General features: G+C 40.7%; 10 protein-coding genes across 11 annotated transcripts; 8 read left to right on the forward strand and 2 right to left on the reverse strand.

Moving 5' to 3' along the window:
- Positions 1–2,924: 2,924 nt before the first annotated feature.
- On the forward strand, positions 2,925–5,609 carry LOC145447898 (cytoskeleton-associated protein 2-like). The gene has a single exon (XM_080326167.1). It carries the CDS (start codon positions 3,072–3,074, stop codon positions 4,629–4,631), a length of 1,560 nt encoding a protein of 519 aa, XP_080182293.1. The 5' UTR covers positions 2,925–3,071; the 3' UTR covers positions 4,632–5,609.
- Positions 5,610–5,634: 25 nt separating this feature from the next.
- LOC145447901 (Fanconi anemia core complex-associated protein 24-like) lies at positions 5,635–7,307 on the forward strand. The gene has a single exon (XM_080326171.1). The coding sequence runs from the start codon at positions 5,654–5,656 to the stop codon at positions 6,290–6,292; it is 639 nt and encodes a 212-aa protein (XP_080182297.1). The 5' UTR covers positions 5,635–5,653; the 3' UTR covers positions 6,293–7,307.
- Positions 6,190–18,575, forward strand: LOC145447900 (uncharacterized). The gene is made up of 5 exons (XM_080326169.1): positions 6,190–6,331; positions 7,340–7,466; positions 7,957–7,982; positions 8,667–8,981; positions 17,416–18,575. Exons 1-5 carry the CDS (start codon positions 6,292–6,294, stop codon positions 17,622–17,624), a joined length of 717 nt encoding a protein of 238 aa, XP_080182295.1. The 5' UTR covers positions 6,190–6,291; the 3' UTR covers positions 17,625–18,575.
- Positions 13,973–17,121, reverse strand: LOC145447897 (zinc finger SWIM domain-containing protein 3-like). Its single transcript, XM_080326166.1, has 4 exons — positions 16,745–17,121; positions 15,940–16,048; positions 15,572–15,800; positions 13,973–15,514 (listed from the first exon to the last, which is right to left on the reverse strand). Exons 1-4 carry the CDS (start codon positions 17,023–17,025, stop codon positions 14,400–14,402), a joined length of 1,734 nt encoding a protein of 577 aa, XP_080182292.1. The 5' UTR covers positions 17,026–17,121; the 3' UTR covers positions 13,973–14,399.
- A 146-nt stretch (positions 18,576–18,721) lies between the features above and the next one.
- LOC145447899 (5' exonuclease Apollo-like) lies at positions 18,722–19,961 on the forward strand. Its single transcript, XM_080326168.1, has one exon. The coding sequence runs from the start codon at positions 18,727–18,729 to the stop codon at positions 19,873–19,875; it is 1,149 nt and encodes a 382-aa protein (XP_080182294.1). The 5' UTR covers positions 18,722–18,726; the 3' UTR covers positions 19,876–19,961.
- Positions 19,962–21,579: 1,618 nt separating this feature from the next.
- Positions 21,580–24,163, forward strand: LOC145448022 (tRNA endonuclease ANKZF1-like). The gene has a single exon (XM_080326328.1). The coding sequence runs from the start codon at positions 21,675–21,677 to the stop codon at positions 23,688–23,690; it is 2,016 nt and encodes a 671-aa protein (XP_080182454.1). The 5' UTR covers positions 21,580–21,674; the 3' UTR covers positions 23,691–24,163.
- Positions 24,164–30,704: 6,541 nt separating this feature from the next.
- On the reverse strand, positions 30,705–55,170 carry LOC145448023 (laccase-like). Its single transcript, XM_080326329.1, has 13 exons — positions 54,929–55,170; positions 50,367–50,551; positions 50,199–50,306; positions 46,805–46,936; positions 46,554–46,750; positions 43,703–43,834; positions 42,840–43,047; positions 38,488–38,741; positions 37,693–37,786; positions 37,349–37,475; positions 36,748–36,863; positions 32,717–32,822; positions 30,705–30,911 (listed from the first exon to the last, which is right to left on the reverse strand). The coding sequence occupies exons 1-13, from the start codon at positions 55,134–55,136 to the stop codon at positions 30,787–30,789; spliced, it is 1,992 nt and encodes a 663-aa protein (XP_080182455.1). The 5' UTR covers positions 55,137–55,170; the 3' UTR covers positions 30,705–30,786.
- A 1,845-nt stretch (positions 55,171–57,015) lies between these two features.
- Positions 57,016–65,149, forward strand: LOC145447868 (multicopper oxidase mco-like). Of its 2 annotated transcripts, XM_080326132.1 has the most exons (14): positions 57,016–57,493; positions 57,591–57,775; positions 59,489–59,596; positions 59,670–59,801; positions 59,962–60,161; positions 60,234–60,365; positions 60,804–61,011; positions 61,082–61,335; positions 62,024–62,120; positions 62,256–62,382; positions 62,751–62,801; positions 63,240–63,355; positions 64,374–64,479; positions 64,858–65,149. In XM_080326132.1, the coding sequence occupies exons 1-14, from the start codon at positions 57,385–57,387 to the stop codon at positions 65,046–65,048; spliced, it is 2,016 nt and encodes a 671-aa protein (XP_080182258.1). In that variant the 5' UTR covers positions 57,016–57,384; the 3' UTR covers positions 65,049–65,149. The 2 variants fall into 2 exon arrangements, with proteins under 2 accessions (XP_080182258.1, XP_080182259.1); XM_080326133.1 differs by lacking the exons at positions 57,016–57,493; positions 57,591–57,775 and adding an exon at positions 58,958–59,340.
- Positions 65,150–70,148: 4,999 nt separating this feature from the next.
- LOC145447869 (multicopper oxidase mco-like) lies at positions 70,149–85,028 on the forward strand. The gene is made up of 13 exons (XM_080326134.1): positions 70,149–70,312; positions 70,389–70,576; positions 70,648–70,755; positions 71,895–72,026; positions 73,569–73,765; positions 76,193–76,324; positions 80,361–80,568; positions 80,802–81,049; positions 81,397–81,490; positions 81,954–82,080; positions 82,147–82,262; positions 83,232–83,337; positions 84,424–85,028. Exons 1-13 carry the CDS (start codon positions 70,207–70,209, stop codon positions 84,630–84,632), a joined length of 1,971 nt encoding a protein of 656 aa, XP_080182260.1. The 5' UTR covers positions 70,149–70,206; the 3' UTR covers positions 84,633–85,028.
- A 6,050-nt stretch (positions 85,029–91,078) lies between these two features.
- LOC145447870 (multicopper oxidase mco-like) lies at positions 91,079–102,672 on the forward strand. The gene is made up of 13 exons (XM_080326135.1): positions 91,079–91,230; positions 91,641–91,828; positions 91,904–92,011; positions 92,377–92,508; positions 93,404–93,600; positions 94,925–95,035; positions 96,365–96,572; positions 98,042–98,295; positions 98,911–99,004; positions 99,163–99,292; positions 99,363–99,478; positions 100,394–100,499; positions 102,096–102,672. Exons 1-13 carry the CDS (start codon positions 91,125–91,127, stop codon positions 102,269–102,271), a joined length of 1,926 nt encoding a protein of 641 aa, XP_080182261.1. The 5' UTR covers positions 91,079–91,124; the 3' UTR covers positions 102,272–102,672.
- The last annotated feature ends 317 nt before the right edge of the window (positions 102,673–102,989 follow it).

Consider the following 102,989-nt stretch of genomic DNA (forward strand, 5'->3'; position numbering starts at 1 on the left):
GCCGAAATTTGAGTTACAATGAATAGCATCTTTGACTCTGTTGTTTACCATTATGATAATCCATTTACAGATTCATTGGCATATGGAAGGATTTGCGATGTTCTCTTCTCCAGGCGAATGAAAAATGACATACGACATCTATCGCCGAATGGAAACACTGCTGGAAGTGAATCATTCAATGCTCTCCTTAATCATTTCTGCCCATAGTTATATCACTACAACCATATTTCAGTCAAAAAGCCTGTAAGTCAACAACCCATATAAGATTTTGGCATAATTACTGGCCTCATCAATTATGCATTTTTTGTAGGATGCAGCTGCCAATCCTGCATTTCAATGAAAATTGCTCGAAAACTTGGAAAATGTCGAAAGAAGGAGCACCCGAATACAAAAATGGGGAATGTTCGGTCCACAAAATACCTGACACAAGATGCTTGAAAATTCAACATTTGGTAACTGCCGTTAATCTGACTGCATCATAAGATTTCGTCATATTGTTATGCCTGTTCTAGATTACTGCAATGAGCTTGTCGAAGAAGTTCAAGCACTCATCAGAACTGGCACAGTAGTTATTTTAAAGGAAAGGAAAGGACGTCGTTTATTTTTGTCCTTGATGTTTTTGCGGCATATACACCGACTCATGATACACATACACACGATCAGCGCATATGCATACCATGATTGCATGATGCACATTTTGGTCGATTAGTTGTATGCGTTTATTATTTGGAATACAACTGTACATTAGGGTTGTTCAAAAAAAACTTTTTTTTCCAAATCTCACTCGCCTAGTGACTATATCGTCAGGTTGCACAAGAAAACGATGCACACCAAATTTGACTCAATTCCAACCAGTAAAGGCCGTGCAATCTTGAATTGAAATTTTTAAATTATTATTAAAAATAAAAATTCTCAAATTTTTCTGTCAACCCCATGAAATTGTTGAGCTGTCTTCAAAGACGACGCAAAACAAATTTGAGTCAATTCCGACTAGTAGAAGCGGAACTATTTGAGTTTTTCGTTGATAATCCCCGGATCAAGGATAATCCGAGAATTATCAACGAAAAACTCGAATAACTCCGCTTCTACTAGTCGGAATTGACTCAAATTTGTTTTGCATCGTCTTTGAAGACAGCTCAACAATTTCATGGGGTTGACAGAAAAAATTGAGAATTTTTATTTTTTTATTTTTATTAATAATTTAAAAATTTCAATTAAAGATTGCACGGCCTTTACTGGTTGGAATTGAGTCAAATTTGGTTTGCATCGTTTTCTTGGACATCCTGACGATTTAGTCACTAGGCGAATGAGATTTGGAAAAAAAAGTTTTTTTTGAACAACCCTACTGTACATTCACAATGTGGCGTTACTGAACTGGAATCCTTTGTAAGAATTTGACGTAAATTTTGTTCGGACAGCAGCAACAACGCATGCAGGCAGGATTTTCCGCTCGTTTTTGCCACAGAATCCCCATACCCAGCAAACACAATTTCTGTAGGCAGTATGTTTCAACCGTCCTGAAAAGTGAAAACAAGTGTATTAGTGCGAGAAAAGTATTTGGCAACTGAATCAGAGACTCATCCCATATTCATGCATCGAACTCGATGTTATTATTCTGCGGCCATATTCCTGTTGATATCCATAGTGGGACATCTCCAATACGTCAACGTCCAGACACACTGAATTGAATCCTCGCAATTCTGTGATACACTTTAATTCTGTCAGTAACTCTCGGGACTTACTTACAGCACATCAAGATACATGACTGAAACGAGCTATTAATCTACAGACTATATATACAACTGTATTTCACGTAGTCTCGACGAGTGGCTTGCGCTGAGCAAGCTAGGCTGATCATGACCCATCATTATGAAGCTGCAAGGGGTTCCACTGACGTGGGATCGAGCGCATCAACACCTGAACCAATCCGACATTTAAACGGTAATTTTGTAACTACGTGCAAAAATGATACTTACATTCGACATCCGAGTACTCGGACTCACTCTCAATATCACTTGACAAATCCGTTACAATGGAAACCTCGGCCATAACTGACTAGAATAAAAACTGCGAGAACACAAACGGCCGCTGTGACAGGTGTTGATAATATGTGTCACTCACTTGACGTCACAATGCACATTCTGCTTTTTGCCAATATTTGAACTTTCAGTCAAAATTACGGCAATTTCCGATTGAGTTGAAACACGGAAAGTCGGTAATTTCGTTATGAAGAAAAAATTCTGAACATGATTCCGCAAAGTTGTCATGAAGATGCAGTTGACCTTTAACTCTAAAATTCAATGACCAAGTGTCTCATTTTAGTATTTAATCACCAACGTACAATGCGCTTACAGAATCATCATTGCCGTTAGCGTACTTCTTGAACTAGTAGAAGCACATAATCAGCAAACCGCCGTGGTCGTGATCATTAAAGCATAGCTGATTAACCAATCAAGAGACGTGATTTCGTGATTACTATTCTTCTCGCCGTTCTATGGTCGCTAACACTCCCACTCTATGGCAGCTACTTTCAAACGCATTTAGACAAATGTTAACGACTTTCCTGTAAGCTTATTACAGGTTCATTGACGTTTTTTATCAATAATCTACAGAATGAGACATGGATACGCATCTTTTTTGAGATTTTCCAAATTTTGGACAACCCTAACATCATAGCAATTTACAACGTAGCTGCGTTGTAAATTGCTATGCTAACATACTCGTCGACTGTCGGATAGCCGGCGAGATACTGACCCGATGATATGTGTACCGGATTGTTGGTCGCATAATAACGTTCAAGGTCAATTTTGGAAATTTTTAATCGCTTCAGGAGTGACTAGATATTAGATATTTTAGAACTTGTAAAATTTGACTATTATTCCGTGCTAAACTCTGGCGTCATCTAGTGGCAAGCGCGAAGTCAGATCAAAATAGTCTAAGCACAAGCAGACAGATTGTTGCAGGTTTTATCAGTGTGAGGTTGGATAATTTTTGTGTATTCCGAAGAGATAAGAGAGTCTTACGTTCGCAGTAATTCTATTCAATTTTTAAAACGCGTACAGCAGGTCTCAATGAATGCAGAAGAACGTTTCAAGCGACTTAATGCCTATCTCATATCAAAAGGCAAGGAACCCAAATCAGCAGTTCCTGTGAATTACATCAAACAGAACATTACCCATTACTCCAAAACACCTAAAAATTCAAATCGTGTTGATATATCCAAAAAACCGTCCGTTTCCAACTCAAAAAGACGTGAGACACGTTCATCTCAAGGTGCTACTGCCAATATTGATAGCATTTCTAGAGATTTAAATGCAGCGACAAAGACACCTAAAAGGAGGGAAAAGAATGCCGTCACACCTCACCCACGTATTACGTCTGGACACAGAAAATCTACAAAGCCAAAGGATTTGACAAGAAGTTGTCCTCGAATCAAACTTGGTACTGATAGCAAAGAAAACACAACTTTGAATAAAATGTATTCCCGCACAACCGGAAAAAACGGTCCGAATCGTAAATTCCCTTTAAAGTCGCCCAAAAACTGGAATACTCCCGGTCGTTTGAACACTTCATTACGACGTACAGTCCTTAAAAGCACTACTCCAGCAAGCACAACTCTATCAAACTTCACAAAGAAAGTGAACAGGAATGGAATAGGGATAGACAGTTACAAACCGATAAATAAGTGGTTGTCAATGAAAGGTAAAAGGACATTCGGCACCGGTTTCAAAGCTGTAAAATCGGTCCAAACCCCAGTAGCATCGCCGCAAATGGAATCGTCATGCTCAACGCCATCCGGCCAATCTCTTTGGCAAGGCTTGCGGGTTGAAGATGATTTGGATGAGATTGCGCTTCTATTCCGTAATTCAATGGAAGATGTAAAATGTTGTATAGAAGAAGGTTGTCCACCAGATATCCTTGAAGAGACATTACTAGAATTGGCTGAAAGAGTACCAAAAGTAGAACAATACGCTTCATACTGGGTCACCTTAGCATCGATCGAACAATCGGCAGGATCTGATTATGAAAGAATACTGGATGTTTATGAAAAAGCGATTATCGCAAAGGCCGAGCCCACCAGCGACATTAAAGAGGCTTTGAATGATTGGCTTCTAAAGCGTGTTACTGACGATAACTATGTGGAAAATTCAACGTCGAAGGATATTCTTTTGAACCGAAGTCCAATCTCTCATGCCACAATTAAGAAATTGAAGTTTACTGAATCTCCTGCTTTTAAGAATGCTGCCACTTCGCCGATTGTGTTTGAAAGTCCTATGAAATCCGCCCTTGAATCATCGGAGATGCCAAAATCTCCGTCATCTGTTGTGAAATTGAGGATGGTGTCTCGTTCTTCTCCGGTATTCAATCGGCTAAAGTTTATGCGGGCTTTGCCTACTAATACTAGTGCCGTCATAACACCGGTACGGCGGTCTGTTAGAATCGCTTCCTCTCAATACAGTTATCCTGTCGGGTTGCGTGATCATGAGCCGTGTCTGTCTTCCGTACAGGAGATATTTCCGGCACTGCGACACACTGATAGCAAGTTAAGCCCAACGACGTGCGACGTGGTGTATGATCCGAACCGAGCTCTTGAAGGCGTTGATGACATTGCCACCATGTTAAAATTCTGAATTAGTTTTCCTGCTGATTTCTATTTTAGGCACTTGAAAATCTTATTGGGAGGTACAGAACTCCGATATATACAATTGAATAATATATTATTCGATTTTAGGCACTGTTTTCAATTTAACTTGACCGCCTGCTTTGAAGTGTGCAGCATGCATGTTTGATTCATCCAACTGATATCTTTTAGCGGCCCACAGCTATGCGCAACTCTTGTGAGTGGTAGTAGGCCTTATAATATGGAATTCTAATTGAATTATAGGCAGTGACCTATGATATTGAACGATATGATGTCGAGTAACAAGATAATGCTACACTAGTTAATTATGTTACAGACGGGCAATATTGAGTAGCCTAATTGTTGAGGGATTCGATTATGAATAGAGTTTTAGACTTTGGGTCCCGTATTCATGCAACAGATTGTAACACTCATTATGGCATCAATAATGCCAGATCCACACCACATAAAGATAGTTTAGCACTTTTTCATGCATATGTACGTCATTGCACTTTGTGACAATGCTATGTGTAGAACAAGTCTTCATATTTCCGCAAATGTGGGTAGCTTTGTATTAAATTTTACGTATGCTGCTATATGGTCAATTGAAATTGACTGATTTCCAATGTGAAAAATAGCCTAACATCAAGCCATAATTGTCGTTGATAACTTTACTCACAGTGGCAAGGAGTGTATAACTGTAGTATCGTACTCGAAAAAATCATCTCACACTACTCGAATCGAATCATTAGAATTAATACTCGCTTCAAATTCGAGTAATCGAATCATTGTACACAGCCCTACTTATTATTACATATCTGATGATTTTAGTTGAGTGCTATTACTATGTGATAGTTTTGTGCTTGCTAAAAAGTGACTTTGAAATCTCACAGGCTATCACGTATCCACAATTTGAATGTGTGTGTGTGTGTGTTCATTTCTTTATATTAAATTGCTGTTGTTGAATCCTGTATTTTATTGTCTTAAGCATATTAAGCTATCTTTCATCAAAAATAGCATTGTTATTGGACAATGCTGAAAACTCCCGTGCAGGGGCTGTCTCTGCCGCCGGGACACATTATGGCAAATCGCCGCTGGTCCGGTACGGAGCTACTTCGGTCTTTGAGAAGTAAACTGACGGTGCTGTATATAGAAATTTCGGACTGCGTCGTCGACTTTTATCCCTCCGGTCAAACCGCTGTGGTTTACTTGACAGAGAGTGATATTTTGACGTTGAACGATGCGAAAAGACGTGTCGCAAAATTGCGGAAAAGTAAAGGAGTCTCGCACAGGGTACTGTACGAAAAAACTGCTATGACGCAGCAATATTTTCTGGATTTTCAGAAAATGATAGTCGTTGACTGCAAAATGGACATATTTCCTGTCAACAGTAATACAGAAGCTGGTGATTATATTTTAAAAATGGCAAGTCAAGACCAGACACCTTCAAAAAATCCTTTCCGAGCCAAACCGGGTAGTTGTAAGAACGCACCGGACCCTGCTATCCTGCAGGCTGTGATGTTGTTACCTAAAATCGGAGAGTCGAAAGCTAAGCTTTTGTTGGAGAAGTTCAAAAGTATTCGCGGGATCACTGACGCTTCCGTGGAAGAACTCAGTCGTGTCGTCGGTTTTGCGACTGCAAGAACTTTGAAGCAATTCCTTGATTCCTGATGGAAAGAGTTATTTATCATCATGTCCAATTAGTAACAGGTTGGACAATGGGCGTTGAATTTTTTGTGATATTTCGTGTGTACTAGTGGTTCTCAACCTGGTGAACCTTTGTGCTTTTGTGTAAGCCTTGTGCGCACTTCAAAAACGAAATTCGACTTACACTTACGCATCTAATACATTCTATAGCTTTTGATTCAGAAAACCAGTTACTTGAATGCTTAATTGAGTATTCATATAGCCGTACTGGGTTTTCATGGTCTCTGACTAAAGTTTTGTTTGTATATTTGTTGCACAGTTGGCTTTTCTATGTTACTCTTCAATATCTGGCCAAACTACAAATTCAATCATCAGCAAATCTCTGACACGGCATGTAGTAGGCCTACTGAAATGTGTGTGCATTAGGGCTGTTCAATTTTCTTTTCAAATGGGGTAGCACGGGGCTGGCGTGGGTTGCCAGTAAAATTTGAAATTATTTTATTCTTATTCAATAAATCCAAAACCCACTTCACTTATAGCAATGCTTCTACCGGTTAGAATCGAGTCAAAATTGGTGTGCAGCGTTTTTTTAGGTAATTTTTCCAAATAGCCAGTAGAATTTGAAAAATATGTTATTTTTGAACAGCCCTGGTGTGCATCAGTATATGTAATGCACACAAGCACTGAATCACACAATGGTTTTTGTCTAACTGCATGACAGTTTCAGTTCGGAATCATCAGACCTTATCTTTTCTGTCTTTCTTATCTGAGTTTTTTGAAAGTTGTCACAAGCTTTTATGAACACTAAGGGTGTGGCGATTTGTGTCAAACTACTTCATACGTGAAGTGAGCAATTTATTTTTTCTAGTAGTATTATTGAGCAATCATGGAGGCTGCCTCTTCTACTTCTAACGCACATTCACACTGTGATGTCGTGATGATCACTCAGAGTATTACCATATGTTCAGTTCAGATTGTTAATATTTTTTATGGTTGTTGCTTGTTCTGATTTGTCATTCCACAAACCGTTTCTATATAGTACGGTACAGTACATATAACTGAATATGGCAGGGGCAAACACTCCAAACTACGAAGAGCAAGAGAAGTTAAACATCCTTATTGGAAAGACTACGGCCGATTTCCTATGGAAGGCGAGCGGGACTACAGAAGAAGACATAGAGCTCACTCGAGATATAATGTGAGATTCCGTCTCATACCAATGATAAATCGGGATCAGATGTGAGATGTCACTTAGACAAACGTAGAGTAGCTGTAATAGTATCCGATTTTTGGTTCTATCTTACTATTTATTCCAAGTCCTGGCAAAATTGTCTTGTTACTCCATCTTCCCCAGGTTGCGTATCAACCAGACTGAACTCAAGTATGGCTGGATTGGATGCGTGTTTCTCAAATTGGTTGTTTTAATTCCATTCAGTTTCAATATAAATCAATACCAATTGTGAAAGATATCGCTTGCATTGTAGATGTAGCAATGTATGATACATTATAGCGGCATCTTCTATGTTTTAGAGACTAGCACAATTGATAACGATCATTTCATCTGTGGTGATGGCCGAATTGACACTCCTTGGTTAAAGTTGATACTGGTACATCTAAGACGGCCAAACTGTTTCCGTGTAAGCTTTAATGCTGTAACGTGTTATGTTAATTGTTGCTTTCTGTTTCAGGTTGACAATGAATGATGCATCTACAGGTAAGCCTGAACCTTAATTTTATATAGGTTGAAGTAAATAGGCCTATGAATTCAAATCAAATACTGATTTGCCTCCTGTTCGATTCTGTTTATAACGCATCCATGCAATACTGTGAAATGTTAATATCTTTCCCCATGTAATAAGGCTCTTTGTATTGATAGTAATGCTACAAGATTCATGGTTATTTTGTGAATACATGAAAACAATGGAAAGTACAGTTTTGATACTATTTAACTAAGTGGAAGCCGTGAAACCTCCATATGTTGAAATTTAGCATACGAACATCTAGTACTAAGCGTGTTCGGTAGTGGAGAAGACATATCTGTGAAGTTGGGATCAACCTACAACATTGTCACAAAGTGTAGTGCGATAGATGTTGTCCAAAAATAACAAATTATCTTTAATGTGATGTAGAACTGCTATTAAATTGTTTGTGGTTGCATAAAAATGTTTATTTGAACTTTCCACTTCAATGCACACTGTTATGACAACATTTATTGATACTCGACTGTCGACTCAATACCTGATTCAGAATAGAATCACTAAGCATTCGATATTGCCCAGTCCTACTTAGGACTCGAACAAATTCAAAAGTGATTCCCAAGTCACAAAAATACCCCGAGCCGCAACTCTGACTCCCCAGCTCTGAGTTGCATATGTTGATTGCTGAGTTATTGTTTCAGAATCAGACACGGACCGCTCGCACAAGGTTTGCAACGGATGCGGCCTGCTTCGTACTTCGACCAATTCCACTTATCGCGTCAAAGCGAAAGCGAAATGCAGCAGAGCAATTCAGCGGGCGCTGAAAATCCAGAAGCAATCAGACATGCAGAAGTCTCACAAGCTCGCTCAGAAATTCGTCAACTCCAAGTCTACGCTTCTGATCCATTGTAAGGCCTGTCAGCATGTCGATAAGATCGCTACCGCGAGCAGAGCGGAGATTCACGAAATCCAGGCGAAAGCAAAGCAGCAAGCCGGCAATGTCAGAAAAACGCCATGTAAGTAATACTTAACCTGTCTGGCAATGTAAATGAAGCGGATAGCCTGTCGGTACAGAATTAGAGATATACAATTGAATCGTATATTCATATTGAAATGAACCTGGATATTTTCTGCTGACACTCGTCAGGGGTAATCGTCAGCAACTAGTACAGAATTGGAAAGAACATTGTACGTTCAGACTTTCATTTTGTGTGCCTTGGAGGCGACTTTTATCAAAACACTCCAGCCAAGGCTATGTCAACAAAAGGAGTTCATGTACCTTCAAAAAGAATTCATTGAACCCTTTCTTATTCGAAATTTCATGCTGGTGACGTCATATTTTGTGATACGATTGTGGATATACAATGTTCTTTGCGATTCTCTGCTAGTTGCTGACGATTACCTCTGACGAGTGTCAGCCGAAAATATTCGGGTTCATTTCAATATGAATATATCATTCATTAGTATATTGAAGTTCTGTACCTTCCAACAAGCTCCTCAGAATTAGCGATCTGTATTTGTTGTCTATCTGGAGTTATCCTAATAGGGTGGACTGGTGGAGTGAAAAATGGAAAATTTTGAATTTTAAAAGGGACACTTGATATGTGGTGCCAAATATCAAAAAAATAATTTCTATAATAATTTTATGCCTGTACACCCTCTAGTGGTCGTGCAATTTCACCGAACGAGCCAAAAATAGCTAATTTCGCTATATATTGATGACCGCTTATGCTAGAAAGCTAATTTTAGGCTTAAAAGATGCGGAAGCAACAAGTTTCTATCAGACTTTCACAGAACTTTGTCTTAAAAATGAACAGAAAAAAAGTTACACACAAGTTATTGATTTTTGGCTGTTTTAGGTAAAATCAGGCACTAAAGCAGTGGATATGATGCCAAAAGTGTGTAGCGATTGATCCTATGACTGACAACTCCATATTGAAAGCACATAAATTGCAAATCCATATTGAAAACACAAAAACATCAATTCTATATTGAAAAAAGATATATTTCGAAGATCGTTTCACTGCCAGAGTATCTTGTCGGCACAAACTTTAAAATCTTGTTTCGTACTAAAGAATCTCATCTGCTTTCGAGACTTCAGTTCTTGTCTGACGAGGTCATCTCTAAGTTTAAATCTCGACACATGGGCGGATGCTTCGGTCACCATTTTAACGTCTCTTTCCACTGTCTGGTTGTGCCAAGGATGATTGAGCCTTAATGGTGATGACCTTAGATTTTTCAGCTCGAGATCTGATAAGTTTTTGATTGCTGGTGGCTGTTCCACATCTTTTAGATTCAAGTTGACAATTTGGTAGCATGATTTGACCTTGATGTTTATAATTTGGATATTAAACAATCTGATTCTAGTGCCAACGTTGTTTTTAGGTTTCGGTTCATCATCATACCCTCCTTCAAAGTCGCCAATTGGAGTCTGGTATTCTGTTTGAACTGCTCATAGTTGTAATATTGTTAACTGTGAGTCTTCTGAGGACTTCAACCATCTACAATTGAATTTTGCATTTTTATTTCAAACCATGACCGAAAAAATAAACCTCCGTGCAGAATTGAGCAAGATATTTCATAGGTCTGAATGGATGACTCTGCCGCACATAGAACCTCAAAATTTGGCATGTTCTATGTGGGACCGAGTTATCCATAATTGTGCATTTTCATTTCAAACCATGACAGAAAATAAACCTCCATGCAGAATTGAGCAAGATATTTCAGATTGCTTGGTGGATGACTCTATCGCACATATAACCTCAAAATTCTGCACGGAGGTTTATTTTCCGTCATGGTTTGAAATAAAAATGCACAATTCCATTGTTGATAGTGCTAAAAACTTCTACAACATAGTTTCCCATGTTACAAAGCTTTCTGATACACAATTTCGTAACTTTGCACTATCTTTGGTGCAACGAAAGGCATATTTTGCACATCCGGAAAATGTTTTTTTTCTGGGAATGCTCAGTGATGATGATGAAGGCCTCAGAAGACTTGCAATTAACAAGATTACAACTATGAGCAGATCAAACAGAATGCCAGACTCCAATTGGCGACTTTGAAGGAGGATATGTTAATGAGCCGAAACCTAAAAACAACGTTGACACTAGAATCAGATTGCTTAAATCCCAATTATAAACATCAAGGCCAAATCATACCACCAAAGTGTTAACTTGAATCTAATAAATATGGAACATCATTGTCAACATTGTCATATCTCGAACTGGAAAATCTAAGGCCATCACTATTAAGGCTCAATCATCCTAGGCACAACCAGGCAGTGGAAAGTGACGTTGAAGTGGTGACTGAAGCATATGCTCACGTGTCAGGATATAAACGTAGATGGCTTAATCAGAAAAAAACTGAAGTCTCGAAGGCAGATGAAATCCTTTACTACGAAACAAGATTTCAAAGTTTGTGCAGACTAATACTCTGGTAGTGAAACCATCTTCGAAATCATCTTTATTCAATATAGAATTGATGTTTTTGTGTTTTTAATATGGATTTGCAATTTATGTGCCTTCAATATGGAGTTGTCAGACATAAGATCAATCACTACACGCTTTTGGCCTCGTACCCACTGCTTCAGTGCCTAATTTTACCTAAAAACGGTCTAAAAATCAATAATTTGCTTGTAACTTTTTTTCTGTTCCTTTTCAAGACAAAGTTCTATGGAGGCGAGATAGAAACTTGTTGCTTCCGCATCTTTTAAGCCCAAAATCAGCTTCCTAGCGTAAGCGGTCATCATTATATAGCGAAATTGGCAATTTTTGGCTCGTTCGGTGAAATTGCACGACCACTTGGAGCAGGGGTTCTCAACCTGGGGGGCGCGGGAGGCTCTCAGGGGGGGCGCGAGAAATTGACAAAGTGAGTATATATTGTACGTGTCTGAACATGTGTTTCCCATCCATTATGACAAGACGATTAATGAAGATGAAATTTATTCCATATTCAATAAAGCTTGCAAAATACAAACTCTAGCAACCGCGCTCAACGGAGTATAGTCTGATTCCAACTTCATTTGAGCAAATTTTTGAAATTCTTTGGAGATATAGAGAGCAATTCCCACATGTAAGTCATTCATTGCTTCATAGCTTTGACAGTAGCCTAAAGCTTGTATCGCTGGGCAGCCCTTGTTAGTAGCTTGCGAACTGCACTGCCTAAGACAGACTTAGATGCAACATAGGTTGCCCGGTTTCGTCGTCAATTGGGCTATAAATCAACACAATTTAATTAATTTCCAAAACTGAACAAATTTAGCGTGGCAGGACAGAACGACGCCTTGCTCTCTGTACTCACTACCAGCATCAGGATTAGTCTCAGGGTGACCTACCTTGAAATTAATTAATGGATGTCTTGTTCAATGTTTTTTTTGTTATTTTCATTCAATGTTTTTTTTGTTATTTTCAAACAAGTTTGGAGAAATTTGTCAGCAATGTAAAAGACTCAACAGCTGGAATGCAGATTCAGAATTGGCGTAAGATATACCTTGTGTATACGATTAGATCAGGGGTGGGCAGCCTGTGGCCGTAGAAGTAAATTTGAGCGGCCGTCGACGCCTAATTCAATTAGTATGTGTTGGCATGCAAATTGCAATTACGAATTCACTCCCGCATTTTCGAGAGATTTTAATTAATCTTGAAATTTTCTTAGCCCTCTGCGCAATTCAACAAGACTTCATTTTTCGATTTTAATTCAGCGCGACAATATGCACCTCCCGGCAACTATTCATAACATTGCCACTCGCGATTTTGGTGCGTACAATAGGCCATTGTGAACAGTAGAATAGTCCGGAGTTCACCGGGAATGGATATGGACAGTTTACCATAAGAATTTTGCGTCCAGATCGTTCATTGCGGCTATGCCCTGGAATGCGGCCTTACGCTACATAAGCAATCGAAATGCGGCCATGATTATCAAAAACGTTGTATTAGATGATGTGCTCTTTTTGACATCACGATAAATGCAAGGGGGGTCAGGTGGGCGCGATTTTTTTGACCATCTCCAAGGGGGGCGCGTGTCAAAAAAGGTTGAGAACCACTGACTTAGAGGGTGCACGAGCCCAAAATTATTATAGAAATTATTTTTTTGAAATTTGGCACCACATATCAAGTGTCTGTTTTGAAATTCAAAATTTTCCATTTTTCACTCCACCCTATTTTCCTGTAAGTTAAAATTTAGGTACAATGATAAACTGGAACCCACTCGACACTTGTAATGAGGTTTCAAATGGTAAATGTTGTTTGATTTTAGATGGGAGGTTTGCATAATCGAGTCTGCAAGGCTGCTGCTGTTCCTTGTTACTTTTCGTACCATAAATAAACATACTTCACGATATGTTATGATATGTTGGTCCAGTTCTCACATAATGTGCTGCCACAAAATGGTAGTCAGTCTGTGAAATTCCTGTTAATTCAAGTCCACACTTACGTGTCAGGCATCAACCGTAAATGTGTATAGTGGGTAGCCAGTAAAATTTGAAAATTTGAATTTATTCTTTTTCTCTCACAGCAATGCCACTTTAGGTTGAATTTGAGCGAAAATTGGTGTGCAGTGTTTCTGTTAGGTAACCCAACAATTTTATCAACAGCCAGTACAATTTGAAAAAAAAAGTCACTTTTGAACAGCCCTAATGGGCATATTATGGTAACCTGTTTGTATATGAATCTTGCTATTGCTGATAAAACGAGAGCTTTATAAAGTACCTGAGTAGCGAAATATCCAAAATCTAGGTGTATTATCTGACTCAAACTCCAGCCACTTTCCAATTGAAGCAATATTTCTCATATGTTACTATGAGTGTCTTTGCGGTTATCAGTTTGTCGCTTAGGCGGACAGTTACCAACTTGGTTTCTTTCTGCAAGCACAATTTTGTTCCAGATTAAAAAATGGCAGTGGCTACTCGTCCGGTCCCGGACGAATAATTTTCTCAGGCTATTCGTCCGGCACCGTGTGACGTAGGCCCGTTACTATGGAGACTGTATGCGTTTTTGACAGGCTTCGGTTTTGTACATTATTTATTCGCCTTTCTGGTTACTGATTTCAATGGTTACTGTTACTGATTTGTATGCTCATAATTATAGCTCCGAGGGAAAGTTTACGCCATACTAATAATTGCAAATAGCTGTGGTGAAAGTACGAGAACTTGACGCCCACCTTTACCTTTACAAGAGATGTTTACCTACGCTTAATGTAGTAAGAACAAGTAGGATAGTGATTTGTAAGCTCATAATTGGAGCTCCGAGGGAATGTTTGCGCCATACGAAGAGTTCCAAAGTGCTATCGTTAAATAACCGGATGCAGTCAGAACACGAACGATTCGCTGAAATTCTTGCTGCCTCCACCTATTTCTGAACTCATGCAAGCGCCATTGACCTAACCAATTGTACGTGAACTTGCACAGCTAAGACGGAATTGTCACCTCTGCTGTACTACGAGTACTCATACTTGATGTTGCTGCGCAGTAATGATTGGAATACCAACTGAGAGAGACTGTGCGTCTTTATTTTCATACAACAGAAATACAGAACAAATGGACAGCAGCAATGATCATACAGAAAACATGTGCATGCACAGTATTTGATGTCGGATAGAAGAGATCGATGGCAATTGCAGTCATTCACAGACATTGGAAGGTCTTGATTTATCTGCGATTGATTTTCTTTTGCACCAATGTTGAGCTCATGAATAACCTTCTCAAGAGCATGCGGTGTGAGGATCTGACCGTACTGGTGCTGCACACTACCCACCTCAAATGGCATCGCAGGCACTTTCTGCAGAATCGAAATAGCTCGATGGGATTGCTCTGTGGGTAGAGACTCCAGGACAAGCAATAAATTTCGAAAAAATAGCTGAAGATTTGAGTACTTTGCAATGACGTCCTTCAATTTTTGGTTGATGCACTCAACTCTATTGTTCGTTTGATTTTGAAAAGTCACACCACAATTTTTGTGGGCATACACCCACTCCTCTTTGATGTTATGCCAGTTTTTGTTGAAGTATGTCACAACATTTTCTGGTCCATTTTCAACCAGTTTTGCGTACAATTCCCCGTAACGTTGGTGAGACCCTGCGTAGGCCATTTCTTCAACAATACTCAAAATTTCAAGCCGCTGTGATGCAGTTACTCCCATTTTGTCGCATGTCAATTCTCTGCGGAATGTCGTCAAGACATGAAATAGGCATATCAAAATTTTTGCATCTGGGAATTCTGCCTTGAAGACTTGGCGCTCGGTAAAATCTTTGTCTGCCATGATTGTGACCGTTTCACTCCATCTACTATTATTTCTTTTGAAGATTTTTGCCATCTGGGCTATGGATGTTGCATCTTCCGACGCCAACACAAACACACCAACTACTACACTTTCTCCATTACCATCTTCGACAATCATCAGATAAAGTGGCATTCTCAAGTCGTTCAACTTGTATGTTGCATCAATGAACAATATTTCAGGATATTGCTGATATGTCAGTCGCATTTCCTTGTCTTGAAAAAAAATACCATTCAAGACATTTTCTTCTGATACCACTATTTCCACAATAGCTCCTAAACACAGTATCAGTATAAGTATCAAAATTGGGTACCGTCACATAATTGTTTTACCTGGAATTTCTTTCAGCTCCTTTACTGTCGCCTCTAGTTCTGATAATTCATTGGTACTTCTAGCAGTCGCGATGTTGTGCAGGTCTTTTAGAAGCACGACCCGACCTAACGAATTCTGTAAATGATTCTGTAGTAGCTTTTTATTTGCCTTCAGCCTCAGCAGTTCTTTGATCTCTTCTTTCTGCTGCGAGTCTAACTTACGCTGATGTGGCAAGTGATCGAAGGCGACCTGCAATAAATTCCAACAATATAACGGTGATTATGCATTAGTTGTCATTTATTGAATCATCAGATCAAAATGAAAAAATATAACGGTGATTATGCATTAGTTGTCATTTATTGATTCAATAGTGATAATCGCATATTACCTTGCTCAACCCGTGGTTATGCTGTTCATTAATACTCTTCACTATGAGATACTGCCCATCCTCTGATGTACCAAACCTGATATGAGCTTGGCACTCTTTACGGAAAGTGCTGCAATGAAATCGTGATACGTTACCCTGTATTTCAAGCGTAATGCACAGCATGTGTGGCAGTGCCGCTGCTCGTAGTCCAGTAGCGAGCTAAAAAGGGGGCACTTCTTCGTTATTCTCCACACATCAGGAAGTGGTCTCCATAAAACCAATGCTTCCTATGAACATGTGAGAATTTATAAACGTTAAAATGAATTGATTTTCGCGTTGGGGTGGGGGATATTAGGGTCGGCTGGGTTAGGATTAGGGTGGAGGGATTGTGGTTGCATGTGGGGTTAGGATTGGGGTGTCGGCACGTGTGGGGTTAGGGGGGGGTGTCGTAAGATGAAGTGGTGGGGTTGCAGTTGCATGTGTCGGGTTGCGTATGCGTAAGATGAGGTGGTGGGGTTGCAGTTGCATGTGTGGGATGAGGTGGTGGGGGTGTGGTTACAGTTGCATGTGCGGGGTTAGGATAGGGGTTGCGGTTGCATGTGTGGGGTTAGGGATTGGGGTGTCAGCACGCGTGGGTTAGGATTAGGGTGTCGTAAGATGAGGTGGTGGGGTGTCATAGGAATGGGTTGGGGTTTAGGCTGAGGCTAATTTAACCCAAATTTCACGATACCAAGACTACAAAATGCTCATGGGGAACATTGCTTCTTCATGTTCATGTGGTTGTGGACCCGGTGGAAATTCCGTATCATACGTAACGCTTACTTACCGTTGGTTAGGTCGTAGACCCTTAGATAAGCTCTGAAATCTGCGGCCGCCGTGGATGCAGTGAAAAGATATCTGGCCATACTCGAGCGCATCATTGAAATTTCGCCGAGTGGTTCGCTTTCTTACTGCATCGAGCGTACGTGAATCTCTCTTGTAGAGCTGGACGTAATTTTCTTTCTGGTATTTCTCCAAAGCACTTTTTAAGTCTTCATAAGAGGCGAACCTACTCTCGGAATCCATGCCGCAGTTACGGCCCACAGTTCCGGAAATCCCGGCACCCATTCTGCAGTTGCGGCATGCTTACGCCGGACGAATAGCCTGAGGAACTTTATTCGTCCGGGACCGGACGAGTAGACACTTCCTTAAAAAATAGGCTACGGTAATTCACTTAGTAATAAACATACAGATTTGTAGTCACATATGCGGACTTTCTGTGACTGAGCAAAGCTGCTAAGCATCGTTCTTTTTGACAACTTAATTATATCATGGATTGACAGTGAATTTTGAAAATTTTCAAACTTAAGTGTGTTCACATCTACCAGTTGGAATTGAGCAAAATTTGGTGTGCAGCGTTTCTTTTAGACAACCTCTAACAATTTGATCAGTGAATCCCCAGAAGTTATTTTTCAACAACCCTAATGCACATTTATACAACTGCTTTTGCTTGTTCAGACTCGACTCCGTCATCCTCTCGGAATAGCACACCGATAGCAAAGAGAGGCAGCATTGAAAACTTTATCAACGCGTCATCGAGGAGAACGCCCAACACTACACCTCGTAGCAAGAAAAAGAAGACTCATTTATCCCAACTTATGGCAGACGAGCTAGTCACTACTCCGTCATCCAGCCTGATGGACTTTTTAAGCAACCTGCCGCCATAAGTTTTGTCGCGCGTTCTTTTTTTTGGTCTGCGCATTTTGGTAGTGGTATTTTCCAGTGTTGAGATCAAGTCACTACCTTCGAGTCACGAGTCATTGTACATTTTGACTCGAGTCAAGTCAAGTCAATCGATTTTCAAAGGTGACTCGAGTCAAGTCAAGTCAAGTCACGAGTCAAGTTACATTTCAAGTCAAGTTGCCTTTTCGATGTATGTATGAGGCATGATTAATTCATTGCAATTTGTTAGCTGTCTGAAATAAAGTTTGAGTGATCAATGATTACGAACCGATTAACGAATATAGAGTTGAGTATCCACGCTTGAAGGCGCTATATCGCTCACATATACGTAGAACTGGTAAACTACGTAATTGCATAGCCTCAGTTTATAGTTACCAGCCAAAATAGAGAAACGAATTGATAAGATGCAATACTATATTCGATTTCAATTTCAATAAAACAAGCGGTAAGGTAAGATAAGAACAGAGAACAGAAATAGACGTATTGCTATTCTATTACTTTACCACTTCAAGTCATTGTAGCAAAGTGACTCGAGTCATGCGAAAAAGGTGACTCGAGTCAAGTCATGACTCGATCCCAACACTTGTATTTTCTCAAAAATCATAGTTGTGTAGAATATTTGATGCGATTTTCTGATTGAAAATCTGACTAGTAGTTTTCAAGTCGCCACTGTTGGTTTATCATGATGAACTGGAGATATTTTCTGACCTCATTTTGTGCTGTTGGCCAACTATAGTGTAACACGCACCATTTACTAGTCCTTGGTCATCGTAAATTGCGCTCTAATCGAGAGCTGATTCAATCGAATTTATGAATTGTGTCTGTGTAGGACAATTGTTTCAGAATAGTTCAACTATACAAAGAATTCGATGAAAATGTTGAATTTCATGCTATTTATCAAGAACTCTGCATATAAATTGCAATCGGTACATGTCGATCATATTGTGATTGTGTTATTATGTGTGCCTTTTCCGAGGTGGGAGTGGTAATCATGTCTCTTTCGTTGTTAGATTTTAAAAACTAGTGATCTCAAATTTAAACATTTTACCTGGTGTCGACACTTTGCAAAAATTGATATCATGGGTCATGAATGGCCACGTTTTGGACGAATTGCCAATCGCCGTGGACTGTTTCAAGAACACGAAGAACGTGCAGCTCTTCTTTCTCACGCACGCGCACAGCGACCACACCATGGGCTTGACAAGCTCATGGCAATCAAAGATACATTGCACTGAACTCACAGCCAAGTTGGCATCACACCGACTCGGTGTTAGGCGTAGTTGCTTTCAAACACTTGAACTTCAACAGGACTATATTCTCACCTTCCGTAACAAAAACGATTCTTGTATCCTCCACGTGACGGCGCTGCCGGCTAATCATTGTCCGGGATCCTGTATGTTTGTTTTTGAGACCGATAATACCAAAATTCTCTACACGGGTGATGTCAAGCCTAACCGTCAACTTTATGAAATAGGAAAGGATGTCTGGGGACTTGACAACAGAAAAATCGACGTCTTGTACGTGGACAATACGTACGCAGAGCCTGCGTGTAGATTGCCACCTCCAAAGGAAGCGTTCGACGAAATCATACGCATATGCCAGCTTCACGAGGACTGTTCTATATTTTTAGGCGTGTATTGGACTGGACATGAAGATCTTCTGGTAGAGATCTCTACAAAACTGGGTCGGCTCATCGCAGTTACGCGGGAACACTTGAAAGTTTTGACGCTGGTAGGGGATGTCACTTGTTTCACTACTGACAAATACGAGTCTGATTTACATGCAATGCCGATGGGCCGACTCACCAAGTCTTTTATGCAAGAGATGAACGAGACCGAGAAAGCCATCGGAATTGTTCCGACTGGCAGGCGGTGTCATAAAAATCATTCGACTGAAAGAGAAGACTGTATTTACTACGTGCCACTTTCTCACCACCCGTCTTATTCTGAGCTGTGTGAATTGATTCGTGTTACAGGACCAGAGAAAATCAAGCCGGTTGTGAGTGGGTCGTGTGGTTACGAAGGAATGGCCAGTTACTCGAGGGCAGACATGTCTCAATTTAATCACGTAATTTCAGGCCGATGTCAAGCAAGTCCAAATCCTTTTACCATTCTAACTACGGCTAAAAGTGCTGAAGGCGTCGCAAAGAGCACCGTAGGTCGGAAATGTGGCATCAGGAACATCCGAAAAAAATCGAGGTCGGCGAAACCTGTTGGCGTGGTCTTTGAGGATTGAATCTTTTAGTTTTACTGTGACGGGTGATTGTGGTGCAATTTCTTTCGCGTTTAAATTTCTGTAATACATCTTCGTGAAGTACAGAATTGTCCACTCGTGCTGATGTTGGCCAGTTTTAGACGACGTTCATCAGCATTTCTACTTAAATTTTGATCAAATCAAAAAACCACGCAGTTTCCGGGAAATATATCTGCTGCGTTGTATGGGGTTGCTTATCCTAACTGACGTTGCCACGAAATATTGTGTATTTCTGGATACCAAGTACATTGGCGTAGCCAGTAGGGGGCGAAAGGGGCCATGCCCCCCAAAGCTTAGATAAATTTCCATAAATCAACATAAAATAGGGTATTAATTTGGGGCAGATGAATTATATCTAAAAAATTTAATAATTTCCATAATTTTGTCTTCCCAGCATCACGCTCCGAGACAGTTGAGATCCTTTAGTCAGGGGTGTGCGCCAGGGTTGTAATGACTCGAGTCACGATTTTCTGACGACTCGACTTGACCCGAGTCATTTTCTCGGACTCAAACCTTTGCTCGATGACTTGGACTCGGACTTGACTCGGTGCTGAATTCAAAATGACTCGATTCGAAACTATAAAACTGAGATTGCTGACTTTTGACTCGGAGCTTTGTGACTTGGTTACAACCCTGGTGTGCACTGTCCAGAATGCGACTCGGGGACTATTCGGTAGTCGACTATTTCCCTCGAAATGCGACACCAAAAAGTAGTGCGCTACCAGAGGTCACTAAATATATAGCAACGTGCTTTAAGGAAGCAGGTAATAACAATGGACCCAGCCACAGTCAACCTGCCCAGTGCCCATAAATATAGTCTTATAACCGCGTGTGGCGTGGACATGGCTCAATATTTATAATTAGGGGCCCCAAACTTTCGAAGACAACACTTGATCAATGATCATCTGCAACGTATGCACGTACATATATTATTGATAAAATCCAGTTATTTACCTCAAAATATTATTGCGCTTCGTTTGACTACAATTCATTTTCGCTGGATTTTCATATAATACCGGATTTATAGTTCGTTACGGAAGTGGGTGTGTGCGTCTATGAATAGTGTGTTAAAGGTAGTGATGTTGATGGAATCGTTCAATAAATGATGGGTAAATAGGAGGGAATTCGCCTAAATTTAAAATCCCCCCCCCCGCCATTTTTTTCTGGCTACGCCCTTGATCCAGTAATTTGCAGCTTTCCGATTTCCCCTCAGCATAAGGTTATTCACATTTCATTCTGAAAAAACAAAGGGCATTGATCTTCACGCTCGTAGCTCGACTTTTTTCGTGGGAATTAAGGAATCAACATATCCCTTGTCCTTCAAGCCCGTCGTAACAGCCAAAAACATAATTAGATGATAGTTTGATTGTTTCCATTACTTAAAAAATTTAAAGGATATGTGCTTATTCAAAACAACGAGCAAGCAAAAAAACTTTCCTGGGCACTTATAAACCCAAAGGATGATTTATGAAGACGTCGCAAAATATATATTGATCCCACTTTTCGTTTGATTTTCAGGCCATCGTAATCGACCTTATGAGTATCCTAGATATATATGTGCCATAGAAAAAGGCCAAGGATCAGTATTAGCATACGTTTTCAGTCCGAGATATGTAGTGAAGTTTATATCAGCTTCCGCGAGTTGTAAACGTAAAACGTCAGATCTCAATGATTAAATGTTATGATGACATGCTTCGCTAGCCGTTTAGTTGCGCAATATGTAAAGTTTTCGCGTCGAATGAAGAGATGATGTATCATTTCGTGTCGCAATAAGTTTGGAGATGGAAAAGGTATCCATTTTCGACGGTGAAGCCGCCATCAAATTGTTCAAAGGGTCAAGGTATTTGAAGGAATCATGTTTTTCTACTGAGCGTCAGAAGTCGAACAGACACGATGATAGCAGACGCCCGACAAGAACTTCGTTTGAAAATCCCGACGACTCCTTTTGCCTGACTTGTGAGGTCAAGCTATCATCTCGCGAAGAACAACTGGAACATTACAAATCCGACTGGCACCGTTATAATTTGAAACTTCGGCTTACTGGTTCTTCTGCCGTTTCCCAACATGAATTTGAAGACATCATAAACGAAATTTCCAGTATATCTGGATCAGATTCATCGGACGATGAAGAAATGAAATATCAGTCTTCAATTGATATACCGAAGGTAGATAAAGCACTGACGTCATTATCATTGAGTAATGTCTATGACGACGCCAAGTCTGATGACTATCATGTAGTAGAAGCGTCGCGGACCCCGAAAATATACTTACGAAGTTCCAATGGAATGATACTATCATTCTATCGATCAATCATCCCTACTGAATTCAATCAAGATGGTTGTGATGTAAACATAGACAAAGTGGAAGAATATTTATCTCGAAAAATTAAATGCTTAATTATTCTCCTCAGCGCTGGTCATTTTGCTGCGTGTGTGTTTGATGGTGAAAATGTATGTGTTCATAAAACCTTTCACCGGTATGTACTCCGTGCTAAACAAGGCACAGTGCAGAGCGTGAGAGATGGTCGCGGAAATGCTCCAAAGTCAGGTGGTGCTGCGTTACGACGTCACAACGAGGCAGCATTAGCGTTGGACATTCAGAATCTTTTGAATTCATGGAAAGTGGAACATATCGACGAGTGTACCCATATATTTTTGAGGACACCGCACTACGGCAAAGGTATATTTTACAATGGAAAATCCGCACCATTGAACAGGAAGGACACCCGAATCAAAGGAATCCCGTTTCCAAGTCGAAGACCTACCTTTAACGAATTGAAAAGAGTGCATAAAGAACTGTTTTCTGTATCCGTCAATGTTGAGGAGGAGCCTACAGAGACTGTTAAGTCCGATGAACAAACTGAACCCACAGAAATTGAAGATGATCCAAAGCAAGATAGGCCTACTGATAATGGTGCGGACGAAAATGATCATGTTAACGCCGTGTCTATCAGCAATAAAAGTCCTAAGAAACGAAAGCGTAAGAAAGAGAAAATTCTGCTAAACGATGACACGGAGGAATTACCGTCTGCGCCTGTTTCGGAAATGCCACCGGAGCATGAAAATGATCCTATCATAGATGAGTTGTTTACAGTGTGCAAAACTGGCAATCTGCTTGGACTGAAAGCTGTCTTGTTATCTCTGAATAGTGAATATTCTGATGCTACCACGAAAAGAGAAGATGTGATTTCAATACATTTAAACCAGCCTATCGACAAAGAAAATGATACCCTGTTGCACATTACCGCCAAAGCCGGTCATTTGGATATAATTCAGCACCTACTCGAACAAGGTGCAGATCCAGCCGTGCAAAACAATCAAGGCAATGTTCCGTATTTAGTAACTAATGATAAATCTATTAGAAATGGTTTTCGGAAATTCATGGCTTCGCACCCTGATAAATACGATTACGCGCTTGCGAAAATTCCAGGTCCTCTCACCGAAGATATGGAAAAAGAGAGAAAGCAGAAACAAAACGAAAGAAAAAAGGCTCAGAAGGCCATGAAAAAAGAGAGAACGAAAGAGCAGAAAGCGGTGAAGCAAAAACAACAGGTGGAACAGCAAGAGAGAGAACGTTTTGCCGCTCTCTCAGATCGTGAAAAGCGAGCTATAGCTGCCGAACGCAGGTTCGCGCAGCAGATAGCGTCGAAGAACGCAGCCATTCCGAGTAACGTTGCGAGATGTTGGCTTTGTGGGGAATCGTTGCTTGGAAAGATACCGTTCGAATATTACGATTATCAGTTCTGCAGTATCGCGTGCCTCAAGAGACATAAATCACAAGAAAGCACGGCCAGGTGACACTAGACTTGCACAAATAGATAATTCTAGTTGTATAATTCGACTGATTAAACAGAAATGCAGGGGATAAAATTCCAAATCAATTTGGGAAATGCTCCTATCCTCTAAGTTTTGGTTTTCTGGAAAATGCGATAGGAAAACTGAATAGTGCGAAACCAACTAAGCTTGGCATCAGACATTTACCATTCTCATGCCTATGAGAATATTCACCGATTTGACATGAATTCATCTTGGTTTTTGTTGGATTTCTTTTTCAACTGGGAGTTAAATTCAGTTTCGAAGTTTTGGCGAATTCAGTAATCCTATTTCTAATCTAATTAGGGAAAGCTGAAAATTTCCTACCTGTTCAAATCAGGGCGACACCTTCCGAAGTGTAGCGTGGTATTGGTTATGGAATTGGGAAAACGTTACTCACTGGTTTATGTGTTGCAGTATTTCAATTGTGTTGGCAAATTAAAGTGCTGAGACCGTTATCTTCTGGTACCGGTATCCTATGTTCGTGGTCGGAGCTACCAGGAAAATCACCAGGGTTGTAACCAAGTCAGAAGGTTCCGAGTCACAAATCAATTTCACTTTTATAGTTTTGACTCGAGTCACTTTCAATTCACCACCGAGTCATAGTCAGTTGGTAGAGGGTCGAGTCCATGTCATTATGTTCAATCGTTCACGTTTCAGTTTTCAGTTCAATCCACTTTTTTCAATTCTGCTCGAGTGATATAGAATGGCTCGCATTCATAATACGGTATAGTAATTATTCTCACTCTCAACAGATTCTGGCTCTATTTTCCAAGTATCAGTACTGCTAGACGAAATACCAATCATGCGCTGACTTTACTATTCTTCGAAGTCACAATGAAATGTCTGTCTTCGCCGCCCTAGTCTCGAGTCATATGACTTGGTCCGAGTGATGCACAATGACTCGAGTAGGCCTACATGTCGAGTCAATACTAAAATTTACTTAGGCCAAGTCACCAAAAATCATGACTCGAGCCATTACAACCACGGAAATCATCAGTAGTGAAGTACTTCTACTTTTCGAAGTACTCCAAATAGTTTTGCCAACTTTTTCTGCTTACCGAAGTGGTTTTGATTTTAGACCACTTTGACTTAACATTTTTCAGTTTTTTTAGGCAGAACTAGGCCTAGAATACTTACATACCTAGAAATTGATACTCCTGACTTCTACTTCTGAAAAATATGACACTTTTAACAAGCTACAAAATTTACATTACCGGACGAGAAAACTGGTATTAGTCGATCCAACAACATTTGACGTAAAACAAAAGCGGTGCTGTGTAAATATCCTGCTAAATATCCTACCATTCCACCGAAATCCAGTTTTCACGTATATTATGAGGTTTCATTGTTGTGTTTGAACACTGAACAGCAATGTTCCCTCTGAGCTGCGCACGTGCGCAAATGCGTAGCGCTGACACGGTCTCTGCGCACAGAAAATCCGAAGTGATGACCTTTTATTAGTCGTTACGCACTGTTGTCCAAGGGTCTGTGCAGTGGGTTGATTAGCGTGCGCACTGCGCAGTCTCGTCAAAAATTAGAGGGAACATTGCTGAACAGTCGCCTAACTCTCAAAGCGATAATAAGAGGACCAATTGCAGAACAAGAGGATATTTTGGATGACAATTTACAATTCTTGTAAAAAGAAGACATGTATCGTATGCTATCCCGTATTCGAGAAACTTCATAAAGATGCAATCAAGTTTTAAAGCCTCAGATGACAGAGCGAATGTTTGAAGTTGTATAATTGTATAATTGACTCCAGAAGGCTGCGTTTACAATTCGCTGCGTGTTTCTTCTTTTGACGGACCGGCGTAACCGCGCCGTACGGCCTTGTTGGCTGACGTACCACGAAGCCTGTCTATTGCACACGTATTCGATGGATCACACTGACGAATATATTTTGTTTCTGTCTCCACGACTTGTGTAACTTTATTGAATTACGTACGACAAAGTAACGGACTTCCGAATCAGCGAAATATCATGAATAGAATGATCGTCTCTCATAGCCACGAGAGAGTACATGCACCAATTGTTATCTACGTTCACACGACAAAATATACGACTCACAAAATGTCTTATCGGGTTTCAGTTCAGATAATTACGTAAGGTTTACCAACTCCTTATTGAATATTATTTAAAATGGCGTTATACCAATATACTCCGTTAAACTCATTATACTTTTACTTCGAAGTGAACTGCTGAGACTTAAAATATTGACTAATTTTTGAACAGCTTATTGGAGGTACAGAACTTCAATATACAGTTGAATAGCATATTCATATTGAAATGAACCCGATTATGAATGACTAATTTTTGTGATTCTTGAGCCCATTTTAAGCTCATCACTTGGAAAGGTGTTACTGCCAAGACACGAACCTGCAACCTCTGGTGTCAAGCCTGCGGCACTATACCAGTGTTGGGATCAAGTCACTACCTTCGAGTCACGAGTCATTTCGAGTCATTGCACATTTTGACTCGAGTCAAGTCAAGTCAATCGATTTTCGAAGGTGACTCGAGTCAAGTCAAGTCACTCGATTTTTGGAGGTGACTCGAGTCAAGTCGAGTCAAGTCAAGTCAAGTCACGAGTCAAGTCACAATTCAAGTCAAGTTGCCCTTTCAATGTATGAGGCATGATTACGTCATTGCATTTTACTAGCTGTCTGAAATACAGATTGAGTGGTCATTGATTCTGAACCGATGAACGGATATAGAGGTAAATATACACACAACAAGGCGCTGTATCGCTCACAAATGCGTAGAACTGTACAACTACGTAACTAATTGCATAGCCTCAGGTTATAGTTCCCAGCCAAAATAGAGAGTAGAGAACGAATTGATAAGATGCAATACACTACCCATTTAGGAATTGATATGATACAATTCGAGCCTACGCCAATGGTTGAGGACTACATGAACTAAATTCGAATTCAATTTCAATAAGACAAGAGGTTTGGCTTAGGTAATCACGGAGAACAGAAACAGACATTTTGCTATTAAATTACTTCACCATACTAGTTTACGACAACATAAGCTGTAAGCTTCAATAACTTCGTTAGCGGTAAATTTATTTGTGAGAGAACAATGGAGGCTCAGTAAAACGCACGATCATTGAATGATTGGTCGCTCTCACGGGCTACACCAGCGATTTGCGAACAATCTGACCATATGCAAAAGAGAGAGATTTTTATCGACACCGATTAGTTGATGACTTGAAATTGACTCGTTCATTTTGCTCCGAGTCACGAGTCAATCCACATTTATGATACGCCGAGTCAAGTCAAGTCAAGTCATTTTAGCTAAGTGACTCGAGTCAAGTCAAGTCATACGAAAAAGGTGACTCGAGTCTGACTCGAGTCAAGTCATGACTCGAGTCATCCCAACACTGCACTATACGTCAGTGGTTTTCATACTGAATTGTACGCTAGATTGCTAGGAGGTAACGAACTATTTAGCGCCAAGACATAGCGAGGTAAAACTCGCGACAAACGCACCTTAGCTTCAGAAGACGACTACATAAAACCCTGGTTCGTGTGCTGACTTTTTAAACGTTACCCAATGTATCAATATCTTCCGTCTCTAGGCCAACAATTTCGACGACGATTCAGCTAGACCAGTGGTTCTCAACCTTTTTTTAGACACGCCCCCCTTTTTGACAGAGAAAAATTTTGCGCCCCCCTTATCGTCATATCACAAAATCCAATTGGGATGCTAGCAACTCCAACAGATTGTTTGGTGGTATGGTCGGTTATGAATGTTGATGAGAGAATAAAAAATATGAAATTGGGTCTATATAGACTATAGAGAGAAACACGCGTGCATTGGAGGTGAATCGCGCGGAGCGCGAAAATTTATTTCAGGTGGCCGCTTCTTCGCGCCCCCTTCAGATGTTGCGCGCCCCCCAGGTTGAGAACCCCTGAGCTAGACAGTGTTTATCAACCTGGGGGCGCGGGAGGCTCTCAGGGGGGCGAGAAAAATTGACAAAGTCCGTTTAAATTGTGACTAAACATGTGTTTCACAACCATTCTGAGGAGACGATTGTTGAAGATGACACTTATTTCGTATTCAAGAATGCTTGCCAAATACAAACTCCGGCAGTCGCGCTGAACGGAGTATATAGGCATATTTCAACTCCATTTGAGCTAATTTTTCATATTCTTTGAAGATTTAGAGCAATTCCAATGTGCAAGTCATTCATTACTTCATAGCTTTGGCAGTAGCCGAAAGGTCGGTGCGCTGGGTAGCTGTTGTTAATAGCTGGCGAACTGCACTGCCTGAGACAGACTTAGATGCAATATAGGTTGCCCGGTTTCGCCCTCAATTAGGCTACCCCAAGTCAACACAATTAATTCAATTCCAAAACTGATCAAATTTAGCATGGCAGGACAGAACGACGCCGTGCTCTCTGTATAGTCACTACCAGCATATCGTTATCTCGTAATAATAACATATCGATCATCTCATATTCATGTTATTATCTTCAAACTTATAGGCGTATCATACCTGACTCCAAAATTTAATAACATTTTGTGGATTAGTCGCTAGATCACAAATACTCCAAATAATGAAATTTCTTACATAATCAACACAAGTTATTTGTTCCCATCTAGCACTATCTGCTACAATGTTACATGTTCTGCACTTTTGAGCATTCCGCTAGACAAGCGAATGAATGATTTATTGAACGGCATTACGTGGTTAACATTCATTATATCGTTGTCTATTGCACCATGATGTCACAATAACATTGTCGGATCAGGCGCCACATTGTCTGCACCTGTGTCGCCGAGGTTTCGGCTCATGTGGATTTTGTAATATTGTTATTGTAGGCAGCGGCATGAGTCCGATATGAGATGTGCATTATCTGCTACCTATCCTAGAATTAAACATTTGGTATAAAAAAAACAGTCACAGCCTTCGCATTAGGATTAGTCTCGGTGCAACCTACCTTGAAATAAACTGATGTCCTGTTCCATGTTTTTTGTTATTTGCAAACAAGTTTGGGGGGAATTTGTCAAAAATGTAAAAGACGGCGTGACTCAACAACTGTAATGCGGATTTAAACTTGGCGCAAGATATACCATAGCTATACTATTAGATAATGTGCCCTTTTTGACATGATGATAAGTGCAGGGGGGTCAGGGGGCGCAATGCTTTTGACCATCGCCAAAGGGGGTGCATGTCCAAAAAGTTTGAGAACCGCTGAGCTAGAACGAATAGATGTACTCTTAATAGTGAAACACTAATTTCTATGCCTGTGCCAGCTCTTGTCTCTAAAACGTTATGCAGTATAATTACATTTGTACAGACTTGGTTTCTATAATACAATTAATATGGTCATCAAATCAAGAACTATACCCTGATACTAGACACCGATGCATTCTTTATATCAATTTCATTGATGTAAATAATTGATTGGTTGACTAAGCACAATTCACAGACTCGATCCCTGCATGTAGAGGGCAGAGGCCTACTAGTGCAGCGGTTCTCAACCGGGGGTCCGCGGACCCCTAGGGGTCCGCGAAGCAATTTCAGGGGGTCCGCGAGACCTCTAATTTTTCAAAAAGGTTGATAACCTAATTTTTATTATATTTTTTAATTTGAGAAAGCAAGAGGCAGTTTCACACCACAACTGCTAAAACCTCATGACTCATATCATCATAATAATCATCCGACATGAACTATTATCGTAGTGTGGAAATTCATTTTCATTGCCAGTTTTCCAATAACCTGCTGATACAAACATATTGCTGTTTATAGACGTTTTATTGAGGTTTGTGGAAAAAATTAAGATATGGGAATAGTAACATCAATCAGGGTGACTTCGTAATGTCTGCGAAACCTTCTCGATTTAAAGTTGACAGTCTCATCAAATTAGTGAACGAACAGTCGTTTGAAATAAAAATTTCCGAAGTATTTCCATAATTTGTCCCAATGCAGGGAACAGCTTCTTGGGGGTACAGAACTTTATTATACAATTGAATAGTTTATTCATATTGAAATGAACCCGAATATTTTCGGCTGACACTCGTCATAAATCGGACAATGATATACCTGCTCTTAAAGCTCGGCTATCAGATTTTGCGCATTCTTATTGCGGATGCCCTATCGACAAGGCTGATTTTTTGATGAACAAGGAGTGTTTCGTTGCTATCAAGGCATTACGCTCCAACCCTGAAATTCATATCACCAGTTATATTGATATGCAGCCTTGTCTTGTTAATGTTCCATTGTTCATGGTCGAAAATGTTTGCTCGTAAATATATGTGTAAACCAGAACAGAACAAGTCGTTTCATGACAGTCTTTCTCAAGTTGGAAAACCTGGATGCGTTCTTTGGAGCATAAAATTTGTCTATTCTTTTAGATTAGGATTTCACTTTGACGGTAGAAACCTCTGCGGGCCGATCAAAATGCCGTCGCGGGCCGAATCCGGCCAGCGGTCGGTATGTTGCCCGTCCCTGCGCTAGATGCTGGATGTGATATGTTCATAAAATATGTGTTTCTTCATTTTGGTGCCATAAATGTTTCGATCACACCAAAAGTATCGTCGAAAGCGTTATGTGTTAATATTTCATTAGCCTCCACCTATCTTTGCTGAAATGGTTTTCTGCACTCCTCGTTCGGATTTTCAAGACACGACCCCGTACTTCAATAAATACAGTAGCAAAATTAGCTTTGAAATAATAAAAGTCCACCAATTTCTACATAAATAGTATGATGTTATCTGCAATAAAAATCATTATTTTGCTGTTTATCACAAGCCTACAGTTCATATTTGCACAGGACAGATGAAGGTTGCACCATATTAGAGCTAAAATTGAAATAAAACTTGAGGGGGTCCGCGAGGGTTCGTGAAGGTCAAAAGGGGTCCGCGAAGCCAAAAAGGTTGAGAACCACTGTACTAGTGTGTTTCGTTCTTATTGCTATTGTATGATTGCGAACAAAGCTGACAGCAGAGAGTTAAAGATTCACTAACGAAAAGCTGAATATTCCGAGCAAACGTTCGGCAAATAATATTTGGAATTAGCAAAGTGCATGCTGGTTTAGTGCTGAATTTCTTTTCATGCTGCCAGCCATTTGTCAAGGAATATTTCGTCCAATCTCTTCAGCCAGAGTATGCGCACTGTTGGGCGGGTATCGGTCTGTTGGTCGACAAGTTCCTGGGTATGCTCCACCCGATGTAACATCAGCAGATACGCTCTCTCCTGTAAGCGCAGGTGTTAACTTATCAGCAATTACTATATAGGTGTCACACTGTCACATCGTCATAGGAAGTGAGCGGAGTTGCGGGTTCGAGTCCGACCGAGGTCGACTCCAGAATTCCTACCTAAGAGTTGGAGGTTTATCTAGCCTCCTACTCGCCACCTGATCCGCGCCAGCGGTGTCTTATAGAAGCCTAGAAGTGGGCCGTGCTACAAGTCGGTGAATCCGGAATCATAATAAAAATAATATCGGCCTGGTGTAATGACCAATGCTGTCGGAACACCATAAATAACAAACAACAACAACAACCGTCATAGGAATAGGACGTTATATATTTTGCGGCATATACAGAGACTGATGATGTAAGTACAGTCGTACGCACAATCTGTGCATATCCATGCCGCCATGAGTGTCATATCATTTATTCGCATCTGGGATGCAAGTGGTGATTTGGAAAGTCGTAAGCGCCGAGCCGCGGGTAAATACACCATTCGCAATAGCATAGGTTGCAATGCAACCCCGTGACTTATTGCCTGGTTGTTTTTATGACCAGTCAGGGCTTTGAGCGTCTGGTGATTAGAATTAGGGCGATGAACAAAAGTTCCATTGTTCCAGACTCTGATGAGACTAACTAGAGCAGTGGTTCTCAACCTTTTTTTAGACACGCCCCCCTTTTTGATAGTGAAAAATTTCGCGCCCCCCTTATCGTCATATCACAAAGTACAACCGGGATGCTAGCAATCCCAACAGATTGCTTGATGGCATGGAAGGTTATGAGTAGGGCTGGGCAAAATCGAGTACCTGAGTGATTCGAATCTGAATCACGTAATATGCTTCGAGTCGAGTCGATTAATCGAGTATCACTCATTATGACGTCACAACAGAATGTAACACGTCAAAGTTAAGATATGCACCGTTTATGCCATCACCAAGAATACAATGCCTGTTATCCATCTCATAAAACATACTTTGGTATTTTTTCGACCATACCGATTTCATTTCACTTGGTGCCAATGTTGTGGGATCATCATGACGTCGGAAATGTGCTACGCCCAGTAAGCTTCGTTGCTTTGTACTATATGATTCGTATGCTACGATACCGCCAATCAAGGTTTCAAGGCTTCAACAGTGGAAAATACTATCGAAACTATAATTCTCGTTGATAAATTATCTTTCAGTGGTGAGAAGCGTATAATTTCAGTACTCGAAAAAATCGTATTTTACTACTCGACTCGAATCATTTAAATTAATACTCGATTCAGATTCGAGTACTCGAATCATTGTGCCCAGCCCTAGTTATGAGTGTTGATGAGAGAATTAAAAATATGAAATTCAGTATGTATATAGAGAAACACGCGTGAGCTGCAGGTAGATCGCGCGGAGCGCGAAAAATTATTTCAGTTGACCGCTTCTTCGCGCCCCCCTTCAATGCTTTCACGCCCCCAGGTTGAGAACCACTGAACTAGAGAGAAATGCCGGTAATCTAATTCTAATCAACTTTCTGAAAAGTTTCCATGCTCTAATTGTAATTTTAGTCTAATTTCTTTCTTTCCTCAAAATGCTGCAAGAGAACTGTATTGTGCAAAACGAGCCAAGCTTGGTGTATAGATATTTTCAATTCTCATACTTATGATCATGAAATCTGATTTGATATGATCTGAACTTGGTTTGCGTAGAATTTCTAATTCAGCTTCCAAGTTTTTTCGCATTCAGTAATTCTAATTCTAGTTCTAATCAAATTTGGAAAGCCGGACTATTTCTACAGTTGTCGGACACTGCATTGTTATCTTTCATAAGTTATCTTCACCTTCTTTCACAATCTCAACTGCCATCATCATTCCCTTGTCTTCGTGGTTGAGAATATGACAGTGGATTATGACGTCACCGACGTAGTCCCTTGGGATAAAACGTATCTAAATATTCAGAAAAAGAATAGCAAATAACAATCCATAGTTGTATATATGTAAGCTTCGTTCAAAGTTGTTGAAATTGCGACCAACAGCCAATGTTCCCTCTGATTTTTGGCGAGTCTGCGCACGCACTCACCAACTCACTGCGCAGACCCTACGTAAATACAATATTCTAGAACAGTGGTTCTAAACCTTTTTGTCTTCGCGGACCCCTTTCGGACCCCCGCGGACCCCCACAAAGTTTTAGTTCAAATTTAGTTCAATTATCGTGCAATCGTCATCTGTCTTGTGCAAATGAAAACTTTATGCTTAGTGATAAACAGCAACAAAATGACTTTTCTTGAAAATAAGATCATACTATCCATGTAGAAATTGAGTTGCCTTTTATTACTTCAAAACGAACTCCGCAATTGCATTTCCTGAAATACGTGGTCGTGCCTTGAAAATCCGAGCCTTCGATAGGATAGTAACAAGTGCCGAAAATCCATTTCACCCAATTAGGTGGTGGTGAATGTAATAATAACGCGTAACGCTTCCCACGACACATTTAGGTATGGTCGCAACAAATATATGGCACCAAAAGTTACAAACAAAATTGTTTAATGAACATATAACGTCAAGCCTGGCCATTTCTAGCAGGTTATCTTGAAGTTTGTGGAAAAATGGTTAGATATATCATAGAAGAAAATGGATTTTTGTAAACATTTCGAAGTCGCCGTGATTGACCTTACTCATCCAACTTTTTTCCCCACAATCCACAACAAAACATCTCTAAACAGGAAAATGTTTATTATATCCGTATTGGCTATTGACAATTTAGCAATTAAAATGAGTAGGATATTTCATCTTAGATAGCCATTCTGTTGATGTCAGGTCTGGAGTTTTACTAGTAATGAAGCGAAACTGCCTCGTGGTTTTCCGAATTTAAAAAAACATACAAATTAGCTTATCAACTATTTTGAGGCTTCGCGGACCCCCTGAAAATGCTTCGCGGACCCACAGGGGTCCACGGACCCCTGGTTGAGAACCACTGATCTTGAATCTAGATCAGTGTGGTTCCCAAAGTGGGCAATATCGCCACCAGCGGGCGATTTTTAGAAACAGGCGGACGAAAATGCTAAAGGGGCGAATGGGACGCGAAAGTTGACTGAAAGAAAGGTCAACCGAACGGAAAGTAGACGCGGAAACTGGTTTTCCGAGCAACCACTCGAAAAAAAAACCTTTTTTGGTCAATTCACCAGCGATCAGAGTTGGGTGAATAATTTCCTCGTAGGCTATATATGTCCTGTTTTTCGGCTCCGTTAATATTGGGGGGGGGGGAGTATGTGTTGATCTTGATAAGGGGGCTGTGAGTCGAAAAGGGTTGGGAACCACTGATCTAGATAGGAATTCTTCTTCATTCTTTCAAGTAGCTTTGACGCCCGTCATTAACTATCGTCCTCCTTACTCAAGATTTGAGAGTAGGCCTGAGTTATTCCAGTTTATAGGCATCGCTATCTCATTGAAGTAATCATAGCACGTGAAATAACCCGGGCTTTGGAGCCGGAGCCGGAGCCGGAGCCCTGAGCCGGAGCCCTGAGCCGGAGCCCTGAGCCGGAGTCCCGGAGCCGTGCATTTTTACCGGAGCTGGAGCCGGAGCTCTACATAAAATTTAGCCGGAGCCGGAGCCGGAGCTGGAGCCAGTTATTTGAGGGCTAGCTCCGGCTCCGACGTATTTCATAAGAAGCTATTATATATGCAACAACCATATCTGCTGATTTCACATAATTCAACAGCAGGCCTTCGCGAAATTAAAAATCTTTTCCTATTTGGCGCTACCTTTTCCGACTAACCATGTTCCTGGAGATTTAACAGCAGAGCAGTCATATGTTCAATGTTCAATCTCCATACATGAGTGCCGAACCTCGCGGTATGCGGAATATTGTGGGTATTCGGCATACCCGCAATTTCATCATCAGCACCACCTTGTTGGCCAATTTTACGGTTCCAAAATAATGATCACTATGTATTACGCGAAATGGGAGAGATAAAAACGTGATTTCGTTGCATATGTCGATATGACGAGCACGAGCCGAGAAATTCCATCTCATCGTTGCTATGAATCGGATGAGCAAATACTCGTTCTTTCGTGTTAGTTCTTTAATAGGGCCGCGGAATTGGACAGTGTTATAGAGTATGCAATTATGCATGCTAATTGGAATTCATTACTGCGCATGATCGTCATTCACTCCAGTAAGGATTTTCGAGAGTAAATAGGGGATGGCAGAGAGTAGCCCAAAAACGCCGTTACACTCAGCAAACAATTGTCGCGATGCGAGCTACACAATGCGATGTCAGGACCCCATGTTATTTGATGTTGGAGACAAATTACTGATTTGATACGCGATTTCCAATTTGTAATCATCTGTTTCGTAAATTCATTCTTGATGCCTGCTTGATACTCCAGTATTCCCGGATTATCGCGCACTGTGACTTGTAAATGTGCAATGTGCATACTGCATAGTTTAATTCGTTATCGGCATGGCGCAATGTGCATGGCACAGTGTTTAATTCGATTATTCGATTCGTTTCAACGGGAAAATATATATATTCCGATAAACTTGATCGACACCGGATGGACTGGTAACGAGTGCACCAATATCGAACGTCAAACCATTGGCCATTTGGTACAAATCGAATTTCTATTGATCACGTCGTGATATCCGCCGATATGGCTCTTTACTACAGTTACAGTTGAATAATAATCGTACATTTAAAGATTGAATTGAGCTGTATGGCTTAATGTTAACGAGTACAGTGCCAGTGTTAAAACGCCGCACCAGAATTTTAATACTGTACACAGCAATGCCACCGATTAAGTGCGTTCTAGTGCAACTATGATGTTGTCGACAATTGACATGTATTCAATATGACGTCACAAGCAGGCACCTATGCCTTCGTTGCTGCATCCGATGTTACTGAAGGCTGAAGGCTGAAGACTCTAGATTACTATAGATGACTAACCTACGGGTAAATAAGTATTCTATATATAGACCAGGGGTGGCCAACCTTTTCGGCTAAAGGGTCACATGAAATTGACGAACGAGTGCGCTGCCCACTAGCCGCGCCAGGCGCGTAAAATTTTCAAAGTTAATATTAATATTTGTTGGGTATATTGCGGGTCGACTGTAGTGTATACCGCCCGCTGGGCTCAGTTTGCAAGGACAGGACTATTCGGCATCTGGACATATCGATATCGAAGATTTCCGCTAATATACGACAATCATTTTGTGCCTACATTTCATCGTCGACGATCTTTCTGCGAGCGCAAACGCGAAAAGACTTTCTCTCGTAATTGCGAATATAGTTAGACTCAATCGGCTAAATCAGGCGTTTTTTCATTTTCAGGTGGGGTTAGGCTACAAAGCAAGAAATCGTGTGACAATTAAACACGCGATGCGTGAAGAAAAATTTTACTACTTTCTTAGTATATTGTAATGTACGACGATTTACTAAAAATGTGACTGGACCCTGGATCTGCCAATGCGTCGGAACTGATATTTTAGTCATCAACATCCCAAGTGTCGCGGCCAGATCAATAATATTTTTGGTTGGCCTTGCAAGTTCACAATCTGAGCAATTCAATTTCGATAATATAATGGGAAATTAGCTCGCGGGCTACTCAAAACCTTCTGACGGGCCACATATGGCCCGCAGTCCGCGGGTTGCCCACCCCTGATATAGACAGACACCTTCGATAGTTTTCAGAGCCGGAGCCGGAGCTGGAGCCGGAGCAGTGGTAATAATGCGACTCCGGAGCTGGAGCCGGAGCTAATGTATGATAGAAGAAAGCTCCGGAGCCGGAGCTGGAGCAGTGCAAATTTACGGCTGCTCCAAAGCCCTGCAAATAACCTCTGTATCACGATAACTAATATGCAGCGAACATTACCGTTACGTTAGTTAAGGCCGGTATAAGAAGCGTGTCCCGATAGTCTCCATTTTGGGAGCGCCCAAGCCCGCCATCAATGACTGCGGGATATCTCTCCTTGCTTTTCACGCATATTTCTGCAAAATACACGACCGCAATTGCGTAATTCCGCATGGTATCATGACCAGGGCCCGACCGATATTGGATTTTAGGGTCGATACCGATAAAATCGATATCTAACACCTTCACCGATAACGCCGATATATTAAGCCGATATTCAAAGGAGGCGTAATCTACTTTAAAATGCCCATTTTCAAATCCTGAGAGCATTTATTTGAACAGCCTCACAGCCATTGTTATACTTGAACGTGAAATAAACTGAAAAGGCTGCATCATGACACCCGTAAAGTGTAAGCTTGAAATATATCAATATTCCAGTCAAAAATTAATATAGTTTTTTGACTTCATACGACCATGCTGTGACGTCACAGAAATTGCCGATATTTTATTCACCTCCAATGGCCGATACCGATATTTATTTCAAAGTGTGATGTCAACTCGATATTATCTGCGAACAGATAATCAGCCGGGCTTTAATTATGACACATCGCGCAGATATCACCTGGATCATATCCCGCATGTTGGTAGTAACACTTCTGGGCTTGGTCGTTTATGTCGACTAAATACCACTCCTTGTCATCATCCGTGGCCACACCTACGCCGCCTGTGTAGTTGTTGTAACTTATTACCTGGTAATGGAAAAAACAATCGAGTCGCGTTGCATGATAGCTATAAGGATGGGCACAATCAAGTACTTATAGGTAGGGTTGCATTTAAAGCAAGGGGTGTTTAAAGCTTTAAAGTATATTTAAAACAGTGTTTAATGCAAATTCCACTACCGAAAAAACAAAAAAAATTGTATTTTCAAAAGCTGACACATCGATAGTAAATGTACCAGAATATCACCTGAAAATGATTGACGTGCATGTGGAGCGGATGTGAGTCTTCATCTGAATTCAGGAAAATCCATTCCTGCAGTTCGTTGAGTCTCATTCTGTACCTGTTCTCGTCGAATATAAAACAGTTCAATCAAATCTGTGTCGATACAACTTCACTGGAAAAGTGATTGTGCCGGATCCTCGACAATATACGGAGGACATTAAAAAATAACAGCCATTTTCACTGCATCGCTGTAGAATTAGAATGAGAACAAAGAAACATTTTACAAATTAGATTTCCGGCATTTCCCTCTAATTAGGTGGTTCTCAAACTTTTTTAGACGCGCCTCCTTGGTGAAAAATTTAGCACCCCCCTTATCGTCATATCCCAAAATGCAACTAGAATGCTAGCAACCCCATCGGATAGGTTGATACGTGGGACTTTTGATGAGAGAAATCTCAAATACGAAATTTGGACTACACACAGAGCAATAGCGATGATTTGGAGATAAATCGCGCCGACCGCGAAAAAACTTTCAGTTGATCGCAGCTTCGCGCCCCCTCAGATGCTTTCACCCCACCCAAGCAATGTTCCCTCTAATGTTTCGCGGATCTGCGCGCACTTACCAACTCACTGCGCGGTCCTTTGAACAACAGTGCGTAACGACTAAAAAGGTCATCACTTTATGCGCGTGCGCACGCGCGCAGCTTAGAAGTGAAATTGACCCCAAGGAAGGCGCGCCCTCCAGTTTGAGAACCACTGCAGTCAAAGAGATCTAATCAGACAATTTGGATTATCTAGTTGTCTGTCGTTTATTCTGACCTGTATTTTATGGGATGACTCCACTTTTCCCTGTTGATGCTCGAATCTGGACCGAGTTCGACCGTAAAGCGAGACTTGACCTTCGTTTGATCAACGTTCTGCAAGTCGACAAGGTACGGAGGTAGGGCGGGCAGACACGACGGGAATTTCTTCAAGGATTTCGCACCCGAAACTTGCAACGTTAATAGATCACCGTCGTATCTCCCGATATCACCAATAGAGGCCGCATTCGATTCACGCGGATAGGAAGTGACCTAAAAGTGAAAGAAAAGAGCATGAGTCCCGGTGTTCAAAATCCCGGTTCTTGATCTTAAGGTCTCAAGTTCCAAGACCAGGGGGAATCTTTTTTCTAAAATATACACTCGTCTTTCTTTATAGTCGCGTACTTTGTACTTTAAATTGAGCACATAAAAATGTACTGCACTTGAAGGCTCTTTATACTGGACTGTGATAATAATAAGAAAATCAAGTACTCAATCAAGAACTCAGTCAAGAGCTGAACTGGCGGACCGCGGTCCGAATGCAGACCTTTTCAGTGTTGAATTCGGACCATCTCTGTGCAAGTGCATAGGCAGTTATTGTTGATAATTGTTGTTGCATAGTCAGTTGTTGTTGATTACACTGGTCAACACTATTTTTGTTGACTTTGATCAGGCAATTGATTTTGACTAACTTTTGGACGCTGAATTCAAAAATGACTTTCGTTTTTCTCTATCACGTCAATGTTTTGGGTTAGGCACCCACCACATTGTCTCATAACCCACATAATAGCACGTACTACTCTTATTACTTTGTGCTTATTGTATAAAACGTTTCAAAAACCACAAGCAGTCGAAAGTAACTCAATATAGACTTCAAATAAGCATTGACACTGCTTTATTTGGTTGATTTAAACTGATATTGCTTGTACATGACAAATAAAGCGCGAGTTTCAGGGTCCAAATTTACGCTAATAACCTATAATTCTGTAGGTTGTCTAGTTTGATACTCGAGCAATGGTCAGCTGACATATGTAAGCTCCAATCTACTCTGGTATCTTACCCCATCATCTTCAGATGTTGGGGAACATTTTCTCCTTGTCCATCTCTGACTATGTCAAGGTTTTTAGGGAAATTATTTAGATATTTTAGCTTTTTTGAATGTATGCTGCACGACATAAACATATGGCAGTGACACATGTGTATCAGGGTTACCTGTGCAACCTTATTGTCTGACCACTAGAAAACACAATATTTCAAAGCTGACACATATGATCCAATCGTGTTCGTGATATTGCAATAATTCAATGTTTCTGTATTACTCTTAATGTTTCCGTATTATTCACGAAGACTAACTGAGTGTACAATTGTTACTGCACCTAAGACTTTGCCATTTTAGAGAATGGCACACTTTGGGATCCTATTTGAGCCACCTATAAGCATTTGCCATTCACTTGACTTGTAAATCGGGATTCCTAACTCCTCCAGTAATCCATGGTAACGGTATCATGCCAATGCCAGTATCACGGCAATAAACAATGCTACCGAGAGTAGGCCTACGAATAAAAGGCTGTTTCTCCTGATCAAAAGTGAGATACCTTTTCTACCTTGCCAAGTAATCCCTGTTGAAAGTTCCAAAGATTTTTATTCCGAGTCCCAAAGCTCATGTCAGATCAATAACTCGTGTTGATGGACTACTCTACGTTTTGGATCAACTTCGATTTCAAAATCTTCATCATTTGGCCTGCTATCCCTAAGATCTTCATCTTAATCCAAATTATCGAGCGTATAGGAGTTTCAGGTTACACTGGATAAGCTGAATGGGGCATTGGACCTATAGCTGATAGTGAATGTCATGTTTATTTTTCTTGATATATCCTGCAGTTTGCATCAAATATGTGTGTGAAATATCCTCGGTGATATCCTCGGATTGCATCCTCTAACCAAAAATGGTGGAAAACATCGGCCTAAATCGATACCAGTACCTTTTTCCTACATAATTCAATCGAGCCCTTGACTATATAACTTATTATATGGTAAAAGTGTGGATTTTTATATGATATGGAAGAGTAATATGGCTAAATTCGTGAAAATTTGCATATTTTGGGCATATGTCGTAGAGCAAAAACCAGTGACATTTTCGGAACCAGCACGCCAAGATTAGCCTAAATCAAGTGCAAAATTAAAGTCAACAAATTTTTCGTTCGTTTGTTAGTCAATTACAGAGCAAGCGCAATGGTGATGTGTCCGGTTTCTCGATCGGTTGGTCGTGGATTCGATCCCCAGCCGGGTCAGACCAAAGACTCGAAAATTGGTATCCGCAGCTATCCTGCTAGGCGCTCAGCAACCACGGATAGCTTGGAGGAGAAAAAACGGGGGTGCAGACTGGAATTGGATCAATTACATTAATTCAGTTCAATTACAATTACTCCCTTGCGTGTATCAATTACAATATATAATTACAATTAATCCATGCGAAAAATATCAAATTACAATTACAATTACTGCTAAACATGTAATTGAATAATCATAAATTCAACTTAGGTAGAGAGATGCTCTTTGACAGCCGTAGCGACGTAATTAGCAACAATCACAAGCTATTCATGTTTCATTCATGCTATGAAAAATACCCTTTAATTAAAAAAACTCGAAGTATTTCGAACTATTCCTAATCATGGGTACTGAAAAATACAAACACAGAAAAAGATTTTCAGCAGCTGTTAATAACCAAAAGTTTGAGCGACTGGCAACGACTAACAACGAATAGGCTGGTTGAAATGTAATCAAACGAATGCACCAAGCTGAGTGAGGCAAATGAAATGTAATTGGTAAGGCGTCAGGATGATAGCGATAAGGGTTAGACGTGGGTTAGGGTTACAGTTAGGGTTGTGCGTGAGGATATTAGGGTAAGAGGTGTATTAAGGTTAGGAGTGGGGGATATTAGGGTTGGTGGTGGGTTAAGGTTAGGGTATCCCAAAATTAGGGTTGTGGGGATATTAGGGTTGAAGGTGGATTAGGGTTACGGGTGGCGGATATTAGGATTGGGGTGAAGGATACGATACTCCCAGCCCTAATCTTAGGATACCCGAACCCTAAAATCCCCCACCGTAATCTTGGGATACCCTAACTCACTAACTACCATAATATCCCACACCCACGACCCTAATCTTTGGATACCCTGACCCCAACCCTAACCAGCATCCCTAATATCCCCACACACGGAACCCTAGTATCCCCCACCCGTAATCTAATATCCCGCACCCACAACACCTATCCCAACGCGAAATACAATTTATTTTAACGTTTCTAAATTTCGACAAGTTCATGAGAAACAGTTATTGGTGTCGCGGTGAACACCGGTTGGTTGTTGATCGCGAAACGGAGAAGCGCCATTTTATGTTATGTTGTGCTTATCAGGTTTCAATAACAATGTATTGTAATTGAACTTGTAATAGGAATTTTTTTTATCAAATTACAATTACACAAAATAAAAAAGCTTCAATTCCAATTCCAATTACTTAAAGAATGTAATTATACGTTCAGCTCAATTACAAATTACAATCAGAGGTGGTCAAAGTAGTCACCGTCGCTACTCAAGTAGAAGTAGAAGTAACGCCGGAATTTCTACTCAAGTAGAAGTAGGCGTTATGGTTCACCAAGTAAGTAAGTAAGTAGGTATTCTACGCTCATTTTTGCCTAAAAAACTGAAAATTGTCAAGTAGAAGTAGAAGTAGTCTCAAATCATAACTACTTAAAAAGTAGTGTGAGTAGGAAAAATCTACTTCAAGTACTTCAAAAAGTAGAAGTACTTCGTTACTGACCACCTCTGATTACAATTGATCCAACTCTAGTGCAGACTAGGTGACCTTACGGTCGTATCGCATCTCCGTCGTCAAAGCATCTCGATTGTGCAGGCGAAAAAGAATATCATCTCTATCTCTCTATCTCTGTTCGCCATATCCAAGTATTCTTTTCAATATCCAGGGACAGGGTAACACATTACAAAATCTAAGCTCAAGCATATGGTTTCGGGGTGAGAAGGAATTCCACAGCAGAGTGCAGTGTTTTTATTCTATCTGTTCAGCTCCAGACTAACAATATATGGTTAGAGAGCCATAATCTCTCCGGTATTTCCGGTTGTTGAGATGAGTCATGCATACAGTTTGTGCAGTAGGTGCACACCTGTGCGTGTGACTGTAAAATATTTTTATGAGAGCTATAACAAATCTTTGCAAATTTTAAGCTTTTGTAAATGAACCTTTGAAAAAAGTAGATGAGAAGCCCAAATATATTCCCTTTAATGATGTCGAAATCCACGTAAGGACGTCTTAAAGATTCCCCGACATGATAAGTATGGGCATGTGTGCGTCTTACTTTGTACGTGCCCGGGGTGTCACATTTTACGAGCCAGTCCGTCTTAGCACCAGCTACCAATAAAGTCTGTCCGTCGCGCAATCTCCTGGGTTTTGGTAGATAAATGCCGTCCAGTGCAATCTCACGGACCTCACAATTTGAAGTAGGGTTGCCTGCTTCGTCGGTTATGTAAAGCTCAAGAGTGAGATATCCACCAGAATTGATCATTCTGAAAATTAGCTGTAAGACACATGGATGGAAGAACAATACCTAATCTGCGTAAGCAATAAATGGCTGCCTGAGGACTAGTGTTGGGATATATTTCAATAAGTTCAAAACGATCAGGCGATGTAGCTCCTTGATGGCGGTGACAAAAGTTAATCAACCATATATTTATGAGATCTGCTTTGCTCGCAAAAATGTCTTATGGAATATTGAAAGCTCTGTCATCGGTGAAGAAAGCCCGCGAATCCCACTCTACTGCTATCAGCTACTGGTGTAATTATCGGGACTTTTGTTCTCTATTTTTAGTGAAAGTAATTCTTGGCATGTCATAAAACGTACTACTACTTGTATCAAGTGAAATTTTACGGGAATACGTCTACTTGAACTTGAGAATCATTATTGGCTATATTTCGGTCACATCTGCGCAGCAGCGCCAATACCAGAACACTCCGACTGAAAGTCGTCACGCTGATACCTCTGTTAAAAAGTCACGCCCTTGTCGCCTGAGCGCCAATATGCCATCATGCGTTATTGCGTAACTGCGCTAAAATGAGGAAGATATTCTACAGCAATTTTGTGATGGCGAAACCCAGAATTATCTTCCGGGAAGAACAATATGTAACTTTCCTTAAAATATGGAATAGACTAGACTTCAGTACCGGAATCTGTATATTTGAGAAGTTCTCATTTCTAATCTTGGTTGCAGTTGCCCGTTGGTGGTGTAGTAGTTAACATTGCGTGAAAGCCAGTCCATTAATGTTGTGTTGTCCGATGAAATCTTCTCTAAATTCCTGAAGTTGTGCATTCATTGGATTATTTTAACATGCAGAGATGGATATGTAGGCGCATATGTGGTCGCATAAAAGGTGCATATGTTAACTTTCTACAACATTCACATTAATACATTTATGAACCGAATGTGGTCCGTTGGCTAAATAACTAGCCTAATATACATTTCTAAATATCCATTGTATTTCATGTCTTAACTCGAATGTGGCAAACTAAACATGAGTATTCCATTGCTCGAATAATAGTAATGTGATATATTGGGGGCTGACATGCGCTGAACAGTGGGGTGTTGTTCAAGGACAACTTTTATTTTCTGGATTCCGGGGATTCACTGATTAAATTGTTAGGTTGCCTAAAAGAAAAACGCTGCACAACAAATTTGGATCAATTTCAACCTACTATTCTACCCAACAACTCTACTCATAGGCGCCGACTTTTATTTTTGCATGGGGTGGCGGCAGGCGCGTAGCCAGCAGGAGGGTGTCGAAACCCCTCCTTTTGAAATGATCATTCTGACGCTAATATTCAGTTGCAAATTCGGTGTTACGCGGGACCTCGCCCAATTAGCGAGATTCGTCTGTGCACGCGACGCGATCTCCCGCTGAGATGATTGCGATATTAGGTCATAGATTGTCGCGTACTCGGCTTTCGTCGCTGGACTGAGCAGTAACACGCGCGCGACAATCCTGGAACACGAAAGGTAGACAAACGCGCGCGGCCAATTAGTAATTATCCCTAACCGCCAACACGATGGGTTTTTACTTAGTATTGAGTAGCTCGCATCGCGACAATTGGTTGCTGATCAAAACATCGATTTTGACTGCATTGCTGCATTTTCCGATTTACGTCCGTAAAGCATAATTGGATTAATATTATGGGCATTGGAATAAATTCCAACTAGCAGGCACACACAATAATAAAACACTGTTCAACTTTGCGCCCCGAGAATATTTATCACAAAAATGGTTCACAAAATATTTTAATCGCGGCTTGCGGACCTCATCGACGCAAATAATGCACTTTTTTGTAGAAGGTGAACGTATATTTGGATGTCAAATCGCGATAGGATATGGTGTTTCTCAGAGCGCGCGATGAAATACAAGTTTTTTCAGAGCGCGCGATGAAATACAAGTTTCTAACGATGAGGTCGAATTTGTACATCTAATAAGGGTCGTTAGGTTGCTGAAATCAGCATCAGTACGCTGTGCGAAATACAGTAGTGATCAATTTTATCGGACTGTACAATCGGCCGTCAAGGTTGCGCTAACAACGAAATTGCAGACATGCCGCCAACCTGCAATAATTACAATTACAGGGTGCGCTAGTCATATCCAAATACCCAGATTCGGCAATGGCAACGAGCACAATTTGTTCAGACGCGGGCAGAAGTTTTAATCAAAAAGATACATAAACACAAACTATATTACACTCGGAGATTGTTACTGTTTGGCGAAAATGTTTCTGCGGACGGTAGCAGGCCTGCATACCGACGCGCTAAATCAAACCACCGACGATAGTGCACATGAGATATCGATGACCCATTTCGCATACAAACGATTCTCGCTAATTTGCAGTACGCAGCATCGGTAAAACGAATTAGTGAATTGGCATTTCAAAAGGACGGGATTTCTAGTTATAAATGAGAAAGTCACTGGCTACGCACCTGGGGTTTTAATGCCGACGATACGCTGGTTAATTTCAGCCCGGGGCCTACTTAGGCCCCGATCAGCCAGTCGAATTTGATCGTAAAATGGTGCGCTTTTATTTATCCAAGTGTTATTGCAGTAAGAGCAATATGGGCGCATGCCGCGACCTTATCAATAGAAATACATATCCTAAAGGTTTTAAATTCGATCCGCGATATGGTTGCGCTCGATAGAGTCCGTCCAGCAATAAATTTTGTGGGAATATAAAAGGTTCCCGTTCAAACTAATCGAATAAATTCAGAATCTGCGCCACCGAGAATCTCGAGTTGCATCAATATTTGACAACGTAATTAAACGCTCTGCACTGCACATTGCACAGTATCAATAACAAATCAAACACTGACAAGTGACACCGAGGGAATACGAGTGTATAAAGCAGACAAGAATTAGTAGCCTGCAGATGATAGCAAATGAGAAAGCGCCAATCTAATCAGTAACTCCTCAACTTGCGTACAGCACAATCGGGTTCTGAGTCTGACATCGCGACAATTGTTTGCTCCTTATAACGACATCTGAGCTGCATTGTTACATTTCCCGATAAAAGTTGGCAAAGACTTTTTAGAGCAATGAATTCGTTCGGCTTGTCGAGAGAGAAGACGGTGTTTCTCAGCGCAAGCGTGTCGCTATCGACGTCGTAAACGAGGTTGCTTCGATTGTCTGATTACCAGGGATATCGCCGCTGATTACTAATCACGGATAACAATTTATTGGGGCGTTCTAAGCACTAGTTCGTGTCGCCGACGAAGCTGCGTATGCAATTATTCGCGCGCGTATCGGTTAGTGGTAAATAGTTGGAATTGACGCGCTATCACGGACTCGCTAATTGACAGCGCTGATGATTTGAAATCGCAAACGGCGGGCGTTTAATCTCATTGTATGGGGTGGCCGCCACCCCATAAATCTGTCATGGGGTGGCTGCGCCACCCCGTAACTCGGCGCCTATCTCTACTGCACAGTGTTCGGAGTTGTTGACATTCACATTCACATTCACAATCATAACAAATCCAATCTCTACCTGAATCCTATGTAATCCTGCATGAAAAATTGTAGAAATCGGAACGCACTGACTTTATCTTCGTACAATAATGCGGATTGAAATAATAGTTGAATGTCATTCTCGCAGTGGTCGGGACAAGACACAGCGCTCAATTCGGGCGACATGTCACGCGGATCGTCCTCGACGATTATCATTCCCGACAGACCGCTTTCGACCTGCGGTTTCCTGAATATAGAAAGGTTATCCGGACAAGCGAGAATGTCACGTACCTGAAAGTCTGTGGCACCATGGTGGTGGGCATGGTAGAAATATGTACCGGAGGCGTGTTGCGGGTGAATCTTGTAGACGTACTGATGGTGCGAGCCCGGATCAACTGACACAAGGACGTTGTCTTGTGGGTCCTAGATATAGAGGTGGTTAAAGAGGTCAGGATTGCCGCTAAAGTAGAAGAAGAGTTGGTCAAAGTAGTCATTGTTGGTACCCAAGCCATAATCATCAATAATCGTCAATAATAGTCGGGTTATATTTTCATCTGCCCAAGACACACACTAGTTGCAATGCGACATAACCTACAAGCCGCACAAGGCGAAGTAATGAAAAGATAGGGGGACCAGTTGGGGTCTTTTTAACTGACATCCACCTCGACCCAGTGCCCGATGTCACAGTATTTTTCGATATTTCTTCGTCGGTCCTTTTTAGAAGCGATTTGTTGTTGTTTGTGGTATTCATTGGTGCTTGTCGACTTTAATATGGTCATTTACACCAGAGTTGGATCAATTACAATATTTTAATTCAATTATAATTACAATGACTTCCTTGCATGTTTCAATTACATTACAATTACAATTACTCAATGCTAAAAATATCTAATTACAATAACAATTACAATTACTGTTGAACATGTAATTATTTACAATTATAATTACAATTACAATTACTTTTAAACAGGTAATTGATTCAGTAAAGAGGTGTTCTTTGACAACCGTAGTGACGTAATTAGCAACAATCTCAAGCTATTCATGCTTCATTCCTGATATGTAGAATACCCTTTAATTAAAAAAAACTCGAACTTATTCGAACTATTCCCAATCATGAGTACTGAAAACTAAAAGCACAGAAAAATGTTTCAAGCGACTGTTAAGAACCAAAGGTTTGAGCGACTAACAGCGACTAGGCTACAATGACAGTCAATGAAATGTAGTCAAACGATTAGGCTACTCAGAGCTGCGTCAGGATAATTAAATGTTATTGGAAAGGCGTCAGCGATAAGGATGATACCGATAAGGTGCGTAAAATTAAAATAAATACAAAAGGAAAGAACCTCATGATAACTAAGCATTACAATATTTTGGTTCGCATTTACATTTTCACTTACTCGGAAACTGTTAGATTGCATTTCATGAACAATAGGGTGCGAAAAGTTTCTGGCCCCAATAAATTTGGCCAAGATTGGAGGTAAGATTGAGATAACATCTCTACAAATGCTTGATCAAGTTTGATGAAGCCTGTGTTGGAAACTTGAATTTTTTTTTGCTATTGTTGCAACAAGCCTCGGTACTGGTCAGAGATTTTAAAAAACTTTGACCGTGGTGTAGGAAATGGTTCAGCACAGGTTTCAGAAGAGTTTATTTGCTGTTCATCCATTTTTGAAATATTAAGATTTAGTTTAGCCCACTGGTTCTCTAACTTTTTTTAGACATGCCCCCCCCCCCCTTTATGACAGTGAGTAGTCTATTTCGTGCCCCCCTTATCGTCATAGCACACAATGAAACCAGAAAGTTAGCAATGCTTACATATGGTTTGATGGTATGGAAGGTTATGACTGTTGATGAGAGAATTCTCCAATACTAAATTCAGACTATACACTTAGCAATAATCATAAAACGGAGGTGAATCAGGCCAAGCGCGGTAAAGATTTCAGTTCACTGGAGCGTCGCACCCCGCGTTCAAATGCTTTCACGCCGCCCAAGGGGCCACGCCCCCAGTTTGAGAACCACTGGTTTAGCCTATATTGTAATTCACAAAGTTTTCTGTTGCTACTGAAGTATGGGAAACAGTTTAGCGTGACTGAATTATCTAGTTATAACGCAGCACGCATAGAACACCGATGTAAATAGGTCAATTATTAAATGTGGTGACTGTTTACTAAGGCCTTAAGGCCCCTCGTCGTCATCCTGGTTCGTACCGGATTTTCACTGGTGCGACGAATAAATGATTGATTGATTAAATAATTATTTTATGTTGTGATTGTCAGGTTTCCATGAAAATGTAATTGAGATTGTAATTGAGCAAAATTTTGATCAAATTACAATTACAATTACAATTAAACAAATTAGAAATGCTTCAATTACAATTACAATTACAATTACAGGAAAAAATGTAATTAATTACTTTCAGCTCAATTACAAATTACAATTGATCCAACTCTGATTTACACCAGTTCAATTTTCTTCATAAAATGCCATAGCTGCTTACTCGTAGCACGGCCCACTTCTAGGCTTTATAAGACACCGCTTACACGGATGAGATGGCGATGAGGAGCCTAGATAAACTTCCAACACTTCCGTAGGAATTCTGGAGGCGACCTCGGTCTGACTCGAACCCGCAACCCATCAGTGTTGCAGCTGTGAATTATACCACTGCGCTATCTCGTCACCCATAGAGCAGGGGTGTTCAACTTTTTTGCAATTATTTACGGCCTCATTTATATTACATATGTAGAGCACGTTCGCATTACAGCGGACAGCGGTAATGATCCATCTGGACGTCAAATATCCATGTTAAATTGGCTACCGGGGACAGACATCTTCTTTTCACCCCCACGGCGGGAATTGAACCCGGGTACAATTGGAAGTAGCGATTTTCAAGTAAGTAAAAATATGATTATTTCAGGTATATAGTCTTGCTTAAAAATCAAAAACTGTTACGTATTATACAAGTGAAAGTTGTCTAAAATCACAACTACTTGAATAAGTAGTGAAAGTATGCAAAACCTACTTGAGTGCTCCTTAAAAGTAGAAGTACTTCGTTACTGACCACCTTTAAGACGTAAGAAACGCGTCAAATTCTACGTATTGACAAGTAGGCTACTATCCGACCGATATCGGGATTTTGAGCTGATAAAACCGATAGCTAGCGTATTCACCGATAACCCCGATATATTCAGCTGACATTCAAAAGATATGGTATATCTGGCTAAGGCGCATTTCCAAAACTCCAGAGAAGTTATTTCATCAGTTTTACAGTCATTGTTGTGCTTGGATATGGAATAAACTAGACAGGATTCATCTGCATGGACCCCTTTATATGTTATATAGGAATATAACAATATTGCCAGTCTAGCGGTCTCAGACTACTGTTCTCTGACTGCCTACTACCATGTTTTGACGAAACAAAAAGTGCAGATATTTTCCTACGGTCGATTTAATATAATATAATTGATAGCAGTTCTCTCGCACTCATACAACGAGCAACCATAACTGTGTTCCTTCGTCGCGGCTCTACATTCTCCTGCGCAATGTGCATTTCGGAGTAGGCATCCTGCACAGGATGCACTATCTACGAATTGACATCAACATTCAGCACGCATTCTCTGCATGCCGAATGAATGGATGTGTTTGGTTGACATACTTGGTTTATAGGAATAATCCTAAATTGCAATACCTGTGAACTGATATGAAGTCCGTGTGTGTGGATATTGGTCGTGTTCGGGTGGTTTAAGTGATTGAACGCCACCCCGAGTTCATTCCCAGCCGGTGAGAGGTTGTTTTTCTGAATTCAAATACCCATTTCGCGTCTACGAAATCAGGACTGATTCGTAAAACTCAATACCAAGTTTAACGTCAACAAATCCCCCCTCCTTACTGTGATTGTAGGACCTGGTATGCGGCCGTTGTATAGTCGCCTCTTCAACTTCAGCCAGCCGTAGGTAATGGTGCCGATGTCCACAGTCAGATTCACCGTCCAGGGCCCGCCTCGGCTTTTCAGCTGTGCAGGCTTCGAGTACGCCAGTCCCTCTGTTGGGCAACGATTTTCGCACATAAGTACAATTGATTATCCATTTTATTTTCATCACTTGTCCGTTTTTATGTCTACGGGTAACAGGTGCTTGAGAATAATTCAATTGAGTACTTTTTGGCCGCCATAAAATGCGCTACTTAATAATGGCATTCTACAAAATGTGTCCAAATTGAGCATACTCGGAGTGGTGGCTACTTCGACGTTTTAAAGCCACTTCAATTTAAATCTTTGTTTATTAGATTCAGAAGGCACTCTATTCCCATTAAAGTTACAATACGGAATTCTTTGTTGGGGTGCTGCCTGCAAGAATACGATTGAACCACTGCAAAAACTTCAATATCGGATCATCCTTATCATTGCCAAAGCCCCACGGGGCCTGGATGTGCAACTGACAAATCGCTTCTCAAAAGATTTGGTGTTCTAAACATAGAGGATATGAGGAAGCTAGAAATTGCCAAGTATATGTATTAGTTCCATTGCCGTCAATGTCCTTCAAATTTCAACGACTACTTCACCTCGGAGTCAAAAGCGCACAAGTACAGCACACGCGCGTCAACGAAGAACAACTACCATATGATAAGGACGGAATACAAGAAGACGCATTGCTCTATCAAGTATGCCGGACCCCAGTTGTGGAACAGCATCTCGCCGGCTATCCGACAGTCGTCGAGCATGTCCGCATTCAAGTCAAAATACAAGCAATTTCTTCTAAATGAATACTGTAGCCACAGCCTTCAGGATTACCGGACCACGACCTAACATCGACCTCGCCCTCCGCCACATGCCTCCTCATGTTGTCGCTTGCGTCTTATATTCTCTGCATTACTTTTCATTCAGTGTGCATGCCCCTTCTTTACTTCGCCTAGGCTAGGGTGGGTGTCTGATCTTAAAGGCTACTCCAAGTTGTTTCGACACCTTCCTATCTTTTCATTGTATCGCAGACTTGTGATGTTTTGAAATGATGAAAATATCAATAAACTGATTGATTGAATACATTACAAAATTGCGTTCATAGCAAGGTTTTCATTTATTCATACATGATTACCGGTACGATACCATGAATACGACGGCAATTTAGCTCACTACGCAGATTTATTGTGACACTCGCTAGGATGTGATCTCTGTACTTTTCATTGAAGTAGTGTATAGAGCCCAACCGTCACGGTCAAATATGTTACTCGGAGCGGCTGCACCCCAATCGCTACGCTCGTCATAGGCCAACACTATGAAGCTATATAGTTGAGATCGATCTAGCCCAGGGGTGGGCCAACTACGGCCTTGCAACACCGTATTGTTCGACCCCCGAAACCCGCAAGAAAAATATCGATAAAATGCGCACTGGATATCTACTTATTGCGAAGACTTGACTAAACCTTTTTTTAATTATATTTCACCACGACCATGATAAGATATAGTCTTACTATGATGTGTATTTCTTATTTGTGTTGCTACCACAATAGCCTGACCTCAAGGCACACGCATTTTTAAAGGTTTCATTTGCTAAAGATCACAGAAAGTCAAAACAGAAGTAGCCTATATATAATCAGCTCATTTATGAACAGATCGGTGCCCACAGATTCAAATTTCCATCCTGTTGCAAGAAACGGCACAAGCGATTTTCATCGCTAATTTTGACAAATTGGATATTGAGGACGACCGGCTTTTATATCTTGTCGGTATTTCTGACGCTCATATTTGGTTTGTTTTAAATACGCATTGAACGCTCTCTCATCCGAAATTTCATGCTGGTGACCTCATAATTTGTGATACGATTGTTGATATACAATGTTCTTTCCATTCCTTTACATTTATATATTATCTCCATATTTCCTCGGCCACTATATAATTAAATAAAAGTATTGCGTATTGGCTAATATTCTCTATTTACTATAGTGCGGACCGCGAATGGATTCAGATGTTGAATGCGACCCGCGAGTCAAAGTTTGCCGACCCCTGTCTCGTGTCTGGCCGCCGTTCGATTCGGCATATTGAGCGCGTGAGTAGAAAGGAATTCAAGCGTTTGCAGGCTAAAATCGATTGCAGCACACAAATCTTCCATCGTCATGCAATGGCCTGCATGCACTTATTCAAAACTCTCACTTGTGGTCGAAATGACTACGCTGTTGTGGTACCTAATTCGTTTAACTGAATTGCAATCAACGAAAAGAGTATGTAGTGTATTCACTCACACGCTTAAGGTGGCACACGAAAATATAACCTACCTCAGAAATATGTCGCGGTATAAATCAAGCACAACAGTTTAATCCAAATGATGCTTTACAAACTAGATCGTTGGATAGTATGCAACAGCGGTTCTTAAACTTTTCAGGCCGCGACCCAAATCTGAGTTTAAAAGCATCTCGCGGCGCAAGCCTCACACATAAAAAATAATCTATTTTAATATTAGTATGCTACGCGTTTCAGGCCTGTATAAAGAACGCGCAGACGACAGTTGTACACTATACAGTTCTATGAAACATTTCTGTAGGACGCCCTTTCAAAGTCGGGTACACTTTTCTACTCTGCAGGCCGCATTTGTACTGCATTTGTTGTTTGTTGTATTCATGGTGTTTGTCGACTGCAATGGTCATTTACAGCAGGCTGATACTACTTATTTTTGATTCCGTAACTGCCGACTTGTAGCACGACCAATTACTAGGCTCTTGTAAGACACCGCTTACTAGTGCGGAGCGGATCGACAAATTCTCTGATCCGACTCCGATCCTGTTTTTCAATTCTCTGGTCCGGCTCCGATCCGGCTCCGGCCGCTCCGACCAAAAATGAAAAAGTCCGGCCGGATATCCAATCCGGCTCCGGTCCATGCTCCGCCCTACGACGGTACGGTGGTTCCGTGAATTTATTAATGTTACTCGTTTATTTTCGCCCTGGATTGGCGGTTACTGACGTGTGGTTGGTAGTTATTCCGTTACAAAAGTCATGCTTATTAATAAAGATCCTGGCCGTATCAAAAAAGTACTGATCCGGCTCCGGCCGTAAAAGAAAAAGTACTAATCCGGTGCCTGCCAAAATTGAAAAAATCCGGCCGGATATCCAATCCGCCTCCGGTCCATGCTCCGCACTACCGCTTACGCGGATGAGATGGCGAGGAGGTGCCTAGATAAACCTCCAACGCTTAGTTAGGAATTCTGGAGTCGACCTCGGTCGAACTTGAATCCGAACCCAAAACCCAATGATGTTGTAGCTGTGGATTATACCACTACGCTATCTCGCAATTTGTATGTTGCATTTTGTACTACTGTCTACTCAGATTGCAAGGACGGAAATCTGCCGGTGTAGACCATTTCGACGACGGATACAGCAACATCCATGGTTTTTGCTAACCAACGGTGCATGGTCTTTTTGGCCAAAGTCTTATGCCCGCAGATCTTGTTGGCACAGCGCTTTGCCAAGCCGTATGCTGGCCATGACTTCATGTCTTCATTTGTTACGGCGAGGAAGGCGCTGGCTTCAAAATACATGTGTCTCATAGTCCCGCACCCGCTTGTTCCACAACCCGACACTAAAGCATCCCAACTTTCTCCGACGGTGTTTTCAAGAGACATCCATGTCGGATAAATCTTATAATGAAGTCAAACCAATTTGTGTAACACAAAGGTCGACACAATTTCATGGTCAAACCATATTGTAGTAATGATTTGTTCTGCGTGTCTTGCTTATAGTATAATATCCAGCACAGTGACCTCGGATACCAACAAAGAAATTCAACAAATAGGCTATTATGTACATATTACAAGATCGCTCTGGGGCCGTCGCGACCGAAAATTATACCCCTCGCGACCCATAATTTAAGAACCCCATATGGTATGCACGAATAGGGTCGTAAGATTTACAACAGTTGTTGAAAGTTTTAACTGTGTAGGTTTCGTTGTGAAGAGATAAATGAGGGTGCATGGGTGTCAAGGTAAGGTACATGACGATTTGGCGATCATTTGCAATCATTGCATGGATACTCGATCAACAAGAAATATTATGTATCTCAGAAACCTAGGTTTCGGGCTCGCATTGAATAAAGTTGTAAACATAAACTTTACTGTCCCATTGTGTCCCAAGCATCAGGGATATATAGAGTTCTATATATCCCTGCTAAGCATTAGGATCCAATGTCATCTATATTGACTGGGAAATGTCCCATGCTAAAATATTGCTTATTTTTCCGCATAGCATCAGTGATGTACGATGGACTTAGCAAATTAGCACAAGCTTAGCACTGATGTATATAAGACGGTCCCGACATGCAAATATCACCATCCATTTCATTTATCAACATTGGAAAACAAATTGTTCGGACTAATTCGATCATCCCATTCATGTAGCGTAGCCAGTAATAATCAAGAATCGATATGGCTACTCACGTCCAAGTTTGTCGGCGCAAGGATACGTCATACTGCATTCCGGACTCGTTTCAACGTTTTCAAATGTTAACAGCAGCATACAAATCCAAAAATTATGGCTTGTCGTTTCTTTGCTGGAGCAACATTTTGACGCAAAACGTCCACACTCCATCGCGTGCAATGTTTGAAATTGGTCGTGACTCGAAAACCAAAAATATCCGTTGTTCATGAATTGTTTTCCGAAGTAAGTTGATGTATCAATTGAAATGAACTAACGACCGCAGTACTAAGAAATCCGTGTAACTCTGTCTTGACTACAATACGTTTCTCATGAACTAACCTCATCAAATAAATACAATCGTAATGAGTGATGTCTGAACTTTGTATGATGTCTACCAGTGGTTCTTAACCTTCTTCCTCCAGCGCCCGTTTTCAAAAATTGCCTGGGTCGGGCGCCCCCCATATTTTAAGGACTGTAGTAAAATACAATAGGTAAGAGGTCGAAGTCCGGTCGGTCTTTTCGGGTTGGGACTTTACTATTGGAAATATTTCGCGATTAAATCTCACCCGAGGGACACTCGATTAATTAGCGATATATTAATATTATAGGTGCTATATTCGGGATCGAGGCAAGGTTGTCATAACAAGGCTCATACCAACTGGTTCAAGCCTAATGTTCACATCCCGAATTCACATCTGCGAATGGCATTACTGGAAATTTAATTGTAAGGGTTTTGTTTTATTGCTTTGTGTGACCAGTAAATCAACTGAGAATGGCAGAGATCTTTGCTCTCATAGAATTCAGTACTGTACCTAGTTATTATCTTTAATACGAATGTATTCTAAACAAAGCAATCCATATTACATAACGTTCATGTGAGGTGATGGGTTACAACACCAAACAGTATCATCCATTATGATACGATGAAGAAATATTCTGCCAATTTCATTTTTTAGCTCTCGAATAGGAGTAAGTTTAGTTAATAATTTTGAATAAAAAGAATCAAAGCAACTTTGATGTAGAAAGAACTTTCAATCTCAAAAGTGTCACGGTGCCTCTTTCATCGATTTCTACACGCTGTGCGTTGCACGATGCAATACCCAGTTCGAAACATTTTGTGGAAAATAACCCGAGCTACGTGTGACGGAAGTGTTTTAACAGGCAATCGCCGATCTAAAAGTACACGCAATTTATTTTACATGAATTAAAATAAACCATTGCATTCATGGAAATATGTTGCAAATATCGTCGGTACATATATTTCACGCGGATCGTGACGAAAATTTCCAGATTCGACGGAATTTGTTGAATGTTTATTTGCTATGAGAACTCAGTGATGCATGGAACTATTGTTCTACTATAAAATCATGTGTCCCTACTACATCGTACATATACTGCGACGCCATTTTTGTTCAGCGCCCCTAATATCGCCCTCTGAGCGTTTCCGCCCCCTGCGGGCGTTGGAGCCAAGGTCAAGAACCATTGATGTATACAATACTGTCTTTATCGGTGGTTCTCTACATTTGTTAGCCTAGCAAACACTTACGCTAATCAGCAAGGCCACAATTTTCGCTTGTCTACAAAAACGTCACCGCATTACTCATCTAAGTATACATATCAAATACATTACTATAGATTGGTGATGCACACAATGTATTGTACATCAACAACAGTGTTAACAGAACAAAACCAAATGATTCCCAAACAAAGCGAAAAGATTATATTGAATATTCAACGCAAATCATAGTGTGGCATTTGATCTTCAAATCTATTCAAATAACATGCCCAAACCCAAGTCCATGCTCATCGCCAATGATTACCGCTATATACGCTGATTCAACAAAATGCTTGTCCCGAGGCATCTTTCCGCATGCACAATTATGCCGTGATATCATTGCGTGTCGCACCACACTTCGAGTGATGTTGAAAAGAATGAGATTTTACGTATGTGTCGCGTTAATTTAGCACAGATTTCTAGCTGTTGACGAACGTGTCTCGTTTTGTGGGAATGTATTGTCTATATGATGCCACCTAACCTAAATACGTGGTATCACGGCAGAAAGTGATAATTTATGATGTATTTTTGCTTATGTGAAATGTTACTTCGGGACGTTCTCTTTTAGGAGGATTCTCCCTCTTTTCCCAATTAAAGTAAAATGTGGTCCGAGAACGCACAAATGCCCTTTTTTTCGCATGCCGTCGTCCTCTTTTTTTGCTTTGAGTTTTTTGCGATCAGACTGCCAAGACTATAAAGGCCAACCCGACACAAACTAGACTCGAAAACCGTGTTTTTCTGGAACTGCCGCGAAGGTTGACAAAAAAAGCCAAACCGGGTATTTCAGGCCGCGAAGATTTACTTGAAAAAAGTTAACGTTACCCAGCTCAATATATTACAATACCATATCATTTCACACGAATATATAGCGATACATATAAGCCAAATCGTTTATATAGCGGCGTATCGGATCAGTTGAATATGCAGTCAATAGTAACAAAATGGATTGTTTTAATTGTATACGTACTGACTTTTGACGACTCATACTGCGAGTGTAACATGAACAATCCCTGCGCAGATCGACTGGGTCGTAAGTATAAAAATAAATCATGTTTAAAAGTTCAAAAACACTGTATTTGTTCGCTGCGCATCCGGAAATTCAAGTTGATGGTGTCATTTGTTTTAAGAGGGAAATAAATTCCAAGAGCCAGTCCAGGAGAGCAGCGTGTCGAAGAAATGGTCGATGACGCTCACCGTCGATATCGCTACTATCACATACGACTGGCTGAAGTTGAAGAGAAGAGTTTATAACGGAAATGCTGCCGGTCCTACCATTACTGTTAAAAGAGGAGATCAATTGACCTTAAATTTGGTAAGCTACCGAGAAGAGAATATTTGTCCCAATTAGTGTTGCATTTAAAACAAAAATCAATTTAAAACAAACATGTTTAAAACAAGGCCCTAATTTAAAACACGTTTTTTATTTTTTTTTATGTTTTTTTTTAAGCCATGACGTCACGAATATTCAATTGTGACGTCATAGTGGATTGACATTGACAATTGAAAATATAGGGTAAAAATAGCTCTTTTGACGAAATATATATATTGCTGTTGAACCGGCTATTTTGAGGGTTGCAATCATCCCATATCGATATACGTCGGATATATCGGATGGTTATCGTCCGCAGGCTCATACAACATGTTTTTTGTAAAGTATTTACACAATTATGGTATAATTTTACGACTTGAAAAAAAAAATTTTTTTTAAAGGCTATTTTTTAAAAGTGTTTTAAAACACCGTTTGTTTTGAATGCAACCCTATAGTCCCAATCCATCAAAGAGGTGCAGTCAAACTACGGTCAGCGAAAACATTTTGTAAGGTCCGAGAAAATCTAGTAGAAACAAAATGTTGTTAAAATTCCGTGAAATATCTAGTCACTGCAACGACTCAATGTATTTTATAACTAATATATGCCATATTTCTAAAATTGAAAAATAGCCATATTATAGTAAGGGTGAGATGAAATTTTCGAGAATGGAAACTGTACGCCTCTTGCTACTAAGAATGATTTTATCAATACGAATTGTTATAGTTTCGATGCTATTTTTCAGTTTGGGAGGCTGTAAATTTCGATTAGTCGTAGCGCAGCATACGCAACTTGTAGTGCAAAGCGACGCTAGTCAGTCGAAATGATATATCTCGAAAGTCGTGATCAACCAATAGCATTGTCACAAAATGCAATGAAGTTTAGGTATGGTCGAAAAAATGCCAAATTATATCTTTATGTGGTGTAGAACTGGCATTATATTATTTGCGGTAGCATATAAGGTACATAATTGAACTTTTCACATCGGTCATACCGAAGCCTAATACTGTATTCAGAATCCAATCTATCAGGTGCTCAATTCTGCCCAGCCCTCAGACTAGTGGTGTGTTGCTCATCGCTGGCGCAATAGTCCGATGACAGCGACCACATAATTAAACATTATGCGATTGCGAAACATGACAATGCGTAAAAGCGGGAATTTCCGACTTCGCATCACGAGTGGAAGTCTAATCTCCAAATATAGTTTTAGGAAGTCAAAGCATGGTATTAGTGTCGGTGTGGTTTCAAAGATTAGTGCGTGCGTACAATAAAGTCGCCTGGAATATGTGTGGTTGAGAAAATCCTATCAATACAATGCAGTGTATATGTGTAGCAATCGAAAAAGCCAAAACGTGAAGATCAGTATTCAATAAAAGATTTACAGAACAATATTTCTATTCTGGCGTCGCCGGTCTATCATTATAAAATTACCTCTGCTGTAACCTTGGTGATGATTCCTTTTCTTTGTGTGTGTGTGTGTGCAAATATTACTGGAACACATCACCCGTCACTAGCCCACGTCTTCAAATGATCGGCGTAAAAGTCACTATTACGCTATAACACGAGCATGGTGAGTGGAAGACGTCGTGCGATATACCCAATATACATTGACATTTTCTCGCATCATGCTGCATCCAGAAGGCAACTTTAATAATAGGAGTGCTGCTCCCAAGAACGCCGTTTTCCATGTCAATTTAGAATATATTCTTCGCCTTCAGATCAACAATCTGGCACCAGAAGGGAATGACCTCCAAAGACCCATGAACCAGCTGAACCACCCAAACACGACAAACCTCCATACTCACGGACTGCATATTAGCTCAGAGGTTGGCCATAATGGAATTGCGAATACAAATGTTATCAACTGAGTAGCGATGATTATTACACTTCTGAATGCAGTCTCCACAAGATGATGTGCTTATCGAAATTGGACCGAAGCAGCGCCATCAGTTTGTGTATCAGATTCACGCAGATCATTCACCTGGGACGTATTGGTATCACGCGCATTTTCATGGATCCACGTTACTCCAGGTAAGATCTTGACTGAGTCACGTTGGTGTATCATTATCTCTAAGTTTACAATAAAGCGACTAGCTCCATATGCAGTTGGTATATAGGGTTGGTAACGGTTGATGCTGCTGCCAGAAAATATGGAATGTCCACGTCATAATTTTTCTGCATGCTGCTTAAGGTACACAGCGGACTATCCGGGATATTGATCGTCGAAGACGGAGTTGACGAAATGCCTCGGGAACTGTCTGCCGCTTCGTGTCCAGACAATTGCGACAAAGACATTCAATTTCTTTTCCAACCGATGTTGATGTTTGACGGGAAAAGCCGTCGGGGTTTTGGAATAATTCAAGATTTCGGAGGAGACTACGAAGGCTTCAAGTAATCTGTCTATATATTCTCGGTTTGCGTTAGTGTTCGATTCTGCATGTACGTGGTTTTGATTTCACACAGAAACGACGGGTATAATGTAACCAGTGGAGGTACGCTGACAGATTGGCTTGCTAATAATATTAACTTGTACACAACGAACGGACAATATCTACCGACGTTAGATATGCTAACTGGACAGATGTACAGATTCAGGTAAACCTCTATTCTTGTAATAGGCAAATCGTGCACAGCACGAGTTATGCAGTGTAATAAGCATGGGGATTGTTGAATCTTCACATGCGGTACACGATTGCGATAGTCACCCATGTACTGTGACTTGTGATATACAAAAGGGCATTCAAGAATTAAATGATCTCGTGACATTTACCAAGTGGGCCAATGAGGTGGTGATTAAGACAGTTTTTCTAAAACTTTTCCAGCTTGTGCCTTGTGGCGCACATAGGAAAATCACAAAAACGCTCGCGGCACACTAAGAACAGAAGAATAGTTGCTTTCATATATTTTATTTAGCCATGTTAACGTCGCCATGGGGAGCAAATGAAAATATAATTATTGTATACTGCGTCGTCTTTATGCGACTGCATGTCACAGAATTTCCTTGATTACCCACATTGCTATATTTCGGTTTAGGATGGTAAACGCTGGCGGGGAGTACACACATGAACTTTACATAACCGACGTCGCGGGGCAGCTGACTACCAATTGCGACATTCTTGAAATAGCACTTGATGGAGTATATTTAGCATATCCAAGAAGCCTTCGGCACGGGCAGACCATTCTGCTGCCGGGTGCGAGGGTTGACTGGCTGCTGAAATGCAGCGTACCCGGGACATACAAGGTATATAGTCATCTGTTCCAATATGCGACATCTTTTAAGTATTAAATGCAAATGTAAATTTCGTAAATAGGTTGCGTCGGTGCCTGATCCCGTTCACAATCTTTCATTGGGGGTAATACTTCGCTACAGAGGCGACCTCGTAACGTTGGTCGTCTCGGGGGCTGATAAAGCTGACAATTTTCCTAAGTTCTTGCCGAAGAATCCGCCGTATCTTTCGGATTTGAGAAGTCTAACTCAGGAGGATATAAAAGGCCGATTCGTGGTTGAGTTAAATCCGCAGTCGTACATGAACCGGGAGCTTTGGAGTGGACCATCTAAATATAGGTAAGGCCGGTATTTTTCATGTTGGAATAGAAATAGGATGGCTGACAATTATATGGCTAAGCAGCACAATGATTCGAGTGCTCGAATCTGAATGAAGTAAGTAGTGTTAATCCTAATGATTAGAGTCGAGCATGTGACAGATAACTTTTTCCGAGTAATGAAATTACGCGCCCTATAGCCACTAATTTATCAACGGTATTAGAATTTCGACAGTATTTTCTGCTGTGCCAATCTCGAAACACGAATTGGTTGAATCGTGGCATACGGACCATCATACTATGCAAAATTATACGCACGTTAGTGGTAATGACATATCCGTAAAGTATTGATCAACCTGCAGCATGCGGGCAAGAAGTGCATAGAAATGGTGATGGTCGAAAAATACGAAATTATTTTTTCAAGGTGATGAAAACTGGCATTGTATTCTTTTTAGTCGCAGAAAAGGTACCATCATCCACACTGTCATAGCGTCACGATGAGTGATTTGATATACGAAAACACGACTCGAGTGGGATCAATTACTCGTGGAAACAGCTTCAAAAAGCAGTATATAGGCCGATGTGTCGGCGTGTCGCAGACTTGTGTTGATCAATACTTAAATACCCGATTCCTCTGATGAAGGGCACCAGAGATCTATTTTTACGGAGCGATATTAGTTAGACATATGACAAGTTGAATATAAATTTAGATACAAGATGGCCCTCGGCGAACCACAGGAATGGCACATACTAAACACGGATGCCGTCGAGGCTCATCCTTTACACATGCACGTTAATCATTTCCAGGTAAGCACACTTTGTTTTTACCTATCATTTTATAAAATTGTGGAAACGATGATGTGCACCTCCAATTCTCTTTTATTGAATTATGGAATTGACGAGAGACTGCGATCGGAATAAACAGATCCTCTCACCATCCAGGTTATTAGCTACAACAACTACACAGGCGGCGTACCGAGAAACGAATCGAGCGCTCGTTTGTGGTATTTGAGTGACATCAACGATGTCGAAAAGAAATGCGACTTTCAATACAAGGAGTATGAATCAGGTGATCGCCCGGCTGTCATTCATATTTTTCGCCTACAGGCCGGCGGTTCCCAAACTGTGTCTGTTGACGGCCCCAAATGAATTTCAAATTTTGCAAGTTTCAAGATAGGCCTATATTGAATGGAGTTATAAAATCCAGCTTGCTAAAAAATGCAGAACACTGAATATCTTTTATGTGACGCATGGGGTTGCTGATTTCGCGCGCGTAATAAAATTATGGCATGTGTCTGGTGTTGCAAATATACGCATCTCGCGATGCAAATTAAAGACTCCTGGCAATGTCTCGAGTCGTACAGTTTGGAAACTACTGGCCTTGGCTATTACCACTAGGCACATCAAGTGCTTATTTCACTATATTTCAATTTTCAGTCTATGATCCGACTTTGAAATTCGAGGAGCAGCCTATCGACGTCTCAGAGAGTAAGTGAACATTGTATTCCCATAGTCATTTACGCCATTTAGTGAGAACTTCTATTGAGTAAGTTTTCAGACGATATAGCTTCACGGGATTCCTCTTGAAGTTATATGTAACTGTGGTTACGTATAGTTGTGGATGATCGACATAACCCGAAAATGGGCGATTTTTCCCATTCAAAATTTCTTTCCATGCTAACTGTAAAGATCACAACCAGCAAATGTAATGATTTATCTGGCGAATATTGAAGACACGTTACAGGCTACAAAACTAATATGTACCGGATAATTATTCAAATTGCTATCTGTTGTTGTAATACGGGGTCGATTGTTGTGCTCTCTGCATGGAATGCAAAGTCCTAACTGTGTCTTTGGCTATTCTTAACTTAAATAGGACCTCGTGCTTTCGTCTGACCGCCTCAATCATAGCGATATTCTTTTAAGAGCTGAAGTATTGGGGACATGACACTAGATACGACTGGGAAAACGGGACTCTTGGGTACGAACGACTTGGGGATTGGAGAGATGTTCTTGTGGTGCCACCGTTATCAAACATTACGGTAAGTACGAAATCTATTTGAAGGCTATTATCGAAGGAACTGTTTAAGAATACTTAAATAGATTTCACTGCTTCCAATACTCAATTGATCTTCTGCATACGTTCATCCAGGGTTGTGACCAAATCACAAGGCTCCGAGTCACAAGTCAATCTCACTTTTATAGTTTTGACTCGAGTTTAGTCGAGTCATTCTTATTCACCACCGAGTCAAGTTCGAGTCCAAGTCAACGAGCAGATGGTCGAGTCCGAGTCCTGCTATTATGACTTGAGTCCGAGTCCAAGTCATTGTGCTGACTTCTCAGTTTCGAGTTATAGTCTTGTTAAAACTACCATTTATAACTCTATTTGATGATATGGAATGGTTCGCATATAAAATATACTAATTTCCCTCACTTTTGACAGTTTCTGGTCGCATTTTCAAGTATACCAGTACGGCATTACCATTAGGCGAAATACCAACGGTGTGGTTACTTCGCTATTCTTCGAAATTACAATGAAATGTCGGTTTTGGCCGTCTGAGATATAACTCATATGACTTGGTCCAAGTCATGCGCAATGACTCGAGTCCAAGTCGAGTCAATACACAGAGTGACTCAAATCGGGTCTAGTCATTTCCGTATTTTGAGAAAATGACTCGAGTCAAGTCGAGTCATCAAAAAATCGCGACTCTAGTCGTTACAACCTTATTCATCCCAACCGCCATAGTTTTTTAATCCAAGGCTCCTAATCCCGGTGCGATTGAGCAGAAATTACATTATGATGGTAATCTCACCCATTGTATCGTGAAATCGTTACAGCCACCGACTAATTTAGCCTCTAAATCACAGCTGTAGAATGTATAATAGTCCATATACTAACTCTCAAATTGAAGCTGTAGCACTGCTCTCTCAACTATAATTTGCAATATATAAAGGGTAAATTTAATTTCGTGGTCGTTTCTAGTTTGCTGATCTCACTGGTTTTGTAATTTCTCTCTGATGACGAGAAAAAGTAACAACCTATTTACTGACATGTTTCAGATACGATTCGTGCCAACCGACTATCATGGAAACGTCATGATTCATTGCCATAATCTGGCACATGAAGACACCGGAATGATGATGCTCTTGAAAATTGTTAAGAAAGGTATGATATATATTAAGGCAGCAATTCGCAATAGCAATTCGCAATAGATTGATATCCCTGTTCGGTTGTGGCATCACAAATATCGATTGCTTCATTTTAGTGATTATGTTTTCATCTGTAGGCGATGATGACTGAATAAACATGTTTCAAGCAATAGTGTTGTTTTAAACATCTGTGTTTTAATTTCATTTTCATTTTGAGCACAACCCTACTTGGATTCAGCATGCTGGCTTTCAGGAAGCTTGTTACTTGATGGAGCTGTCCATCCATCCCCAGGCGTGGGACTGCAGGATATTTGACTAATAGCTTTCGATACGATATAACAACTGTATTTTGGATCACCAACTGATGTGTAATGCAACAAAAATTTAATTACAGGTGAAAGCACTAGTGCGAGTGTGAAGTCGGGCAATGCTTACCCTGGGACGTGCAGAAAAAACGACAGATATCCTCCTAACAACGTCTCCACTCTGAACGAATTGAGAAACCGCCGGTTAGATTACATAAAAAAGATTCTGAGCAAATGGCAGTTGAATTTATCAAGACTAGTGAGAGCTGGAGCTTTGTAACGGCAAAATCGTTGATACCGTATTACACCATAAAAGCGTCTTCTCTGCGAAGCTTGTTATTTTCTTGGGGCGTTGATGGAATAAACTCGGCACGTAGTTTATATCCGTGTTGGTAGAAATATCTTCGACTTGTAGGACGAAGAGTTCAAATGTAGTAAGCAAGTTACTAAGGATAACCCGGCGGTGTTAGACATTGTATATCATCAACTGATACATGATCATGATCATGCTCAGCGAGAGTTGGGTGGACTGCTAGCTAAAGACTACAAACGTTACTCACTGTTTCTGCTCCTTCGTATACGTGACCTCCGTATAAGAATTCTTGACGAGCAATGCGTACGAGAGATGGTATCAATCTCGTAATTGATTTCGACTGCTGAAATACGTGGAAAAAACATCACGAGATTTTGTTTCTCGTAGCTCGTTACGTTGCAACAGATTGCCTGTTATTACCCCGTGGTTGAGAGAATTACGCAGCTCAATTAGAGGAGCATTAAAATGGTTGCATTGGCATGAAGTTCTGAAAGTTGCGGCCGACTACCAAAAGTAGCCTATAACAATGTAGTCGACTTCTACTTCGTCGTGACATAGTTTTACTTGTGTTACATATTCATATGGTTATGTTCAGGGATATGTAAATGGTTTCGTCGTTAGATTACATTATGGCCTATGTCGACATATTTTAACGTTAACTAGACCTCCACCTTAAAGGGTGCAAATATGACTTTGTTGTACGACAGATATTTCTGGATAAATCGAAACATTACTTCAAGCAATCGTGCTTTCTATTGACCCCGTCCGTAACTCGAATGCGGAGTTATTGCCAAACTTTAAACGACCTCCATCATCTTCTTTGTATGCAGAGTGCTTTGGTTCTCAGGCGTTGATATCGCAGCAGAGGCTCAATTAGGCTCAATCAGGAACCAAGACGCGACGTCAATCGCAACAATGGCTTACTACTGAACGGCTGACATGCACAATCGGGCTCTTCAAAAATGACTTTTTTTCTCAAATCTTATTATTGCCGTCGAAAAATTTTGATTTGAATAAAATAGTATTTACGGTGACCGATTCTTTGTTTATTTATTATAGTTGTGCTCACCGTAAATACTATTTTATTAAATCAAAATTTTTCGGCGGCAATAACTCCGCTTCCACTGGTTGGAATTGAACCAAATGTGGTGAGCATTGTTTCTATAGAGAGCCCCAACACTTTCATGGGGTAAACAGAAAATTTTCAAATTTTTTATAATTTATTTTTATATAATAAATAGAAACTTTCTTCTCCTGTAGCAAAGCGGCTACTGACTGGAATTGAACCAAATTTTGTGTGTAGGCTTAAATTAGGTAACCTTACAATTTTATCAAGTAGCCAGTACGATTTGAGTAAAAACGTCATTTTTGAAGAGCCCTAATGCACAATTGCACATTCTACATTACGGACATGCACAGTTGCACGCTCAGTTACATTCCGTAATCGCGCAGTGCTGTGTGGTGTCTACAAGCAAAAGGATAGTTTTTCACAGGAAAGCTTCCGTAGACACTACGACTGCATATATGAAATATCTTCAGTAATTCAATGATTGGCCGCGTATTTTGTCAGAAAGGAATACGTGAGTGCGTTCGTGGTTTAAGATAATGTCCCTTTCTTATATACATCCTGTTTCTGAAAAGGTTGGTTCCGCCAAACCTAAACTACACCAAAGTTTCAAAATCAGATATTTCTTTGTACACATATTCAATCCACAACAAGGACTTCAGGTAGCTTCTTACGCAAGATTACAAACACTTCACTACATATTGTTAATTATCGACAGAATCTCTAGTTTTGCGGGCCTGGCATAATCGGATACCTCACTAATACGATTCTGAATCGATTATTAGGCTTCCAATCGGGTGGAGTATTCCAGTATCACTCATTATGATGCCACAAGAGGTAGATGGTGCGGAAACTGCGAATATGTAACTTTTATGCCACCATAAAGACAAAAGTGCCAGTTTTTTTCGAACATACTTACTTCATTGCACTTTGTGGCAATACTGCGGGCTGCCCAGTACCCGAATAAATCATATCGCACTACTTGACTAGAACCATTTCGATAGGCCCGCCAAATTTGGATTAGAGCACTGGCTCCCAACGTGGGGGATATCGCCCCCCAGTGGGAGATATTGAGAAACAAGGGGGCGAAAGTGTTCGAGCGTCCAGTGAGATATATTCAACGAACACGGCCATAAAATGCACGTGAAGACGGCTTATCCTGAATATGACGCAAAAGTCGACTAAAAACGGTCAACACAAGGGAAACTAGTCGCGGAAACCGGTTTTCCGAGCACCGTCTCAGAAAAGTAACCCTTTTTTAGCCAATTCACTAGCGATCAGAGTTGTGGGGTGTGGGATTTGTGTCCAGCTTGATAAGTGGGCTATGAGTCGAAAATTGGTTGGGAACCACTGGGTTGGAGTATACAAATCATTATGCCCAGCTATACTCGTTTTACCGCGTCGCATCAACCCACCTTGACACAATAAACTCGAACTGCTCCTGAGTAGATACTACTGTATTTTAGATAGAGACACAATCAGTCACCGCTATCACGATCGAGTCTGGGATCTATACTACGAAAACCGCTTCGATGCGAGTCTTGAGAATAGGAATCGCAAATATAGAAATTTCTGTAGCGATTTAAAGTTTGACACAGTAGAGCAGAGGTCTCAAACACGTGACCCGCGAGAACATTTTGTGCGGCCCGCGACGGAATTTTCGATTCTCAAGTATTCGACAATATATTCAACCGCGACATCTTTTTTAGATTTGAGAACCACCAGTACTTCACTCTGAAACTACTCCTAAAACATGAAAGCACAAGGGGAACGGTCGCAATAAACACTGCTATTACTATGACACAATAATTATCATAAGTTGCTAATGATCTGTTCCAATCGAAGGCAAATCTAACGCTGATTCGACTTTGGAAATGACAGGAACAAAAGCCTACTTATCAGGACTATAATACCGTAGATCCGGATTAGGCAATACTGCTGAAATGCTCCGATGCCAGATCAATCTTTGATAAATTCTAAAATATTCTACCCATAATTGTGGCACGTAACATGTCCACTCAGCTGCAATATAAAAACGTGACAGATTTTACGATGTCATGATGCATTTGTCCTCTCGCATGGTGTCTATAACTCACTATTTTGACAAATTATGCTCAGCACAAAAATAATTTTATTCAAAATTTGAAAATGTGATTTTTTTCGTGCCAAGCATGAATAGTACGACAGTAAATTACATTTACACGATGTTTGTTGAATGACAGTCTGCAAGGGATTATTTAAGTAAGACTTATTTGGAAATTCTACATTGAATACCCCTATTATTGATGCTATGCGACCCGCGGCGCCTTCAAAAACTAGAAAATTGGCCTGCAAGCACATTTGAGTTTGAGACCTCTGAACTATAGTATCAGTTCCTGGCCGCCCTCATGTACATTAGGCGGGTCAAGAGTTTGAGTATGAGTGAAAATCTCAAATTACTGACTATATTCGAGGTAACATAACGCCTCAGCGTTGGGTCTTCGCTACCTCGCGAATATAAACACCCGTTTAACCTCTCTGACACTTCATTTCTGTATATGATGGAGTTTTTACAAGCTCCAATGGAAGATGCACGCCGCCTGTCAGCCGATTTCCGGACAAACTCTCTGCCGATCACTCGTAAAGCATGTTTTCGGATTTAAAAGTTTCGGCTTGTCATGACTCCCGAGGAAGTAATGCTTCCTTGAAAAATATAATATCGTATAGAACAATTCCCGACGAGGAATATATATTTGGAGCTCCAGTACTTCAACCGGCATTCGTAGATAGAGTTTGTCTGTTACGAGCATGTCACACTATTGTTAACGGAGCAATAGTTACATCGAATGCATACGGGGCGACTCATATTCGTTCCAGCCAATGGTGGCACTATGTTTGGGGGCTCTGGGCGAGACTTCCCTATAAGTATGTAATCGCAGCTTCTATGGGGCTCTGCCTGCCAGACCCCCCCTTTTGTGTCTATTATTACCAACTTAATATTAGTGCGCCATATGGAACGCAATTACGTGAAGTATATATGACACAATAACACAGCTTAACTGTTGAATTGCTCTCTAGCTCCTGAGCCTTCTTTTTATCATACATTGTCAAATTATAAAAGAAGTGACCCAGTTAACTATAACCAATGTCTTCATGTTGAAGATGTATGGCGTATAGCGTGAAATAATAGAATAGCGATACAACTGCTGCAGGCTAAATAGACCACACTAGTCTGGACAACTATATCGGCTTACATTAGAAGTAAGCCAGCACACCACGTCAAGGTTTGAGCCAAGCGCTGGATTAGGTCATATCTATTATTGCATGGTTGCAAGGGTAGACTAAATCAAAGCTAAGTACCTCTACCGCACGCAGAGACTTGATGATTATCGGGATATGGGACTTTTCTAACAAATGCAGAGATTTGATGATTGACCCATCGGTATACGGAATCATCTTCTTGATTAGTTCACTGATTTCCACGTTTATTCGCTATAATCCTTGTAAAAAAAGCGCTTAAACCAAAGAGGGCGACCGCCCACTGGTTTCAGCTAACATTCGGAAGTCAGGACACTTTTTACAAATCACCATACTTATAACTTATAGTATCGGACGAGAAGACGGATGATTTAAAACGGGAGATACCGTTGTGTTGACTAACATAAAAATCATTTTTCCCAATTCGACTCCGGGAAAACCCTCCCAAACGTAAGTTAGGTTTTGGTTGACCTTTTTAGTCATCCTATCCGTCACTGCCTTCGAAATCCAGATTTCGCGTCATTTATGTCGTATTTTAGTTGTGCCTGTACAATCGCCTGGCTGTCAAAGTTATTAATGCGGACTTATTCCAAAAAAGGAGGATATTTGGGATTCCTCTGAGGGCATTTTGGATTTCTTGAAAAAGGAGAACAAATCCTTCTAAAGAAGGACGTATGGTAACCCTAATATCAAAAAATTGCATAGATTACGCTGAGACGAGGAGATATGCGCATGTATTTCATTTCTTCATTTCCAATAGGGATATATAAGCAGCTACACTGTTTGAATATCAACCGTCACGAGCGTTAGAGAACCAAGGCAATGAGAGTCCTCGGGTTCTGCACATTACCGCTTTTGTTACTCCTGCATTTCGCTGGAGCTACAACAGAATGTAGCATGACCAACCCTTGTCTTGATCAACTGGGAGGTTAGTCAATGGACTACGATGTGTCTGACTATATTCGATCGTGTTTTGATATCAACTATTTTATACCGCTTCGCAGAGAACGAGGATTACAGGAAGCCTTCACAGCTACTTAGCCCTGGAGGAGAATGGACCGTGAACATGACAGTCGATATTGGGACGCTAACGTATGGCTGGTTACAATTGAAGAGAAGGTTATACAACGGAAATGCTGCGTCGGGGCCGACATTCAGGCTGAAGAAAGGCGATTTGCTGACGTTGAACTTGGTGAATAATAATTTTTCATGTTCAGACACTTGTTTAAAGGTTGTGATCGGACTTCAATTTCCTGTTTTAAGATTAACAACCTCAGTCCGGAAGGAAATGATAATGGAAACGGGGAAAATGAGCAGAACTTTCCGAATACGACGAATCTGCACACTCACGGCTTGCATATCAGTGGAGAGGTTCGAATTCAGCCGTATTTGTATGGTAAAAGCGCGCGCGAGAGAGAAGAGAGAGCGAGAAAGAGGAAAGGAATCAGTGCGGCATGATGTCGATACGCTTAGAAATAAAACATGCTGTTCTGTATGGAACCGTTTATTGTAAACGTAAACCATGCATTTCATTGCGTAAAGGGGTTAAATTTGGTCATAATGAGGTACAGAATCCTGCATTCATACCCATTCCGACGAGAAAAACGAGTCCATACGGGAATACTTGTGGAGATATACCCCAGGGTGTAGTGTTTTTCAAGTCTGTTACCCCCAGTAGGTGCAAAAGGTGATACCAGTGACCTCCATAAAAGTATTTCCCTCAATTTCGCCCATTTGAATCAGCGGGAAAACAAAGTTTAGCGCGAGAAAGGGCCGATGGTATGATTTTCACCCTACGTTCTGGTGGAATTTTGGTACACACGCCTATTTTCCATCCATGTATATTAGGGTTGTTCAAAAATAACATTTTTCCGTTTCCGGGGATTCACGGATTGAATTGTTAGGTTGCCTAAAACGTATAGTGTTGCATTTAAAACAGAGAGTTTTTTAAACAAATGCTTAAAAAAAAAGGTTTTTTAAACGTTGTCCAAGTTTGCCATAATCGTGTTATTAATTTCGATGAAACATGCAGTAGGAGCCTACGGACGATTTACACCCAATATAGTCGACGTATACGATGTGAGGTGGCTGGAACCCTCGAAATCGCCACGGGTCAACAGTTATAGCATGTAGATACAGATCATTGGTACGGAATGGGTGTTCTGATGATGAATACCGCCGACCGTAAAAATGCCGCATAACGATGTAGTCCTAGGTAAAGATATTTTTGGTATGTTTATGACAGTGGTCGGAAGCCCTTTTCGCCGAAGGAGCCATATTTACCCCATATTTTCAATTGTCAATGTCAACCCACCGTGACATCACAAGTAAAGATTCGTGACGTCATGACTAAAAAAACAATAAAAAACATGAAGCATGTTTTAAACAAGAGCCTACTAGCAGGGTATATAGGCTTAGCCCCCCCCCCCCGTCAACGGAATTATGTGAAATGCGAATATTACAAGCATCGTCAACTCGATCTTTTATGCGCCTCGAATTTGTATTTCCAGAATCCGCAGGACAGCGTCGTAATAAAAATCGACCCGCAAGACTCCCATCAGTACCGTTACCAAATTCATCCTCACCATTCATCCGGCACGTATTGGTACCACGCTCACGTGCACGGCTCCACCATATTTCAGGTGACGAGCCATTTTGATGCGGGCAACAGGCTTGTACGAAGTACTTGGTTTTCAAACTGCGCAACTATATAGCTAGTACTAGAACTACTCATTTTTCGAAACTCGCAACTAGAACTAGAACTAGAACTAACGACCATTAAAAGTCAGCGACTAACTGTAACTAAAACACAGCTGACTACAGTGAATACTTAAGCAACTCAACACTGATAAGTCGAATTGCCAAACTGCAAATGAGATAAGAAATATTGGAGATGTAATCTGCATATCAAAGTGGTGGGGTTTCGATTTTGAACTGGAAGTCTCAAGGTTCCGAGTCTCAAGTCAATCATATTTTGATAGTTTTGACTCGAGTGGAGTAGAGGCATTTTCAACTTATTACAGAGTCAAGTCCGAGTCCAAGTTGTCGTGCGGAGGGTCGAGTCCGAGTCCAAGTCATTGTTTTCACTGTTCAGATTCGAGCTCAAGTAATGTTCAACTATAGAGATTGTAGGTCTACAGTCCAGTGTTGGGATGACTCGAGTCACCTTTTTCGTATGACTTGACTTGACTCAATTCACTTTGCCAAAATGACTTGACTTGACTTGACTCGGCGTATCAGAAATATGGATTGACTCGTGACTCGGAGCAAAATTCACGAGTTAATTTCAAGTCATGGAGTAATCCATGTCGATAAAAATCACTGTATCTTTCATATGTTCGGATTGTTCGTGAAACGCTGGTGTAACTTCACTAACTTGTGAGAGCGACCAATCATTCAATGATCGTACGTTTTACTGAGGCTCCATTGTTCTCTTACAAATAAATTGACCACAAACGAAGTGATGGAAGCTTACAGCTTACGCTGTCGTAAACTAGTATAATAAAGTAATTTAATAGCAAAATGTATATTTCTGTTCTCTGTTCTTAACTTAACCAAACCTCTTGTTTTATTGAAATTGAATTCCAACATAATTTATATAGTCCTCAACCATTAGCGCAGGCTGGAATTGTATCATATCAATTTGAAACTGGGTAATGTATTGCATCTTATCAATTCGTTTCTCTATTCTCTATTTTGGCTAGTAACTATAATCCGAGGCTATGCTATTACTAGCGTAGTTCAGCATTTCTACGTATATGTGAGAAATAAAGCGCCTTCTTGCGTTTCTATTTAACTATATTCGTTCACGAGTCCAGTATCAATGACCACTCAATCTGTATTTTTGACAGCTGACAAAATGCAATGACGTAAGCATGCGTCATACTTCGAAAAGGCAACTTGACTTGAATTGTGATTTGACTCGTGACTTGACTTGACTTGACTTGACTCGACTTGACTCGATTCACCTCCAAAAATCGAGTGACTTGACTTGACTCGAGTCACCTTCGAAAATCGATTGACTTGACTTGACTTGACTCGAGTCAAAATGTGCAATGACTATACTACTACTACAGAACTATACTAAAAAATAGTAGTTAGTTGACCGTTAATGATCTAGATTGCTATTTCGTGCAAGTCTGACGGGAAGCAGCAGACAATGCAAATTTATGATGAAATTACAGGTCAGCGGTGGATTAGCTGGCATTCTGATAGTTGACGACGATCCGAATGATACGCCTGCTGAGCTCCGAGCTGCCTCGTGCCCATGGAATTGCGACAACGACATCCAACTAATTTTCCAACCTCTTCTTCTCTTCAACGATGGCCGCCGTGGATTCGGAGTGCTTCAGAAAAACATCCAAGATTACGACGGATTCAGGTATCGATTATAGGGGAACTGTGGTTTAATAATGATTTTGAATCGAAGTTGCGAGTGAGGGAAAGGCCAGTAATCTAATTTCTATTAAAATTTGTGAAATGTTTCTACGCTCAAATTGTTATTCTAATCTAATTTAAGTCTTCATGAAAACGACACAGGAGCGCTGTGTAGTGAAAAACGAGCTAAGTTTGCTGCACAGACATTTGCCATTCTCGTGCTTATGAGAATGAGCTCTCATTTGATATGAATTGAACTTAATTTTTGTTGTATTTCTTCCTAACTAGGAATTTAATTCAACTTCCGAGTTTTCCGAACTCAGTAATTCTATAATTTAATTAAAATAAATTGTGTAGCTATATTTCTAATTTCAATCTTGTTCGGAATAGCTGAATAATTTCTGGTTTATAGTTTAGTCTCTGTGCTATCGAGGTCACGCTTGGTCACTTCTTAACGCTTTGCGAGATTTCGTTACGCAGTTCTTCGTTGTAGAACTTTCACAAGAAGACCTCCGTCTTAGTCCCATTATTTTAGGAGCAACACACCAAATATGTCACCCACCTTGCTTCCGCATGACGCAACAGCACATAGGGGAGATGTGGTACCGATGGATCACTGGGACCGAAAATACTTTGAAAATTCTCTATGATAATTCCATGATTACACTCCGTGAACTTGTCTACAATTGCATGCTGGCAAAATCTTTAGGGGGTGAAAACTAAATTTAGATCGACATATACATTTTTCTTTGTAACCGTCAACACGAACAAAGCACAATCATTTTTATTGTGAAGTGTAGAGCTTGTATCAGGCTATATAATGGCACCTATTATTTTTTCAGTACGTTCCTTGAGTGGACTTTTTTGCGATTCATGTATAAAATTCGTAGGGTGGGGACCGATGATACAATAGCCAAATCAAGCAAAATAATCAAGCATACTAATCATGAAACAAATGAAACATGTCTACGTACAAAAAATCTTTATGTAATAATTGCATATGATGTTTTATCGCTATAACGAGGTATTTGGAGGTCACATTATCGATTTTCGGACAATGTATGCACCCTCAAATTTAGAAGCCCGAGCCTAAATCGAAACGTGATTTTATGACAACATTTGAGTTAATATTTATTCTATTTTTTGACAGTTGCGACCAAACATTTTTCTTTGGCTTGCTGTAGCTTAGATTATAATACTGAGCAAGAAAAGTAGTCACATTTGAGTTTTTTAGGGTATATGTGTCATAGGTCCCCGGGTCGTGTGTCATTGGACCCACCGGGTGGGGGCCGATGACACGTTCGAGCAACAAATTTTGAACGCCCATAAATATTTTTTGAAAAGACGGATATTCATGTATATGTGCGCGATCGGTAGAGCTTGTATCAAAGTGCTGAGCCAGCAAAAGATCTGCTGTTTTCGGCTGAACATTTCAGAGCCAGCGATCATTTTCCGATTTTTGATCCATCGGTACCACATCTCCCCTACTCTCATTGCAAGCTACTCGCATGTCACAGTTGAACAACCAGAAAAATTACGGCTTTTCCAAATTGGATTAGAATTAAAATTATAGCAAGACAATTTGTCCGATTTCGACTAGATTCAAATTACCGAGGTTGGAAAAGAAGTTCAGCAAATTTCAGGCTCAGGTCATATCGATTCTGCGTTCATTCTCATGAGCCTAAGAACGACAAATGTCTGTACACCAATTTTGGCTCGTTTCGCACTATACCGTTCTCCTATAACACTATCAGCAAAATCTGAAATAAGATTCAAATTAGTTTACCGACATTTCACTATAATTAGTTTAATTATACAGGTTTAATTATCTGGTTGTTCAAGTCTGACTCATGCATAACGTATATCAGGGGTCACCAACCTTTTTGAAACCAATAGCTACTTTTAGGGTACTAATTAATGCGACGGGCTACAAGTTACTCCCACCGTTTATCCGTGCTTAGTTGGGTTTCTTCACTTAGACATTCAGAGCACTGGGTAGGGTTTCCGCCCGTCACCAAGAACATATACCTCTCACTCACCGGGACTCACACCAGCGTCACCTGGCTCAGTTGCGTTGCCGCACTGCTCGCCGAAGTGCCAATCTCCGTGTCGAGACTCGGTAATAGGCCTATTAGGTAGATTTCCGTTAAAGCCTCCGCGTGGGGGAAGACGAACAACGGCCGATCGAAAACTGCGTTCATTTCGTATGTTCCTCAGGGTCGACGGAACCATGTTAAACTGCTGTTCATATAAACCCTTATCGGCTTCGACTATCAAATCTCTCATTTGAATATTTGCTACTGCGACCACGTTGGTGACCCCTGATGTATAATCAACACACTGGCCGCGGCTCCGTTGTACGCTATACCTTTCCTGTCACGCACGCAATCGATTTGATGGGCTTTGGTAACACTATTCCTGTTTTACTCAGGCTTACGCATTACAACGTGTCTGGCGGTACGAATTTGGAGGATTGGCTCGCCGGCAACATAAAATATTTCACCACGAACGGACAACTCAAGCCGAGAAAGAAGCTATTCACGGGCGAAATGTATAGGTTTAGGTACGGTACTGCGTAAAACATTAATATATAGGTCAAGAGATATAGGTAAAACCGATCATTTCAGCACATCAAAGGTATAGGTCAGACCTGGTCAAAGTGCGGCCCGGGCCAAATGCGGTCCTCGACGCGATTCTGACCGACCCGCAAAAGGTATAACCTGAAATTTAGAACATGAAGCCTGCTTTTGAATACTGAACTAAAACCATATGCTCAGTTCCGTGTTTAGTAATATATTTTGAATCGGCATTATGGGAAAAGTGCAGTGAAATACAGATACTCGTCGGCTCAAAACAAGAAGGCTACATACCAAGTAACACACAGCTTTGGGCGAAGACCAGCTTTGTAATGTCCCAAATACATTTTGGCATCCAAATAGAAAAATGGTCTGTGGATTAATGTGGCTGAAATGAGTAAAGAATGTTTCATGTTTCGCATTGTTTTGAATAATGACATTGTATGAATAAATAGTATTTTTTTGGGAAATCAATCCTCATTTTCTCACAGCCATTTACCCTCCTGTGTTAATAGTGTAATCTACTTTTGTGTAGTTAGAAATGAAATCCGCCAAGAAATATAATTTGAACTTTTGCCTCTTATTTGACCAGCCTGGGAAAATAATTGCGCAACCCTGGGCTATAAGCGGTGATATTTCATGACGTGGGCCTATACCCAGAAATTGTCAAACTAGTCATCGTTGGTACTAAAGTAGAAATAGAGGTAACGTGTAAATCTCTACTCAAGTACAAGTAGAAAGCACGATTTCCAAAATATGTCAAAACTACTTCAAATGGAAGTGGGAAATGAAGATTTGAAATGTTCTCAGACAAGTAGCTTCAAATCATAGATTAGGTCGAGACAGCGCAAACTTTTAGTAGCGGATTGAAGGTGACTACTGTGAAATCGAATGGTGCATCTTTACGTCTAACGCAAAGTGACTATACTGTCACTGCAGAAGTTGGTGAAATGTTCGAAATTATATTCAATTACCCTGATACAGGGACTATTTCACATTGTTCTTACAACAATTCCTCTCATAAAAACTTATCACAATGCTACTTTTCGAATTCCAAAGTCTAAACCAGTGGTTTTCAACCTTTTTGTCTTTGCGGATCCCTTTTGGAGCGTCAAGGACCCCCGCGTACCCCAAAGTTTTCGTTCAAATTTAGCTCAATTATCGTGCAACCGTCATCTGCGTTTGGCGAATATTAACTGAAGGCTAGTGACAAACAGCAACAAAATGACTATTCTCGAAAATAACATCACGCTGTTTATGCGGAAATTGGGTAGACGGTAGCGAAATCTGCAGCACCATTTCTTGAAATACGTGGTAGTGTCTTGAAAATCCACGCCTTCGATTTGATATGAACGAGTGCCGAAGATTTATTTCCATAAGATAGGCGGGGGCGAATGGTATAACAACGGGCAACGCTTCCGATGATCTCTTGTGGTATGATCGGAACACACATGCCGCCAAAATCGAGACACGGATTTTTTTTGTTGGACATACAACCTCTCTCCAAATCATTTCTATCTAGCAGCTCATCTCAAAGTTGTTCTGGAAAAGTGGTTATGTATATCACAGGGATAGATGGATTTTGGCAAACATTTGAAGTCACGCTGATTGACCTTACTAATCCTACTTTTTTTATCCACAAACCCCAACAAAACATCTCTAAACAGCACTATGTTTGTATCAGTAGGCTATTTGCAATTTGGCAATTAAAATGAGTTTGCACAGTAGAATACTTCATCGCAGATGGTCATTCTGTTGATGAGAGTCATGAAGTTGTGGCAGTAATGAAGCGAAACTGCCTCGTAATTTCTCTATTCTGAAAATAAAATAAAATTAGGTTATTATCAATCATTTTGTAAATTCAGAGGCTTCGCAGACCCCCGGTTGACAACCACTGGTCTAAACAGTATGTATACCAGAGTTGGATCAATTGTAATTTGTAATTGTAATTGAATGTAATTGATTACATTTTTCAATGTAATTGTAATGTAATTGTAATTGAAGCATTTTTATTTTGTGTAATTGTAATTGTAATTGTAATTTGACAAAAATTTTGCTCAATTACAATTTCAATTACATTAAATTGCTATTGAGACCTGACAAGCACAACATAAAACAATTGACTTATAATGCATTCTCTTTGAATGTAGAAATAGGAATTTGGTGGATCCATTCGCGGAAGCCCTTTACTGCGCCCTTGCGGGCGAAGTTTTTTTTATTTTTACCGCTATGCTGGCCTCGGCTGACAATGTATACAATTTTTAGATTACTAACCAACGGATGGATTCGCAACATGTGACTCACGATTGAAAACGCCGAGAAGCGCACTGCTGAGCCGGCTAAAAGCAGCAGAATTGATATTCCCATAGCTGGCGATCCAAGCGTCGAAATTTGATATGTATGGTCCTAATCGAAAGCTAGTGTCGCACTGATTCCGCAATAAAAGTATATTTCCAGGCAATGGTACCATCCCAAAATAGTCGTGAAAGTCTGGGAATCGGCATTGTTCTAAACAATCGCTGGGCGTAATTGGTAATTGTTGTGGTCATGCTGCTGCAGCGCTCTCACTTTTCAGAACAATCGGCCTTAAACGGCTATTTTGGAGCAGTTACATTGCCCTGACGAGATTATATTTTGTATTTTCGGAATTAGTACATCAATAGCTTACGATAAAGACCAGATGCATCAAATTTGGACGCATGGATCGCCAGCTCTAGGACTACAAAGTTTGCTGCTTTTAGCTGGCTCTGCAGTATGTTTGTCGGTGCATTCATCCGTGACTCACATCTTGCGCATCTATCAGTGGGTTGGCAATCTACAATACGATTTCAGATCACGATGCTGCATCGTTATTTCGTCTGGCTTACTAACCAGACCACTGGATATTATAGAACGTCTTATCTGACAAAGCACGGTTTTGTTTTCACTCCTCATCCTAATTCCTACGTCCCTCGATAAAAATAATATTATTTCTTTAATTATATACTATTGACGCAAATCCAACACGTGCATATATTATAATACTTTTTCAACGACATACTGCACCCTATCCTTAATCCTAACCCATAGGAAATTAGGTAAATAACATTTTACATTTCCAATTACGTGAGCCATAATTACCGAGCATTCAAAACACGCTTATATTACGCCACGATGACATCTCACATAGCATACTATGTACGCACATAAACGCATTTATTACTACACAATCTGAACTAGACTTGAATTGTTGTTAAATACGACGCTACGGTTGTCAAGGAGCACGGTTGAATTTATGATTATTAAATTACATGTTCAACAGCAGCAATTGTAATTGTAATGTAATTGAAGCATGCAAGGAGTAATTGTAATTGTAATTGTAATTTGATATTTTTAGCATGGAGTAATTGTAATTGTAATGTAATTGAAACATTCATGAAAGTAATTGTAATTGTAATTGTAATTGAACTGAAATAATGTAATTGATCCAACTCTGATGTATACTCATAGCTAAAAGCGTGTGTATTTCCATCCGTGTACCACCCCTGATACAGGTGTGAATATACAGTACATACACTCATGGTATATACGAAACCTGAACCCATCGCAGAATTATACAGCAGTATAAATCGAGTACAACATCCTAATCCAAATTATGCACACAAATAGGCACGTAGGATTTATGACCGCGATATAATTTTGAGTTAGGTTCTCTTTTGGTGTAGGCTACCATCTTTTTCGGCACTTTGGTTGTGAATACTCACTTTTTTCGCCAAGTGCCAAGTTCCGCTTAAAAACTGTTACATAGAAGCGGAAGTATTCTAAAACGTAACTTCTTTAGTAATTAGTGTAAGCATAGGCAAAACCTGATTGAGTATATTACGAAAAAGAGGAACTGCTTCGTTACAGACCAGCTCTGCATATACTGCGGGGTCTAACAGCTAACAGTTGCGTAAATATGACAATATTAAATATTTTGCTGGTCTATTGCGTTCACAAACGTTTTGTATGACCAGCATAACGTCTTTGATTTCTATCATTTAGAATGGTGAACGCCGGGGGTGGCCACAATCTTGAATTGTCCATAACGGACCAGGATGGAGAACCGACAAGCAAGTGCGAAGTACGGGAAATCGCGATCGACGGCATCTATTTGCACAAGCCAAGGAAGATGCCTCACGGACAAACCCTTCTTGTGGCCGGCTCGAAAGCTGATTGGCTTGTGAGATGCGACTCTCCCGGAACGTACGTTGTAAGTATGCTTGCGAATAATATACAGATACACTACATTTTGAGCGGATACCGATAAAATCAATATATTCAACCGGTATTCAAAAGATATGGCGTCTGCTTTTTATCTAAGCTGCTTTACAACCATTGCTACGCCCTAAATTGAAGACGTGGAGTTACACACCATATTTTGGGGAATTTCGTGTGGTTATCCTAATGCAATTTGAATTGTACGACGTTTCGATTAATCTACAGCTCTCATCGACCCCCTTGACCAAAAATTATATGGGCAATATCGGTCGTTACGAAGGAACTCTGCTTACATTGGAAGTGTCAGCGGGCAGCACGTCGCGACACTTTCCGTGGACGCTGCCTTGTGCCCCTCCCTACCTCACGGACCAGAGAGTTTACAAGGAACACGAGATAAAAGGACGCTTCGTCGTGGAACTGGCAACCAACCGACATTTGAACAGGGAACATTGGAGCACTCCTGATTATTACAGGTTAAAGCCGAGGATTATTGGTAACGGAGATTTGTAGGGTACTTCGTTATAATTTAGAAGCGAAAGGCGAGATAGCGTATAGTAGTATGACCCACAGCTGCAACACCAATAAGCTATGGGTTCGGGTTCGACTGATGTCTACCCCAGAATCCTTTCCCGGACGTTGGGGGTTTATCCAGGCTCCTTCGCGCTACCTAATCCGCGTAAGCGGTGTCTTAAAAAAGCCTCAAAGTGGGCCGTGCTACAAGCCGGCATATACGGAATTAAAACAAAAAATATCAGTACAGTCGAAAAACACCATTTAAATACCATAAACAATAACTTGATACCTCACTCGATTTCAACAGATACGCAATGGTTCTCGGTGAGCCGCAGGAATGGCATTTCGTAAACGCAGATTCCTTGTCGCATCCTCTTCATATCCACGTGAATCATTACCAAGTGAGTATAAAAGAGTGTTCTGGTAGCATGAAAAACGGATGAGTGTCCACTGTCCAGTCATCCAATAGATTTCGACGTGGGCATTTTGAAGTCTTTTGTGTTATTCAGAGGTGGCGGGTAACGAAGTAGGCCTACTTCTACGCTACCTTTTCTGAGCACGCTTTGGTTTTGTCTGTTTGCACTACTTATTCAAGTGTTACACTTCACGATTGTTACGAAAAACTGCCTACCTTATGCACTTTGGATTTTGTAGAAAGTAGAAAGCAGTTTTGGGATATGTTTGCATCACTGATGTGAGTGAAAGCACCAAGCCAACTGGGCACCTGTATCACCGTAACTGAATAGAGAATATATGTGCCCGCTTTGGCGCTGTTACCGCAAGAACTATAGCCTACATAGATAGAAACAGTTAGATAAAGCGGTAATATGAATATTTCGTCCATCGTTTGCGATTGACATTAAGGTTATCAGTTACAACCAGTACACCGGGGCAGTCGGGGCTTCTGGAAGTAATGGCAACAACTGGAACTTGAATGTACAAAGCAACCAACAGGAGCAGTGTCACTTCCAGCATGCTAACTACGATCCAAGTAATCCACTGAACCTATTTGCACCGTTACCCTGAAAATTTTGCTAATATTTTATGCTGCTAATAGATGATGTGACAAATGGAGATGACCAAACAACTCCCATACCAGTTACAGGACTGGCGCGCGCCGAAATTGGTGAATGGAGAGACGTATTGCTGGTGCCGGCCCAGTCCAACATAACGGTGAATATAGGTTTCACCTTGTTCTGCTTCATTATGCTTTACACAGAAGAGATTTCAAAAGAACTGTTGACATACAATACTCTTTTGAAATCTGTAATAGTTGCTGACAATTACACCTTACGAGTGTCAGGTGAAAATATTCGGGTATATTTCGATATGAATATAATATTCAATTATATTATATTAAAGTTATGTACCTCAAATAATCTCTTCAATGTAAGGTTTATTTTCGCAAAAGTTGGTGGACCAGCGTCCCCCGATCAGTACTAATGTATCTCAAAAATATGACATCGTAAGAAGGATACAATTAGTCCACATTTAACAATTCTACCATTCTGACAGTACGTTAATTTCTAACGTTACTATTGGACTGGCAATGTGGTTGGGTACTTGCGTTAAATCGATGCTCTTGATGTATCTTTGCTATACACTATGTAGGCAATTATGTGCTATGTACGCATTTGGCATGTGTGGATACGTGGACACATGAATATGCTACACTTGGTCATGTGACTCTTGAGCATGTGGGATAAAGTTATGGTTTGGTTAGGGTTATATTTATGGTTAGGTAATGGTTATGTCAAGGAGTTAATTTAGGGATGAGGATTGGGAATAGGGCTAGTTTTGAGGACATAAAATCGCATGCCAAAGTGTCACGTGCTCAAATGTCGGGCAAACATTTACAATTATCGACCTTGCATTCTTGAAACTACTTTCCGAAGGACTATACTCAAATATCTCACTTTTTCGTTTCAAGTAGTTTTGACATGTCCTCCAGTTTAAGATATACGTCATCAACACCATTGATACATATTACTAGTGCAGTGCAACGTCAATGATATGCACTGTCATAAAGTACTTTGTTGTGCATAGCTCCTGGCATAAGCTGCAGAGTTATAGCGTGACAAAGTTCAGTAGATATTGCGATGCCGGACAAAAGTATGACAAGTTACACGATTGAATATACAGGTGCGATTCACCCCAACCGACTTTACTGGAGACGTGATTCTTCATTGCCATATCCTCGATCACGAAGATGGCGGGATGATGATGATTGTGAAGGCAGTAAATCCAGGTATATATACAAATGTGCATTCAATAATTCGAACTGTTAGCGCTATCTGTTAAAGATGTTGTTCGCGATTTGGAGTAAATAAGATTCAAAACCACACCCACGTTGCTTTTGACCCTGCAGTGGCTACTTCTTCTTATAGCCTAGCCCAGACTTGGATTATTTAGAGCGAAAACTGTGTAGCTATAAGTCTAGTTCGTCTAATTTAGTGGTTCGCAACCTTTGTGAACTAACGGCGCCCTTTGAAAGTGAAAAATTGTTCGCGTCACCCTAGATTCTAGAACTAGGAAGGACCGAGACGGAACCCCGTCACGCCAAAATATTGGTCCGATGCGCCCATAGGATGTTCAACAGAGTTATGGGGGATGGCGTAAGGGCCTCTTCTCCTACGGGCCACTGGCCAGTTACTCACGAATCAATATACAATATACATACGATTCACTAATACACATAGTCACACACACTGTTGACGCAGCGAACTAAGTCCATTTATACGCGATTCACGAACAAGCCGAAGCAACGTCGAGCGTCTTCTATCGGTTTACTCCCCATTTGTTTTATAGTTAGTCGTGGCCTCGCGGAAGCGCAAACTATTTTAAATTAATGAACTATATGGTCAATAATATTGGGAATTGTATGTGTTAATAGTAATTGTTTTATCCTTTCTCATTTCACGTTATCATACTTACCGTCGGAGCCGACGACATCGATAATTGAGAGCCCGTAATTGTACAATGTACATCTTAAGCCATGTTTAGGCCCTACGGTCAAGACTGTACTAATACTCATACAACACTTACCTTAAGGCACACTTCCAAAACTTCAGAACATTTATCCGAACAGCAGCACAGCCATTGATACGCTTGGAAATGAAATAAATTAGAAAGGCTGCATCTGAACACATATAAGCTATAAGAAATAGATCAATATTCCCAGTCCAACAGTTGCAGATTATAAATCTCTGTACTCCCTATACTGCCATGCTGTGAAGTAACGAAAATTTCTCTAGTTATCTAGGAGGCCTATATGTAGGTTACAGATCGCATAGCCTCAGACAACGTGAATAAATTTCGTTTATTTTGACTTTAGGAGAGAACACCGACGCCAACATTAAGTCCGGCGACGCATACCCTGGAACTTGCCAACTCACTGACAGATATCCGTTCAACAACCCAAACACCCTCGGCGAGGACACGGATACTGGCGCGGAGTCTGAAAAAGGTGGCAAAAGGGGCCAGGGCGCTCGACCCCATGCTTCCAAAAAGGATAAACGCAGGGGTGCCAATAGGTCCCGATAGTTTCCTTACGAAATAGTACAATGAAAAGAAAAATCGAAAGACATAGACGTGTATTATTTTATGTTTTTCGTCATCCAGAAACCCTAGCACTATATATTTTCTATTATACTCGGATTCATCGTAAGTTATAGTGTATCTTAAAGGTCAAGATTGTCGGTTATGTTTCAATTAGGAACACTTACTGGTTTACAATATGGATGAAACAGAACCGCACCCTCATTTGCACTTGTTGCTATGCTAAATATTCGTTCAATAAAAATAATAATCAGTGTCAGTCATCGCCGTGTTGCTTTGCCTGTAATCGCTGTTTTGTGTTCGGAAAGTCGTTGTGTTTGGAATGGAGTTTAATCAGATATCCGTCTGTCCGTGTTAATAAAGTGAATGCCATACGATCAATATGTCTCTTTATGATGTTAAAGTTATCCAGAATGTACCAGACACTCGTGTATGACCTCTTTGCGGTGGGCCTGGGCAACGCGTCGTTCAGCGCACTTTATCTGGTCATCAGCTTGAATAAATCTCCGTAATTAACGCTGTTCCAGCTACATAACTATTCCCATGCATTCGACGCAAAACAGTCGAAATTCGAGGGAGTGCTGGACGATACGGATCAATTCAAATTCGGTCAGCAGATCAGCGATACATTTATACAAGTACCATAATCTATTACTTCTGTTATAAATCAACAATGTAAGCAGGAACCGTGCTAGACGGGTAACAAATACATGATTGCGACGAAGTGAAGATCCTAATCACTTAAATGACGTTTACTAGCCTACTCAAACAATCCGGTTCTGGCTCAAGCATCTGTGCAGAGTGCGTAAAAAGAAGCAATGTAATGGAGAAATAATATAATTCGTTATAAGGTCATGTCAATGCGATATGCCATGTATAATATACCTTTTGGATCTACGAAACAAGGATTTAAATCGATGTGGCAACAACGGCTGGTTGTTACGCAGTACTCCTTCAAATAGACGTTCACCTCAAAGGTTGCGAATATGAAGTTGTTTTACGCCATTCTTCCCAGAAGCATTTCTTCAAGGCTAAGCCAACGCGGTTACTATTATCAGGAGTCTCACACTTAAATGTGATCGCGGGCCAATTTCCTAGTTTCTGATGGCGCCGCGTGCCGCAGCACCAATAATATGGCTATTCAATGTATATCCAGGTCTTATTTGACGGGACCTTGCAGACAGGCATTCCACGATCATCGTAAAAATGTGGTTTACTATTGTGAATTCACGCCTGGCACGAAAAAAATCACATTTTTAAAATATTTGAATAAAATTATTGTTATACTTGGCATAGTTTGTCAAAATTATTAGTTATAGACACCATGCGAGAGTACAAATGCATCATGACATCGTAAAAGCTGTCGCGCTATAATATTGCAGCTAGTGGACACTTGACGTGCCACAATTATAGGTAGAATATTTTAGAATTTAACAAAAATTGATCTGATATCAGAGCGTTGGAGCAGCATAGCCTAATCCGGGTTTCGGGCATACTCCTGTTAACTAGGCTGTTGAGCATGTCATTACCAAAGTCAAATTAAATCAGCGTTTAATTTACCCTCGAAAATTGGAGCAGATTAATAACAACTTCAAAATAATGATTGATGTGCCATAGCAATAGAAATGTACGCAATCGACGAAGAATTCATTGGTGTAAGAACTGTGGAGCGTACCACTACTTTACTCGCCGCCTTTCATTGACGATAATAACATGGATAAAGAGACCCAAGACAACGCAGGATGTAACTATAACTATACATCAACAGAGTGCTATTGGTTGCCATACCGACGTGCTTAGATAGCTAAATACGCTACACAACGCAAGCTACGACCTTTTAATGTATTGCTAGCCCATAACAGTTTGGTAGTTTGTTACATCAGTGGTTGTACAAAGTCACGGCGTTTCGGGTCAAGTCCTTCTCTGATTGTAACGTTTGACACGACTCAACTCAAGACATTTCTATTTTATCACGCATTCAGTCCGAGTTCGCGAGGTCACGCTCAAGTTCAAATCACAATTTTCTTCCTTTTCCTTCAACAAATCACCATTTTCAGTCACGATTATCTACGTGTTATGTTTTACCATCATAAACAGGCAATGTTGATGATCTGATCTCCCACCGCATGGTAACTTATGTAAGTGATGTGATAGTGAATTTTGAGTAGCTTCAGTTTTTTGGGGTATAGTTTCAGAGCGAATCTTAAGTTCCCAAATCTAGAAATGACATGTGGCAGTTTTTGTAGTGTGTAGTAGACATATGGCGGGTAAATATTGTCGAATTCTTCAAAATCCAAAATGCCGACGCGGGCTGCACAAAATAGTCTCGCGGGCCGCGTGTATGAGTCCGCTGCTAGTGATGCTTCGCGTAACTCGAATCCGGAGTTACTGGTTAAATAGGGTTACCATACGTCCTCCTTTAGGAGGAATTGTACTCCTTTTTCGGGTTTTTGAAAATGTCCTCCGAGGACGCCTAAATGTCCTCCTTTTTGAGATTTTGTCCTCTTTTTTGAGAATTTTGGTTAATAGGGCAAAATTCGGCTGAGATACAGTAAAACATCACTGAACTAACGCCCCAGTGGGTATTTCGGGAGCTAAGTCGGAAAGTTGACCTTTTCATTAGTCAACCACCTGATAATGTGAAGGAAAAAACAGTATTTTGGGCGCTGAGCGAGAAAGTCGTCCTCCTTTTCCGATTCCCAATTATGGTAACCCTATGGTTAACCTTAGAAGAGCTCTGCAATATTTTTTGTACGCCGAGTGCCATGATTTCCAGGCGTTGCGATCGCGGTAGAGGCTCCATTATACTCAAGCAGGAATGAAGACACGATGCAACGTAACTGCATACTTCACAGTTGCATTCTGCAATAGGCGAGTGTTGTCAGTTGTCTGCAAGAGAAATGATTGCTTTTCATGTGAGCGCTTGGTAAATTTATTCCGAGTTTGTATAGTTGGTTGACTAAAAGAAAGAAAAAAAAGGTCGTCGTTCTGGCTAAACTCCCGAATGACCCGCCGGACCGTGACTTGAGTGCTGATTTCCTATAACTCAGTCCAATTTTCACATATATTTACCCAAAATTTTCAAAGAAGAAGACTAATTCTCAAAAAGGAGAACATTTGGGCGTCCTCCGAGGACACTTTCAAAACTGTCAAAAAAGAGGGCGAATGGTAACCCTATCCAACACGCCTTTATCGATTAGAATATTGGCCGTGTATTTTATCTGATAGAGATACGTTAGTGCGGTCGTGGTTTAAATCAAGCTGTTTCATTTATGCATCCTAATTCTGGAATCCATGATCAAGCCAAATATAAATACCACTAAAAAAAAAACTACGGACAGCAGAGTAGCGATATGCCTGTAGTTTAGAATTCTCACATCCCATCCACAACAAGGACTTCATTTTGCTTTTCAAAATACGAACCAGACTGCTAATGACAATAACAAATGTTATCAATTGTCAATATAGTGTTAGGCTTCGAGTCGAACCGAGTATTCGAGTATCACTCATTATAACGCTGTAAGAAAAGCATCGATGACTTGGAAAGTTGAAATATGTAACTTGAGCATATGTAGGGGAGATGTGGTACCGATGGATCAAAAATTGCAAAATGATCTCTGGCCCTCTAATCTTGAACCGAGAATAGCAAATCTTTTGCTGTCCCAACACTTCGATACAAGCTCTACTTATCGCGGACATTTACAGGAATATCCGGCTTTTCAAAAAATATATGTAAACGTTTAAAATTTGTTGCTCGAACGTGTCATCGGTCCCCACCCGGTGGGTCCAAAGGCAAACGACCATGGGACCTACGAAACATACGCTCAAAAACGCAAATTTGTTAACGTTTTTTGTTGTGTACTATAAGCTAAGCTGCAGCAAGCCAAAGAAGAATGTTTCGTCGTGACCATCAAGAATAAAATAGATTATATCAACTTAAATGTTGGCATAAAATCATGTTTTGATTTACGCCTAAACTTGCAAAATTAATGCCACATACAAATTACCCGCAAATCGACATTTTGACTTTCAAATACCTCGTAATAGCGATAAAACACCACAGGTACCTATGATATACAGCCTATATATATGTAGACGAGTCTCTGTTGTTAAGTGATTAGTTGGTCCATCTATTTTGATTGATTTGGCTATGGTGCCATAGGTCCCCTACCCCATAAATATTGTAATTGACTTGAAAACAATCCACTCGAGGATGGTAGTGATTCAAAAAAATAGTGCCACTATATACCCTTATACAAGCCCTATACTCCACATCAAAAATTATGGCGGGTTTGTTAGTCTGAAAAGTGATATAGAAAAATGCAAATGTCGATCCAAATTTACTTCACACCCCCTAAAACGTAAATCATTCGTCACAGACCCCATAACTCACGCAGGTCGACTTTTTTTGCGTGTGAGAAAAGATTCTGTCATCATGTAATTGTAGACAAATTCACGTAGTGTAATCATGGAATTATCATGGAGAATTTTTCAAGTATTTTCGGTCCCAGTGATCCATCGGTACCACATCTCCTCTATTATGTATCTAGCTAATATGTACCCAAAATATATATCATCATAAGCATGAATTGGTACTTTTTCGACCGTATCTATGTCATTGCAGTTTGTGACAATGCAGTGGGTTGATCATGAGTTCACAGAAGTGCCGTTTCCACAGAATCGCTTAGGTTTGCAATTCATGTTTGGTATGCTGTGATATATACGACTAAACGCGTTCTCGAGGCTACCACGGTGGGAGAATAGTATCGTAACTATAATTCTCGTTTATAAATAAACTCTTATGGGTGGATTGCACAGATGCCTATGGAAGAGTAATCTCCGACCGTCTTAATCCGCTAGTACGGTCACCTGATGGCCGCGTTGCACACATGCGTATTCCTCAGTGAGATAAATCATCTCAGATCACTGACCCAAATAGGGTATGTCTAGTACCTAGGTGTATGTATGGTATTTTTTGACTCATCTGCGAGACATGTCAGAAAATGGGCGAGCGGTTCAAAATCGTCATCTGTGCAACTCTGGCAGGTCGATTACCAACGTCGAATAGACGATCACGGATTTATCGGCATCTGTGCAGCCCACCCCTTTGTTTAACTTAGTGGAATTGGGCCTACGATTTCAGCGCTGGGAAAACCATCTCTCACTACCCGCCCCGAATCGAATTTGAGTACACAAATCATTCTGCCCAGCCCTGTTAGTTTTACCGCGTCACGTAGGCTCACCTTGACTAATGAAACGAATCTATCATCCAGGTACAATCGGCTACGAGATCAGGGAGCAATCGGTCACATCTATAAGGATTGCGTCTATGAACTATACCACTAAAAAAACCTTCGACGCGAATCTTGAGAGTCGGAATCGCCATCATAGGAAATTCAGCAGCGATTCAACGTCTGGAAACGAAGAGTATCAGTTCCTGCGTCGCGCTCACATACATCAGACGGGTCAAGAGTTGGAGTTGGAGTGAAAATTGCAAAATACCAACTACAGTCTGTGGAACATGACGCCTCGGCGTCGGTGTCTTCGCTGCCTCGTGAGTGCACGCATCCGTTTAACCTCTCTGACACTTCATTTCTGCATGCCGTGAAGTCTTTACAAGCATTTTCCGCCGATACACGTTACCAGACGATTTTGGAGCCGAAGTCTCGACCGGATTACTCGAAAGGCATGTCTCCGTACTTGAAAGTTCGGGCTAAAAGCTGAAATACTTTCGGCTTGCCACGACTCCTTAAAAAGTACTGCTTTCTTTTTACATATAAATTTTGTGGAACAAACTTCCCAGACTAATGATATATATTTGAAGCTCCAGTACTCAGACCAGCATTCGACGATACAGACAGTTAGTCTGTCATGCACTCGGCTATTGCTAACCGAGCAGCAGTTGCGTCGAACGCAGATTGAGCGATTCATGATATCCAGCTATCATTCGTATTTCAAAGATTATGTTACGCTGTCCATAGGTTTCATTGACTCCGTCGGTATCTGCGTAAAATGATAAATAATTGAGATTACATTTAAAACACATCGTATTTTAAATCATAGCCGTTTAAAATGTCAAGCAATGCTTCAAACAAACATCATTCAAAAATAGTCCACTGATGAAACTCATGGCATTTGAGAAGCTGGATACAGCCCGCTATACTGTTACTGAACCTCTGCCACCTTATTCCTCCTGTGTTATTCCAAGTACTAGTGTGGGAACCTTTCTATCATCCAATACAGGGCCGATGGCGATAAAAGAAATATATTAATCTGAATCGTCGCCATTCAATCGCTATCCCTGCAGTAGAACTATTTCTTGTCAATAATGCCATAAAAATGTATACTGAAAAACATTGCATGGTATGGCATTGCGACAATAACCATACACGTTCAGGTATATCTCATGTCTTCATTTTCAATGTAGTCATATAGACCACTGCTTAAAGTCGCTCGTGACAAGCGTCGAAGAGATCAATGGGAGTCCTCGGTTGCTGCACGTTAGGGCTTTTGTTCCTGGCGAATCTCGTAGGAGCTAAATCGAGATGTATGATGAATAATCGTTGTATCGATCAACTTGGACGTGAGTATATGTCGGTTACGCTGTGCGGAATCAGTGATGAGCGGATAGTGCTTTTCGAGACTCCGAATCCCTACGACAACTTTAATGTCTGAGGAAAACTCCCTCCGACTCCGAAGAGTTCAATCCCAGACTCCGAGATACTCCGATGAATCTCGTCAAGTATCCGAAACAGTGGCAAGCATGGTACAGAGCTATCGAAAGATATCGGAGACAAAAGTTACAATGCTCCGAATTTATCCGAAAAAATGTCTGTAGTAAACTCCGACTCCGCTCCGACTGTCACAAAATCGGCAAAACTCCTCTCCAAATCCACTCCGACTCCGCTCCGATGCTCATCACTAGCGGAAATGCCACCGTTTATAATAGATCATGTTTTGATATCAATTGTTTTTCACGCTATCATTTTGCAGAGGGAGAGGATTACAAGAAGCCGGAACAACTAGTTAGCAAAGGAGGAGCATGGACCGTCGACATGACAGTTGATATTGGGACGCTCAGGTATGGTTGGTTGGAGCTGAAGAGGAGGTTATACAACGGAAATGCTGCGTCGGGCCCGACTTTCCGAGTGAAAAAAGGCGATGTGCTGACGTTGAACTTGGTGAATAATAATAATCCATATCCGTAGACTAGACATGGTTACGTTCGCGATCAGAGTTTAAACCTTTGTTTTAAGAAAAATAACTTAAGTCCGGAAGAAAACGATAATGGAAACCATGAAAATCAACAAAATTTTCCGAACACTACGAATCTTCATACTCACGGATTGCATATCAGCGGAGAGGTTTGAATTAAGCAATAATTGTATCGTAAATTCACTACCGAGAACACACTGGTTCCGAACCTTTTTAATGCATTCCCTGCTTCTGATTTTTTCCTAGTCTGCGTTCCCCACAACCTAAAATCTTTTTACTCAGCCCTCAATAAATGTTCCCTCCAAATCAATTTGGCAAGACTTATTGTTTAGTAAGGACTTTCTATTGGTGCAAGTTAAGTATACGGTCCCCATATGTTCTCCAGCGTAAATTGCTGGCATTTTTACTTTGTATTGGCCGACACCGATATTTCTTTCAAAGCGTGGCATCGGCACGATATTATCCGCGAGCTGATAGCAATAGTTCAGGTTGTAGTCTATAATGTGCATTTCAGAATCCACAGGACAGCGTGGTGATAAAAATCGATCCGCAAGACCAGCATCAGTACCGATACCAAATTCATCCTCAGCATTCATCTGGCACGTATTGGTACCACGCCCACGTGCACGGCTCCACTATATTCCAGGTAATGCACTAGTTCGATACGGACAACAGGCTTGTACAAATCCGGGATATTCGAAATTTGCGACTAGAACTACAACTAGAACTAACGACCATTAAAAGTCAGCAGCTAACTCACTAGTGATCTAAAACATACAATAACTAGTTCTATGTGTCGGAGGTTTATCTCGGCTCCTCATCGCCGATCCTGCTGTGAACACAGTACCTTCAAAAGTTCAGAGAAAGAGTGAGCCGAAATCAAGAAAGTCGGCAGCAGAGGCCCGAAAAGGACGCAATAAAGGAAGGGAGAGTGTATGAAGACATGCATGTGTGGATGACAGGACGCCCATGAAAGCAATGACCATGAACTTTATCAAATGCATTGTCGTGGCGCACAAGGCCTGAATAGGCGATAAGCGACAATGCTGTCGTTGTGTATCAATAGTAAGAATAATTCCGAAGCAACTCAGCACCGTTAAGACCAATTACGGAGTTGTAAATGCGATAATAAAAATTTGAGATGGAATCGGGATTTCAAAGCGACCGGGTTTCGAGTTTTAACTGGGAGGGGTTTGGACCCCCCCAAACCAACCCCTAGCTACGCCACTGTTAGTAGTGATGACTCTGAGCTAGCAATGGCGACAAGAACATCACGCAACAGAACACTTATATAACGCTTTACGCCAAACGACGCCCCGTGTTTTCTAGTTATTTGGAAACTATTTTTTTAATTGCGCAGCTACATCTAGAACTAGAACGAAACACTTTCCAAAATCCTCAATTATCGCACTAGAACTAGAATTACTCAAAATACAGTAGGCTTGGCTATAGTTGACCGTCAAATAACCAGATTGGTAGTTTGTACAAGTCTTACGGGCAACAGCCAACAGCGGACACGACAAATATTGTGAAATTCACAGGTCAGCGGCGGATTGGCTGGCATTCTTATAGTTGACGACGATCCGAATGATACGCCGGCTAAACTGCGAGCTGCTTCTTGTCCTTGGAATTGCGATAAAGACATCCAGCTAATTTTCCAACCTCTTCTGCTCTTCAACGATTCCCGCCGTGGATACGGAGTGCTTCAAGAAAATATCAAGGATTATGCCGGATTCAGGTAGAGATGTACGCTGTTTTTGACATGTGAAAATAAGTCAGAATTTTGTCAAAATTGTAGCGTTAGTTCAAAGAATTGTTAAAATTGTTTACAAAGTCAAAACGTTTTGCCACCTGCATTTCGTTGAATAGTATATGTTTGCACTGTCGATGAACTTATAATTTGACATTTTACGACTTGTGGCCTACTTTATAGGTTTACTGTTTTATACGGCCCATTGTCTGCTGATTGTGATTGATACACGGTCGAACGAAACAAATAGGTTGGCATAGTGGTATGCTCAACGTACCGCAATATCCTAACTGAAGGAAGGCTACGTGGGCATTGGATCTTGTATCAAGAAGCGCATGATGAAAATTGCGCGGTAGACAATATTGTCAGAATGAAGCAACACTGTGTGTCACTAGCAGTGTACGCACAATTGCAGTGTTGCCAGCCAACAGCTGCTGCTGTTGAACGCTCTTTCTATATATTCTTGGAAAGCTATTTAGTAACGACAGACACATTCTACCCGAGAATGTAAGGTACTACAGCAAATTTTGAGCATTTCTACCATAATGCGTGTTGGAACTATACTGCAATTCGTCATAGGTCCAAATCGCCCTACTGATAAGGTAACATAGGAATTTGATGATATAAAACCGGCTGTAAGTGTTATGGCAATTGTCCAGGATTGTAATGACTTGAGTCGCGATTCTTTCTCGAGTTGACTCGAGTCAAAACTGTAAAAGTTAGTCGGAACTTTGTGACTTGGTTACAACCCTGCAATTATCAGAGGTGGTCACAGTAGTCAGCGTTGTAGAAGTGCAAGGAGTACTTTCGAAAAAACATGTAGTATATGAGGCTACGGACAATTCCATCCAATATAGTCGACGTATACATTATACGGAATGGTTGGAACCCTCGAAATCGTCGTCGGCGCAATAGTTTTAGCATTTAGTTTTAGATCATTGGTACGCAATGGATGTTCTAAAAATGATGATCGCCGACAGTAAATAATGCTGCACTACAATGTAAGCCTGGTCAAACATATTTATGATCCGTTTAGGACAGAAGTCGGAAGCTTATTTCGACATAGGAGCCATATATTTACCCTATTTTCGATTGTTGATGGCATTCCGCTGTGGCCTTACAATGTAAGATGACGTCATCGCTAATAAAAACCAAAAATAAAACAATAAAAAACATGTCTTAAACAAGGGCTATGTTTTAAATATGTTCGTTTTAAATTGATTTTTGCTTTAATTGCAACTCTAGTATAATAATAAAAGTAGGCTACATCATTACATAACCACCTCAGAGTATTATACCGAGCTATCACTAGGCAAAGTCCAAAGGTGGAAAAGTGGCTCGCCAACAATGTACACTATTTCACCACCAACGGACAGCTGATGCCGCGGAAGAAACTATTCCTTGGGAAAATGTACAGATTCAGGTACGGTACAGTAGGGTACTTCAATGAAACATTAAAACAATGCGACAAAATATAGGCTCCCCCAAAACGTTGGTCTTGGGTCCCTCACAGAGCGATCAACCAAACTTCTAGGGGGCTGGGCCCCCAGACCCCCCATCGGGCTGTACGTTTTTTACATTACTCATCAGCGAGATCTGTTGTACTGTTTAGAGCAGGGGTTCTCAACCTCCATTAAACGGGCCGCATTTTAGCAGCAAAAGACGCTGCGGGTCGCAGAACATTATTACCTTGTATTTGTGGGCTACTATTAAATTTTGGCTACTGCAGCCTATTTACCATTCGTATATGGGCCGGTTTATCCACCTCTAAACCCTTCCACCAGAGAACCGAACTCCATTATCACATTGAGCTCTCACTGATATGAGAACAAGTCTGCCGTTCGGGGTCATTTCTGAGCAAACCAATCAACCCTCCTCCTTTCCTTCCATGGCGGGGCCCCTGCACCATTAGTTACAGTAGTTAGCTTTGTCAAATTGATGTTTTTCGCTGGTCCCCCTGTCACGTTTGCCCAGTCAGCATTTCCTCTGCAAATATGTCCACTCTGATAAAATGTACCCAGATAGTTAGCTATGCAATGTCTGTGAAGTCGGCGAATTCGTGCAAGCTAGGATAAAGTAGTCTATGCGGCAACGTGTTTGTTTCAGAACATCCGATAAAAGATCGACTGGCATTGCTGTTACTCTTTTGGTCACGGTTCAATCAGACAACTGTAGCTTCGAAATATCTCAGGTGATGTTGTCATTGCTGCTGAGTTCCGTAAACAGCAAATAATCGAACAGTTTTATTGAAATCACGCCTTCTCTAGCAGACTTTTTGGGTTTAGTGATATTCCCAGCAATTTTGAACGATGTGAAATAACCTCCTTTTTGGCAATTCCTGCTCCTTTATGGCTTCGAGGGCCAGGCGACTGTGCACGGACAAGACATCTAAAAAATGCCCTAAATGACGCGAAATCGGCAGTGACGACAAGGCTCACTAAACAGAAAAGATCAACGCCAATCGATTTTACGTGGGAGCGGGTCTTTCAGGCGTCGGGTTGGGGAAATGCACCTTTTTTAGTCAACGGAACAATATTTCCTGTAAAAATCACCTGTTTTCTCGCCCGCTATTATATCATTTGTAACTTGTAAAAAGTGTTCTCTTTTCGTATCTCCAAATGGGGTAACCCTATATACCCACACTGGACACGTTAACAACTACGTATATACGAAATACTGCTGGTCTTTTATGCTCACAAACCTCGAGTATCCAACGTTTTAGCTTCCAATTGTAACAGCACCGTCTATTTAGAATGGTAAACGCAGGGGGTGGCCACAATCTTGAATTGTCTATAACGACATCTGACGGAATACCAACAAGTGTTTGCGAGGTTCGCGAAATCGCAATCGACGGCATCTATTTGAAGACACCAAGAAAGAATCCTAACAGGCAAACATTACTCGTAAGCGGTTCAAAAGCTGATTGGCTTGTGAGATGCGACTCTCCAGGAACGTATATTGTAAGTAAAACTTACATTTCCATCGTTAGAAGATCACCAGAACGGAAAAAAGTATACTAGCTGATGGGTTTCGGATGTTCAGTATATTTTACGATGGGAATTGGGGTGTACCAATGCATAATTCCTAGATTTCGTAATAGCATCGAAACAGATACACTATATCTTACTAACAAGCAGGATGTTAACCAAGTCACAATGTACCGAGCCACAATGTCAATCTCACTTTTATAGTCAAGTCGAGTCACTTAGAATTCACAACCGAGTCAAGTAGAGTCCAGGTCGGGAGTAGAGGGTCGAGTCCGGGTCACACTGTTGAGACTCGGGTCCGAGTTCAAGACATTATGTTCGCTGTTCAGTTTTGAGTTGAGAAATTCCAATAATGAGGTAACTGTATTATTCTTCGAAGTTACAATGAAATGCCGGTCTTGACCGCTCGAGTCTCGAGTCATGCCCAGTGGCACGAGTACAAGTGAGTCAATACACAAATTTACTCAAGTCGACTCGAGTCATTTGCAGTATTTAGAGAAATGACTCGAGTAAAGTCGAGTCATTAAAAAATCATGACTCGAATAGAGTCATTACAATCTTGCTAACTAGGCGTTAAAATCGTGGAAGTACTTCATCAATGATCCTCTCCGTTCATATCACCATAAACGCCAGCTCTGGGTATATGCTCCTGATGGGAACTTCGGATGAGTAATGAAAAGTAACCCGTGATAGGCTCGGGTTCTCCTCGAGCTTTTCCATAAAATTCGGAGCGTTTCGGGGTTTTGCGCCATCCGAACCAAATTCGCGATATTAATATTACTAACGAAGCGAATAGCGTGATTCGAAAGCTCATCCGATCCCGATGGAACACAGAATATAGAATCGACGACGAAGGATGCCACTATCGAAATTTCCAAACATCCTTATTCGACCAAATATCGTCAATGCGAATATCGCAACCGCCATGAAAATATTTGTTTCGCCTTCGTTCCGGCCATTTTCGGCTGAAAGCGGATGCATTCAAAATTAGGTGTATTGGTCCTCCTTTATGCAATTTCTGTTTTTACCTGACACTGTCGACTATTTTCTTTTATCAAGTTGTAAATACGCGCATCATGGACAGTTGTGAGGGAGTAGCCCTCTCGTTGACAACTTTTATAGCCTGTTAGTGAACCCGCTACTTTTTTCAGCCGTCACCGAATTCGTGGACTCGTGTCACATATTGCTGTTACTAATCTAACCTTTTGATATGCATTTCTACTGATTTAATCGTTGCTCATGACAAACCCTGCACGCGGTGCACCAGACCGTTCGCAGTGATAAGCGCCACCTCATTTTGGCTATCTATAATAATAATAATATCCTAATATTATAGTGTACCCTCAGAAGTTCCCGGACCGACTGCCACAAGCAGTGAACATCAGAGTTATCATAATGCAGTTTTGTATAAATTTGTGCTTGACGCATTGATTTAATTACAGCTAAGCTCATCCCACGATGACAGAAATCAGATGGGTATAATTAGTAATTACGAGGGAATTCTTTTGACACTGGAAGTTGTACGTGGCACCTCCCGCAAACGAGACTTTTTTCCGCGCACACTCCCCAGCCCTCCGCCTTATCTCACGGACCAGAGAAATCTTCGGGAAGACGAAATAAAAGGACGATTCGTTGTGGAGCTTGCAACGAACCATCACTTAAACAGGGAGCAGTGGAGTGATCCGAAGTATTACAGGTCAGTATAGTGACGGCTAATGGGTAAAGATGGTCACGCCCCGTCCCCATAAACAATATTAAAGTGGAAAGCGAAATGTGAATGCAAATATACATCAGTAGATATAAGCAATTGATCCACATCCATATAATCCCAGATAGAGCGGATATGGTCAACTAGATAATTTTAGTTGTCTAATTGGACTAATTAGAGCTAAATACAGGTAATCTAATTCTAATCTAATTTGTGAAATGTTGCTTTGCTCTAATTCCAATTTTAATCCAATTTGGTAAATATTTCTATGCTCTCATGTTAATAATAAGCTAATTCTGCATTTCCTGAGAATGCTACAAGAGAACTGTATAGTTCGAAACGAGCCAAGCCTGGATTACAGACATTCGCCATGCTCGTGCTTATGGGATTGAACTCTAATTTGATACGAACTGAACTCGAGTCAATTTCGAAGCAATTTCAATAATTCTAATTATTTTCTAATCTGGAAAAGCTGAATATGTTCTAGTTGCTCAAGTCTAGAAGAAGCCCCTATTCAGAAACGGAAGGCGCCTATGTCCGTCCTCCAAGACTGCGCCATACAGAGGCGAAAAAATAACTTAATATCTCATTCGATTTCAACAGATATGCAATGGCTCTCGGCGAGCCACAGGAATGGCATCTCGTAAACGCGGATATCTTATCGCACCCCCTTCACATTCACGTGAATCATTTTCAAGTGAGTAGGAAAGACTGTTATGGTAGCGTGATAAGCATGGGCGTATCCTGACGGCGCAAATGGTGATAAACACCACATTATCAAGAACTATTATATCAGGACAGTTAGATATAGAGGGACAATGAATAGTAACTTCATCATTTTCGACGTCCGTTAAGGTCGTCCGCTACAACCAGTACACTGGGCCAGTCGGTGACTCGCTCCCCGACGAAGAGGTAAAGTTTAACTTGAACGTCCAAAGGAACCAACAGCAGCAATGTCACTTTCAGCACGCGAATTACGATCCTGGTAATCCATTGTACCTATTTACTCCTATATACCCCAAGGAATGTTCCAATCTTTTTGCGCTCCTACACAGATACGGTGCCAAATGACGCTAACGTACGAAATCCCGTCCCCGTTACCGGACTGGCACGTGCTTTAATTGGTGAATGGCGAGACGTACTGTTAGTACCGGCACTATCCAACATCACGGTGAAATTTGATTTGTATTTTTACCTTTTCTTTATAGAATATGCCTTACTATGGAAAATTTGCGATAGGCATAGTCCTAACATAAGGCATAAAATCGCAAACGTTGCTGGTTCTGTAGCTCTTTGATACTAGTAACGTTATCGTACGAATATCGCCATCGTAACTATTTGTATTTCTCATTTCTCTCTGTTGAATGTTAATCTATATTGTGATACATCAAATAAAAGTGCATGGCGTGATATCCGATTGATTATTAGGGCTCTTCAAAAATGACTTTTTTTCTCAAATCGTACTGGCTACTTTATAAAATTGTTAGGTTACCTAATTTAAGCCTACACACCAAATTTGGTTCAATTCCAACCAGTAGCCGCATTGTTACAGGAGAAGAAAGTTTCTATTTATTATATAAAAATAAATACCAAAAAATTTGAAAATTTTCTGTTCTCCCCATGAAAGTGTTAGGTTGTCTATAGAAACGATGTTCACCAAATTTGATTCAATTCCAAACAGTGGAAGCGTAGTTCTTGCCGTCGAAAAATTTGGATTTGAATAAAATATTATTTACGGTGGGCACGACTATAATAAATAATTAAAGAATTGGTCACCGTAAATACTATTTTATTCATAATCCAAATTTTTCGACGGCAATAACTCCGCTTCCACTAGTTGAAATTGAACCAAAGTTGGTGAACATCGTTTCTGTAGACAACCTAACACCTTCATGGGGTGAACAGAAAATTTTTATATGATAAATAGAAACTTTCTTCTTCTGTAGCAATGCGGCTACTGGTTGGAATTGAACCAAATTTGGTGTGTAGGATTAAATTAGGTAACCTAACAATTTTATCAAGTAGCCAGTACGATTTGAGAAAAAAAGTCATTTTTGAAGAGCCCTATTGATTATATTATATACAGATTCGATTCACCCCAACCGACTTCACCGGAGATGTGATTATTCACTGCCATATTCTCGATCACGAAGATTTTGGGATGATGATGATTGTGAAGGCAGTAAATCCAGGTAAATATAAAAATATGCATTCAATATAGTCGGTCGTGATGTCTGCTTCTCTATCGAGCCGAAGTGTTCGAGCTTTAAATCTGCAACTCTGTTGGTTATATGTATGTATTAATGATCACAACAAAGCAGTGATTGGACCTCCCGAGTCAATTTTTTCGTATGACTTGATTCGAGTCACTTTGAAAAAAATGACTTGACTTGACTTGACTTGACTCGGCGCTTCAGAAATGTGGATTGACTCGTGACTCGGAGCAAAATTTACGAGTCAGTTACGTAAACGGTGTCGATTAAATCACCATATCTTATGTATGTTCGGGTTGTTCGCGATACGCCGGTGTCTCTTGTGAGAGCAACCAGTCATTCACTGATTGTACGTTTCACTGATCCTTCATTGTTAAATCACAAATAAATTGACCTCAAACGAAATGATCACAGCTTACGTTGTCGTAGTAGTAGTAGTAATAGATTAATCCAATCTAATAGCAATGTATCTTTGTTTCTTGGACGGCCCAGTGCTTACATTGCACAGTGATCACTGATCTACTTGACCGACCGTCTTGTATGGTTCAAATCAAATGAATATAGTTTATGCGTTAATATTCTTACGGCTGTGCAGATGGGCAGTGCATTGTACCACATCAATTTGTTCAACTTCCCCAGGATTCGTATTCGATCCTCTATAAGTCTATATTGACTGATAATAACATACTGTAGCATGTAAATATACATATACACAGTTACTCACATATTTTATTAGCAGTTTCGCACGTGCGTGAGCGATACAACGCCTTTTTGCGTGCATATTTAACATTATATTTGGCATTTGATTCAATATAAATGGCCAATTAATCTGTCCTTCACCCAGTTAGCAAAATGTATCGACTTTGCATCATCACTGATACTTCGAATATACAATTTGATTTGAATCGTGACTTGACTTGACTCGAGTCACCTTTGAAAATCGATTGACTTGACTTAACTCGAGTCAAAATGTGTAATGACTCGAGATGACTCGTGACTCCGTGACTCCGTGACTCGTGACTCGAAGGTAGTGACTTGATCCCAACACTGCAACAAGGTGGTGCTTATCGCCATTTTAGGCCTTGTGCTTTACGGCAGGAATTTGATAATGTTCAATCATGGGTCTTCGCTCTTTGTATTGTCCTGGACGTCTTTCAATCTCTCTCGCAGTCATTCTTGAGTCGCTCTCACTTATATGCGTCCCGATCGTGGTCGTTGCTGCCGATTTGTAGCTCGGCTCACTCTACGCCAGGACTTTTCAATGCACTGCAGTTGTAGTGACGTCGACGATGAGGAGGAGCCCATATAAACCTTCGACACATAGAAGCTGACCAGAACCGGAATTAGGAACCCTTCCATTAGTGTCGTGGCGGTGGTGTTTAGTAAATGTACAAAGTAAGTGGAAGTGGAATTAGTCCAAAATCATAACCGTTCGAGTAAGTATAATTTGTCACTGACCAACCACCTCCGAGAAGCCTTCCCACCCTCAGTCGGGTATCATATCATCACACCGTAACTTCTGCATTACCCACAGTTTCGTACAACGTCAACAAGTTTCGCTCGTTTGCCTTGCAGGGGAGAGCACCGACGCATATATCAGGTCGGGCGACGCATATCCAGGGACTTGTCAACTTACTGATAGATATCCGCCCAACAACGCTACCAACCTCGCCGGCGTCACGGATAGAGGCTATAAGAAATACAATCGGCCCCACGCTGGAAAGAAGCCAAAGCCATGGAATTTTTTTTAACTAAAAATACTAAGCCATAGATGTGTATCATTGTATGTTGTCGGTAACCCAGAAACCACAAGCACTTTGTAAGAGCGCCACGGTTGTATACTCAGATGCCAAGTATAGGCTGTATGATTCGGCGTAATTGATGGTATTGAAGGTTCATATTATTCGATCACATTTCAGCTATATAGACAAATTTACGTACCTCAAACGTGGAAAAAATAGAACCATGCCTACATTTACACTTGTTGCCGTGCTAAATATTCGTGATGTAGGCCTCAATCACATGATCAGTGTCAATCATCGCCGCTTTGCCTTTCTTTTAACTCTCTCGTAATCGGGAAAAAGCGTTGTGTTCGGAGTGGAGTGTGCTAAGATATTCGTTTGTCTGTGTTAATAAAGAGAATGCCATACGATTGATGTCTCTTTATGATTTTAGGGTTGTCGAAAATGTACCTGCTTCTCTTTTAATTACCTATGATAGTTTTGCCATGGGTCGCCAACTCAAAACGAGTCACGGGTCACTTTCCAAATTTCGTAGAAGCCGCGGGCAGTATGAATTCAATATCGATACAAAATAGGCAACACCGTTTAACAATTGCTTTTTTAACGTTTTACAGCAGTACAATGCCGTGTTCTCTAACATGGGCGACGGGCATAGTTAATACAAAATAAATGATATTTTATTAAATACAATAAACAATATCACGGTCATAAATTTCATTCTAGTTTG

Source organism: Botryllus schlosseri, chromosome 10, assembly GCF_051294905.1.
Source record: "Botryllus schlosseri isolate E-star chromosome 10, Bs_hap1, whole genome shotgun sequence".
NCBI classification, from domain to species: Eukaryota; Metazoa; Chordata; class Ascidiacea; order Stolidobranchia; family Styelidae; genus Botryllus; species Botryllus schlosseri.

Excerpts from the sequence above, each read along its gene's own strand:
- LOC145447869 (XM_080326134.1), top strand. The coding sequence starts at position 70,207 with ATGAGAGTCCTCGGGTTCTGCACATTACCGCTTTTGTTACTCCTGCAT. Across the intron at positions 72,027-73,568 it reads ACGGCTCCACCATATTTCAG|GTCAGCGGTGGATTAGCTGG; the intron begins GTGACGAGCCAT and ends ATGAAATTACAG. Across the intron at positions 82,263-83,231 it reads CGGCCCAGTCCAACATAACG|GTGCGATTCACCCCAACCGA; the intron begins GTGAATATAGGT and ends TTGAATATACAG.
- LOC145448023 (XM_080326329.1), bottom strand. The coding sequence starts at position 55,136 with ATGAACAACGGATATTTTTGGTTTTCGAGTCACGACCAATTTCAAACA. Across the intron at positions 50,552-54,928 it reads TTGCGCCGACAAACTTGGAC|AGGGACTGGCGTACTCGAAG; the intron begins GTGAGTAGCCAT and ends GTTGCCCAACAG. Across the intron at positions 30,912-32,716 it reads AGTTGAGATTGTGAAAGAAG|GAGAGAGCGTATCTGCTGAT; the intron begins GTGAAGATAACT and ends CTGCGCTTACAG.
- LOC145447900 (XM_080326169.1), top strand. The coding sequence starts at position 6,292 with ATGGAAAGAGTTATTTATCATCATGTCCAATTAGTAACAG. Across the intron at positions 7,983-8,666 it reads AATGAATGATGCATCTACAG|AATCAGACACGGACCGCTCG; the intron begins GTAAGCCTGAAC and ends TTATTGTTTCAG. Across the intron at positions 8,982-17,415 it reads CAATGTCAGAAAAACGCCAT|ACTCGACTCCGTCATCCTCT; the intron begins GTAAGTAATACT and ends TTGCTTGTTCAG.
- LOC145447897 (XM_080326166.1), bottom strand. The coding sequence starts at position 17,025 with ATGGGTGCCGGGATTTCCGGAACTGTGGGCCGTAACTGCGGCATGGAT. Across the intron at positions 16,049-16,744 it reads GGTCTACGACCTAACCAACG|CACTTTCCGTAAAGAGTGCC; the intron begins GTAAGTAAGCGT and ends ATTTCATTGCAG. Across the intron at positions 15,515-15,571 it reads GGAGCTGAAAGAAATTCCAG|GAGCTATTGTGGAAATAGTG; the intron begins GTAAAACAATTA and ends TACTGTGTTTAG.
- LOC145447899 (XM_080326168.1), top strand. The coding sequence starts at position 18,727 with ATGAATGGCCACGTTTTGGACGAATTGCCAATCGCCGTGGACTGTTTC.
- LOC145448022 (XM_080326328.1), top strand. The coding sequence starts at position 21,675 with ATGGAAAAGGTATCCATTTTCGACGGTGAAGCCGCCATCAAATTGTTC.
- LOC145447870 (XM_080326135.1), top strand. The coding sequence starts at position 91,125 with ATGGGAGTCCTCGGTTGCTGCACGTTAGGGCTTTTGTTCCTGGCGAAT. Across the intron at positions 92,012-92,376 it reads GATTGCATATCAGCGGAGAG|AATCCACAGGACAGCGTGGT; the intron begins GTTTGAATTAAG and ends TGTGCATTTCAG. Across the intron at positions 96,573-98,041 it reads ACTCTCCAGGAACGTATATT|CTAAGCTCATCCCACGATGA; the intron begins GTAAGTAAAACT and ends ATTTAATTACAG.
- LOC145447901 (XM_080326171.1), top strand. The coding sequence starts at position 5,654 with ATGCTGAAAACTCCCGTGCAGGGGCTGTCTCTGCCGCCGGGACACATT.
- LOC145447868 (XM_080326132.1), top strand. The coding sequence starts at position 57,385 with ATGCAGTCAATAGTAACAAAATGGATTGTTTTAATTGTATACGTACTG. Across the intron at positions 60,162-60,233 it reads GGAGACTACGAAGGCTTCAA|AAACGACGGGTATAATGTAA; the intron begins GTAATCTGTCTA and ends GATTTCACACAG. Across the intron at positions 62,383-62,750 it reads ATACAAGGAGTATGAATCAG|TCTATGATCCGACTTTGAAA; the intron begins GTGATCGCCCGG and ends TTCAATTTTCAG.
- LOC145447898 (XM_080326167.1), top strand. The coding sequence starts at position 3,072 with ATGAATGCAGAAGAACGTTTCAAGCGACTTAATGCCTATCTCATATCA.